The 121,896-nt window shown below is 39.7% G+C and overlaps 3 protein-coding genes across 5 annotated transcripts; 1 reads left to right on the forward strand and 2 right to left on the reverse strand.

Annotated features, from left to right (window-relative positions):
* Positions 1-36,478: 36,478 nt before the first annotated feature.
* On the reverse strand, positions 36,479-41,652 carry NENF (neudesin neurotrophic factor). The gene is made up of 4 exons (XM_005523347.3): positions 41,461-41,652; positions 40,254-40,314; positions 38,739-38,842; positions 36,479-38,165 (listed from the first exon to the last, which is right to left on the reverse strand). Exons 1-4 carry the CDS (start codon positions 41,629-41,631, stop codon positions 37,989-37,991), a joined length of 513 nt encoding a protein of 170 aa, XP_005523404.1. The 5' UTR covers positions 41,632-41,652; the 3' UTR covers positions 36,479-37,988.
* A 1,628-nt stretch (positions 41,653-43,280) lies between these two features.
* PACC1 (proton activated chloride channel 1) lies at positions 43,281-61,735 on the forward strand. Of its 3 annotated transcripts, none has more exons than XM_014252838.2 (8): positions 43,281-43,399; positions 46,896-47,055; positions 48,668-48,877; positions 50,931-51,085; positions 51,919-52,061; positions 57,220-57,364; positions 60,248-60,352; positions 61,037-61,735. In XM_014252838.2, exons 2-8 carry the CDS (start codon positions 47,016-47,018, stop codon positions 61,196-61,198), a joined length of 960 nt encoding a protein of 319 aa, XP_014108313.1. In that variant the 5' UTR covers positions 43,281-43,399; positions 46,896-47,015; the 3' UTR covers positions 61,199-61,735. The 3 variants fall into 3 exon arrangements, with proteins under 3 accessions (XP_014108313.1, XP_005523405.1, XP_087908455.1); XM_005523348.3 differs by having other exon boundaries at positions 43,293-43,399; positions 46,959-47,055; XM_088052329.1 differs by lacking the exon at positions 43,281-43,399 and adding an exon at positions 45,646-45,660 and having other exon boundaries at positions 46,959-47,055.
* Positions 61,736-63,669: 1,934 nt separating this feature from the next.
* Positions 63,670-106,439, reverse strand: PPP2R5A (protein phosphatase 2 regulatory subunit B'alpha). The gene is made up of 13 exons (XM_005523349.3): positions 105,689-106,439; positions 88,576-88,772; positions 83,466-83,567; positions 78,670-78,762; positions 75,974-76,104; positions 75,724-75,783; positions 74,427-74,535; positions 72,001-72,054; positions 68,850-68,900; positions 68,016-68,135; positions 67,800-67,927; positions 65,609-65,710; positions 63,670-64,894 (listed from the first exon to the last, which is right to left on the reverse strand). The coding sequence occupies exons 1-13, from the start codon at positions 105,837-105,839 to the stop codon at positions 64,762-64,764; spliced, it is 1,431 nt and encodes a 476-aa protein (XP_005523406.1). The 5' UTR covers positions 105,840-106,439; the 3' UTR covers positions 63,670-64,761.
* Positions 106,440-121,896: the final 15,457 nt, after the last annotated feature.

Consider the following 121,896-nt stretch of genomic DNA (forward strand, 5'->3'; position numbering starts at 1 on the left):
TTCTCTTGGAAGTGCTCATGTATTTTCCTCCTCTCTTAGGAGTCTCAATTTTTCCATCAGAATGGCATGTTCACATTTGGGAAATTTTTCAGCAGTGCTTTCTTTTTTTTTTTTTTTCTTTTTCCATAGTACTTGTATCTTACCCAGAATTTGTCTGGTAGGTCCAAAGAATGGGAGTGCATGAACTGAAACAGCCCATTACAGTTCAAATCTTTCCAAGGTTCACGTTCCTCACTGAAGAACCTCAACATGATGAAGTATTGTGAGGTTAGTGAAGGCTGATTTTTTGATAATAAATACCAAGTCCAGCTTTGCACAGTGAATCTGCCCCTTAGAAAAATCTGTGTCGGCTCACTTTGCCAGTTTTTGCTGTCATCATGACCCAGGTGTTTGAGACCTGGGACTGATTTTTATCATGCAAAATCTTATGGAGTATGTCATATGAATTAGGGTAATATAATTTTGCTTCTCCAAAATGTGTGCTTGACTGGAGGGACTTGGAAAAACAATGATAGATGATCCCTGCTGAACACAAGAGGAGATAAATACTTCACTAAGCACCCAAGCCAACAGCATAATAAAAAAGGAGGCACTTTAGTTTCCTAAAGCTCAAATTAGCTTTCAAGAGCGAATTCCAAACTGAACCACTGGAGTTTGTGTTGTATTTACAGTGACATTTTGTACTGCCCATGATGAGATGAACCCACAACTTAGAGCATTGGCCCCACCTACCTGCCCCGTATTTTATCTGAATCCACCTATCTTGGACATGTGTTTTTCATGTGGGAAAAGAGTTAATCTTAACTTTGATACTCTGTGTCATCTGCTAGTCCTTTCACAGCCATATTGATGGTGGACAGCTCTTGGGCTTGCCAGGGGAGTGGCCATGGGTGGTGTTTGTATGAAACACCTGTGTAACATCTGTGTTACATCTGTGGGACAAGAAGGGGTTCACCACCTTGCCTGAGGTAATAGTGAGGTGGTTGCATTATGTCCGTATGTGCTGTGTACATCACTTTTCCATATCCCTGATCAAATCAATGTGATTGAGCCAGAATAATTTTTAAACTGAGTAAGAACCTTCCTGCAGTATGCATTTTTAAGTTCTCTTCAAATAGGGAGTTATTTTGCCCTTTGCTAGGCCTTTTTTATTTTAATGGCTGCTGAGGTTAATGGGTCTTGCGTTCAGCTTTTAATGCTGTTTCTATATGACTGGAGAAAATAGCTTAGACACACAACCCTTATACTTGTAAACCTGAGGAAGTACAGGGTCTATGGACTCAAAGGCTAGTTGCAGTATGTAAAGGATCTTCACTCAGAGGCACTAAAATGTTAATCTTTTCAATATTGTGTTGTTTGAGGTGCACAGTTTCCAACTTTCGCCCCTCCCAACTTTGTTATGATGTGCTGTTGAGCTGAAAATAAGAACTGATATCCCCCTCTTGGGCTCTGTTCTAGCAGTGCTTTGGTCCTTTCTCCTGCTGTTTGCCTGCAATTGTTTCCCAGCTCTTTAAATCACAGCACTGAGATGCCAGCAATCCAAATACTAAAGGTTCTGCTTCATTTCTCCCAGGCAGAAATATGATTTGGCACTTACCTACCCATTCTTTGACTGGAACTTTTAAAGACATCTTAACTTGATGTATTTGGGATTTCTGTAAAAGACTTCATGTGCTGTAAATGAAGATGTATCATCTCAGAAAGGAGGGTCACATGTTTAATTGCTAATGACTTGGGTTTACTGCATTCTGGTGTAATTTTGTGATGTCCTCACCCAAGAAAAACAGCACATGACTATTTGTAAGCTTGCCATCCCTGGGAGGAAATTTAATAAGGCTTTCAGGATCTGCATTGTAAGGCCAGTAATTGCTGTGATCCAATAAGGGAGAGCTCTGTGGTGGCATCACTCGAGAGAGTAAGCCAGGTGTGACTGCTGCTGCTTCTCGGATCATGCTGCCTAATGAAAGATTAATGATGAGATGATGCTCTGTAACAAACATCTAATACTGCCACCAGGTCACAGGTTTGATTTGAAGCAATCAATACAGTTTATTCTCCTGGAGGTAGCTAATGATATCATGCTTATGAGAAATGAAATGGCCTGCAATCTAAGACAGTCTGCTCCTTCTCATGTGTCAGCTTTAAAGAAACAGCATTCCTTTTATAACATCATCTAAACCTTGGGAAGAAAGGAAAATTTAAATTCTGGGGGGGGGGGGGAAATGTTAAGGAAACTTTTATTAAATAATGGAACTCAAGAAGGGAATCCTTTATATTAAAAAGAAATTAAAATTAAATCTCAATGAAACATAAGTTGGAAAGAAAAATATCTCATATTCTCAGAGTTAATAGTATCTGAAAGAGAAAAGAGTTTGATTTGACCTTGGTGTTTAAAGATCAGATGCACATTTATGTGTGTGTTCATAATCCTTAGAGTGACTCACTTGCCTGTGAGAGGCAGAGGGTCAAGTCCCCTCTACGTTACATTGACCCATCTGAGGAGAAAAGGGAAGAAATTGGAATATCATTCCTCTTCAGGACCAGATAAATTGCAGATGCAACCCACTGAGTATTTTTTTAAAAATTACACCAGCTATATTAATTCCAGAAGGCAAATTTAGGACACAGAGGAGGGTCTGTATTCAAGTAATTCCCTCAAAGATAATCCTGTGAGAGGCTGAGCAATCTTAGAATTAGAAGGCAGAATGAGTAAACTCAAAAAGTTTTTCAAGGCTTCAAAATTCAAAAATATTTTCAAGATTTTTTCCTGAACTTTTAAGCCCTTTGAAGTAGACTTTGCATTCTTTCTTTTGTCTAAGTAGTAATGTGCTGTGAAAGTGTTTGCAGTAAATTACTGTAGCTACACATGGAGTAAGATACTGTAAAATATGAATAAGGGAGATTGACTTTTGAGCTCTTGATTATAATACTTCAGCTTTCCAAGATGCAGAGTGGGAACTTCCTACCTGTCTTTAAAAAAAAACCACAAACCAATCCCCCAAAAAACTCCCAAACTCAAGCTCAGATTCTCTAATGAAATGTTCTGATTTTCATAGCAAAGAAGAATTGCTGTCCTCCAGGTATGAACTGAACCATACTGACCTGGCTTCTGTTACTTCTAGGTATAAAACAATATTCTAAAAAGTCATGATAATTTATTTCCTAGATGAAAAGAGCATTTTCTTAGTACTTAGGAGACTTGCCTAAGTGGTACTTTCATTCTAGATTGGTAACATCATAAGCTTTCTAAATGTTAGCATTAATATCGTTAACAATGTTACATTCCTCATACCTGGAACAAATTGAAATTATCACCAAAAACATCAATTCATCACCAGAATATCAGTACTGGAAAATACATTAAATGTAAATAGAATTTTCATGCTAACATCATTTCCCAGGAGCGCAGATGCACCGAAACACTCCCTTGTAGTGACTAAGCAGTGTTTGGTGAGTAAGGCACTTCCTAAGACCTGAATAGCAATTCTAATAGCAATTTCAGATTTGCATTTTGCCACTTTTACACAGTTGTAAGAAATATGTATATCTTGACATTAGAAGACATTTGTTAATGTTTAGCTTTCTAGTTTTCATCATACAGCAGGGGGAAGGACAAATCTGTCACTCCTAGCTGCAATCTGAGCATCTGTGCCTCAGCCACTGGAGCTGCATCTGTTTTATTTGATTTCTTCCCCTCTGTATTGATTACATTTTCTTTCCAGACTGCACTGTGATCAATTGCTATCGTGTTTCTTGGATTAACTTGGATTTCTCATCTTTTCTATTTCCATTTCCTTTATTTTCTATTCCAGTAAGTGCTTTAAAGCTTTAAATCTTTAAACAGAGCCTATTTCCCATAAACCCTGGAATTTACCAGGATCCCTTCTTACAGGAGGAACATGGTCTGATGGTGAGCAACCTGAGAGATGGACTTTGCTGTGTTTTTATCCCAGCTGATTTACTTTTGTGGCCTTAGGCAGGTCTCTAAACTACCTGCCAGGAGAGCTGTCAGGATTAATTGAGCAGACAAAGTGCTGTGTAATGCTTAACATTGTCTGACTTTAACAATCAGTGTACATTTAGTGCCATTCTTTCAAGCAAAGTCTGTGATGCTAGTGGGAGGATTTGTTGGGTTTGGGTTTTTTTGAGTGGTCTTGCCTGTAGAATGACAATAGGATTCCTGACTCCAGCCGTACAATTTCATAGTTGCACAGACTTCAGGGAAAAAAAAAATTATCATTTCTGTTTCTCCTTGGTAACTGGTATTTATTCTAAAATTTTCTGTCAGTCTTAGAAAAAATATGTCTTTGTGAGGATTCATGTTGAAATTAATTTCAAACTTGTTGCTATCCTTAGTCCTGGAACAGAAGATGAAAAAAAAACAATATCCAAAAGAAAAATATGCTAAAACCAATGTCTAGAAGAACAAAGTAGTACATAATGCTGTTCATTTTATATTTTAATTATTTCCACATAGAGGGTATTGTAAAAGAAATATTCAAAGTATTGAATTTTGTCAGTTTGTTATTAGTTAGATCAGACTTTTCTTTCGTAAGAGTCATAGTATATCTTATTTTTATTACTGTGTCAAACTTATCTGTAATTGCACTTTTCTTTGAAAACTTGCATTTTTCTTGAGTATGAGTGGCAAGATCTTGGATTATGTTTCATTCTGATTAGCACTTTGTATCCTGACACTGCCTTTCCTGGCAAAGTATCACCCAGAACATCCTACTGGTCTTTGTCCCACATCACAGTGATTGCTCACAGTCATCCTCTGATGCACTAAATATGCCCTCTTTTTTCTCCTCATTTGTAATTTCCAGCTTGTCACAGGAAATCTTACTCCTATATGGATGACCATGAACTTTATCTAATTTCTTTCTGTTTCTGTTATTGCAGAGTTCTCTCCCCCGCCTTGGTGTGGAATACAGTCTTTCTTTGTACTAACAGCTTATCACAAACCTAGTTTCTCTGCCAAGGTCACAAGGGAAAATATTAAATATGTCTCGAGGCAGCTATTTGAGGAATTACCCTTACAGTTTCTCTCTAGCCTGATATTGGAATTGTTTGAATGGCTTTCTCTTTAACCAGAGAGTAGAAATATAAGTGCATATGTTCCAAATTTTCCTGTTAAGTATATGCATGGATCTTAGATTTTATAAATCATAATGAAACATAAAAATTTATTGCCTTACAGTGATCAGAGAAGTCTCTGAGAGGTTCTAGATGTTCTTCAGGTATTTGCAAAACAGCTCCACTCAGTCCACTGTTCCAGCACAAAGATTTCCAAGCCAAGCATCACCATCTAAGAGAGCATCTCTGCCGTTGTCACTTGCTTCCAGTCTGCCCCCTGTGTAACCAGGGCTGTGATTTTGAGCTGCCAGGGCTGGCATGTGTTTTTAAGCACCTTTCAGTAGCAGAACAAGCCAGTGTTAGTAACTGAAGTTCAGATTATAGCATCCATATCCTCTTTGAGCTTTATCTAGTCGGGTCTGGAGCACTGCCAAGGATTGAGCATAGGCAACCTCTTTGGACAGCCTGCTCCAAAGCCTGGCTGGTGAACCGTGTTAATTCTGAACTCAGGCTTGCCTAAGAATCATTATAGTGGTATTGGTGTGCTGTTGCTTAGGCCTGATGTACTTAAGCTAGCATGCACATTGTTATTTTAAGTATCTCTGCCCCTGTGCTCTTATTCATATGTAAAATAGGTAGCCCACCCAGAAATTTGACCGAGTTATTGGCTGTGGACTGACAGTGGGGCCTTTTAGTAACTGAGTATTTGAGTCTGAGCACATCTTTAGTTCATATTTTCCAAGGCAACCTCCTGCTTCTATTTGGCAAGTGATTTGGGAAATATAAATCAAATCATTTGGCAAACTGTTTTTCTGATGTCATACACAAATGAAGCAGATGTTTAAATAATTCTGTTTAGCTTTGAAATTGTGGCATAAAAGGTGAAGAAGGAACCCCTTTAAAACTAGGCCCTGAACATTTTGTTCTTGAGTTTCAGTTGAAGCTGAAACTTTTGGAAAACTCGTCTCTGATGTCAATGGGAATGAGATGAGGCATGTTTATAGAATAAAGGCATTATGTTGGCTGTTAGTGGTGCAATGTGTATGAATAAGAGGGGTTTATCTCACTAAATGTTCAGAGGTTTGCCTGAAATCACTTTCAGTATCCTTTCTTGTTCTCTATATAGTAAACTATGTAATTAGGGAACATGTTATACAGCAAACTTGGTTTAAAAAATTGATTTTTAAAGCATAAAAGAGGCAGTGACTGAAGTCCTGCCAGGCTCTATTGAATACTCACATGTATTATATTGTAAACATAATATGGTTATACTGTATGTTGTCATAATAATTGGCAATGGTACTGGAGTCAGTCATTGAGTGCTTTGTTCATGTGGTAATAGATGACAAGGGCTACAACATTTGTTGGCAGCAAAGTTGTTTTCCTATCTCTTTCTCTCCGTAAATTGGTTTCAGAATAGTTTTGTGGGGTTTTTTTTCAAACTGACTGTCTTAGGATCCAGATGGCTTTATCTCTTTTTAATGAGATTTGGGATATTTTCCTTACAAGTGGTGTTCACTCAGTGCTGCCACAAAAGCTGCATTCCTCATTTTTCTTAAAGCCTGGCACAGTGACGAGAGAGGGAAGGCTCAGCAGTGACCCACAGCATGGAGGGGTGGATTGAGATTCAATGGGATCCAGAGCTGAAAGGTAGCCTGAGTCAGAAGAGAACCTAAAATATTAGTCTGGAGTCTTGCAAATGGTTTTAGGTTAGTGGATAGGAACAGCCTAGTTAGTCTATGCAGGCTTGATTCCATGATCCTAACTCATGCACGCCACATTACTGGTGTCCAGCAGGCTGACATGGGATGGGACCTGTTTCTTGTGAGTAACTAGAAAAACTGCCCTATCCATGTGCAAAGGTTCTGAAGGGGCAGTCAGAATAGAGGACAGTTGGGAAATGACCATTTTTCCTGCAGAAACTCCTAGAGGTTCATTTTTTTTTTCCTTTTAGTTGCTGGAGTTTCACAGGATTCAACCCTCTTCAAATTATTTCTGTTAAGATCCACACCACATGTAAGACAGGACTCTGCAGGATCCTGAAAGACAATTTGTGGCAGCTGCAGGCATTCACAGCAGGCATTCATTTCAATTGTAAGGGAGTGAATTTCACCTAAAACAGGTTGAACAGCTGAAAAAAGGTTGTCTGCATTTCACCTTCCATATACAGACTATAAGCCTCAACTTTCTTTGCTTCGGATTCTTGTTAAAAGAAAAAAACCCTGTTTTTTCTTGAAAAAACCACACAACCTGTGCATCACCATGCTTTTGCCTCTATGTATATCTTTCACTTTTTGCCAGTTTGAGTCAGCACTTCCTGACTTCAGTTACACATGATGTAGTCATGTGCTTCTACCCTTTTGAGGCTCCTGTGCCTTCTCTTGTACTGTTTATGTCCCTGTGCTGCTGTCTCTGTGTCATTTTCTGTCTCATTTCACATTGTGCACCACTCTCTGTCTCAAAACCCATTTATGTCTTGTCACCATTGCCAGTGTCTTTGGGCTTCCAAAGAAGAATATTCCACCTGCATGTATTTCTACTTCTGCCAGCAGGACAAGAGTTGCAAAACAATCAGTTCTACAAGGATGTCTTGTTCCTACAAAGCAGACATAACTTGGTTATGACTTGCACTGATGTGTGGGATTTGGCTTTCTCTGTTGTCAACATGGGCATTCTGGATCTGTGAAGCTACTGCCAAAAATCTAAGGCAGGGATTGTCTAAAACTCTCACTCAATCCGTAGCAAAATCTCAGCAATTTCCACTTAGAAAGCACACAAATTAACACTGCAGTGTTTTTTCAACATTGTAAAGATTTTATTTACTGGTATCTGATGAAATTGCAGCATTTTTTTCTTACTTATATGTAGCAACAGGTGCATGTGTAAAATCTATTGCACAGTGGATTCTCATATCAGGTATAATCATTGCAAAATGCAGTTGTCCCAAGTGCTTTTCTCATCAATATTCTGATTGTTTGTTGTGTGACTAATCTGTATTTTTAAACAAGATTTGCTCATAAAGAATTATTGATTAGGACATGCTAACAGGTCCTCTCCCTACACCAGTGCTCTGCACAGTAAAACTTGTATTGGCTGCATGGGATCAGAACAGAATCAGAACAGGAGAGTTTTCACAGCACACAAGTGAGCTGAAAATTGTTTTTCAAAACCACTATGAATTTTTCTTGGTGTACTTTACACCCTGTGAGGGGAAATTGTCATGCAACGGTGCTCAGTACTGTAATTGGGCCTGATTTAGGTTGTACTTTAACCACTAAAAAAGTCCTGATATCTGCAGAATCTTTATAAACCATGAAAAATCTTACAGGTATGGCTGTACTTAGCTACACCTTTCACTGTGGGGGAAATGGCAGAATCTGATAGAAAGGTTTCCTGTACTGGAGTAACCAGGACCTGGACCTGTTTATATCCTCTGCATTGGAAAATTCAGAAAAGGGAAGTTTTGCCATTGCTGAGATTCTAAGGTGATATGCTTGAAAGCACACAGCAACCTAGCCATAGGAAAAGTGCCTCTCCAGGTGTTTTCCAGCTTCATCAAACCTTGTAGCAGAGAAGGAAAGGAGCGCACAGACATAGCTTTTCCTTGATGAGTCACCTTATTTATTACAATTCTCCCTTTGAAAAAATTATTTGCAAAGAGTCTTGAAGCCCTTGTTTTCTTCAAAGCAGCACTGTTTATTAGAAAACTGAAAGATCATGTATTGTCTTGCACGTGTACATCTTAGGTGAGAGATCATGTAAGCTGCTGCTTCTTGCACATTGATAAATTCACACCTGTCTTGTTCTGGAGGCTGTCCAAAGGGCAGGTGTGAAGTTTGTGAGCATGAATTGGGTGCTGCACCACGTTGGAGTCACAATAAATTCTTTGTCCCTCATAGTACCCTACCCCATCAACAAATGCTGTGGAAAATGTTGGCCGTCATCCTTTAAACAGCACAGTGTTTGCATTTCCCTTGATCATCGTCCCAGAGCAAAGTTCAGTAGGTTGAGGAAGTGCTGTTTAAGTGCAATTGGTCTAAAAATATATCAAAAGGAAGACTGCTGTATATGAACAAATCATGGAGAGGCTTTATATAGGCTTGTTGATATCTGTAAATACATAAAACAAGGAAGCAGCAGCTTATGACATGGTTATTTCTGGAAAAGCGGAAGGTCTGACTGTTATTATTATACTATGCACAGAGCTAAACAGTTACTCCTGAAGAAACTATGGGTGGAATTAAGAACCCCATAATTAGAACAATTCCATAGGGTTATGAACACTCCGCTCCAGATCTTGCTGCTGCAAATCAATGGCAAATCACACATTGATGCCAATGGGATCAGGCTTAGGATCTCCACTTCCCTCTATCTGCGTCCTTTTAACAAAACTCTTACCTCTCCAGGGAATACCTATTCTGAAAAAAGCCTGAGGATCTGACAGTCTTCAGTGAATTGTGGCATATCTCAACATAGAATATTCCAGTATCAGTGAAGAGGTGTGTTGGTGCCAGTTCAGTTCTTCAGACAAAGAGAGAAAAATATATTTTCAGTATCCACATGGGGAGAAAAAAAAAGCTGGAATAACCTACTAGGTCAGTTAGTTTGCTCACTGTGTCATAGGTCATTATTACCCAGTTACCTCTGTATAGAGTATTTTAAGTTCAACTGCAGTAGTAAGCAGGCAAATACACGCTGACCTACAACACTCAAAAATGTATCCAGCCTTGAAATGAAGAATCCATTGAGATTTCCCATGGTAATTTCAGCTATAAATAACTTGTTCAATAGGCCATGTTTCTACATGAACTTTGTGTATGCAATAAGTCACCATTAGGAACCAGCATTTTCTGTTCTATTAAGTCAAGCTAGTAAATAATGTTAACAAGTGAGTATTTTCTTCAAACATGTCACTGTAAGACATTTTCCTCTTCAAGTAATTTTGTCTGCTTTTTCTATGTTTAAATTCTGTTTTGAAAGCATTCCTTCTAAACTGTAGAACTTGGTGTGGTGATTCACAGCACGTTTCACCAGTGAAAAAGCTGGTATTGCTTTTTGTCTACACATACAAGGAATGTTTCTAGTTTGGATTTTTTAGCTACAATGTCAGCTGTTTGTCACCTGTAGTTCTTGGTACTTTTCAGACCATGTGCTTTCCAGGGAGAGGACTTGGCTAGTGGTGGAGGTTTTATTTCTACTTCCCTTGCAGTTTGCTGTATTAAGACATGTTTAATTAGAACTGGCTTAATTTATTAAGTGATTCAAATTGTTCTGCATTAATATCTTCACCTTTCATCCTCACAGTTTTATTGATCTCACAAATCTTGTTATCATGGATGCATATATTTATTTTCTTCTCACAAAAGCCCTAAAGTTTATGTTGCAAGTCTCCATTCATTATTACTTTGTTAGATCTTTCAGTTTTCAGTAACTTCAATACATTTTACTGACAGTATTGTGCCAGTGTTCATAATGAGAATGTCAGGCACTATTAAGTCAAGTGCTCTCCACAGATATATTGCAAGTATACAATTACTTTCATCATCCAAATACTTGTTCATCAAACAATGCTAAGACTTGTCTTACAAGATCTGTTTGCCACAACACTGGGTTGACTGGGATGATATTAATTATATTCTATCACTTCCATTCTTCATTAAATTTATAACAGCTTTGTTACCTGGAAGGAAGGTCAGACTTGCTGTCCATTAGCTCTGAGTCATCCTGCTGGTCTCTGTTATTACTGGCACAACATTAGCACTTTTTCAGTCAAATGGGATTTCCCTGGAATGCCTTTAGTAATATAAACATGATTAGCTCTGAAGTCTTCTCTGTCTTAGTTCTTAGGTGTGAGGTAGATGAATTGGCTGACTTTAAAATGTTGATTTCTAGTGCATAACATCCTGCTTGGTTACCAGGGGACTGGAAAATAGTTCAAATTCATCACGTGACATAAGAACAGCTGTCCAAATATGGAATAGAAATATTTCCAAATGTGTCTGTCTCTTCTGCACCACTATTAAAAGTTTTATCATTTCCATCTGGCAAAGGGTTTCTGTAGCTGCTGGGGTATTGTAGTCTTGATAAGTTTCAGGGGGTTTTAATTCTTCATGTTACATTGGTGATGTCAGCTGTGGATTTTCTGCTGATGTTTCTAACGTATTGATATTTTTCCCTTTGTAAGTTCTAACTCATAGGGATTATTACCATTTATCTTCATTATTATATAGTGCTTTTTATTATGAACTACTGCTTGCACTTGAATTGTGAAAGAAAACAGCATTTTTAGGCAAAATTATCCTTATCTTGACTGTGGAATTACAAATTCATGACCATCCTAAGATTTCTTCTTTAAAAAACTTCTCACTTCTGACTTTCAATTCAATTTCAACCATAATTTTAATTACTCTGATAGGATTCTGAACTTGCAGGTTACTGACAACTGCAACACATATATCACCTCATGTCTTTGTGCAACAGTGTCTCCCTCATCTCATCTACTCATTTTACATTGTGAGTATGGTTTATTGGGTTTTTAGCACTTATATCACATTTTAGCATTTAAATCACATTTTACATGTTGTGGAGTGTTCGCTAATAATGATGGCATCATTCTCTTGCACTGGTGGTTATTTAATGATCTCAGGTTCATTACCTCTTCTAATCTCAATATGTAAGGACTGAAAAAGTCATTTTTTAACGCTCTGCCATGTTAGTTCAACTTTGTCAGAGACTGAGCACTCACTGGGTTCACTTTTTTGCCAGCTTCCTCAGGTATTGCTACTGTAATATCTTCCTGCCTACTCCAAGTTAGCTCCAATCAAACAGAGGTAAACACTTGCACTTTTTGTGTTTTTCTAAGAGGTAAGGTTACCACAGGGAATGTATTTTCATAAAAGCCCTGTTAAAGAGTTCTTCCCAAGTCATGCACTTGATTGTCTCTTATCCATATGATCAAAGCTACTCTGAGGCTAATGTCCTCTGTTCCAGAAGTGATGCCATTTCTGGAGGATGTCTCAGTATTTTGTTCCAAACCAAATTCTTCTTCTTTCAAAATAGTGTGTTGTAAATTAAGAGGGATGATATAAAGGGTGTTGAGGGAGCTATAGCATCCAGCTGGTTTGTAAGTGATATTAAAGGCTGCTCCCAGGACTAGAGCACACTGCATGTTTTACACTGAGAATTCGAATTTAGTCATTTCAGTATTCTGAAACAATAGCTGTTCAGAGGTGATAAAGCAAAAATGTGGCTTGGGCATGCCTCCTTGCTTTAGTACTTTAAATTAAATGCTTTTCCAGGGCAGGGCCCTTAGCACAGTTCTCCCCTCTTCCTGAGGGAAGTTCCTCTTTCCTTCCTGAAATCTAATCATCACTGTAGGTTTTTCTGTCTCCTGTACTCCCAGGAAAGACTGTTTCCTTAATACACATATGTTGCAATTAAACCTCTTAAACATCATTTTAGTAATAATTATTTTAGGAATATTCGTGATTAAACCTGCCAATTAGCACCGACTAAGAGGAAACTAGAAGTAAATAATGACTTCTTTCAGTATGTTTTCCCATCCAGAATACTCATAGATAATGAGCAGAGGAAGAGAGTTGGCAAAAATTGTACTGTACCTCTTCTTTCATGAGCTTTCAGTCTGATTTCTAACTGAGGGAGGAGGGGAACAATAACCAAGCAGAATTAGGATGTACAAAGGCTTTTCTAATTCTTATCTGTTTTATACTCTGTTAAAGTGATCATCTTCTTATACATAATCTCGTGTTCTCTAGTGATAGAGACAAAGAACTTAATGATCCCTGAGTGTCACACGTTTAACCTATGGTTTTGATGCGATTTGTCCAGATTGTGTTGTTAAGGAAATCTTTAGGGTCTCATCAGTACATAAGGACACTTATTTCCGTCCTGAATGAAGATCACAGAAGGACCTTCTGTGATAAACCAGTACCATCCTACTGTGTTAGCAGTGTTATGTTTGATGTGATAAATGCAGGAAAAGTATTAAGAGTCACAGTGGCTGAGCCACAGAGTCTTTCTGAATCCAGACTTGTTTGGATGTTTTGAAAGAGAAAATGAAATTGTCACATGGTTGCTGATTACATAGTGACTGGATTGTTTGAAACTCGTGTGCTTTGGGAGTCTGCAGCTGGGAAACCCCCAGCATGTGACTGGTACAGCTGTGTTTGATAGTGTGGTTAAACTTCACTGCCGGCATGAGTATTTCACCACATTGCATCTTCTACCTGCCTGTTGCAGCATTCCAATAACTGCCAAACACTCCTTGTCTTTCAGAATTTGCATCAGGGTTTGGACATCTGAGCTCCTTGAAATGTGCTAATCTTTTGTTGATAAAGCAATAGGGAAACAGAGTCCCGAGTGAGGAGAAAGCGAATTTCTCATTAAGGGTGAATACAGTCGCTTTCAGCCATCTGCATTTGTGCCACACTGCCAGGAGATATAAATCAACTGTCAGGAAAAGAGGAACTTCTGGACTTCTGCTTTTCTTCAAGCTATTTCTGTGCTTATCCATTCCCATCTTGTTCCTGTGTTTCATCTTCCTGTGGCATCTTGTCAGCAGTGAATGTGGTGTGTTGTTTGGGATGGGAGCTCTTTGTTTCTTATTGGTGCAGTGCCAAGGATGAAGAGACACAATTCTTTATGGGGCTTATAAGACTTTTTGTAATACAAATCAAATGTCCACTATTGGCTCCTTGGAAATTTGGATTATTAACCACTGCAAACCATCCCTGTTGTGACTTCATCTGATAGGTAGTCAGCCTTTTGCACACTTCTGCCACTCCCTGGAGGTTTCCTTACACTCTGTGGGCTCCACTGTCTCTCCCAGAGAGGAACTCCTAGCACAGCCTGGTAGCAACCAGAAAGCTCCATGGCATTACAAGGAACCACCTCTTCTGGAGTACCAACTATGTGGTCCCTAGAACACCATGATCCCTTACCAGAGCAAGCTACTAAGAAACAACAGATCTGATTTAGAAAGAAAAAACAAAACAAAACAAACAAACAAAACCCCTCAAAAAACACAACAGTGAAGCACCAGGTTACAAAGTCTTACATACTGTGAGGAAAATGCACAATATTTCCACTGTTTCCAGAATATTTGCAGGATGGAATATATATTTAGTCTTTGCTTCTCAGATTTACCACATGTTTCTTTCACATGTGTGATGTCCAGGTAGAATCCAGTGGAGCTCTGATATTTCTCCTCTATCTCAACTCTGCCAGTTTGGGGTTTGGAGAATGGTGCTGCTTCTGCCAAATCCTTCTGCCAAAGCTTTGCATAACATTGAAAATACATTTTCCTCTAGGTGTGTATCACCTCATGTTTCTAGAGACCAGCTAGGGCTTTTTCTCTGATATTTAATGAATTATTCCAAAATGCCTAATAGAGTGAGACATTGTCAGTAGCTTCCTGAAAGGATTTTGTTCATGTTTAATTTTATGCCTGAGACTTTTCACATGTGGTGGCAAAAACATCTGTGGTGCAATACTGTAGCATGTTAACTTTGCCTTCTCTAATTCTCAGTATAAGTTCTGTAGGTTGATAAGGCTTGATCTTTGTTGTTTGTTATCAGCTTTACACTGTAAGGGGCAAAAGGAAAGTTTTACGTGTATGTGTTGTTACTTTAAAATATAGAACAAGATTATCTGCAGATTGGTATATTATTAATAAGATATTGTTTATTGTTATAATATTTTTCAAAAAACTTAGCCCTTTGTGAGGCCTTTAGGTATTCTCTCCCTTCACTTCTTTCATAACAAAGAGCAACTTATGCTCTAGTGGATCTGCTTAAGTAGTCAAAGGGTAGCAAGAGATGACAGAAATGTTTGAGAAATGTAGAGCATGGAGTAAGGATTAGCACAATAGCAAAAAAAATCATGAGATGAGCTATTATTATTCCCCCAATTTGTTGGTTCCTGGTTTTCATATGTTATTAATATTCCTCCCTATTTTGTTTGAGGAAGTAGTCAGATGAAAGGTCACAACTGTTTTATGAAAGTGGATGAATCATATACTGATTCACTGTGTACAGGCAGTGGATGCTCCATGAATTTGTGACTGTGCATTTCTCTATTAGTTTTCCATATGTTCTGTGGAAACCTAAATTACTAGAGATGAAGAGGGCTGCAAATCACTTAAACAGAAACGGTGTTGCAATATAACTTGATGGACTTGAACAGGAAATTTCATAGTCCATTTAAATCACACACAGTGCAAACTTAGGCTGCATCCCCCCAGAAATATTTGAGATAAAAGTTAGATAAGCAGGTATTTACTAGGCAGAAGTAGGATGCCCAGTGCTTTGGTCATGAGATGGAGAATGTGCTCACTTCAGACTTTAGTGATCAGATGCGAGGGCTGTAGTGTAAACATGTGTTTCCTCCCCAGATTCACACTAAAACCCTCAGTTGGGGTTGGGGTCAGACTCTTTGTGACAGATCAGAACAGCAGTTTTGCTCTTGCTTTCCCATCACTGGACACTGGAGATAATTCCCACAGCTGAGGTCGAATGAAGGCAGAGAGGGAAAATTCACGTTGCAGACAAAAATTTGGAGAAAAATAATCACCAGAGATTGTAATCAGAATGATGGAAGGGTCTGGGTTGTTAGTTTGCTTTTTCTCTAAGATTGTCCTGAGGCAAAGTTGACACATTTTTGAATGCCACATCTGCTCTGTCATTTGGCAAACGTGCCTACTTCTGTTACCACCAAATTATATAACGTGGTGGGATCGGGGCACGTGCTTCACCACAGCCTGGTGGGTCACTTGACAGGATGGGGAACATATTATGATAATCAGGGAATCTTGTCTTTCTTTCTTTTTTCCCCCTCCAACAGGGACAGTTTCATGCTTGTGGGAAGGTGCTGTGCTGGCAGTTCTGGGAAGTGATGCACTGTCCCCTGAGCACGCAGCGCACACACACACACACGGTTACACCACACACTGATCCCGTATGTGCCGTGACACTGCACGCTTCCCTCATCCTGACGGGACAGCAGCCCCATTCCCACATGGAAAAACAACCTTTAGGGCTGAAAATGCACATCAGGCCAGCTCAGGCGTTTGGCCTTTGTTACTACACCTTCATGCCAAGACTGGCAGAACTTTAAAACCAGAGAATTCCCTATAATTTCAGCCAGAGCAGACAATGTTATCAATACTGATGGAAATGTGAAGGCCCATCTGCTACAGGTACTACCTTTTACTTGGGGCAATAACTACAATTCTCACAAATCATATAGTACAAAGCTTTAAAACTGCCTAATACAGCTGCAGGTGCAGCTGTGATATGGGCAGGGGGCTGCATGGGCATTATGCAATCCATGGCTGTGAAGTAAAGAGAGAAACAATCCTGCTAGAAATGCAGGTGAATCTGCTGTAAACTACCTGGAATCCTAATCCACAGTTAGGATCCTATCTAGGAAAGTACTGCTGACCTTCTGTATAGGACTCAAGTAACTGAAAGCTAAGCAATTTCATTGATACATCTCTGGAGTGAGGCCTGAGCTTCTTCTAAATGACAAGTTTAATTACAGCTCCTCTGCTCTGACCTTTAGTTGGCTTTATGTAGGCATCCAGGCTTGCAAGTTGTACATTGCACAAAGGGAGTTCGAGTTTGGTTTTCTCTTACTACACCTACAAGTGGAATGCCAGTCTGATGCACTCAGAAATGAAAATAAACACTGAACAGAGCAAGCAGAAGCACTGTGGAACATGAGGGTTCAGTATAACTTCATTTGTCTAATGCCATCCTGAAGAATGATTTTTTTTTTTTTTTAAGAAGAAATAAGTCAAAATAAATGTGTTTTTCAGCATTTTCTCTTCAGTTGATATAGGACTAATTTATGCTGAGCAAATTTTGTAAGTTTTATAGTGCACCTCTTTGGAATTACCTTACAACACATGTATTGAATATTGCTTCATTCTAGAAGTCACTGTGTTTTCTAAAATGTTTTTTCAAAACAGCTAAATGAAGGCTTTAAAACCTGATTTGGCATATGAACTGACAAAACTGCAAAGAGAGAGAATGTCTCTGTAAAATAACTGTTTACCTTCAAATGTGGGATAAGGCATTATGCAATATAGGATCATAAATGTTTTATTCCCTCTTCATAGGCATGGAGCTTATATATTTTTGAGATCAAAATGTTCAATATGCAAGGGGAGAAACTAGAACTGCTGATTTTCTCTAAGTTTTTTTACATAAAATCTCCTTTCCTATGACCATTTTAAGCTGTTTCACATGTAACTATATGCAAGGGGAAGCAGCTGGGCTAAAGAGATGTGTTTTTGTGTGCTTAAATATTCCATTATTAACTAGTGAGGTGCTTTCCTGAAACCTAAACCTGAGGGGGTTTTACTGATGCCCTTTATTTCTTGTAGTTTTACGTTAAATAAATAACATAATGTGTTTTAAAAGATACTTAAGCATGTCATCAGTTCTGGGGAAAATTAGGAGAGGCTATTCAATTTTTTAACAAATTGTACTAATGGGCAATATTAAGCCATCTTGGTGGTGGGGGGAAGCACGTATGCAGAAGGAGCTGGGTTTGGGAACTTAAACAGAAAAACCACAGAGTGAGTAGGAAGCTTGTCTTGGGTAAGAGTAATGAAAAGCTTAGCAAGAACTCTCAGAGCAGCATCATCCTTTACCCGCTGGGGGCACGTTCAGCTGTCTCATTTGTTTGATTCTTGCACAGCTGGGAAAGATCTGACCCTGTAAAAGGGCTTGTTAGTTTTATCTTGATAGTAGAGCTGATAAATAACTTGGGGGGTGGGGGGAAAAAACAAAGAGTAAAGTTGTTGTTTCTGCCTTCTCTGTGTGGGAGGTTTCTCACCCTTCAGCTGGAGTGTAAGTACTCAAGGAGGCTGAGTACCTGGAGCTGGCACAGCTGAGAGGCTGAAACTGGTGTGGAACACAGACTGGAAACAGTGTCAGACGCCTCCTGAGAACAGTCTGGCACTGAGGAAAGTTCCTGTGCTTTCAGCAGCAGAGCTACTGCAGAGGAGTCCCACTCCTTCCCTGGCTGCTCCCTCCCATTCCTCCACTGTAGCAAAGGCTGGTCCAGCAACCTTTGCAGCAGTGCTGTGAGTGATGGGGTGAAAAGCCCAGTGAGCAAGGTGGAAGTGGAATGCTTTGGAATTAAAAATTAATACCAGTAATTAAAACTATCAGTTAAAACTGATTCTTATTTGTGAACTTAATTAAAGCAGCACTATTTGGAGTTAAATTCTATACCAGTATCTTCTAACTGGAAAAACCACCTGAGTTTTGGCGAGGCACTCAGGTTAAAATGTTGAGAGCTGAGTAGATTGACTGGTGCCAAAGTTAAATGCTCTTCCTCAGTGATTAATGATCAGGCTCAGCCTCCACGAGAATGTGGTTTCATGAGCCCTTTTTTCTCACAGTAGTGTCATCTGCGTGTCACTCATTCCTGCCTGCTGCCACCATCACCTACATAGTCACTTGTGCCAGCGTAGCAGCTGATGTGCCTGCACAGTGAGTTAGATTGGGAAGCTAATTAATTTTTTCTAAAAACCTTTTTTAGGGGGAGGAGAAGGGGTAAGAGAGGTTAATCTTCCTCAACAGAGTGCAGCAAGTGCCCATACCAGCAGTTGTCCTGGCACAGGCAAGGTTGTGATGTAAGGTGAGAGTAAATTGGAGGGACTAAGTTGTTAAAGCCAGCACTGTTACTGAGAAGTTTGTGAAAATGTGCCTTGTTTTGATGCAGAGCAGCAGGAAAAAGGATGCAACCAACTCTTCTGGGAGTTTCTGGGTTACATGTGGTTATTTTCCTCAGAACAGAGACCTAGCTCAGAGTGCCTGTGGATCCTCATTCAGATTCCTTTTTTCTGTAGCAGACTGAACAGGAATCACCTTGCTTCTAAATTCTGAAAGAGCAGGCTGTGCTAGAATGGAATGGATGTGAGTTTATTCACAGGTAGAAAATAAAAAACCACCAAATTAACCTGAATTTTTCTGTGTGATGCTGTTGATCTTCAGTGCAGTGATCTCATGTCCTTTCCTCCTGTGCCCTGGGCAGTGCAGCCACAGGAGATGGTGCAAGTGGTCTGTGGTGCTGCACAGATGTGTGTCCTTTCCAAGCACTGCCCTCAAATCTGCCTTTGTGCTGTAAATCAGCCCTCCTGGACTGTCTTCTTCGCTGCACAGCCCGTGCACTCCTTGCCTGGGTATCTCACGACTTTCCCTGAACTTTAGTTCCCTCTGGTACAGAGGTTCCTTGCCTGCCTTTTTCCAGGTGTAGTATAATAAGATTTTTGCTCTTTATCTGGTGCTTTCTAATTAGAGTTCTTGCAACTATGTGTGCACCTCCTCATTTCTTACACAGAAAAATAGATATAGGTGACAATAGCAGTGGAATACAATTACAGCCTGCTCTCCATCAGGATGTGGAATAGTTAAATAGCTGTCCTGGCTTCAGGCCACTGCTCAAGTAATTTGCATTTTAACCATTCCTTTTGGCAGCTTGATTTGCTTATTTTTAGTGTTTATATATCATGTTTCTGTGTTTTTCTTCACTATGAATTAATTGTGCCATTAAATAAAGTTAACGAGAGACAACCAAATCCTTCTGTATGTCTGCAAGCATCTTGCATTGCATACCCGAGACCACACTCGCCCATATCTATTGTTCCAGTCCCAAGTTGTTCCTGTGCTGGTGCTGCCCGAGCACACAGTGCTGTCCTTTTGCTCCCTCCAGCCGAGATCTAAGGCTCACCTCAGAGTCAGAAACCAAGAGGCACCTGCACGCTCAGTGACGGCATCCAGAAACCTAAGTGGGTTGTATCATGTGACACACGGAGAAGCTAATGATATTAAAGAATAAAGAACAATAATTATCCCCCGCTGTTTGCTGTAGTAACTTTATTATAAAAACTCATTGATCCCTTCAGTTCTGTGTATGATCTGTTAACCGGTCGCCTGCCAGAAGCCTTTCTCCAGATTTTATTCAGTTCTCGGGCAGCCAATTTTCCCATCTAAATTGATACGATTTTGCCTGAGAAGAGGACCAGGAGAGAGCATTTTAGAGTCTGTGCCACGTAGCAGCGTTCGGAGCCTCTCAGTGTCCTCTGTAAGCCCCGGGCTGACCAAGCAGCAAAGCCACCCCGCAGCTCTGCCGGGCGCTCCCCGCACACCCGAGCCCATCGAGGCTGTGCTTTATGTGCATGTGCCCCTCCATGTCCCAGTAAATCAGCAGCGGGCCGTGCTCTGCTGCTGCTCACTTGACTCCGGGAAACCCTTTTTATCTTGAGGCTGCCGGATTGCTCAGCTGGGCTGGCTCCAGGAGTCTCCCCGGGCGGCAGGGGAGCATTTCCCGGGGGTTGTGTTCTGCCGCCTTCTCGCGGTGGCTGCTCTGCTCTGCAGCCTTCCCCGCCCTCCCTGAACCGCAGTGCCTCCGGAAAGGTGCCCCAAAAGGAACAAAACCATTTAGGAAGAAAGTCTAGAGGAGAACCGCCAAGATGCTGAGAGGGCTGGAGCACCTTTCCTGTGCAGACAGGCTGGGAGAGATGTACTTGTTCAGCCTGGAGAAGAGAAGGCTCCAGGGAAACCTCGCTCCAGTGCCCTCCAGAGCTTAGAGGGAGCCTGTAAAGAACAGGGAGAGCAGCAGCCTTTTACTCGGGCAGATAGTGATGAGGCAAGGATGTTAACAATTTTCTACTGAAATAGGAGGAACTTAGATTAGATATTAGGACGAAATTCTTTAGCGAGGCACTGGCACAGGCTGCCCAGAGAAGCTGTGGATGCTCCATCCCTGGGAGTGTTCAAGGCCAGGTTGGATGTGGCTCTGAGCCTCACCTGGGATAGTGTGTGGCACCCCTGCCTGTGACAGGGGGGTTGGCGCTAGATGATCTGTAAGGTCCCACCCCAAACTGTTTTATGCTTCTATGATAAGTTCTTAAAAGAGGAACTTTGTAACAAAACTGGTTTGAGCTGTGATACTGGGACTTCGCTGATAATTCATTATCAGGTTTAGTTTTAAGGTTTAGTTGACTGTCTCGGCAATTATTTTGTTCTTCCTTGAACTCAGATGGAGGAAACATTTAGGTCAAATGCTCTGTTTCAGCTGTAAAGTGTCAATGAAACTCTGCATGTAGCTTTTTCCCTACCATTTTCTGTATGGAGAATGAAGTGACAATAACAGCTACTTTATCACAGTGTTTGGAGGTTGATTGAAACAAGGTCCTCAGCGCAAAGAATATGGGGTGTAAAAACCATTTATACATTTCCCAATAGAATAGGACCCAAGTTCTTTCAGAGAATCCCGTCTCAGGGGTTGTATTTTTTAAATGCTTGTACAAAATCAGGGTGACCTCATGCCAAATATAGATCACCATTTTTAAGTTGTTTTTTGGTAAATTCTTACTGCAAAGCAGAAGGGAACTGCTTTTTTAAGGAAAAAAGCAGTTTAAGGAAAAATATTTTTCATACAGGCATATTAGAATATGGTTTTCAATATGTTTAGACCTAAGTGATTAAATCATTGATAAATTAATCAATTGTTGATTTAACCTTTAAATTAAAAAAACCAAACTTTTGTAATAACTAGAAAGTAGTAGTAATTTCATTACTGTCTGGTAGCCATCCAACTGTAGTGCTGTAATAATAATTGATTATTAATAATTAATAACTCTTCTACTAGAAGAAAATTCACACACTTTTTTCTGCACTCCTCTGAAGGACTAAGTATAGAAATAAAGAAGTTCATAAGAAATGAGTATTGTCTCCAGCCAGTGTCACTTTTTTCTGCAACAGAGCAGCAATCTGAGGGACTTTACATCTCCAGAGTACAGCAATTAGGGAAGCCTTAATGATTTTCATGAATTAAGACAGATGAAGAGCTCTGGTTTTGTCTCTTTTTTCAGAGGCCACTGTTGCTTAGGTTTCAATACACATGTAGTTCCCCACCTGTGTGGTTGTGATGTCCCACCCTTAAGAGTAAGGAAGCACCTAAGATTGGTAAATGCTTGTGGGCAAAAGGAATGGCAAAAGTCTGCAAGCAACCAGAAAGTTTTATTAGTGAATTGCACACTTGGCATGGAAACTGGTGTGTTGAGCCCTGACCTGCTCTATAAGCACATGGTGTGGGTTTGGGATAGAGGGAAGAGAGAAAGGAATAGATTAACAAAAGAGAGAAAGAGACAGAAAAAGAGATCACCAGTTCTGATTCCAGCATTGATTCCTGTCTGCTGTTAATTAATTAATAATTATTGGGTATGTCAGTTTTTTCATAAGCAGCATATCCTGATAATTTTGGCTCATTCCATCATATTATATGGTTTTGCCCCGCTGACTGATGCACTTTTCTCTTTAAAAGCTCTTTTAATGCATCCCTTAACTGTATTCCTAACTCCTCATCCTGCATTGTTGTCAGTGAAGTCAGCAATTGCCTGCCTTTAATTCTTCTCTAAATACGGAAGGCCTAACCCATTTCCTACTCTTTTCATATAAATCTTTCAAGTTTGTAAGGGTCAAGTCTTTTAAAAAACTTGACTACTTAACATGTGGCGGTGACATAGGTTGCTTGTTTATTTTCCAAATAAATTACTTCTAAATTAATATTGCTAATATTTACTAAAAAAAAGAGAGCCTTTTACTTCCCTTCTTTTTCTTCATCTTTTCTTCAGATTTTTGAGTTTATTAGTCCTTTTGTGGTGATTTATATTTCCAAATAAGCTATATATTTTATGTACAAGAAATAGCTTAGATATGGCAGGAAAAACATGGAATTTTTAATGACAAATACTGTAGATACTACTAATTTCTACTGGTAAAGGTATTTTGTTTCTCCTGGTTCTTACATGAAGATCAAACCACTTAATACTAGGATTTACAACTGATTCCCTGGAATTTTTTTCAGCATTAGCTATAAGCTCTATTTACTATGCAGATAAAAACAAGTAGTAGAAATAGAGTTAAGGTTAAAGAAAATATTTGAATAGAAGATAGTAGATGTGAAAAATATATGTCTGAATGGCAAAGCACTGGAATGAGATCCTGGGTTGATATGGAACTTTATAGCTTCATGGAAGTTAATAGACTTATCCCAATTCACATGTAGAGTTTAGACGAAATAATGAAGTCAAGCCTCAGAGAAAAAGGAAGAACCACAGGTGGGACTTGGAGAATGCAGTGAGGAAGTCCTTGAGTAACATGAAAAATACACAGCAGAGGTTAAAGTAGTGCTTCAGCCACTGGAATATTTTTTTCACTGTTTCTGTACGTCTGGCAGTTGGCTCATAAATGTTTTTTTACACACACAGGGTCACAGACCAGCCAAGAAGGTAGTTGAGTTTGTCTGCGGTTTTGTTTAAAAAAAGCACCTAAATGGTGCAGCCGCTGGATGTCTCTCTTGCTCTGCTTCCATGGACAAGGACTGGCCTTTCAGAATGATGAGCCTACATCTGGGAAAGATAAGCGGGTCAGGGTGGGAAGCCAGCTGCTCCCTGCTGCCCAGCTGACTGGGATGATGGGACACAGCTCTCAACACAAGAGATTGTGAGGTATCAGCAAGATTAACAGATGAGAAATGCATTTTTCTTCCATTACAAGAGCACTTTTTTTCCTGCCCCATTCTTCTCAGTTGCGTTCTGTGCCACTGTACTAAACCTGCTGCCAATAAATGAAGATTATTTGAAAAAATAAGTTAAAATTTACCATGCCTTTCTCAATAGTTACCATGTGAAAGCAAGTACTCTTTTAGGCTGGATAGAAGAAATGCACCAGGAAAATGTTCTTTATTCATGCCAGGGGTTTCTGGCCCAGATCAGTTAAGCTGGGAGCAACTTCATATAAACAAGAACTAGATTTATCTTTTCTGGAAGAGTCTGCACTCTCTGCTTTCTCTGTTTTGAAACAGAATTGAGAGATCCATACATTCAGAACTTCCAGTGAAATCCTGCTCTGAAAAAGTGGGTATTAGTAGAGAATTTTGGTTACCTGTGTAAGGCAAGGGCACAGGACCAGGTCTCTGTTTTGCTCAGCTGCTGCATTGGAAAGGCAATGGAAATCTTTCCTTAGACACATTATCAGCTCTTGTTCATTCAAGGCATCAAAAATACATAAATGCAGCAAAATGCTTCAGAAATTCTGTGGAGGTTGAGAACCACAAGGTGTCTGTCCTGTGTAGAATCAGAGTTCTGTACTGCTGCACAGCATAGAGCTCTCAGAGGTGGGCACTACAGGGAGAACAGAGAGGTGCCTCAGGCAGCGCTTCCAGAAGCACCAGGGAATCTGTGTTTCAGTGATCTAGCTAGGCTAATATGGGAATTTGGGATTAGGTTGGAATGTAATAGAAATCTCTGTGTTTCAAGGTAATGTGATGACTAGATAATTTTTTCCGTTTCTCAGTTCTCCACACTGTTTTCAGAAAGTTGCATCTGTATATTTTGAAATAGTATGTTTCCTTATATTCATATTATATCTTTAATTCTTTAAGTTAAAAAACAACTTAGATTACAAATTCTAAGTGCTAAAAGTCTGATATATTTCAGGATTTTGCTGGATTTTTTTCCTGTGTATTTTTTCTCAGTATGTATGAAAGTAGTTACGTAACTTGACTTTAGTGGTTGGCCAATATTTGAGCTCCTCTAGTTTATTTATGTCAGAAATGTTTATACAAAGTGATATATCTTTGTGTACATTCTTTGTAATCAAAGTAGGATTAAACTGAGGTCCTGTTTTCCTGAATGTAGCAGGAAAAAAGACAATAGGAAACAGCTCTTTTGGCAGTAGCCCCAAGCCTCTCTCTTCAACCAGGGCTGCACTCAGAAAACCCTTGCTCCTTTTTTTCTCTCTGTGGTAATTCAGGATTCATTCTACAAAGTGCTTCACTGGTTTGGGGTTCTCTTACCTACATTTTTAATGTTTCTGACTGGGCCACACAGTTTTGCTTAAGCTACATACATACACTTTTGTGTTTGTACCCACATGGCTCAAATGGTTTTTTTATTTGCTTGTCTTGTGGCTGGTACTTGGGAGGCAAATACCTATTTGTCTGCATCTTCAGTTTTATTTCAAACTCATTTTCTTCTCTAGGACTACAAATTGGTTTCATTCCACTCCATTTTCTGCTGAGGCCATTCAGGAAAAGAAGTTTTGGACTCTCTTATATCAGACAGTGAAATTTAAGGAATATCAGAAGTGTTGTTTAACAGTCGAAACTAAGCATTAAACAGGGGAGGTGCTCATTGCCATGTTCTTGAAGTCTGGGGCAGACAAATCTGCATTTTGCTATACTGAATATTTAAAAGCCTTTAGTCCTTCTGGATTTTAGCTTTTCCGGGCTTGTATTGAGAAAAATGTTTTCCTAATCCTGACTATGTATAAAAACAATAATCAGAAGTGGTTATTCTGTGCAAGAACCATATTGCATGGTTGTTATCTTAGACTGGCAGTGAAACCCCTGGAGATCTATTTAATTATGTAAATTAGCATGAAATTAGAAAATTATGTTTACTTTGAATTTTGGGGGGGATGCTTGGGTTTTCCCCCTTGCAAAATCAAGAATAAGCATCATCAAAACATATGGTTTGTTTCTATAGCTTTTAGCTAGATTTAGCAACTGCTTCAGGTTCATAAGTAGTTAGTTATCTCATCTGTATCTTGCAGCAATATTTATCAAAACTCCCTGTAGTGTGGATGTCTTAATATTCTTCAAAAGGAGGAATGAAGGGAAAGGAATAATAATGTACACAGATGTACAGTGAAGTACAGAGCTTTGAAGTTCCAAAGTTGGAGTTTTTTTAACCAAAAGCAAGTGTCCATTTAAGTCTAGAATTAAGGAAGAAAAGTGGATATGTAACTACAGAGAGGTACTTTTTTGGTGCTTAGTCTAAATAATGTAAAATAAATAGGTTTTTGAGCAGTATAGAAAACATGAAAGTTGATAAAGTAGGAGGTTACTGTGGTCTGGGGAAAAGAGGAAGGATTCTAATAGTGAAATTCAGCATAGCTCAGTTGGAGCTCTGTATTTCTATTAATGTACACTAGTTGAAAATTGGTTTATGACTTCAAGTTGCATAGAAACAGAGCAAACAAACAAAAAAGTACTGTTATGAAAGCATCCATCTAGGAAAACATTTGGGGAAGAAAATTAAAGTGAAAACAGCACTCTTTCTAAATTAAATTTACTACTGCATTTAATAAAGTTTCTTAGTAGGGAGTTCCTGAAAAATGTGGACTGAAATGTAAAGCAAACTGTCAATGTTCTTTTAGCTGCCTTGATGGTATATTTACAAGAATAAATTTCTTTTTTTTTTTTTTTTTCATTACTTCTAAAGAAGCTTTCTAGAGAAAAAATAAATGCTTCATAACCACCTGGAGGAGCATTTGTTATGATTGTTTCCAAAGGAGCAGCTTAAGAGTTTTATAAATATCAAAGTTAATAAGCTCCTAGAAACAAGGAAAATTGCCTGTAGGTGATTTCTACTTATACAGAAACAGCTCCTCTCTTAACTGCAGTCTTCCCTGAACTTTCTCTCCAGGCCTGTTGCCTATTACTGTGCTGTCCTGTTCCTACTTCCTTTAACTGTTTTGAATCAACAGTGGGTAGATCATTATATGAAATGTACTTGAGGGTGAGACATGATCTCACAAATTACAGAAAATAAACAATATTAAGTGTAGCTTGTGGCTATAGGCAGATCAGAGCAGTCTAATGGGAACACACTGGCTTTTTGAAAATGAAACAGCTATGCAACATTGCCATAAAGCCATAGTTATTGCTGGATTTGAAGAAGAGAAAATCTTTCAAAAAGGGGCTTCCAGAAAGATGTCTGAGAAATATTTTTGTTTTCCTGTACTGAGTTGCTATTTGGTATGCACTAGGAGATACTTCTCCTTTATTTTTTCTGCTTTTCCTCCCCCTCCTTGGTGTTAAGGCACTTAATTGATAACTTTTACTAAAAATATAAAATTATTGTTTTCTGCATAAACAGGATAATATGTATATGCCTCACAATGGTCACACTTGGAATAAGAGCTCCTTCCTCTCCTTAAAGGTGCAGGAAAACATTATCATTATTACACAGCTCACAGAATCATGCTTAGGAAAGGATGTGCAGTATGACAGGACGTGCTAGAAAATTGGGTCTTCCTGTTGGGATTTCATGAGAGGCTTTGAGTCCTGATGGGCTTTCTGCTGCCAAAGCCTTAAAGCAGCCTAAAGGCAGCAGAGTTGATTTTACAGAAGGCAGCAGGAGGCTGAAACAAGACTGAGCAGTGCTGGTTATTGCACAGGAAGAGTCTGGGGCTCTCTCCATCAGGGTTGAGCTGGTTCCACCCAGGAAGGGCAGGTGAATTGTGATTTAGTTCAAAATACAATCCACACTTAGGATGCCTATTAGATACAAATTAAAAGGGCCTTGCTCTATTCTTATTTACTGTTCCATGCTTTGGTAATTTCAGTCTATGTGTAGACAACAGTTCATCATGTTAGATATTTGTATTTCACATTCCTCATGTTTCCTAAATTCTTTGTGGGTGGGGAAAAAACATTCATAAAGTTGCGGCAAGTTTCAGAAGTCTGTTACCTAAAGTTTTACTTAGGGGCTTTTATACAAACCTTTATTTTTGAAAGCTAACTCTGGAAGTACATTGTTGCTATTAGCACCCCTGGGGGACTGGCTCCCTCTAGAAAATAAATGTATGCTTCCTTAGCAAAGATGGTGTTGTAGTCTTGATTGAAGAGTGAGCTCTTAATTCCCTCAACCACTGTTTTTTAAGAAATCCACCCCTGATTCTTTGTTGCAGGGTGTAGAATAAAATAAGGAAAAACATTTTTCCTTCTTCAGGCAGCAAGTAAGCCTCTCCCTCCTTCTGTCCATTCAGCTGCAGTTGAACAGAAACCATCACAGGGACTTAAAGGGAGAAATATAATCAAACATATATTTATTATAATCACTATGTGCAATATAAAATAATACTTAATTCCCAATAGTTCACTCTAAAACATGTGTTTCTTCTTTCCCCACTTCACTAGTCTGAAATAACAAGGCAGGAACCAGCTACATAATGAAGCTGGCTCTGGACTTCTCTCACTCTGCTGTGGCGGTCAACATCAAAATTTCTATTACCTCTCTCTCCCTGGATTGTGAGGGTCCTTCTCCCCTTTCACTCTTTTTATTACTGATTCCTCCCTCCTCCTCATGTCACTCTTGTTTTCTTGATTCTCCAAGAGTTTTTCAGTTTGTCCCACACCAGCAGGATGGAGTCCTACTGTATATTTTGTTCTGCCTGACTGGGGAAGCTGAAACTTAGCATCCCTTAGACTTCTCCAAGTTGCTGTGTGTAATTGAATTGTCTAGAGTGCTAATCATCATTGGATTATTCTGACAATTTGAATTGTCTAGAGTGCTAATCATCATTGGATTATTCTGACATTCTTGATGCAAAAATATGTACATTAAAATAATAATATAATTACAGAATTTGCTTTTAGCATGAATATATTTCTATTTAGTGACACTGAAATTATTTGCTACTCTCAATGTTTATATATTGTTTTGGCAGATATGCAGTGGGCTATGAATAATTTTAAGGTGGTACAGTTTATTCCATGCTGCTTAAAAGCAAGGATTTTCCCCCTCCCCTTTTACCCCATCACATTTTATTATTAATGGACACATTTGAATTGTCAGTTTTCCCAAAACCTCGGTGTATTGGCTGGAATGATCAGATTAATTGCTTAACCATGTCATCACTAACCAGGCACACTGAACATGCTCTTCTTCTTGCTTTATCTCTTCCCTAGCAGTTCTTCTGCAATTTTGTTTGGGTTTTTTTTTTAAATCCTGTTAGCTTAAATGTAAGAAGTGCAAGCCAAAATAGCCAGTACTGTGGAAGTGCAGGCTTTCAGGAGCTGTGTGGGCTAAGAGTAAACTTTCGACTTTGTCTGGAGGCAGGATGCTAAGGCAGCTCAGCTGGCAGCTTAATGGTGATTGTCATGAATATTAAATGACAGAACCAAAACAAAACTCCCAGAGAGACACTTATGCACAAATCTTACATAGCAACACAACCAGCTCAGACAGCTGGCTCTCTGTAGGCTTTCTTGAAAGAAAACAGTGCTGAGGCGTATTAGGATGATTTTTATAAACCGGAAAGCAAATTTATGATGCATTGTTTGAAAGATAGAGGCCTTAATGATTTACAGCTTGAGGCAAAAATCTGTTTCCTGAAGTAGATAAATAACAGGTAAATGATATCTATGCTGGCTCTCCCTTGGATTAAATGCTTTGTAATATTTTTTGGTTTTGTGCTGTCTGAAAATCTGTTAACAAATATGTACGAGCCTTACTGTTAAAAGTTCATACCAACACTCTGGTGTGCAGGTATAGTCTCGCTTTTCCCTCTGAAGTTCCTCTAATCCCTTTTTTGTTTAGATTCATTTTTTTGGTTTGGGTTGGGTTTTTTCTCTAAAAAAAACAAAACACCACATTGCAGGGCACAGAATAATGAACTACATTTGAGTTTGTTTCTGTTTTGTGATTTGTCCCAGACAGGGTAAGGACTTCCTATTTACAAAGTACCTCCTTTGGCTCCTGTGGTGTAAAGCTACATGTACCTCAGGCTACATGGAAAATACTGCAAAATAATTAAAATTCAAGAAGCCTGGATTTATTTGAAGTAACACCAACAGAGATTTGGGATGATTCCATTAACAGCACTGCAGTCATGCTGTTACTAAAAGGATATCTAAAGGTGAGACATTCTCCAGGGCCTAGACAGTAATCTTGGTTACATTTTTAAGTGGGCATCAGATCCTTGCACATACCTTCCTTGTCTTTCATGGTTATTTAAATTTAGACCAACTTAATATGTGGTTCAGTGATTTCCATACTCCAAAAGGAATGAAATAACAGAGTAGGTTTCCTCAGATAACTGAGGAAATGCATGTAGGCATGATCCATTTTGTAGTGTTATTCTGAGTATAAAAAGATAAAGTAAATCTAAACTATTTTTAGGTGCAATGAGTCAGTCTAAATGAGTTGATGGAAAAATATATAAATGAAAGGCCAGTCCAGTTAGAGGACGTTATGGAGAGTAATGCTTTTATATAAATATTCTACAGAATTCATTTGGCTTTTCAAACTCTGTCTATAAATCAAGAAGTGCTTTCCAGTAGCTCATGGAAACCTCTCAAGTCACATGGTGCTAGCTATCTACTTTTAGTTCAATTCCACTGAAAGCAGAATATTTATATATATATTTAAAATAGAATTTTAAAAGTATTTATGTAAATGATCAATGCAGGTATTCCATTGATTATTATGTGACTACCAGCAGTGTGCACAATGAAAAATACAAATGGGCAGCGGATTCCCAGCTGCGAAGAAAACACATTCAGTGAGATGATTTTCCAGCTAGTACCAGGAAAACCTCTGATTTATTTCTGCTGTTCTTAAGTCAAACAGCCTAGTGGAGGGGTTTTTTTAAGGATAACATAACCCAGATACATTTCAAAGACTTAGACTAGCTTATATTCATGTTTTCACAGTACCATGAGGAATTTACACACACTGCCTCCAACAGGCCTTGCAATAAAATGAGCTACAGTACTGTAGAATAATGGTTTGTAACTATTTTCCTATGTATTGAAGCTTCCCATAAATATCAACACAGGGTAAAACCATATTCCCTTCAGCTGAAAGATGAAGCACCACAAAGTGATACCTCTTCGGAGTGAGGAAAGTAGAGTTCCATAAAGTAGCATTCTTGATGCTATAGCCATCTTGGGGTCCCACCAGCCCAGATGTCCAGCCAACATTGCCTTCCTCAAGAGGCTAGAAGTCACAGTAGGGACAAAAGTCACAAGGAATTCAAGGAAAACACCAGCTCATTTAGCAGCTAGGAAGCCTATCATTAAGGATGGCAAAGCTGTAGTGAAACTGAGAACTGCACCTTCATTTCTGTGTCCCAGGTCACATTTTCATTGGCTAAACTCCAGCCTTCTTTCTTAAACTGCAGTGGGCATCATTTAAAGACAAAATGGGAAAAACTGATAAGTCATGGACTGAACAGCAGCAGTGTGATTTTCCATGAATTCAGGCACCTGCAAAGTATCAAAGCCAAAGGCATATTTTTGGAAAATGAGACTGAAGTTGTCAAGCAAGGAGCCAGCACTATGAGCTGTTTAGTTCATGCTGATTTCCCCAGAACTGTATCCAAGGAGGATGTCACACTTTTCTCAAGTTCAACCTTATCTCTGAGAGCATCAACAAGTTTCCCCTCTTCTGAAAGAGAACTCTCCTGTGATTTATTTATAATCTCCTGCTTCTTCTTGTAAGTAGAGTTTCACTCCTCTTCCTTTGCTCTGCTTCACATCATTATATTCCATTGATACGCTGCTGCTCCACATCTGAACCTTTCAGCAGCCTGTTTTCTCCCAGCTGCAAGAGATGCTAAACTCAAAGGAGACCACTCAGAGGAATTGAGGGAAGGATGTTAGGGACAATAATAATACTTAATGCATAGAATCACAGAGGCTCAGCGCATACCAAATACCCCTGCTAAACTCATGTTCTTAAAATCCTCTCAAGTTCACTAAAATTGATAGGCTGGTCTTTTACCCACATTAATACTGAGAGTTTTTCAGGTATTCCTACGAGCTAATTTCTGCCTATCATTTTTGTTGCGTCAGGGTGTTATTTGTGACCTGTTCAGTTTAAGAAATGCAACATGTTTTAAAAGACTGTGTAAGACTGTTGTCTTTGTCTAAATTGCTGGATCTGTCTGTTGTGTATCTCAGGTGCATGTGTACATTTGTCTTTTTGTGATATGAAAATACTTCACAAATGCCTTGAAAGTCCTACTGCCCTATTCTTCAAAAGTCTTGCATCTATTTTATAGTACGGGCACAGTTAAACAATAAATAAGGAAAAACCCTTGAAATGCCTGAGCACTTCCAAAACATGTTATCTGAAAATGTAATCTCAATTTAAACATGTAATATCTTTCATTAACCAATTTTGCCTTAAGTCTACTTAGGTGTGCTGCACAGTTCGGAATGAATACTTTACTTTTTTGTGGAATAATATTTGTTCTTACTAGTAAATTTTTTTAGAAGTTTTGCTCAAACTTCAAAAATTAATAAAGGGATAAATGTAATGAATAATTTTGAGTTTACCTGGGCTTTTATCTGCCATGTAAAATAAAGGCTATGGAGCCACAGCCCCCAACAAGGCAAATAACCTTCCTAGGATACTCCTGATCTGCCTGTGGCTGTTTTGAACCAGTTATCAATTTAATCTATAAAGTTATCCTCTAGGCAGTGAATTGCTTGGTAACTAAGTTCTGTGTATCCAACACAAATGATTTTAGAATCCCTGCAAAGCAGCACAGAACAAGGCACGAGGAAGTTTTCAGCCATCATCTAATTCTGTCTGCCCAAACTGGCTGAAACAAGTGCTACCTTTAAAGATTTTTTTTTTTCCTTCAAAGATTCTGTTGACTACAGAAGATGGGTGAAAGCTCTAAGTTTCAGCTCTACATTCAGACAGTCCTACTAGCTAAGTCCTGGCTTGATTCAGTTCGTGTGTTTGACTCTTTGTACACCACTATCTGAGTTGTCATAATCTTTAAAGCCCCAGGGGATACACAAAGAAGTGGATTAAATTTTTCACAATGTAAGGGTTTAGATTCAAGTCTTTTTCAAGGCTTTATCTGCTGCCTTTGCACAGTATGGGAAAACTTTCAGCAAAATCTGGAAGGTAAAATATAGACCCTGGGGCAGTGATTTCTTTTCCTCTTTCAGAGAAGTTTCTTTAAGTAGAGGGAAAATTAGGTCATATTTTGATTTCTCTTGGCTGGCTTATCTCCAAGATGGCCTGTACCCAGTTTCTTCTAAACTTTTCACTTCTCAGAAGGATAATATCTCATGTCAGAATGATAAAGAGTTATGTCAAGAAGTACTGCAGAACATGGTAAGCTGAACATTCATCAAGAGTACAAAATTTCTGATGGCAACAGCTACAAATAACTTACAGGAAACATTAAAAGAAATTGTTTATTCAAGTGTGTTTCCTGTGGCTCTGCAATTCATCCAGGTGCACAAGCTCTATTTTTCACAGAACATTAATCTCGGTTTCTCTTAGTTTAGATTTCTCATCAAGAGATTACCCAAGCCAAGATTTAAGTGTAAGTTTTGTAAACAAGTAAATCAGGACTCACACTTTCTACTGAACAGAAAAAAAAAGCTAAACTAGAAGGTGTTATGTAAAGCCTAAGAGATGGATAAGGGTACAAGTTTACATTGTTATCATTGGCTATATTTGACAGAAGCAAAAATAGGAAGCACTGCTATCAGACCTGCTCTGCCAGATCTACCTTGCCAGTATAAGTTGTCCCAGTAGCACACTAAGATAAATTCTCATTTCCCACCCATTCTGTTTTCTGGGTTAAGAGTTTTTTTGGACATACCAAGGTCAAAATAATGCCTATGCTGTTAAGAGTACTTCTAGCAGTGATGCCCACCTATCATACACCCAGGTCTTTGACACCCTGACTGAATATAGAGGGGAAAAAAATCACCCTTTGAATATAGCACTGATTTTTCTACCAAAGCAGACAGATACATTGTAAATTATAATAGTCTGAACTGGCACTCACAGACAGAGCTCTGAGTGAAGTGCTATAAATCTAAAAATTTAGCGATTTTTTGTTTATTTCAAAGCATTCACAGACAAGTACTAGTTTGTTTGAAAATTGCTATTATGTATACCAGGTTATAGGTTCATCTGCGTTTTTGTGAATATTACTTATGGGGCACAGATTTGTCATATAAATGCATGGACAGGAAAACATTAGGCAAAGGAATAAATGGATGATGGGTGACAAAGTGTGTGATTGTCATCACTTATGTCAATTTTGGGATTTCAGTATGTCTAGTGTTCATCTGAAAATATGCAAATACTAATCAGAACTGCTTAGCACATCTTCCTGATGTGCAGCTGAATCCTTCTGAATGGCAGCTTTTTCACCCACAGAAGTAGTCAGATGTGTTTTTTTTCACTTTTTCCTTTCAGTTCAACCAGAGTAGCTGAAAAATTAGCATTGGGTTTCCTAAGTGCATCTTTCCACTTCTCTTCCATTTTCTCTTGAGCAAATGCAAATTACATTGAGCCCATTTCAGATACATATATTAAGCTATAAGAGACAGAATACATATTTGAAAGTCATCTAAACAATTTTTCTTGTTCTACAGGTTCTTGGGGGTCTTACAAGGGAAAACTACAGTGATTTAACACCTTTCCAAGCTATCATTTGTTTGATGTAGTGACTAATAGTGATTTTGAAACAACAATAAAAGGAATTGATTTACACACTGTTTTGAGGCTTCTTCCATTCTAAAGCACCATCCTTTTTATTTTTTTACTTTTTATTTTTACTGAAACATGGAAGTCTAGCAGGTCTGACAAGAGCAGTCTGAACTGTGATCCCACATTGATTCCTATGCTGATGTTGCAATGAATTCACAGCCAGTGGTACCATCAGACCACAAAGTTAATAGCCTAAGCTGCAGTTTTCAAAGAACCACAAGGTCTTTTCTGCAGAAGAAAACCAACACAAAACCTGATTTAAGTCAATGAAAGACTCATATTCTGGCAAAGGGGTACAAAAAAATTGTGTCTATATACACATTATGAAAAGAAATAACTTTATGTTTTATCCTAAATTCTTGGAAAAATCTCAGCTGCTCAGTCTGCAGGATTCAGAGCCCCTGCATTCCATCAGGTGGTCTCGTTTAGATTAGGATGCAATAACTAATAACACATAAGAATGTGATAAGAAGGAGGATTTTTCTTTACTGCACTCTCTACAACTGCAAAAAAAATAATAAAGAGAATACTTTGATTTGCATTTCATAAACCCTTTACTGATTTTTTGTTGCTTACACTTGCAGTCCTAATGCTTCAGTTGCTAATGAGAGAAATCCTTCTTAAGGTAGGGATGATAGAATTTATCCTGTCACAAATGTGTTAGGGTCAAAGTGAGGGACTATTGAAAAGAGTGCCAGGTGAGAAATACCAACTGAGATTATGCATTCTGTAGGTAAGTGAACCCATCTGATAATTCTTAACATTCTGAAGAATAAACTATTATTAAATACTAAAGGAAGGCAATTCTTGGTGCAGCAATTCATTAAAACCTTAGACCTAAGTTAGCAAGATGCATGTTGGAAACACACAGCAAAAATAATGGCATTTGCAATGTTATCTGGAAGCAGTAAGAAAATTGAAAAGAAATTCTAGACTCTCCAAAGGAGGTGTGGAGTAGGAGGGCTACAATAGGGCTTTGCACAGCTTGCTTGTTTTGAGTGCAATTTATAGATCATGAGGGCACCTGTTATGCTGGAATAATACAGAGGTCAGGGAAATGCAGCTGCCTGAACAAAGCAGCCATAGCTGACAGTTTGCTTTAAAGCAAAATCAATTTCAGGCCATTGGCAAGTAAAACAGCCTTAGACATAAAATAGTGTTGTTGAACTAACACTAAAAGAAATACTGTGGTACTCTGAATGCATTTTTAAGAAGCAGTCAGTGAAAAAGCATTAAGGATGTGTCCACTTAAAGCCTTGTTGTTGTAACAATTCTATTGAGTGAAGTAGCCTAAGTGAAATAGCCTAGGAGGTCATTAAATGTGAGACCTTCAGTTTCCAAATGGAAATAAAACCAAAAAGGAGATGTTTTGCATTCAAGTGTACTCATAAAACCAAAAAGGAGATGTTTTGCATTCAAGTGTACTCAGTTGTGAAAACCTTGTCTTTAATAACAGAAAGGAAGGACTAAAGCATCTCCCTCACAGACAGGGTGAAAGCAGGTTGGATTTGTGAGGATCTTGCATTACAGGAGGGGGTTTTATATCCCCATTTCTTGTTGCAACAGGAGCACCTCCTCACTGAAAAGAACCTGAAATTCAGTACAAGCAAAAGCTGAGTTACCTGCTTTGACATCAGCAAAGGTGATTTCATAGGGAGAACAGGGAAAGCAGGGAAAGAACAGGAACACTGAGCCTCTCAGCAGTGATGAGCTGCAACTGAGCTAGAAGGTTTTTTTTGAAATGCAGCTGGATATCATGATCCCAGATGAAGCAAAGACTTCTGCAGTAATCACAGCAGGACAACTACTGAAGCTGCCCCATCAGGAAGTATGCAAGGAAAGGAGAAGAGAAAAAAAAAAGTAGGCAATGAAGTATTATTTGTGAAATGTTGGCAACCAACTAACCCCCAAACCCATGTGCATTCCCACAAAGACAACAGGTATCATCAAGGAGCAAACTCCCAGCTGCTGGTCTCTAATCAGGAGGTGAGCAGTAATAATAATAAGCACTAATACAAAAATAATTATCTGAAGCAATAGTAATTTCTTAGATGCTGATTTATTTTTTCTACTCAATGCACCATCCAACAGTGGAAGGGCCCATAGAGCCCCTCCTGCAAACAAAGTGGTCTAATAGTGAGAGACAAAACAAATCTAGAATAACATCTGTAACATTGTGAAAGAATGGGCAAATACATAGAAACAGCTTTTCTAGTTATTCAACTGACAGGCAGCTGTCCCCTGCAAACTAGAAGGTGGAGAATCATCTCATAAAATCTTCCCTTCATAGAAAGTTACCAAAATGCTTAAGAAATTGAACAATAATACACAATCATATTTTTATTATATCTGTATTATTAATACAGAATTAGAAGCAGCTGCTTTGTTTTTCCCATAGCAATCAAAATGGTGACAGATAAATGCACGTATGGGACAATTCACATTCTACTTAAGTTAGTGAAAGTCTGGGATTAGCAGCAACTTATACAGCTCAGGCTTTTCCAGTCTTCTTTTTGCTGAAAGACTGCCAGGAAAATGCCATAAAGAGGTCTGCTTTCACCCTGCAGGACCTGCAGTTTTGCATCAGGTTAAGAGGAGGAGGAACATGGCATTGCACACTTCATTAAAGCAGCAGTGATGAAGCCAGGGTAAGAACAAAGAAAAACTAAGAGACAAAAAAAAAGAGAGCTGAAAATGTTAATACAAATATGCTAACAACATCCACAGGACACTAAACAGCCATAATAAACTCAGACTGTAAGAGTATGTCGCAAACTGTGGGCTACAATTTCCTCTTTTTGTCAGAGAAAGATTGGAGGAAGGTAGAAGGAAATCACCATAACCTAATATAGATGACATCTTTGGTAATTATTGTTAAAAAGTAAAGTGTCCTTTATCCAAACCTAACATAATAGTCTTATTTGAAATGTCACAGTAGTCCTCATAAGGGAAAAATATTTATTTTTCTCAGTTTACAGCTCTAGGCTTTGCAGAAATACTTCACAGTAACTGCATTTGAAGAGACTGAGAGCTTTTATATCCAGTATTCTCAAAACCCATCAAATATTAAACCCCAGAATGCTTTTTCAAATGTAAGCTTCTATTGCACCTGTCTGTACTCATGATACCTACATTCACATGAAGCACAGAGAATTGATGTTAGCTTGTCCAAATAATTCATTTACACTTTTCCAAGGAGTGGGAAACAACCTGGGATTTACAAAACTACCAGTCATGTTTCAACTATTAAAAGCTTTCTTCTCTCTTCTAAGGAATGTAATTTTACATTATACACTTCTTAACAGACAAACCCTGGCAGAAAGAACTTGCAGGTTAAATAATTCCCATAATTCCCAGCAATCAGCCCAGGTGTATGACACTACTACAGATCTGTTTGTTTCCTTTATGCTATGTGTATACACACACATATTTTCTGAGCAGAGAACTGACTCGTGACAACTAACTGTAGTAATGAACTCCACAACACAGGGAATTAATTTAATATTCTATTGTGCCTCTCCCCAAGCATTCTCTAAATACAAAATGTTCCTCAAAACTCATCTTTAATGCTGAAATGTGGCTGATCTTCAGGCTTAAAGTCCAGATTGGGGCTGCCATCCTCATTCAGAATTCGCCGAGAAGTATAGCCAACAATTGGATATTTGGCTTTGTAAACATTATTGAAGATGTCATCCAGGGACTTCAGTTCCTCCTCTGTGAGTCCTGTCTAAAGGAAATAGGGAAATGAAATCCTGTCTCAAAGAAATAAAAGTAGAGATATTTACATGCTTTTGGTTTTTTTAATGATGACTGTAAACCTTAGGGTCAGCTTTTGGGTTTACAGTGCAGAGCATGATGAACAAAATTGATAGTATAGCCTGTAATTGTATTCTTTCCATTCAAATTCAGCCTTGACAAAACTTTAAGGTACTCAGGTCAAACAAGCAACAACTCACCACCAGAGCTAGCATTCACTGCCCTGTCAGGATACACCAAACCAACTGGCAAAGAAAGAGATTTACTGTCTTTGTGAGCATCTTTTTAAACAGCAGGTGATTTCCCTTTTACATGCTTACAGAAGTTGTATTGTTTCCACAAATGAAAAACTTTCCTCTTGAAGGCTGTTAGCACCTTTCATGACCAGTAAATATATTTTATGTATCTAAAGAGAACTAATGCATTTTGAATTTAAATATGTGAATCAATTTATATAAATAAAAACAATTTAAAATCATCACTCATCATCTTGCATAATAATAAAAATTCGCAGTGAAGTTAAGCTGATGGCCCATTTTCTTACTGTGTCATGTGTAAGATCTGCTGGATCCAGAGACATCTTTGCAACTCCTCTTGTTGAGTCTTTTCCAACCAAAGCATTGTATGGGGCTCCTTTTCCGTAAAATTCTGTCAGATTAAAAATTTAGAAACACAGTGATGGTCTGGCAATGTACAGGGTATATTCAGCCTCTATCCTTCACCAGCCTGTGAACTGAAAGCAACAACTCAAGTCTAAGACGTCTTTCCAGAACTGACTTAGGATTCCCTGCTTTTTAGGCTTATGCAGCTGTTGAACTCCCTATATTGCACTCTTAAAATTCTCCTATTATTTAGGGAGTTGTGCTTTACATTCTCATGAGGTGTTTGTAAACTCCAGAATTTACAAGCCTTGTCTAATTTAGGATTTGAAGATCAACCAACCCAACACGTACACCCAGACAAGGTTAGTACAAACACAGTAACAAGCCATTAGCTTACTTATGATGACACCAAGGCAAGTGCCTCAGACCTAAGACCTTCATGGGTCCCTTCAAACTTTTTATAGCAAATCTGGATTAAGTAGCAGGAGTTCAAATTAAAACATCTGCACTTCTCAGGGAGGGCACAGACAGCAAGGGGTGTGAACACCTTGCACAGAAGGAAAAGATGCATTGGCTGTAGTCACCCATTCCTCACACAGGGCACCAATTGACAGTGGTGTCAGACTGACTGCTGCTGGCAATCAGTTATCCTATAGGCAAAACCTTCCTACCTTTTCTCTGAACCCTTTCCCATGGGCAGCACCACATAACATAGACTCCTTCCCTCCTTAGTCTTTCTTCTGCAGGACCAACTAACTCCTTCATGTCCCTTACACAGCCATCTAAACCTGTCTGTCCCCGTATAGCATCTTGCTTTTTCTGTCCCTTACACAACCACATGACCCTACCTCCTCACAACACAACCAGCAGGCTCCAACTCCCTCTCAACCAGCTAACCCACTCTTTTATAACACCTATCTTCACTGTGACCCATTAAGGGCAAGGCTGTTCCCACTCTTTGGTAATTAATACAGCTACAATTCATTGGGGAAGACTGCCTTCAGCACTATCCCTATTCTCTTACAAAGTGTCCTCCCACAAAGATGCAGCTGCTGCAGTGTTGATATTGTACAGTGGGCACATCTACATTAGCTTTGATCTGCTCAATTCAGGGCAATAAAATAGAAGCTGTAGCTCCCATGTGGCCTGGTCCCATATCTGGCAAGGACTCAGGGATCTGGGAAGTGTCTTCCACTTTTCCTTAGCAGTGCCCAAGCTACCTGGACAGTGCTGGCTTGTCCGTCTGATCCAGTGATCTCAGACCAGTGTTAAGTTCTAGACAAAACCTTAGTAGGGAAACTGTCAGAGGAGGAAAATCAAGTTTTTTAGAACAGGAAAAAGTGTCTCTTTTTGTTGCAGTTGAACTGCAGGCTTCCAACACACTGGGAATATTTAAAAACAAATGACTGAATAATAACACGAAAGCAAAGCAGACAGCAGAGGAGAAGCTCACTAACCTTTTCCAGAGGTGACATCAAACACTACTCCCTTCACCGCCAGGTAGATGGGCTGTCCTTCCTGGAGAAAAAGCCACCAATACATCCTCAGCACTTAAGCACAGGCAAAATGCAGTTAGTTTTAGCTGTGAAATCCACAAGCTCTCAGGACACAAGTTCTTTGTTGTATGTTTACTCTTGTTATACCACCATACATGTACCTTCTCTGGACATTCCTTGCTTGTGCTTTAAACCGCCCCTAATATTCTTTGAGGATTTAACCATCAGCAATGAGAGAATCTTTTTAATCTAAACAGCATGACCATGGAAGACATGGAAGACCTTTTTGCAAGTCACCTTTTATTTGCACATTAGTCTGTTTGAACATTATCAACCTTTCTATTCCTAATGCAGATGGATATTGCTCAAAATAAAAGGGCATGTGGCCAACAGCATTGATTAAGAAACAAATATAAATAATACATAAACACACCTAAATCTGATCTGGTGATATCTGTTTTACTTAATAAGCCAATGCTTCTGCTTTGTGTTTTATACATACAAGGTGTTTTATACAAGGTGTAATTTTAGTCAGACATTGGTTAGTGTTTTCAAAGTATCTAGAGAAGACCCTGAGAAGGTCAGACAGCAAGTATTTCAAAAGAGAAGCAGATGTGTATCAATACAGGACTCAATAGTTTTGACTCTGGAGTTCTGCTGAGGCTTCTGAATCACAGTAAGCTAAACAGTCCTAAATTAAAACCACCTTGTTATGTTGATAATCTTGGGGTTTAAAAAGAAAAAAAAAAAAAAAAAGTACATGGTTTAATGAATTACTGAGAGAAGAAATTAACTTTGGCTCCAGCTCATGATAATCTGAAATTATCGGGCAGGAGCACCTTGCCAAGCAGGGAGCCAGTAAAATGGGCACATGGCACCCAATTATCTAATTGTGTGTGTGCAGCATCAACCCCGGCAGCTGCCAGCCGGACCGAGGGGCAGAGGCTGGAGCACACGGGTGCCTGCAAACTTCACACAGGCTGCTGCCCAAGAAGCAAGAGATGCCCAGAAGGACAGGGAGGCAGGGATCGCGGGGCAGCACAGCAGCAGAACACGATGAAACCCGAGCTTCACGGCGGTTCCAGGGCGCCGAGCGCCAGGGCAGGCAGCAGCGCCAGGGTGCGCGGGCCCGGCCCGGCCTCGGCGCAGAGCGGCGGCCCGGCCCTACCTGGTGCCCGTCGTATCTGGCCAGCTCGGGCTCGGTGAAGAGCCGAACGGGGGCCTCAGCAGGCGGCTTGAAGCGCAGCTCGGGCTCGGCGCTGGCGGCAGGCAGCAGCAGGAGCGGCAGCAGCCGGAACAGCAGGCAGGGCAGCGGGCCCCGGGCCGAAGCGCCCGCCATGCCGCGGAGCGCGCACCGCCCCCGGCCTGAGGCCCGCGGAGGGAGCGGGGTGGGACCGCAGTTAAGGGAACAGCGGGGAACAGAACAGCCGCGAACGCTCGCACGGCGCTGAGGGGGATGGCGGAAAGGACTCAGCCTGCGGAAAAGGAGGCCTGGGGGGAGCTTATCGCGCTCCACCACTGCCTGGAAGGAGGCTGCAGCCAGGTGCTGGTCTGCCTCTTCTCACGGGTAACCATCCGTAGGACAAGGGGAAATAGCCTCAGGTTGTGCCAGGGAGGTTTAGATTGGATATTAGGGAAAACTTCTTCACAGAAAGGGTTCTCAGGCGCTGGAACAGGCTGCCCCGGGCAGTGGTGGAGTCATCATCGCTGGAGGTATTTAAAAGAAACATGGATGTAGCATCTAAGGACGGGGTTTAGAGGTTTGGACTTGGCAGCACCATAACAGATACCTCATAATAAAAGATTTCTCAATTTTCCTCCTTCTTCCCCTTTTGAAGTTTCTCTGCTAGCTGTTTTAAATGTTTATTCACAAAAACAGCTCACACAGTGCAGGCTTCGTCTTTGAGACATAAAAAAAAACAGGCTTAAAAAATTTTAGCCTAAGAATAGGCTAAATAGGAAATTTTCAGATTACATGTTTTCTCTATGCAATAAATATGGCATGGGGGAACACTGGGGACTGTCAGAAGAATAAGCTTGATGTTTATCATTCTATATAGAGTTAAGACAATTAGAAACTTTTTACAGTTCAGAAACAAATATCACATCCCTTGCTGCAGTGCTGACGAGTAAGGATCTGAAGGATATAAAGCCTGGATGTTTGATCCTGCAGCACTCTTCCTAACTTCAGTGCTGTAATTCAAATGTACAATAGGATTGTTATTGCTAAAGGGCTTCAAATATTGGTTATTATATTACTAGGTGTGGGCCTTAGGCAGAGAGAAATGATCTACTCAGCAGGGACTCACTCCCTTACAAAGTTGTATCTCAATGCAAAAAAAATGTTGCACGTGCTTTTTCTTGATGATGAAACATTGACAATTACTTCCACGCTGGGGAAGAAAAAAAAAACCAACAACAACAAAAAATAAGCTGTGTAGGTATTTGTGGCCACGTGGCTCGTGAATCAGCCCTTACATGGTTTTGGTTTTTATTTTCCTGCAGTGCCCCAGTGCTGCGGGCACAGTGTGGGTGGGTCAGCCCAGGAGTCCTGCAGGAGCTCTGTCTGCTGGTCAAGCGCGCCTGGGTTCCGGTGTTCCGATAACAAAAAATAAAAATAAAAATGAAAAGGGTAATATTTTGTGCAGCTTGGGGGGAGCCGGCTTTCCCAGTCTGGCTCGTGCTTGTGTTAGCAGAGTCTGCGTTGCGAAGCAGAAAAGCCTCATCTCTCCATGAGTGCCTCTCAGGAGGGAGAGATATTCAAACAAGCCTTCCCAAAAGCCCCTTTCGAGCAGCCGGACGGCAGCGCCGTGCCCGGACTACGTCTCCCGGCAGCCCCGGCAAGGGGCGGGCACCGGCCGGGGACGGGAAGGGCCGGGGCGGGTGGCTCGGGGGTCCCGGCGGCGCCTGCGTGGCCCTGCCCGGGCGGGGCAGCTCGGCCCGGCCCGGCTCGGCTCGGCTCAGTTCGGTCGGGTTCGGCTCGGTCCGGCCCGGCTCGGCCCGTGGCTGCCCCGCCCCGTGCGGTGCCGGCGGGCGCTGCCCGGCCCCGCGGCGCCGCTCCCGCCGATGCTATGCCAAAGCCGGAGGTGTCCGCATCCTACCAGGAGGTACGGGGGGCCGGGCAGGGCTCGCCGCCTGGCGAGCGGGGACAGCCGGCGCTGTCGCCGTGAGCTCGGCTCGGCGCTGGGTACCTGGGGCGGCAGCTGCGCTCGGCAGAAACGACCGGGTGGGTGGCTCGGGTGCGCGCAGTTCCGTGCTTTACCTTTGAACGTGGTTAAAATAGTGGGCAGCGGCTGTTCCAGGTGTGTTAGGTGGCTACTGCTGGCCTCTGTGGCTGGGGCTTGGTAACAAGGGGATGATTTGTCGGCTGTGAGAAATGACTTGGGTACCAGAGCTCCCGCTTCCGAAACTGAAGACGCTTTATCACACTGCCAAAAGCCCGAGGCAGCGCCTGGTTTGCATATCAATGTACAGGCTCAGCAACCCGACTTCCTTGCTCGTTCCTATCTCTCCTAGTAGACACACCAGCAATTTGTGCCAGGTTCAGCCACGGTAGAGAGTTACAGCAGAGCACTTTTGTTTGTATCTTGCAGGCAAAAGGAATTTTCCTTTTTATTTTCCTGCCTCTGCGCGTGATGGGTAGATGTGGCTCAGTTTTAATGCATTCTAATTTAGTGTGGTACTGTCTGTTTAGTTTCAGCTTCTGGTTTTCTTGCCAGGCTAGAAGGCATTGGAAGGTGATGAATCAGCAGATCAGCAAAAGGCCTATATGAACAAGTTCTCCTTTTATTTAAGGGAGTTTTGTCCACTAGGAGGGTTTTAGCCTCCTTGTGTGCTTATACCTAGGAGAGGTACTTGAGAGAGTTAATGAAGCTGCATTAGTGACTGAAGTGCAGATGGATGCATGGATGTTGCATGTTATGTTTCCACCTTTAGTAACAGCCACTGACACTGCTCCATATGTTTGGGTTTATCCCAGGCTGTGGCAGGAGTCAAGATAGACTGTGTGTCTAAGTGTAGCACCTTTGTGTCCACTCATTCTTCAGCACCTGCAGCAGTCTTTGTTGCTTCTGCCCCTGGCAGGGAGGCTCAAATGGCTGGACTTGCCTTTTCTGAACTTCTTTTTGTCCAGTGCCTTTCTGTGTGCAGGACTGAAAAAGAATGGCTGGGACATAGGCAGGTTCCTGCTGTTGTTTCTCCCTCAGCTGCATGTGCTGAACCCAGAGGAATGCTGAGTGAAGGTCTGTTTCATGCTCTTCCTGCCCTTGACATCCTGTCCTGTCTCTGCATCCTACTGCAACCTTAACTACCCTGCAATCTGATTGGCACCATGCTTCACCCCTTTATCAAAAATACCACATAGGAAGGGCTGGCCTGAGAGGGTGAACCTGGTTGGTGTGCTCCAGGTTCGCTGTTGGAAGAATCCCTGAATCCAAGAGGAGTGACAGGTGTGAACTGGAATCAGCTGTGCTGCAGCAATGCTGCGCTGGCTTCCCAGTCACTGGGATACTGTAGCCGGGTGTGTGTGAGGTGTTGGGTTTGTAGATCTGTGCTGCCTTGCCTTGTAGAGTCAGGGCGCTATGTGCTGCTCAGAACACAGTGGCTGGGCCATGCACTGCTCTGGGATCTTGGTGATCCCTTCAGGTGTTCAGTATCTGCAGTAAAATATAGTTGGTTTTAGGGAGCAGGTCTTACACTTCAACCTGCTTACTGCATCTGAAGCAATGTTAGTAGTTCTGCTCAGGCTTGGCTGTCCTTTGTGCGTGAAAATCTTGAGAAACATTGTGAACAGAGATAAGAAAACATAGTTGCATATTGTTTGGGGTTTTTTGGTTTGTTTCTAAGGAGTGCTGAAAGGTTGTGTTTTCTGAGTTTATCACAGCAATCATTTAGATTGGGAATTACCTCTAAGATAATTTTTCTTCCACTTGTTGAAGAAAATTACTGTAGGTCCTCTTGAGAGGATAGGAAATGTTGCTTGTTTTGTAATTTTTAAAACTTGTGTTGGGATCTCCTTGCCTTGCTATTCCATCAGGAATAGAATTTACTTAGCCTCCCAATAACCTCAGTCAGTGAAGTGCCTGTACCTACGGAAGTCAGCTGAGGAGCTGCAGTGACTTTGTAACTTAACATTTGTTGGATCAGCTCTGGTACAAGCAATTCAGATAAGTATAATTGGAACTGGTTTCTTAGCTGTTTTAGTGTAACTAATACAAGAGGTTCAGTGAGTACTTTTCTTGTGTCAGAGTAGCTTATTTTGGGTCAGATAAACAAACAGAACCAGCATGTTTCTACAAAAAGGAGCAGAGTTTTTATTTTCCCTTATTTTAGGGTGATATTTGAAAAAGGTATCTTCAGTTGGACTCTGGTAAGTCTTGCACATGAGCTGAGTTTTTAACCTACAAGTTACCTGTTCACTTCTTGCCTCATGCTATGGGAAATCATGCTTTATTTATGTACTAAGCATTTAAAAACAGCTGGGTAACTGCTTTCATCTTGCTTTGCATGGTGGAAATGAATAGAGAAATACAGCAGGAGATGATGGAGGCTTTACGTCAGACTTTGAAGACATAAAATGAGTGGACTCTTTCCTAACAGGTGCTAATGACGATCTGGGAATTAAAGTTGGGTGAAATAAAAGCACTCCCTTATGGATAATGTGCATATGGATATATGCACATTACTGTTGTGTAAGTTAGGAGTGTAGGGTTTAATAGCATTCAGTGCTGCTGCAGCATTAACTGTGCCCCCATTTTCCTTGAAACAGGAACAAAGCTAATGTGATGTGCTGCAAGCTCACGCCTTGGTCTGCACTAGTGTAATCTCTGTGTCAGTCCCCACCTCAAAAGAAAACCTGGAAAGCATACAAGAGATACTTTATATTTATAATTTATATTTTATAATGTATAAAAGCTGTAGTGCTTCGCAATGTCACGTGATGCGTATCTGATGTGACAAGCTTCTGACTCGGATGGAAGTGGCCTGGCAGTTTGAGCCTAGAGCTCTGAATAACAAAACAAGAAAACATCTGGTCTCTGTTGGTGTTTCAGAAACACTGGCAGACTAATTAGTTGCATAACCACTAATAAATAATAATCTGCACAGTGAGATCAAATAAGGACCAGAAATATAGAGATGCTTGACTGCTGTCTCATAATGACCCAGCCATCTGTGTGGCTAAGACTGTATTTCAGTGCCTTGCCTTAGCACCCGTCAAAATGCATCTCATGCTTTTTGTACCTCTTTATTAAGAAGTGCTAATGCTCTGTTTGCTGGTATGTGCTGTGGTTTTTTTATGCCTAAAAATATATTCTTCAGTGACAGAATGAAGTTCCTGCTTGTCAGAGAACACTGTCCTAATTGCAGGATTAAATTGCGTTGGAGCTGCTGGGGAAATAATTACTTTGGACTTGAATGGAAAGGTGATGTTATTGTTGAAGCAGCAGGGTAGAAGTAAGGGCAAGACACTTAAATTTTGGCTCTAAGTCTACAGAAGTGTGGCTTTTGTCTCATGAACAAGTGGAACAGATGTTGGGTGCTCTTGGACTGGGGGCATGTTTTTGTGTGTTTGGTTAGTTGGAGCCTCTTTTATTTGTACCATAGAAATTCCAACAATTGCAAGTTGAGAGCATGTTTGGAAATTGAACCACTGTTTTAACTACACAGCTGAGTGAAGATGTGGAGCGAGTATCTGAAAATCCAACAGAGGAGAGAGAAGGAGATATGGAAGTTCATGAAGATTCCAGCTCTGTTATTTTACCAGGTGAGAACTATTGACCCAAAAATTCCTGATTTTTAGGGCCTGTTAGTTGCTGCTGTTCATGGTATTGGTTGTTTTGGTTTTGTTATTTTATTGCACTTCTAAAAGTAAACAAAACACTAATTTCACTGCTTACTTCACTTACTTCACTAATTTCACTTACTTATTTTATGTAACTCAGTACTGATGGAAAGCCAAGGAGGTTTTTCCAAGGACTGATAGGAGAATATTTCTTTGTCAGGAACTGTGTTCAATCAAAATAGGTTCAGCACTTCTGACTCTGAGGTAGCTTAGTATGTCATCTTCCTTTATGTTGTGTCTCACCTGAGTGGTAGTGGGTTGCAGGCAGAGTCTGTGACAGATTTACGTGAGGAAGATGCAATATTGAATAGGTGCTTTTAAATAGATTCTTAGACTGTCCAGGCTGCTTTTGGAGCAGTGCTAAATGGGCTTATTGCAGGTCAGGTGTGGGCACTGGGGTTAGCCAGCCTGAAAGGAGCATGGCCTAAATGCCTTGCAGCTGTTCAAGACATATTTGTTTCAGCAGTGCAATTTTATGCATATTATTGTCCTAATTGCCTTGGTTGCCATCTCCTGGCATGTGACTTGCCCATGGACATTTCTAAGTGGTTATGTGTGCAACAGGGTTCACTAAAAGGCTCATGTTCATTGTGGGAAGGCACAAACAACAAGCTGTAGCGTTGGAGAGCAGCCTGTGGCATGGCCTGAGAGGGCCTTTAAATGAAATGTTCATTAAATGACACCACACAGAACAGTCAGCAGGAAGCAGCATGGCTGCATATCTCCTTTCTTGCATTGAGTGTTAACATAAAATTTTGTGTGTTCAGCTGTATATCGCTCATGACAAAACATGATGTGTGACTCGAGAGTACAAGAAGCTTTTCCTTAGAAGTATTGCCAGAAGAAATGGCAAATGCAGGGAGTATGGGTAAAGCAGTGTCTGTGAGTGAGTGAGACTACTGTGAAGATCTAAGGAGAACAAGGTTTGATTCTGGGAGAATTGGATCAGTCTCTTTCTAGCTTAGAAGAAGGAAGAATCCTTCTATTAAAATTTTTAACATGCACAAGGAATTATGAACTAGAGGGTAACAAATATCTAGTGACTTCTACCATGGTGGATATGCAATGCATAGAGCTAGGCATGAGCATTAGAATATTAAATCACTCCACTGAGTGATTTATGCTGAGTGTGCATAAGAATCGCTTCAGACTGGAAGTGGGGGGAAAGGAGTTGGCTTTTTTTCCAGAACCCAAGATTGACCATCAACAGACTTTCTTGTGAACTTTAAATTTTGTTTCTCAGCTGTCCTTGAAAATAAACTTTGTTTCCTTACTGTAGTGGCCTTAAGCAGAGTGCCAAATTCTGGCATGTGAAAAGGAGGCACAGTCTTAGGTTGATTACATCTCTTGAGGAGGAAGCATCTGCCTGGCTGATCATCAAAACCAGAATTAACTGTGGTTTCTTGTGGGGGCAGTTTCTTAAGTCAAGCTGAGTTTGAGGCTTATTTTCCTCTCACATGATTGATCTTTAAATAAAAATTCAGCAAAAATATCTGCATTTTAAAGTGCCAATCCATATTCTGTTTGTTTCCAGATGGTGAACTGGGTACCACTACCCCTTCGTTGCGTTTCAGCAAGACCTGCCTGAAGAATGTTTTTTCAGTAATTCTCCTGTTTATTTATCTGCTGCTCATGGCTGTAGCTGTGTTCCTTGTCTACCAAACCATCAGTGACTTCAGGGAGAAGCTCAAGCACCCAGTGATGTCTGTCACTTACAAGGAAGTGTCCTTTTATGATGCACCTGGTAAGAGCAGTAACAAGCAAAATTAGTTAAGTTCTTGTTCATGTTTTTCTTGGATTGTTTTAAATTTTTGGTGTCTCTGGAGCCCAGTGTGCATATAGTACTTTGACCCAGGTCTTTCATTTCCTCACTTTTTAATCTAAAGTTGTGTTGACTTTGCACAGAAATATTAACATTGTACAGGAGATTTTTGGGAGCTTTCATGCCAATAACATGAATGCCAGGAACTGTGGAGAATTATGCAACACTTCATAGATAAGAACTGTTTTCTGACTCTAGAATGAGTTTCTTTTACAGGAGAAAGATAATTCCTTTTGGAAATATTCCCTAAACTGTATCATTCAAACAAAGTAACACATTGAATGTGTATTGGGAGCTCAGTGCTGCACTGGGCAATGAGATGCCATTCACAGTAAAGAAGGGGAATTTCTCAAACCAACCACAAAATAACCACAATGCCACTTTCTACTTCCACCCTGCCTTGTTTGCAACATGGTATTACGTCAGTAGGCAATGAAAATGTGATGTGACTGCAGGGGACAATGTTGGCATAAAAATGCAGCATAGCAGCAGAAACTGTTGCAGTTTGCAGGAGGAATTGCTCCACGGGAGCATTTTTTAGTAGTGAGTTCTGTTGTTATTATTCTTTTTAATTGTCCAGCAGCCATTTGTAAGTAGAGCCATGGTAGCAAATGCAGCTCAGTCAATCATCAGTGAGTTTCCAGTTAAACAATAACACTTCTATTTGAAGTGTTAACACGTTTTCCAAATACCCACTTCCATAGTTGTGGCTGAAAGGTGTTTTGAGTTGTTGCCATATTACTGTAGTTGTTTTTTCTCTATGGCCAGTTAGGCCCAGCTCTGGAAGTAGTGCCTAATGTTTGGACCATATGAATCTGACTGTAAGAGCAAACAAACTCAAGCTTTCCCCTCCCTTTTTTTTTTCCCCTTATGAGCTCTTCATATAGCAACAGGAAGAAAATAAGCAGATTTTAAATAAGCAGAGCAGCATACATGTAAATCCAAAAGTATTGTTGGAGATCCCTGAGATCAGAGAACCTAAATCAATGTAGTTCTTTATTTTATTGCTCTGTTAAAATGATGAGACGGCAAGTTGCAATCATGGAGCTCTGAAGAAAGAAATAAAGCATTTGATATATGCTGAGTGCTTTGACATCTCACATTTTGGTGGGCAGGTCATCTCAGCTGTGAGTGAATTATATCTAATCAATCACTCATTTTTTTTCTTTTTTTTAAGTTTAACTGGATTATATTCTAGCAAGCTTGTTAACAATAATAAACATGGCATAGGTGGTATAAAAGGATTTTGCAGTTTGGCTCTTGAATTTTGCTAGCCTTCCAAAGCTGAGGTGGTCGAGGTTGTTTGAATGCACTGTTGGACTGAAACAGGAGGTTTATAGCATATGTGGGTTTCCATCCAGGTGGAGTAGTTGCCTGCCCTACCCAGTGATGTAAATAATAAGGGATGGCAGCAGTTAGTGAATGTTTGATGGCTTTGATTTTTATCATGATGTCACATTCAGTTAACAGAAGATGCTGTCTTCTGAAGAGCATCTTTTTACTTCTATTAGCTCAGCCAGTGATCTTTGATCTGTCCTGTATGTATAGTATGGTATGTACATTATTTCCAATTAACACTTGACATATTAAATGCTGGTATCTGAAAACTAAAGCACTATATGTGCCATTTGATGGCCCCTAACATGTTTTACAGATTTATCTGGGATTGAAACAGTCTGATGGATTAGCTGCTGGCTCGTGGGAAGACTAGGGAAGCTTGGTAACTTCTATGAACCTTGAATTATTGTAACAGAATATGAACCCTGATTTTTTCCAGTGCATTGTGGGGATTCTGTCCTGATGCAGTTGGTGCTTTTGTCCTGCTCCAGAAAAATGTGGAAGCACATGGTTTATTTTGATTGTTTTGTGGCATCTTAAGGATAGCTCAGTATCCCACGGGAATAAATTCCAGAATGAAAATCTATGTCCGCAGGAAGGAAATCAGTGCTCTCCAATGTTTTTTCTCCCCAAACAGGTATTGCCTTTTACCCAGGCAGGGCTCGGCTGCTCAGCTGCAAACATCATTACTACGATCACATTCCACCTCTGATAAATCCAGGTCAGCCAGGAGACATTGAATGCACCACTCAGAGGATCAACTACACAGATCCTTTTACTAATCAAACTATGGTAATAACAATATAATAGAACAAAGCTTATTCAGTGTGGGTTTTCTCCTCATAATCTTGTTGGAAAGTAAAAATATGTACTACGTGCTGTAAAAAAATCCTTGCTTCTGGTTTGGATTTCTCATAAGCCATCTGTCATTTTGTTTTCAGATATGTAAAAGACCCCAGTCAGTGTATATATGTGTTATGGAAGATCAGCTGTCCTGTGGGTGTGTGCAGCACAAAACCCTTAATGGGATAAAATAAGTAATTTTTCACAGTGAAACTCTCACTTCATTCTTCTCCTACATGAACTGGGAAGCATTTTCCTTGATATTGTAAACCTAGCTTTGATTGAAAGCAGTATCAGTATCCATTAAAGGAGGACAGCTAATCTCTTTTTTTTATGTTTGCTGGGAATTCATACATGAATTCCTGCAATTGCATATCATGTCTGTCACACTTGGAAGAATCTTAAATGGGCACCACGTGTTTCATTACACTGAAATGCTTTTAGCCAGCAAGACGAGTGATTGAGTACATTGAGTGATAGTCTGTCTTAAATTGCCCTTAGAAGTGCAGGGAAGCTTGCTTCTGTATAAACAAATGTCCAAAACTCACAAATGACCACATTTAATACTCCAATATTAATATTTAAACACTGAATCTTTTTAAACTAAAAGAAGGGACTCAAGTGGCGTTCTTGTTAGGTATTTTAATAGATGTGTACTTAGTAGCAGCCAGTAAACTCTCTGTGTGTATTAGATTTCCATAGAGTATTAGTGCCAGATGGCAAATTAATGAACAGGAAATGAGGATTCCTTTGCTCCTCTCACCATATCTGTTTGCTTACAGAAGTATGCTTTGGTTGTTCAAGGCCCTCGTGATGTGAAGAAAAGGGAACTGGTGTTTTTGCAGTTCCATTTAAATGAAACAGACCAAGATTTTAGTGCCATTGATTACCTGCTGTTTTCATCTTTCCAAGAGTTTGTCAGCAGGTATGTAAAGGGGGGGAATGAGCCTGTGGCTGCATTGAACTTGCTGTCACAATACTTGTGAAAGCCGGGCTTTTCTAGTAAATATCAGGCAGGCTTGCAGGCTTTTATGATTTTTTAAAATATTTGGACTATGTTGATGCTCTTTCATGTCTTTGTTTATTAATATGACCTTTAAAAAATGTATTGAGGGCTTTTTCAGTGACAAAAACCTGCTCTTCAGCTGTGCTTAAACTATTTGCAGCTGCATTTTCTAAAACCTTGGAGTTTGTGCTGGCTTCCTGCTGTCTGCTGCTGTGGGTGATCCGGAAGTGTGCTGTTCTGGGTACGGTGTCAGGGAAGTGCACCAAGAATACGAATATTTCTGTATGATTTGGGATTTTTTTAAAGCAATTACTATGAAGGTCAGATCCCTAGATTGCTATGCTATGATTTCATTGAAAGATTAACTCTGTTTATTTGCCTTACTGGGTTAATTTAATATTCAACAGAATGATGTAAATTCATATATGGGATTTTCGTAATTGCTTTGTGTTGGTTTGACATTGGTATCATTGGAGTATCTAATCAAACTTCTAATTTTAGCAAGAATGGAATTAATCCTGTCTTGAACTTTCTTGAAAGACCTGCTCTTTTTTCTACTTTTTGAGAATAAATTTCATACTTAAAAGTTTAATTTAAATTCAATAATGTTCTTCTCTCTGAGGTCCAGATTAAAAGTTAGTCAAGAAGTATCAGTCATAGTGACACCTGATAGAAAGCCTTAATTTGATAATAAATGCTCATTGAAAAAGGGACAGGGAATAGAGGACCTATGCAGAACAAAATTAGGTGAGGGAAGGAAGAGAACAGATTTTGTTGTAGCAGGGCCTTCTCAGAGGCTTGGACACGGTCATACTGATGCTTTTCAAGTGGATCAAATACTGTAAGTGTTCAGACATGATACCTCTGGGTGGCCAAAGACCAGTTAGCTGCATTTGCCTTTTACAAAGCATTTCTGCTTCAGTGAAGACATCTTAAGTCTTCAACTATTTTCTGCAACTGTACTGAAAAACCTCATAAAATGCTAATGTTCTCCATATTTTGGGCATTGATATTTTAGGGTGAGAGAATACCAGTTAAGAGTGGTGGTGTAGAAGGTGCTGCTTGTTCCTTATGTTGTTTTTGTCTGGTTTTATGGCTTGTGCTCTGGTTAGAAATGCTTACAGTGGGACCAATTGCAGCAAGGTGCTCAGCTCTTTCTAGACTGCCAGACACAAATACTGCCTGAGACCACCCCTGGTGTTGCACCTGGCTCGGGGCAGGATGAACAGCTCAGTCTGTACATCCTCAGGCCTTGGAAGCCACATGGGAAATGGGGATGTTTGTTTGGGGATGCATCCTTTGCGCTCGCTTGAGGCAGGTAGTAGGAATGGGAGTTAAAACTGGTTTTGAACTAACCCAGGTGAATGGTAACATTGGCAAGGGGATGAAGGCCTTACTGGTAAATGGTCTGCATGTCTAGATGGAATACAGGAAAAGAACCAGCTGTGGGCAGGAGGCCAGTGGTGTCTTTTTTGCAGCATCGTCCAAAACTTGATACAAATGGTGTGGCTTGTCTTGCTCAGTACTGTGTTTGCTGTCCTGGCATGAACTGGCTGAGCTCAGGGAAGGTTGGGAGTTTATGCTTCTCCTGACTATGAAAAGTGCATGTGAAACTGCACTGTGTATATGGAGAGCACTCATTCTGTCCAGCTTCCAGCAGAAGAGAAAATAGAAATTATTTCTTGTTCATCAGCAAATGCTAAATTTAGCCGATGGGAAGTCTGGATTAAGACATCTGTAGAAACTGTTGTGTGTCCTTCCATACAGCCTCTGAAAAATTCCATTACTGGCCTCTGTTAACTACTTTTCCTGACAAAGTGTCTCACTGGTTATGAGAGCCCAGAATAACCCTGTGCCCAGAAGCTCATGCCCTGTGTTATCACAGGTGCCACAAGCAATAAAAAAATGGCATCTAAGGACTTGTATCTTTAAGAGATTTTTTGTGGTATAGTAAGTGCTGAGGACTCAAGCAAGGTCCAGTTGTTTCTGTCAAGGGCTTTATTCTCTGCAGCTCTTCTGTTAAAATTGGATCAGACTCCATGAAACTGGCACTGCTCACTGATTTTGTTCTGGTCTCCACAGAACACTGCTGCACTGTGTGCTGTTGTTTGCCTCTGAGCTAGAGGGAGATGCTGCTGGCTTCTTTTTAATTTTCTTTTTTTTTAAGGTAGTGACAGGTGCTGTCTGTACCATATTAATTGGAGGGAGTGAAATAATGAAACCCTTGCAAATTACCCAAAATGTGTTGCTAAAAATACAAGTTCCTCTCCTGAACTGTGGTTAGGATAATGCATAGGGTTCAGAAGAAAATCCTCTGAATATACTCCTGACAAAACTATTGTTAGTGCAGCATGTCAAATAACTTATGGCCTTGTGAAATGATGAATACCATTGTGAACAGATCAGAGATTATTTAAGTGTCTAAACAAAGCTCCACATTCATATCTCTGATCTGGATTGCTGCATGCAGAGAAATACAACATAGAAGGATTGAGACTTTTGGTACCACATCAACCTTTATTAGATGACTTGGCTGCTTAACAGTTTCCTGCTCTGGGGAAACACAAAAGCAATAAACACAGATTGGGTTTGAACCATCAGTGGGTTTGGCTCTTGCTGTTGCATTGGAATCTGCTGGTGAGATGTTCTAAACTTCTCTGGCTCTCATGGGGTGATCCATAGACACTGCAGCACTACAGCCCAGTCTAGAAATAGTGACTCCCACACATCAAAGAAAAGAGAAAGAAAAAAAGAAGAAAAAAACCCCAAACAGCAACAAAAAAGAGGTGTAGCCTGTGTGGGTTGTCTGTCTTTGGTGTAAAGAGGGAATTAAAAGAAACTGCCTGGAGAACTGTTTTTCAGCTTAAAATCCTTTTCCTGTCTTGTGTTCACTTGGTGGTGTGTGGTTTTAAAGCTGTGTTATTTGCCCTATTCTATAATTTGTGCAAAGCTTGTGCCCCTCTGCTGTGCTCCTCCTTTCCACTCCCTTTTTTTCCCCACTCACTCTGCTGCAGTGGTCTGGATTATGGAGATGCCTCTCAGATCACTTCTCCAAAGATATTATTAATCCTTCTTTTTCAAGCCTACAATTACTGTTGAAGGCAAAGCACACTGCTGCTGTCTGCCTACCATGGAAGTTGTGGCTGTAACATTCAGCTCTGTGTCATAACTTCCTGCCTCATTTTTCCATGTTGGCTTGGAAAGCTTTTCTGGGATGCTGTATTTAGCCAGACATTAGGCATATGACTGGCTGGCAGAGTGCTAATTATGTATGTTCCTCTTGAGTGTCAAAGCACTCTGGTGCTCCCCTGTGCTGTCCCCTCAGCTGCTGCTCTGCCCACATCCCGAGGGAGGAAGCAGTTGTTGGATTAGGTGTTCCTGTGAGGAGCAGGCAGGCTGTGGGCTTTGTCCTTAGGCTCTGCCCACGTCTTTCCTGTGGGAGGTAGAGAAGTGTCATCCTGTTGGGGTCACAAAACAAGCCCCTCATGTCAAAATAAAGATATTCCTAACTTCCTAGAACATCCTGGGAACAGCATCTGTCTTGATAGGTAGCAAAGCGTGTTAGTTTTTCTTTCCAGAAACCCTTCTCTTTTCTGTGCATGTGCACAGTGGAATTCTGTGTTTCAGTCCATTGCCTGAAGCCCTGACTTGAGAGAATGGCTTTGCTGGGTTTTGCTTTCCCATATGTGTATGTGTGTATTCATCTATTAAGCCTGAGCAGGTGGTGTGGTACAGAGTGGCCATCAATGTGATATTTATATCAGTGCAGTCCTTTTGGTCCTTGTAGGCAAGACACCTTGGTTTGTAGAAAGAAAAGAAACCCTGAGTTTGAAAACTAAGCAAAAAAGACAGGAAAACTGCAAGTCCAGTCAGTGCTGGACAATCTTCCTGATTGGCCTGTTCTGGGACAAGAGCTTGCTTCTTCACCTCTGCTTTACTTCTTTACTTCTTTGCATTTTCTCCTGAAAAGCCAAAACACCTTCATCTCCTAAAAGACCCAGTCACGCACACCTTCTGCCTTAAAAGCAAAGAACACTCTTTCCCTTCTCCTAGGTAGATGGATTTTTCCCTTCTCCTAGGTAGATGGATCAAAACCCTCCCCCTTCTTTTAAGAACCAACATACCCTGGCATATCTCTGCAACCTGAAATCTATCTTAGTAAAAATAGCCTTTAATTATTCATGACTTCTCACAGTGGTTTACCCCTTCTTCTCAAATGAAATCTTATTGGAAAAGTGGCTGCAGGGCTTATTTCACAGGTATGACATGAAAATGGCTAAAATCACAGTACTGAGGAGCTCCAAGTAAATAGCATGGTCAATTCACTATGTCCTGTGCAGCTGGTAGAGAAGAGATGGAGACCAGATATGCCTTAAAGCTACCTCTTTACTACTTGCAGCATGAGGGGTGCTGGAAGCCTTAAAGGTTTACAGTCACAGTATTAAAAAACAAAACCCCAACTGAAACACAGGAAGCAATCCTGCTGTTCTGTGGGCTGCAGATTTCTGTGATTGCATATTGGGAAAACAGCCATGTTACTGCAGGTGGGAGCCTTACACCAAAGCTATGGTGTTTCCAAAATAATAGGAATATCCTGAATAGAAATTTTGAAGCATTTTAAGCATGTCTGCATTGCAAGTGGTTTATTTGGCAACCAGAAATGAGGTGAAGCACCCTGTCTTTCCTCCAGGCTCTTCCTGCTGTCTCTTGCTTCTTAACTTGGTGATGAGTTGTTTCCTGAGGTGCTGGCTCTGCTCCTGTCTGTCCCAGAGGTGACAGATGAGCAGAGCTAAACTCCCTGTGAGGCAGAACAATCCCTACAGGCAGGCAGAACTCCAGTGCCATAGGCACCAGGTAAGTCCCCTGCAGTTAAGGATGCACCAGTGAAGTGCTAATGAAATTAGCACATTAATGAAATTAATTAAAACATCACTACACTCAGTGTTTTAGATGCGCTGAATTTAGCCGCTGGAGAATGAAAGGAATTGTGAATATAGTTTGAAGTGCCTGTAGGTCTGACCTTCTCCTGCCTACAGTGCTCGGTTTGGTCAATAAAATAATGCTCTTTTTCCTTTAGTCCAGAAAAAGCAAAATTCATGAAGGACTGTGAAAGTTCATACTCCAGCTGGAAGTTTTCTGCAGGCTTCCGAACTTGGGTCAAGATGTCCTTGGTCAAGACAAAAGAAGAAGATGGTAGTGAGACTGTTGAATTCAAACAAGAGGTAAAAAAAAGAAAATAAGTACTCATAAGGCTTTGGGAGTTTGTTTTTTGTTTCATTGCATCCATGATGCCCTTTGCACTGAGCAGTTTTGGCTATAGTTGCTCACACTGTTTCTCAGCAAGGAGGAATTTTGTAAAAGTGTAAACATCTTGATGTGCTCAGCTCTTGGTATGGCCTCATGACACAGCTCAGGAAAACATCTCCTAGCAGGGAGGCCAGAAATCCAGGCCTCAAATGGGTTATGACACTTGTAGTCTGAGGTAAGGGTCCCAAGGGACTGATACAGAAATATTAACATAGCTACCTACAGTTCAAGGTGGAGAACAATTGACAAAGGAATTGTCTAAATAACAGCTTCTGTTGGAAAGAGGTATTGTTTAGGTTGCCACTGACACTAGGATGAGGAGGTAAACATAAGCCTTGTATCCTTTGTAGCATTCTCAACTCTTTTTGTTTGGGTTTGGAATTTTTAACTGCTGAGTGTCCTTAGAAACACAGAGTACCTTCACTTTTTGCATTATTTACGACTAGAAAATATGCAGGTGGAAGATGCAAACTTATCTAAAGAGGAAATGAGCTTGACTTTCATTCCTATTCTGTTCCCATTAATGCATAGGGGAATAATTCTGTTTTGAGTTTTTGCTTCCAGTGTGGTTGGAAAGGAAGTATCTCATCAGTGGTGAGAAATGAGAATTTTAAGAGCTGTCATTTGGTACTCTTGGAAAGAGTCTTCTGGGGGGAGAAAAATGAAGCAGAATCTTCAGTTCTATCTTTAGTTCTCACAGTTAGGTGTTATGTGGAACAGTCCTAAGGCAAGAGCAGATCTGTGACTGTGAAGGGGGTACACTCCTACTCCACTAGAGGAGGACATGAGGCAAATCTCAGACTCATGCAAGTCCCAAAGTAATGCCTTGGTTTGGAAGAGAGGAAAGAATGCATCAGTCTGCTGCTGCCATGTAAGCACTGGCAGCAGCTGTCTGTCCTTCATCACCTACAGCTCTGTATTATTTGCCATTTGGCAAATACTTTACCAATACAGGATTTTTGAAAGTACTCTTTTGTGTGCCCCAGTCTAACAGGTCTCAAAATGGAAACAAAAGGCTGGCTCTAATTCAGAGAAAAAGTTTTTTGTGACTATAAACATCTATTTAGTTCAGCAGTTATCATCTGAGTAAGTGAACACTGTTGCTGGTTTGGATTTTCTGATTGTTTTGTGGGTTTGTTTATTTGTTTTTAATAAAACCTAAAAAACAGGCATCAGATCCCTATTAATAATACAGCAGAAATTGAAACAGCTTGGACATAAATTGCACTTGCTTTGTTTGACAGTACAACATCTGCTCAAATTGCACCAGGAAGTCCATTAGCCTTTCAAATCCAAACCTGAGAGCTGGCATACCAGAAAGATGGATACAAATAATAGGTCAAACAGAGCAGTCAGTCACTTTGCTAACTAGCCCAGCAGTCATTCATTTGTATTTTCTGCCTTTCCCATTGCCTTCATTTAGCCCTGTGTACGGTTTGTTTCCTGGTGTGCAGTTTTCTTGGATGAGTGTGGTTGGGGCACTGGTACCCTGCAATAAGGAAATGAGCTGTAGAAGTGTGGGGCAAGTCTGCAGCAAAGGTGTTTGACCAGAAACCAGGAGGTGGGGAAGCTCCACATGCTGAGTGGTTCTAGCTCCTGCTTTTGCTTGTCTGCAGCCTAAAATCTGTTCAGGGCTGGGACCGTGGAGAAGACTGAGAGAAACCCTGAGGTATCTGGAAAGAAACTGCACCATGGTAGATCAGAGGCTCTTGTGGCAGATCTTCCCCATACAATGGGAAGACTTGTAAGGAGATGAAGAGAGTGGTCTGCTTAGAGACTTCCAGCTCAGCTATCCTCTGCCTGGAAAACTGGGCTCACAAAATGTGGAAAAAGCATGTTCTTCCATCATCTGTCTCATCTCTATGTCACAAGCCTGAAACAAAGTCACAGTGCTGCTAGACTGCTTCCAGTGCAGAATTAAACAGGACAAACAGCAGTACTCTCCTCTGTGCACACCAAGATGTAAACACTCTTTTGAGGTTTGGAGAAGTCCTTCCACCACTGTGCTTTCCTGAGGTCACTGTGTGGCTCTTGGGCAGTTTGTGTTGTCTCCAAGGAGCAGGAGTCAGTTCAAACTGTGTTGGTTACTGCCTGTGTAAAAACCCTGTGTAGTTCCCCCCCTAGGTTGGGGGCAGGTGGTACAATACAAGTATTTTCCCCAGGGCCTGATGTCTCAGTAGTTTCCTGGTTGTGGTTCTTGAGACTCTGGTTTCATGTGGCTGTTACACAGTCTAGTATCCTAACCCAGTTCCCTGTTGGAATTGTGTTACAGCTCTCTGCTGGGCAGCATTAGTTTCAAGTGGTGACCTAGTTAATGGGCAGTATTGGAAGTATGGGTTTGGTTGTTAACACCTGGGCTTCTTTCCTTCCATGTTCATTCTGCACTTGCTGTAATGTTCTAGTTTATTCTACAACACATTTTCAAATAGAAGGAATCCTCCTGCTATCATTATGTGGTTCTTTGGAAAATAAAACTAATTTAACGGGCATTCATGAGAACTTTCCAAATGTTGTATTACTGCAAGTAAATGGATTTTGGAAATTGTCCCCTCTTGAGAAGCAATGTAGAAATGGTATTGTAGTGTGATACTGAGTTAGAAATAGAAAAATAATATGAACAGAAGGAGGAAACTGCCCTTGCCATATTTTGGCAGCCCAATGCTCTAGGTAGAAGAGAAAGGCTGTGGTAGAAGTCCTTAGTGTGGTATTTTCATCTTCTTACAGGCCTTTTCTGTTGCACAGAAAACTCATTGTACTGCTGAAGAAAGTAACCTGCACTTTTCTTTCCCTCTCCCCAGACCAGTGTGGTTAACTACATTGACCAGAGAACTAAACCAAGGAGTGACCAGCTGTTCTTTGTGGTGTTTGAATGGAAAGATCCTTTCATACAGACAGTTCAGGACGTGAGTAACCCACTAGTCCCTTCTTGAATCACTGTCTGACTCCGCATGCTTGTGGTTTGTGCGTGCGTGCACTTACCTTTGTTACCTCGCTTCAAGAAGAAATGCAGAGAAAAGTGAGAATATTTGTGAAATTTCACCGTAGGCTCTCTCTTCCTTATGGCCAGTAATGCATTCTGTGTGGAGGTCAGGACCATCTGATGCTTTTCCTTGGGCTGCTTGCAGCTAGAGGTACACGTAACTAAGAAAAGCACCTGTCCTCCTGTGTTCTAGCAAAGGGTAGCTTCAGGTCAGGGCTAAACTTTTTGTTTAAATAAGTCTGCTTGGGTAATCTGATCTAATGACTTTTTTTATTAATTGACAAGAAACCTAGGCTGAAATAAGAATAATAAAAATAGCCTGGTGTATTTTTTATCCATTATTAGAATAAAATGTGGTATTATAGCTACCCGACAACTAAGGTCCAGCAGCAGCAAAATCTACAGTGTTGGTGTTTCTTTGCCCAAAACCAAATGAGTATCAATGCAGACTGTGTGGGACAGGAGTTGGTCCTTTGCATTCCTGCACTCCCAGCAGAACCCAGGCACCTCCTCAGTCTTTAGAGCCCAGTCCTATTCTCACTATCTCTCACTCCTCTCTACCTATGTGGAATCAGATGAGGGGACTCATATTTGTCATCTCTTTCAGATTATCACAGCAAATCCCTGGAACATGATTGCTCTTCTTTGTGGTATCTTTCTGGCCCTGTTTAAGGCAGCAGACTTTGCTAAGTTAAGTGTTAAGTGGATGATCAAAATCCGGAGAAGGCATCTGAAGAGGACTCGTCAAGTAACGAACCACATAAGCTGAGACTAAGATTGCCTTTTAACTGTTCATAGCAGGAGGGATAGAAAATAACTGGAATAAACTGCAATCAGCAATTAAAGCTGAAAACCAGGTACGTTTTCTTCCAGAGAGATGCTGGCTAGAGAAACCACCTAGTGAACTGGCCTTGGAACAGCAGAAGGAGCTAACTCTAGGACAAGTCTAACAAACTCACACTTTTGTAGTCCAACTTTAACAAGTTTACCTCAATATATGGAGGAATCAGCGGGAAAGGAGGGAACTCACTAATGTTCAGAAAGTCATCACTGTTGTAAATTGTGAAAAAGTGGACAGTGTTTGAATGTTTCTCCAACAGACCCTTTAGTTTCTGCATCAGCTGTGAGCTGCTCCCATAGCACAGTCACTGCCTTGATGGTGCTTAGTGGAAGGTAAAGTACTCTGGAAACATCCTGGCCTTTCTTCTCCAAAGTATGTTTTAAAACAAAATACACTGGAATTCTATTACATGTCATCTTTAAATCAAAACACAATGACTTTAATATTAAAGTATACTTCAAATAATCTGTTGTCTGCCTTCTTTGAAACTACCTGCTCTCAGGTTTGGAAGAGCTTTACAGGAGGAAAGAGTGTCATGGCATGAGGATGAGGTGAAAACCACTGCTCAGTCCAGCCCAAAGCAAACTCAAGCAACAGGGCAACCTGGGGGGCTGAGCTGGTGGTTGATAGCAGAGTCTGTCTCAGGCTGTTGTTTATGCCTCTTTCTGGCAGTCTTTCCTAAGGAAGTGAAAAATAGTCTTTCATCAGCAGGGCACGGAACTCTGTTTCCCTCTGTTCTACAGGGAATGCCTGCTCACCAACTCTGCTGGGGTGCTGGTGTCTTTTTCTTCCTTATAAGTCCCTTGTTAGTTGAGATGCCTGACTTGGCTGTGTGGAGTCTACAGGGAACAGGGCACCACTGTGTGTTTGCTCTGAAGGCTTTGCTGCAAGGATGCCAACTCATAGTTTGCTTCTTCCTTCCTCTTCCAGCAGAGGAGGAGTAACTGTATCAAAAGTACCCCCTCACTTTTCTTCCTTGTTTTTGGCATCTGAGGAAGCTTTTTGGGACAAAATTTCTTTCAGCTGGCTTCCAGAGCAAATTAAGGCACTGCACTGACCAGACAGCCTTAAACAGGGGAGCAACAAAAAATAAGATAAAGTAGTAGCACTGGCTGTTTGGGGGAAAATGTTTAATCAGGGGACAAAGATGTTTGTATGGAGAACAGATGGAGAAAGGTGGGGTTCAGTCCTCACCTTCAGTATCACAATGATGGCTCCTGAACAGCTCAGCAAGGGAATGAGATTAAACTGGACAAGACCAGCAAAGGCCAAACAGTGCATGGTTGAAGCAAGAAGAGCTACTCCATCCCTGGGTGATGGGGAGCAGGATAGAAACCAGACAGGGGCTGGGGGATGAATAAAACCCCCCACATTCAACCTTTCCTCATCAAGAAACTCCCCCACTGCCTTTGCTATCAAACAGCCTATGCTATGACAACTGAGCTTTCTTGCTGCCTGCTAAAGGAATACCCAACTGTTCCTTGAACACATGATATTACAGCAGCATTTCTTGGATTTTACAAGGGAAAAAAAAAAAAAAGGAAAATTAGAAACAATTTGAACCAGTTCTGACAGATCCTACTGCATTTTTTTCTTTTTTGCTAATGAAGTCAGAGAAGCTAAGTTGGAAGACAACATAGCTGCAGCTGTAGGGTGAGTAGAAAGCATAGTTAAATAAAGGATAAACTCCTTTTTGCAGTATGCACTATCTTTTTCCTCCCAATAAACTCAAACAGCAGTCCACTTCAGTCACTACATCTCAGCTGTCAAGATGTTTTGTTTTATAAGGAAATGTTACAAGAGCAGGCCAGTGATCCCAGCCAAGAAGCCTTTCTTTTGCAGGCCTATTTATAGGAGCGGTCCTGACAGCAAGTGTTGCACAATTTGAAAGGGTATCTTATGGCTCCTGTTGTTTTTTCTATTACTTAAGCCTAATGTCCTTATTTGTAACTAATTTGTAATTACAATTCTAGGAAAAAACTTGTAACAATTCAAAATGCCAGTGATTTATTCCTAGAACGCCTGCAAGGTGTTTGGTTCCCCGACATTTGTGTAAATTATTTTCATTTAGGCTCTAGGACAGCTGAACAAAGTTTGTCACACACTGGGATCTTTACTTTTCTAAGGGCAAAAAGGCACTAAAGAACTAAACCGAGGTGAGCTGTGCCTGTGTGACTGTCCTCTCCCTGCAGGCAGTGTCCCATACTAGTCCCATACCCTCTGTGAAACAATGATTTAGAGACAAGTAAGTGTAATACAGTTGACTCAGTGTAGTAGGGACTTCCCCACTTTTACCACTCAGTGAAAAGCCACATTGGACAGTTAAAAAGGTTGTTTTCAACAGCCATTCTAATTCTCCTGGTCTTCAGAAACAGAAAGATGTGAGGTACAGCACTAAATACAAACATAAAGACTTTATTGAATGCTGCTCAATTCCCCAAAGATCTTTCATTACAAAATTTTTCCACACAACTGCAATTTAAGAGATTGGAATGGTACTCTGATAAAAGATGTGAAAAAATACTTGATCAAGTAAACAGACAAGACTTCTATTGTCAACTTTCCACCTTTAAGAAACAGACTGCATTTTCTTTAAAGAAAACAAGGAATAATTTCTTGACATTCTTTCCTCCTTACTGAAAAAAAAATATACTAATGCCAATTTTGGTCTCATTCTTCAGTCCGTGAGATGCTAAAACTAACGCAGAAACATCCAAGATGGGTCTTTCTTGGAGACTGCACCAGTCTGGAGGGTCCTTGGACTGATGAGGAGCATCATTGATGGGCTCTCCAGAGGAAGCTCCATCCTCAGCTGTAGCAGGAGGAAATCCTTAACTAGCCCAGGACCCAAGAGGCAGCAGGAAGGGGGCAGAGGCACTGGCCACCCCAACCTGTTGCAGCTGATTCTCTCCCTTCCTTGCTTTGTTTCTAATGTGAGCATTGTATCAATCTAAATCTGAATCCAATCAGGAATTCAAGGACAGCTCTGTATCAGAATTCCTTTCAATGCTGTAAGGGGCATACACTGAATATCTCAAGTTACTGGTAACGTACCTCGGTTTTATTTGAGAAAATACAGCACAACTAGAAGCCTTTTCTATCATCTTAACCAAAGTATGCAGCAATGTGAAAAGCACGTAAAAAAAAAACAAGGAAAAATGTGTACATAGCAAACTATACCACCTATGTGCAACACAATCAAAAATTCAAGTCATAATTCTCACCACTCCCATAATTATTTCACTCATTAAGGATGATAATTCAGTTCTATGAAACATTGGAAGTGACAGTATATCAATAATTAGACAAATTTACAATATGTTGTGGTAATGACATCACTTAACTGCTGTATTTAAACTCAAATCTTTACATTTGCCAGAGAAAAAAATGGGCTGTTTCCATTATACTGATGAGGTTTCTTTTGCAAATCTTTATATATTTCAAAAGGGTACAAAAAAAGAATGTCTGCCGAGTAGAGGTGGTCATTTCTTTTATTTGGCACTTGTATTGTGTGCATTGAGCACGTTGTGAGTGCTGTTCTGCTTCTCTGCCATCGCTTTCTTAAGCTTTAACTCCTCCAACCTCCTCCACAACTCTTCACGTTCCAATTCTTTCTTTTTCTCTCTGAAGAAAAGAGTGAAAGATCAATTTCAGATGTGTTTTAAGCACAATCTGGAGACATAATAACTTAACTGTGACTTGCATCTACTAATTCCTCTTTAAAATTTTTCTCCAAAGCTATTTTTAGAGGCAACTACAGTTTCCTCAATTAAAAAGAGAGCATAACAAATAAGTAATGGTGTGTGGTGAAACTGTACCTTTGCTCCAGCAAATTAAAACAATTGCTGTAGGGTGGCTTTGCACAGCTGGCTTCTGTTTTAAGGAGGTTTTTTATCACATGCACACAAATTAAGGGACTGAGAATCTTTGTTGGGGGGAAGAACACAGCTACCATAAGGAGGGTTGGGCAGTGGTCTCAGCTGGCCAGGGGTCACCTGTGCCCTGCCTCCCTGACTCCAACGGTGTTGCTAAGTAGATTAGTAGGGTAAGCGATGCTTTTGCTGAGCTATGAAGAGTCCAGCTCCATTCTCTTCAGATACCTGAGGCAGCACCGCCTGCAGCAGCTGAGACCCATTTCACCACCCAGGAGGGAGCACAGCCCCTGCCCAGGCAGGATGGGGAGCTCAGGCCTTTCCACTGCCAGGTGCCACCTCACGCACAGGACACCCAGCACCAAACAGCTCCACTACAAGCCCCACACCCACAACAAGCAGAGCAACATTCAAAATTACAGCTTGGATATATTCATCAGTGGGAACCTGGAAAAAGGCTCAGTACCTTTGCCTTTCTGCTTTGTACGAGCTCGTGAGTTCATCAAAAAGCTTGCCGTTCATTTCCATCAGGGTTTTCAGCACGTTGTACACCAGTGCCACAATGGTTCTGGAACAGAAGGAGCACAGCCATTAGATTTACTCAGTGACAAAATCAGCTTCAGAAAACAAGAATTTGATTTCTTTTTCAGATTCTGAGCTTCTTCTTCAAGATAATACTGTAAGGTCAGGGAGTTTCTGAAACCAAATCCTTTCCATTTTATTAATTTACAGAGGAAATTATAGTATAGTTAAACATTTTTTGAAATGGCTATTTAATCTTAAATTCCTGACTTCTGTAATTACACAGGATATAATTATTCATGCCGTGGCTGTACTTTAAAGCCATTCAATTATGTGAACCTTTAATAAACCAAGTTTTAACAACAACTCTGTAATATTTGAGCAATGAAATATGAGAGTCTAGAAAAATAAAACTTCTGGCTCATAGCTTCAAGAAGACAGCACACAAACCACAGGCTGAGGGTGGTTTAGCACAGCAAAGCTCTCCTAGCAGTGTTTCTGGGCAGCAGGAGTCTTGCTAGAGAACTAGAATCAAGAACATTCAGATAATGGACTTAGGTACCTCAGTTTCCTTAAGAAACTCACCAACTTGAGCAACACTGGCTGTTTGTTACATGGTTGCCTGTATTCCTGCACTACCCTTCTTTTTGTGAAAGTATTCATATTTCAGTAAACCATCTTAAATGTTGTGTTATCTCCTTTAAACCCATTCATATTCATACAAAGAAATAAAAAAACAATGAAATTAAACATTAAAATGCCTGTCATTAAGTTTAATCACTAATCAAAAAGTAGGTAAACTGTCTTCCCTGTCTTCTCCCTCACTAGCAGTTTCCCACTGACTGCAAAGCTGCAGCCCTGTGACCTTGAAAAAGGAGTCAAAAAAACCCTAAGGAAATAACCAGAGAACCAGGATTGCCTTTTCAGTGCACTCTGTCCACCGTGGCACTAGGAAATCTCCCAGCTGTTCATCAGAGCCTTGTGCTTGTCCATTCAAAACGCACAGTATCTGTTGCCTGTTTATACACTTATTTTTAAAATTTGATTTGTTTTTTTGTACCCTGGCTTTCATGTGGTTTGAGGTCAAAAGCTTATTTAAGTTTTTGGTTTTCTGAGAGGAAAAGTTGGATTTTGAGCCAGAAGTTGAGCCTGTATCAGACAACCAGATGGATAAAAGCATGTTTTGCTGCCCTCCCAAACAGATTAGAATCAAAGGATTATACTTTCTTCCCCAAACTTGCTTGTCCTCAAGTAGGCAATTATCCTATCTCTTTTACTTCTTTCATAAAGGGAAACATCTGCCTGCAGATAGGGAAAGAGGGACATCCTCCAAATTTGCTGAGGTCCCAAATACATTGATACTCCAAGGACTATTCCCCAAAGTTTGTATTCAGTTTTCAACTAGACACACCATCTAGATAAACCCAGAATAATTGCAAAGCCTCCAAGGGCTTAAAACAGGACATCTGGTTTACTGCAGGGCTGTGGCAAGCTCCTGCTGATCCTGGCTTTTGCCTGTACAAGCTTTATATTCTGCATACTAACTTGCAGCTTAATTCAGGGTGCTGGCACCCAGTATATTTCAATATCCTTGCTGCTTCTTTCAAACACAGGAATACCAATATTTAACTTGTGGCACTAAATACAAAGTGAAGTAGTCACTCGTTTCTCAGTCCTACCATCCTTTATAAGGGTTGCTCCCCTCTGATAGGATCTTTTCCCCTTCTTATCTCACTGATCAGCAATAAATACTTATGAAGACACAGACAATTGTATTCATCTGAAGTATTAAAGGACAGCAAAACAGAAATAGAAGCAACCCATGGAAATGGTTTTGGTCCAAGTAGCATTAATTTGCATTTTGAACTAACAGAAAGGATCAGATGTAATTACAATATAAAGACCATTATCCAATTTCCTCACACTTTTTCAATAAATTCCAGGTCTCCATTGTAACAGCGCAGAACAGTGAAAGAACAACACAGCTGAAAGTCACACTCCATTTAACACCCAGAATGTCATGGATTTCATCTTATTTAAGTAAAAACGAAGTCACATTTACAAGCTCCCAATCCAAACCTGAAACAGTGGACAATATATTTACAGTGCTACAGATAAAGTGAAATGTTACATACGGATTCCAGTGTTCTTTGGAGATCTTGTACAAACTGCCGAACATAATTGGTAGAATTTTATCAATGTTCTCCTCAATCAGGCTAAGAATATATTCGTTATTCCAGAAGTACAAAGCTCTTTCTGCGACCTGGAACACAAAGTTAAGGGTTCAAAACAACCATAAAGTAAATTACCACAAGGTTTGTTTGGGTTTTTTTAGTGTTTATTTTATTTACCTGAAAATGTGAACTTGACACACTCTTGGATATTTGCTTAAATAAAGGCTCTTCTATTTTTTTGAATTGTGTTGGTTCTATAACATCTAAGATTTCTTCAATTTCACCTAAAAACATTACCTGTTTGTTTAGAAAGAAAAAAAAAAGATGAGAGTGTTTCATATCACCATTGTGAACAGAAGCAAACAAAATACATCTTATACATTACACATGAATCCTGCAAAGAAGACTGTCATTACAAGGCATTTAGACATTCACAGGGGTTTTGCAGCCTAAAATGTCAATCATCACTCTCAGCTAACAGGTTACAGCTCTCCTCTTGGATTTCTTTTGTGTAAATAGCGAATACTTCAACAAACTGCTTCTGCAGAAAATGGGGTTTCACATTAAAAAAAAAAAATAATAGGGGCATCTTATTTATCTTATTTCAAGAGTGGTTACAGAGATTATCAGAGATCACCAAAGTAGCTTTTGAAGTGATAAGTAGTTAATTCCCATATAAAATTGCAACCATCAGAACTCTGTGTAGCTGGCACAGAAAAATTTATCACCACTTGCAGAGAAAGAGACAACAGTGTTAAGGGACCCACTTTTAAAGAGCTGCTAGGAATGGAATCTAGTGGGATAAATCAAACTCCTGGTTTTCAAACTCATTTTAACTACATAGAAGAAACCATACTGAGTCACATGACAAAGGTGAGTGCCTCAAGAAGCTTCAAGAACTGCAAGTTTTCTTCAAGATATCTTGAAAAGCACAGCACAGATAAAGTTTGTGAATCTGCCCCACAAGATTTTACATCACAGCAGACACCAGAAATGAGACACAAAACCAACCTCTTTCTGACTGCATGTTTTTGGCCAAAATTTGAGCAGTCCTCTGATTACCTGTATGAAGAATACAAACAAGTTAAAGTAGGACAAGTTTCTACTATCTACTTAATAAGAAAAGTACTGGTTTTTCTCTGCTTTTCCTTATTCAAAAGTTCAATGAAAGCTGAATAAACACTCATTTAAATGTTTGTCTTGTTTAGGTTGTCAGAATAACGCAGACCCTTATCGCTTAGTGTGTCTGTGATTATCTAGTCACACTCTGCTCCCATCCCAGTACTCACATTAACTGACAGAATGCTGATCACATCAAAGAGTCACAAAGTGAAGTTAACCCCCCTGTAGCTAAATCTCACAGAATATTTTTTGTCTTCTACTCATCCATACATTGGGGAGCACCAGCCTTGGCATCAAAGGTTTGAAGCCTGAGAGGAAACAATAAATGCTGACAGGGCTCTACAGAGGAGCCATGGCCTCCAACTCTTCCTCTTCTCTGCTACAATTTGATGTGTTAGACTGGAAACTAAAGTAAGAAAGATGTGAACTTACAGAGAAAATGTATTCTAATATCTACATTTGAAACTATCTTGGACAAGACTGGAAAAACAAAACCTTTGGGAAAATTAATTGGAAAGTACAGCCCCCAAGAGGAATGGAGGAAATACAGCAAAGAAAGGCTGGAGGCATTTTTCCTAGAAATAAACATCTCACATGGCATCTAAATAACAAAATGAATGCTGGCTTTAAAAAAAAAAGGAAAAAAAGAGGCTGCAACTATGTTCCAGAAGCAGAAACATTCTCAGAGACTTACAAACTTTCATTCTGAGGAAAGGACCTCTATTTTTTTATGATACAATAGCACCTAATTGATCATATCCAAAGGAAAAACTTACTCAATTATTTAAATAACTTCCATATTTGATTTTTGTCATGTTGATTTCTTTTCCTTCAGCTTTCCAGCTGCTTTATTAACAACTACATGTAGTATCAAAAGTGGCTTTCCAGAGAAAAGTTAGTATGACTAAAGTATACTTCCCAGCACAAATTACTGCAAGAATTTTTAAATATACTTAATTATTGCTAGAGATGAGACCCATATTCTCATCTTGATAAAGAAATAATATGTTCTAATAGTGCACACCTCAACAAAATACCTATTCTTTGCTCCTCCTTGCTGAAGTATCAGTTTCCAGCTTCATGGAAACTGACTATGTTTTTATTTTAAGAAGTTGATACCTGCACATTTATGTTCATGGATTACTGCTTTTACTATATAAGATTAATATTCTTCACTGAGCTACAAGATTCCCATGAAGTGGCTTACAACTGTAGGCACCTGCTGGAAAACTTTATTCATGTACAAGGACTGCACATTTAGCCTGATTTCTTCCATGTAAAGGCCATTGCACTCAGCAGGGTTAGGTAACAACCTCTTCTTGTCAGCTCTGCAAACATCAGGACTGACCTGAGGCAGACTACCATAGCTACAAGAGCTCAGATTGAATGTCCTCCAAATTGACCCTGAGTGACAATTCCTGCCAGAAAAATAACAGGAAGGTATGTGTGAAGACAGCCTTCCGATGGAGTTCTTAAAATATTACTTGACCTAAAGCCAAGGAAAATTTCCAATGCTATCTCATCAGTTGCCCCAAATTTTAACATTTACTTTTCAAGCATTTCAGAAAGTTTCTTAAAGCTTCACTTATCCTATTAAATTTAATTCCTTTATAAAGCAACTTTTGCTATACACCCAGAGTAACAACCAAAGCAAACACAGGCCGTGACTGTGCAGTGAGTTCTTGTGTCTTCTCCAGCCTGAATTCACCTTTAACTGATTAAGAAGCAACCACAGCTGTATAGACCACAGTCCAGATGAGCCTCAGAACTGCACTGTGCCACTGCTCTAAAGCCCTGCCTTCTTTACAGCAGTTTGGGCTTGGATCCTGCACCACACTTCCATAAATTTGTGTCAGGAAGTTCTGACCTTGTCACGCTGTCGCTTCATTCCATCGTGCAAGTTTTTATGTAACACTACACATTTTCTGCTCACATGTCAACTTTAACTGTCAAAATGCCTTTTGAAGGTTGTTTCCTCAATTAGCTTAAGGAATAGGGGTTACAGAATTCCTTTCTCCTTGCCCTATCCCACAAAATAAGCTTATTGACCAGAGTGGCTGGGAACACTGCAGCACAGGGGGAAGGAGATGCTTCAAGCACACAAGGCAAATCCACAGACACCCTTCACCACCTACAGAATAACTGGTCAGCTGAAACAGCTGTGCAGAAAACAAGCTTCCACTGAAAGACACTCAGAGAAGATCAGTGTTGTTTTCCCAAAGCTGTTTATCTTTTTTTTCTTTAAAGAAGAAAAATTTAGGTCGTGCATAAACTCTTCATTTTTTCTGTCACAAAAGGGGTAAAGTATTTAAATATCAACATAGCCCTAATGGAAATACTCCTAATTGTCCAAGCAAAACCAGTTTCTTTTATAGTTGGCCTGACATCTCTCTGTCCTCACAAACTGCTGCACAGCCCTGAGCCTCTGCTCTTCATGGGCCCTGCCAAAGCCTGTGCATAAACCCTCTCTAGCTGAGCTGTCAATATGTATCATGGGAGATTCAGTCTGGCAAAAGCCACAGATGCCTGAAGCACCTGAGTTTTGACTGCCAAGAGGCACCCCAGGAACTGAAGAGGCAGGACAGAAACAGCACATTTGGAATTTCAGAGTTCTTTCTGTCTAAATGAAGTGTTGTTATTATTTTCAAGTTTTATTTTGGGATTGTTTATTCCCTAAAATATTTCAACTTCATGCAGTGGCTAAACACAAGCTATCCGTACCAAAACCAATGACATTTTAGTTTTATTAGAAGAGAACAGTCATGACATGCTTTCTCATTTGAGGTAGTTTGCATGATACCAGCAATTCAAACTTTTAGCTAAACCTATGCTCTATCTTGGCCATAGGTTAAGAGACAAGTACCCTTTCAAACTCAGAATTTTCTTAATTCTAGATTTCATTCCTCCCCCTTCTCCCCAAAATTCCTAAATATCCATCTTTAATCAAGATAACACAGCACTGCTGTACAATTCAACAGGTTACACTGCAGTATTTAATTGAAATTAAAAATAGAAAGACATTCAAATGAAAAACACTTACAGGCTCTGTTAAAGTTGTATCCTTTTCCAGGAACTGTACAACACAATAGGCGAGCTGAAATGTAAGTCATATGGTTATTTAGTTTTAGCAGACACAGTTTGGACATTGCAGCATTACTAAGTATCACAATTTCTAATGGAAGCACTTCAGATCCTGGGGGGAACCCAACCCAAGGCACCCCTACACAGACATTTCATATTAGACCAAACTAAACAAAGCAGCAATTAAAGCAGCAAGATAAACAGACCTGCTGTATCTTAAAAAAACTTCCTGCATACCAAAAAAACATCTTTTCAATCTAGAAAATTACTTTTAAGCTTGGCGGTTATTTCCTTAACTCAGATCCCATATCCAGACAGATTTTTCTTAACATCAACTCTTGTATTAATATTACAAAGTTATCACTTTCAAACATCTATACTGGGGATAAAAAAAAGCCATACTTCCAGTAAAAAACTAGTTGTAACACAGATTTGAATGAGCACACATTGCACATTGCCCAGGTACCAGACACCTACAGCACACAACATTCAGTAGTAAGATTACAAGTGAAAGAATTTGAACATATTCCAAGGCCACCAGAGATCAGGTAGCTATTGCCCAGCTGAATGTCCTGTCCCAGTGCAGCACTGGCCAACAAGTGCATGTGGACAGGTAGAAGGAACGGGGAAGCATAAAGTGATTAAGTCACCAGCATTGCTCTCCCAGCCTCTCCTGGTTTCTGTGCAGGGCCTGCTCAGGCCAAGGATATTTAATGTTACATAATTACTTAAGAGTTTAGTTACTGAGCACATAGTTGAGTAAGTAAACAACCATCCCATGCAGAAACCATACAATAATCTTATTACTGAAGTAGTTACAATCCTAGATTCCATTAAGACCAATTTTTAAAAGTCACAGTATTTCACAATATAAAGCAAAGACAAAAATTATGTAAAATGCATTACATTTCAATACTTAGGATGCTTGAAATTTAAACATTCCCTTTCTTTTTTTTTTAATCTGTTATGCCAAAGCAGATAATTACAATGCCGTACTTGCAACATGTCTAATTTATTTCTTTTGCCCTTAGGCTAGTGATGCATTTGTATAGATTCAAAAAATAATAAATGTCACACATTAATCTCATAAATCCCATTATATGTGTATATTCAGTAAGTAATGCTTTACTGTTCAAAGACACAAAGACTCAAGCTTAATTCATCTTTAAGGCTTAAACTTTTAAGCATAGGCTATACTTTACTCAGCAACAAAGCAACCAGGCCACTTGGGATTGTAAAGGAGATTTACCACTGGCTTAGACCTTTGGGATAAAATGAAACCAGGAACACACAGTGCTGTGTGTGCACCTGGCACCCATGATTTATGAAGGGACAGAGGAGTGGCCTGGTCAGCAGGAGAAATGCTACTTTCTGGTACAGCTGAATTAATAGGGCCCCTTTCAGTAGCCATGAACTGATCACATGTATCCCAGAAAAAAGGGGCAGCTTGGTGTACTGATCTGTCAGAACACCTTTGGGAGATGACTGGGCCCTTTCCTTTCACTGACTCATTTCATGGAGCAGCAAGGCAATAGACCACAAAGACAAGTCATTGGATTAATTTAAAACTTCATATGAGAATTAGGAATTAAGTGAGCTCCTCATTTGATCCTGTTTGTAGGCTATACAGTCATAATGATTTCACTTTAATTAGAAACCCATTTTCTTGTATCTTTAGTCTGTATGGAGCTGTATTAGTGAGCTAAGTCACAAAACAAGTTTTAATTAGCCACAGCAGAATGAATTACTTCCAAGCTTGCATCAACCATATTCAATACTTGAAGTGCCATATGTCTGGAAAGGATACAGATTATTCCTCAAATGAAATGCTGAATTTCTGTGACAAGTATAAGAATCAAAGTCAGCTGAAGAACTGCAGCATTCTGACAGTGTGTCATGGATCTACATAATTCCTGGCTGATCCAGAGAGCTACTGTGCATCTCTGCCATTTATAAATGGCAACAAAATTCTCCTTCCCACCCCATCACTGGTGCAGCTTTAGAAAGAAAAAAACACATATGAAATAAATACTTGGCCATACCAAGGTTCCTTTACACATAGCATTTAATTTATATAAAGGAAATGACAACAGCACAAGGCTCTGGGATTAAATGAAGCTTAAAGTGTGACAAGACTACAAGCAAAAAAGCTTCCCACTTCAGTTGATAAGTCTTTGACTCACTGGTACATTCTTTCACTTGTAATATTATCTCAAGTATTATCTCAAAATTAACATTTAGATATGTGTTAGACTTTTTGAAAAAGTGACTGAATTTGCAAATATTTTGGAATATTGGACTTATAACACATAGTGCTTTAAATTACATTAGTTTCAACTGTAAATACAAAAACCCCACCACTCTTAAAAATAGGCAAAAGCTTACCTGTGCATGAAACAAAGCTAATCCCTTTGCAGTATGCATGGGAATCAGAACTTTCATAAGGAACTGTTTGTGTTCTGCTTTCAGTGGCAGTGCAAAACCATTGATAATACTGAAAACATGAATAAGCATGATTTATTTTTATTAAAAAAATATTTTTTCCTAGCAAATCAAGAATTTCTGTAAGTTCAACTGAAACTCCATTTCTGATTCAGTTTTTAAACCTGATTATTTTGAAACCATAAAATAGCTCTACATGTGCACAACCTTTAAAATGTTGGTATCATGGGAGTTTAGACTCTTGGTAATGAATACCAGAGAACTACACTAGAAGCTAAACAATACTCACGAGACGAGCTGAAGTATTTTTATCATGACCCCCACTAAATAAAGTCATCTACAGTAAGTCTTGCTGTCTAATTGCAAAGCTTAGACAGATGTATAAGGAAGCTGATCCATTTCACCTACAATCACTAGCAACTTTCAGTGAAAAAAAAGAATAACAGTGCAATTTGAACACTTGTTTTGAGATTGTTCCCCTTCAAAAACAAAGTTTAAAAGTTGTCTCATTGATTCAGTCATCTTATATTAAAGAGTTTATGAGCTATTGAATAGACAAAAGTCCTTCAGGAAAAGGTTAGCTTCTTTTGCCCCTTACATTTTAGGCAAATCCAAGAAAATAATGGGATCCCCATAAACTGATTTTTCATGAAAATTTTTTCCGCAGTAGCTCCACCATATTTGTATTTTCAGTTAGACCAGTAATACGATTTTCTACTGTGAAATGCATGACAGTTTTGGAAAGGCAGTAAAAAAACTGCCAGAGAAAAACTTCTAAGTTAAATTCAAGTTAGTGAAATAACATCCAAAAAAAAGGTAACTAAAAAACCTTAGCACTCACAAGGCTTTCCTGAATAGAACTGAAAGAAAACCAGCCTGCTGAAGATTAAAGCATTTCATTCAGCACGAGGGCAAAAGTTAACATTCATTTTCTGAATCAAAGAACAAGTCATCTATCAAGTAGAAGATAAGTAAGAGTAGAGAGGTCTGACAAACAAGGACCCTTGAGAAACACTTTTTGCCCATCATCTTTAAAACTTGCACTGAAAAAGGAGCAATTTATTCTGTGTCCAAATTAGACATTCATGTGGTAACCCTGACAGTATTAGATTATCAGTGACTGTACTTCATCACTTGTTACTGTAATAATTCTTTTCCCCCCTCCATTCCCAAACCAGAAAACCTGAAGCAAATATTCACAATAACATTTTATATTTTTTCTGTGTGAGATCAAACTTACCTTCCTAATATCTCAAGAAGTTCAGCAACACCATTGAAGTGCTCTGTTTCATATATAAACCTGTGACCAAAAAAGACAACCATCAAAAACTGACACAGAGGATCAGAGATTCCAAAGAAATAATCTTTACTAAGCTTCAAATATTTGAAAGCAAGATCGCAGACCATACACAGGTCTTTTATTTTAAGAATGAATCACTGCAGACCCAGACTGTGAAGGCAAGATAACTAGTCACACACACAGAGCATACCTGAGGAAAATGTTGTTTATCTGTTTCCTGATGAATGCTCTTAAACCAAGGAATTTTCCATAAATTCTATGAAGAACTGTCTTTAGGAAATCACGTTCTCGCGGGTCTTCACTGTCAAAGAGCTCCAACAACTTTAAAAATTAAATTGAGATGTATTACTTTTGAAAGACTTAAGATGGTTTTGTTACTACCTGATATGAATTTTATCTTTAATTTACAAGTTTACATTAGGAAAAAAAATAGAATCAGCTTAACTGTACATTTTGCTTAGATGTTAATAGTATATTTTCAAAATTACGTTTTTAATAAAGTCGATTTTTTTCTAATAAACTCATCGACTTCATTCCTTTCCTGTGTACAACAGAGTCATTCCAGAAACTATTATACTATCAAAATAAAAATGCAATTGCAAACATGAGGTTATGAAACTGTAGGTGAGTGGTTTGCACTTGCTGTTTAAGAAATCAGAATGAATCAAATCCATATCCTATATTTACAATTTCTTAATTAAAATCCTTTACTGCTTATCTCAAAGTGGTAATTGTGTCTTGATGGCCAAGCAAAAGCATTCGTATACAAGAAATTTTACAATTAAAGAGGGGGTCACAGAGAAAGCACAAAATATGTAATTATTAACCAATTCCCTATTAATACAGACTAAATGCTGCAAGAAGCTAACAAAACTTTCCACACACTTTTTTTCTTGTAGGAAGTCTTTCAAGGATACAGAAAAGACCATGCTCACTCAAAGACATAAAAAATACTCAGATCACATTACAGACCATGATTTTTGTTATTTTTTTTTAACCCTGCATGCCCAAGCAACAGCATATTCAGAAATGTCAGCTGCCTTGAGGCAAGTCAGTGCCAGCTCAAGCAGCCACCAGTCCCTTGCTCAGGTCTGAGCTTCGGTATGTCTGCACTAAGCGACACAAGGGACTGGAAACAGCTGTTCAGGAACTTGGTTAGTTTCAATTTTATATTTAGCAGGAATTTCTCAGGGTCACTACTCCACGCTTTTTCCCATATATAGCTAGCTGCTGGTTGCATTGTCTCTATCTTGTACTCTAGAGAAAGATCAAGTGAAATGTCAGGAACAAACTCTGCAATGCTGCTCTTAAGGACCCATCTTAGGTTGTAACCAAAAGTATGTATTCTATATCCAGCTGTTAAAACCAGCTGGCGCAGTGTTCTTTATCTCTTCCACAACCCATCCTCCCTCCAGGGAGATATCTCATGTTAATGGGCCATTGAGTCTCAGTGCATGACTGATAAAATTACAACATTCCATTGGGAGATGCTCCACCCAGGGGGAGGAGCCAAGCATTCCTGCCTGGATATAATCTTTATTATTAATTTACTTGGAACACCACAGGCAGCCTTTCTCCACTGGATTCCCAGAGGAAGACCAGACCATTCCACATCACCACTGGACCTTCTGGGGAAAACTACAGGATGCCTTCAGGATCACTGCTTCAACAGAACCACATCTGTCACTCTAGGAGGACTGCAGCCAACACCCTGACCAATGGAGGCCAAGTTGTATTCTGACCCTGTCAGTGTTTTTTTCTGTACTACTGCATTTTATTTTATTTTCCTAGTAAAGAACTATTATTCCTATTCCCATATCTTTGCCTAAGAGCCCCTTAATTTCAAAATTATAATAATTTGGGGGGGGGGGGGTTTACATTTTTTCCATTTCAAGAGAGGCTCCTGCCTTCCTTAGCAGACACTTGTCTTTTCAAACCAAGACAGGACCACAGGTCTATTTGTAAACTGAATACCCACAGCCAATAGCTCACCAGCAGCTTCAGGCTTAAATTTTGTGTGTAACTTGAATAAAACTGAGAAGAAGGAAACACTTAAAAACAAGAACAGTAGAACCAGAAAGTGGAAATTAAATGCAGTCACTGAAGGTAGGGAGCGAAAGCACCCATTTTGTGGTTTTACTTTTCAATGCTGTATTGTAATGGCCTGAAGAGTGGCACTCACTCTTCAGATACTGAGCAATTATTTTGACAAACAAAATTTGTAAAACAAATATTTTGACACAGTGAAATAAATCCCCACTGAATTCAATTTGAACCAAAAATTTTTATTGCATTTTACACCATAATTCCCTGAGAAGTTATATTTAATATGAAATCTCACTTCTTGCTCATAGTTGCTTTGCATGGTAAAGCATGACTTCCCTAAGTAATTTCTTACTTGATTTTCCTTTCGTGATTAATGCACAATAGTAAAGATAATTACACTAGCTAGACACAAGTAAGGTGTTGAAACACATTTCATGTATAGTAAGTACGTGAATTTTTTACAAGAAAACTTACAGCAAACTTTCTCATGGTAAAACTATTAAGAAAACAAACATAGAAGGGCTACAAAAATATAATTACCACATTATTGATTTGACTGGAATTAAGTTACAAATCATGAAAAACAGAACTTTACAAGTTCCAAATATCTTGCACAGCAAAGCACTGAGGTTGATACCTGAAAACAAAGTGTTCCTGAAGTTACTAATTACATATAGCCCCTGTGGCATGATGTGCTGTTTATTTAGTATTTGGCAGAAACCACTGCTGCAAGTAGTGAAATTTACCCTGTGTCAACAGGAAAGCTTTTAAGCATCTGATAAATTAAGCTTGAAAGGTGATCTTTAAATCCCACTTTCAACTTTAAAACTCCTCTCTTACCTGCTGTACAAATCTCTGGTCAATGTATCGCTTTGCAATGCTGGGCTGAAAATCCGGGCTCTCCAAAAACCTCAGGAAGAACTCATACACCAACTACAAACATGGAAATGAAAATTCTGAAGTTAGTAAGTATACCATAACACAGATCTCAGCCTTGTCATCACCACCAAAGTCTGTGGGATTAGTCACATATTCAAAAAATATGAAAGTAATCGAAGCCTAACACATCACTGCTTAACCACAGCTTCTACTGGAATTTACAGAAAGAATTACAGTAAGTACCTAAAACACTTTAATTCCCAGAAGAGTCAAAGCTTAATAAATAATCTACTGAAAATACCACTAGTGGACAAAACACAAGTTCTAAATGTTACATTCCTGCCATGTTAAGAACTTATTATGGAGAAATAGGTTACCAAACATTTAGCAGCATTGAGAGTTAAATTAAGTGCTCCAACATTACATAATTCCTTAAAGAAATGAAGAAAAATCTACTAAGTATTCCTGAAACTAAGTTCTGACTGCAAACTGTGAAAATGAAAAGTTGTATTAAAACAGCTGAATGAATTCACAGAAACTGAAAGAGCTCAGATTAAAATTATGCTTCTATATCCTGGAAATTCAATTATAATATCCATTACATCTTGGAGCATATTACTTCTACTTAGTTCAAGTTCCTATTTGCTACAATCCTACAATGCCCAGAGATTAAAAAACCTGACAGGAGATAGAGCTACCAAAGCTCTACCTGGGGTAGCAGAAAGTGGGATGGAGAAGCCAGAGCACAAGTCCCATATTTTGGGGTTCATCAAAAGTCCAAGACAAAATACTGCACTCCCAAAACAATGGCAGATTAATAAAGTACACAGAAGGCATCTCTTCACTAAGACAGAATTGAGAGGAAATATTCCTTATGTTTAGATTACATTCAGAGTTGTTCACGTTCTCAATGCCTATTTCATAACTCCATATAATTAAACAACTGATTAGTAATAATACTGCAATGAAATTTAGGTACATAATGCCATCACTGACTGGGCTTTTAAATAAAACCCACGCGGACTTGTGCTCATACTCACAGGCATGAGTTTCAACTATTACCACTCTGAATACTTAACTAAACTGAGAGCAAACACCTGAGTAATTCATAATTATAATCAGGAACCTCACTGCAGAGAAATACATGACAGTAAGTACTTTTATGCTGAACATTTGAGCTGACAGTTACTTATGCATAGCCTCAAGGAGGGTGTGCTGTATCTGCAAAGCAGAGGCTCAGAAACTCAAGCTACCCTTCACTTTGTCCCACTCTGACAGACTGTAAAAAGAGCTTTTCCTATCAGCAGTTTACATAGAATAACAGGATTGTTAGGGTTGGGAGAGATCTCTGGAAATCATCTAGCTCAAGCCCCCTGCCAAGGAAGGGTCACCTACAGCAGGCGACAGAGGAACAGGTAGGGTGTGAATGTCTCCAGAGAAAGATTCCATGACCTTCCTGGGCAAGCCTGGAACAGTGTTCTGCCACCCTCAGTGTAAAGTTCCTCATCTGTTTCAGTGTACAGCCATTACTCCTTGTCCTTCTCTTGGCACCATAATAGACAACCCAATAGTAGAATTTTAAATGTTACCATACTGCACCTTCTGTCTTAGAAAGAGCTCAACCATGGCTGCTTAAAATCTCTTATCAATGACACAGACAGTGAGAGAACACTCAGCACAGATGTTTAGTGCAGATGACACCAAACTAAGCAGGTGCTTGAGCAACCTGATCTCCTGTAAAGTGTCTCTTCTAATTGCATGGGGCTTGGACTAAGGTGATTTTTAAAGGTCCCTTCCAGCCCAAAACATTCTGAGTCTACTGATCTTCTTCAAATTAGCAACTAGGTAAATTTGTATAGAAATGGGCAACATATGGCCAGAGGAGGTTACATAGCACAGCTTAATTTTTTTGGAACTTAATTTAATTCAAGATTTCTGTAATAAACTACTAATATTACATATTTCTATTAGTGACAACAACAAAGAACAGCCATGTGTGATAAATGCTTAGACAATGCCACACCACCAGGGCAGAAAATGGGAAAAAAAAGTATGACATGTTACCCACAAGAAAGGACAAGTTGACTCTGAAGCCCTAGAAGAACAAATACAGAATGAAACTCAGATTGCAAAGTCACAGTTGAAGTTCTAAGAAAAAGCTCTGCATTTGCAAGCCCTTAAGTTGAGAAAGGGTTAACCATAGGATGACTAAGATCCACCCTCCCAATGAAGCTATGGAAGTGACAGATGAAATCCTAGGATATTCCAGGAAGATACTGACAGCACAGAGATGCACAGACCTACACATGCTTGAGGAAATTTATTAAAACCTGAAAGGATACAGAGAGAGCCACTAGAATTGTCATGGGATAGAACACTATTTAAGAGTGAACACTAAATTGGCACATTTTGTTTTCCCTAAAGGACAGGGGAGGAAGGATAATTATGCCTTCTTTCCATAAATAGATGCAGTGACTGCAATAGACATCGAGCAGATGAACTAAGTGAAAAGCACAATGCTGCAACATCTTGTTACAAGCTGTCCAAGATTAAATTCAGGCTATCAACTGGATATCAAATGACTTTGGAAATCCTTGTGAGCCTTGGGAGATATATGAAAGCCTCTTTATCCAGGACACTTCAGGAAGCAAGCTGCAGTGGCCATTCCTGGGTAAGTCAAATTCTCACTTTCCCTGTATGATAATGTCAGCAAACTTAAAAGCATAACAACAACAATCAAACTAGGGGCACCAAAACAGGTTCTAACCACAACAGATCCTACCTAAAGACAGGCATGCTCAACTTTCTTGAGTTTAACAGAAACATTACTCTTGGAAATACTAAATGAGGGGAAAGATATTGGATTTAGTAAATTTTGTTCTCAAAACTAGTCTGCTTGGGTCAAAAAGCTATGAAATAAAATTCCTAATGCTTTACTGATTCTATCTTGCAGGGACCACTAGAATATTACTGCTTTAAACAATTCCAGCAACTCTGCAACTCCCTAAGCTTCAAAATGCACAGCAGCTTTAAATGTCAACCTGTTCAACCTACTTTGGCTGCTACAAACCATTTTAAGCACTTTAAAGCAACATCTTTCAAGTGAAACTCATTTTCCTGAAGGTCTAGAGTCTTTTGTTTGTGGCTACACACACTGGTTACTTACTAAGCAATTATGTCAACAGATTCAAGCAGAGAAGAGTAGAGGTTCAGACTTTTTTTCTGTCCTCTCCTAGAAAAGTGGCTACCTGACTACCAGATCAGGATAGAATTTGGAATTTGTAACTCATCTGTCACAAATCACAGTCAGCAAAACATCCACACCTTCCCTCCTTAAGCAGTCCTTTAGACTATGCCAAAAATAATAGTGTGTTTTGCTGGGAAGGAGAACAGTTGTGTACAACTTTCTTCCACACACAAAATCTGACATTTCCAGCAGCTTTGTGCTCCTGAAGGGCAATGAGCAACTGAGTCTTCTATGGTCCAGGATCACATGAACTGTAAAAGGACAGAGTGGGAAACACAAACTATTTCCACTATGCTGCAAGGAGTAATCTATTCCAAGGACAAGATGAACAACAGACACAGGGGAGGGAAATCCACAACCAGTGACCAGACAGCCTGGCAAAATTTCCCTTAGAAAAATGCAAGGAAGAAACCTGAAAATAAAATTTCAAATAATACCACAGGCTACAAATCTCTTTCAATTCCTCTCAGGCAAGCCTAAGGCACAAGTGAACTGATCACAAAATCTACAGGTCTTTTTCTATGAACAGGACTAGAGTTTAATTATGACCTAAAGTGAACTGAGCTAGCATTTACAGATTTTACCTCTGAGACACAGGTATTTAGAATTCAGATGGTGCTGCTACTGACTAGAAGAGACATTTGCTTAGCCCTTGTCCCACCCAACAAAGTCAAGCCTCTCATCTAGTTCAGTTATAGCTGTTTCTCCTATTAATTAGAATCAACCATATATAAGAAAATAATTACCGCAGCCTTTGACCTGCAGAGTTATTTTTTTGTGATAACTTAATTCTTGTTTGGTTTAAGTCTGAAATACTATGCTGAATACATACTTTTTAGAGTCAATATTAGAAGCTCAGTTTTTAAATAAGAGCATTTGTGGATGCATTAGAACTGTAATATTATAGGGGCAGAGTATCATTTTAGCTCGAGAGGAGAGAGCAAATGGTATGCAGATACCTTTTCTCAATCTCAGATACCTTAGCTCAATCTACCCACTGCTAGGAGCTGCAACTTCACTTTTCTTTAACAGATACTACTTACATAAATTCAGCAATGAACTACCCTGAGATATGTGCTTGGACATTTACATCTTCTAAGAGTTAATGGAAAATAAAATAAAACTCAGCAGCATTTCAAGTCAATCACATTGTGGTTGTGTGTGATACAGCAGTGCTATAAAAATCACGAGATCTCCACAGAAGTGCAACAATGGAATAACCATGCAACTGTTACCAAACAACACTGATATTGTAAAGCCTTTGCATGGAGAGAGGGAAAAGGGTGGGGAAGAAGGAGGGAATTTTTATTTGCTCAAAGGACAAATAAAGGCTATTACTCCATTTTTTGTTATTGCCACAAGAAACTGAACTGTTAGTATTAACTTCTATTTCATTGTAAAAACTCAATTGTATTACAAAAGCAATTTTTTTGTCCTTAACGAAGGCACAAAACGAAGTATCCACATTTCTTGCCTTCTGAGAAGGCTTGAAAGTAAAAGAATCACACACCTGTATGTGGGGCCATGAGGCTTCAAGAGTTGGTTCATCTTCTTCCGGATCAAAATCTGGGTTATCGCTAGGTGGAAGTGTTCTGAAAATATTAGAACTAATCTGCAATAAAAAAAAAAAAAAATTAATTGTATCACTGTTTATGCTCTCACCGATAACACTCATTAGGGTACTCATTTACCCTGAAATCAAATGAAACAAAACCATCTAAAAAAAGTAACATAATAAATCACTAGCTCATTTTCAAAACTGCAAAATACAAACAGCCAGAAGTCTGTAGCACATCAATGAAAATAAGAAAGGAACTTTTGTCTCAACTGCTTTACAAGCTTGTAGCTAGACACAGTCATATTCCAGCATCTCCCTGGAAACTATGGAAGTTTAAAAAAAAATCAGCTTCCCTAAAAGAAACAATTTTTAACTACATGACACCAAGAGCTGTTTTTATATAAGACCACAAATAAAATATAACTAAAATCAATTATGAATTATGAGAGGTCTATCCACATAAGAGAGAGCAAGCATGTCTGTCATGTAAGGCAGACAATCCCAAAAATGTATTTTATTTCTACAGCTCTTCACCTTACTTGATTTCAAGATATTTCTGTTTACATTTTTCACCTTTGAAAATTTCAAGGTGTTTCAAGGGTTTGGAAAGTTAGAAACACATAACCATTCTAGCTTATCCATTTCACATAGTAGCTATTTTTTCTTAAAGGTAGTCTAAGTTACTTTTAGTATGATACAGTCACATCAAATCAATTTCAAAAGGACAAGTTTAAAAAGGTTTCTTCAGGGATATTTGAAGTATATTAAAGCATGGATAGAAGACCATTCAGATGTCAAAGGAAAAATGTCATCTCCTGCACCAGATATAACATACTGGATTTAAATCTCTAACACAAACAAAAGAGAACATGAAGTTCATTTAATTTCTGCATTTTTTACCATTCCTTCAGGAACAAGTTTAACCCGACTTTTCCAAGCACAAAAGAAACTGTCCAACAGTTTGCAGAAAATCCTCCTGCCCATATTCCATGGAGTCTCCAAGGTGTTTGTAGAATCTAGCAAAAGGACTTTAGAAAGATCCTGAAGTCACAGGACATAAGCATCAGCTGCCTCATTAAACAAGATACACAGCTATTGCATAAAATCCATTTTCATTTCCTCCTATGCTCTTTGTTCTGTGTCCTGTCACTGTCTCCTGTTAGGACATGGCAAAGCTGCAGCACTGCTGTCCTGGACTGGAAGGGCAATGAAGTTCTGTGTGCATGGCCTCAGCTGTCTCCAAGCTTAATGCACAGGAAAAACAACAAAAAAACAAAACAAAAACCCAAACCAAATAAAACCACCCAAACAAACAAACCACCCCACAAAAAACAGTACAGTTGTCCTTTAATGCTGTAAACACAAGGGACTTGGGGTTCCAAAGCTTGAGAACAAAAGGCTGGGGGGGAGAGGAGTGGGAAATAGGAGTCAGAGAACATTAATTTTAATCAAGCTCAAAACCCAACATTACAATCCTCGTTCTCTTATTTGCTTTGTCTACTCTTAACAGGTACTCAATAAAACCCTCCAGCATATGAATCAGTCTCCTACAGAGAATGTTCTGCCTCTCCTTACGAGTATTCTGGTAACATCTCCTGCAAACACTTCTTTTTGTTTCTGTATGCATCTTGCTGAACTGAGCTGGTCAGCCTTTAGCACAGAACCTCAGAGTAATGAGTAAGTTTCATGTCCAAAACAAAGCTACTAAATACACTTCTGTAGCAGAAACAATCAGCAAGCCTCTCAGCCAGGCCTGTGGAAAACCAATTGTATGAATTTCAGAGTATTCAGTACTTCCACTAGCATTATTCACTTCCCAAGAATATATGAAACTTAAAATAAACCTTGCACCCTTCTTCCATACTAGACTGTCTCCCCAAAAAAAACAATTAATTTACTTTATTATGTTTAAAATACTTTTGCAAATTCTACTCTATATCTTCTCATGTTACTTAAAGCATTCTTTTTCTTTCCCAAGTGTTGTCTTATCCCAAAACTGTGATTTCAGAAACACAGATCATAAAACGTTTTTAAAGCTGGATAGATTTCCAGATAAATCCAGCATCAGCTTTCTAAATTAAATCTCAAAGTTTTCCAAAAATGACATCAGAAAATGTACCAGTAAGTGCACTGGGATACAGCAATTACATTTGATTGAAACAAACAACAAAAAAAAGTCCCTTATGGTCTGTACATTTGATCTCAACGTTCAAAAGATACTAGGTTCAATTCCAATTTGAGTGTGCAGATTGAGGACACCTGATTTCTTTTGAATTCTGAATTCACAATTCATACAGCCTGTTAGGGCAATCTCATTACATTAGATTTTTATATTCTGCTGGGGAACGAGGCGAGGTTGATAGGCACAAGGAGATGAAGAGTTACGTGTACTGAAGAGACATTTCTGTCATGTTCCCCAAGCTGATAAAAGGTAGAACTTTCTAATTTCCCAGGAAGTTTTAAAACTTAAAATATTTACAATGCCAAACCCTGATTTCCTTTTAGTTTCAGAGTGCTTTTAACTGAGAATTTCCAAACAGAATACACTAGTTTTAGATGACCCAGAACAGAGGTACACTGACCACTGTGCTACATCTTCAAAACTATTTGTAAGCAAAATTCCTCCTCACCTGAAGGAAAATTAGGTTGCCCAGGGCACCAAAAAGATAACCTACAGCGTGTCCTGCACATCTGTTTAAACAAAGACTTTTTTAAATGATGTTGTTCCATCTTCAGTGGCTTGAAATGACACTGGTATCAGTTCAAGGTCCCTGCCTCAGGATCCAAGCATAGCAGAGACAACCAGAGGAGCCCGTGTGATACTTGGGTCAGCAGAGATCAGTGAAGGAAAGGAATGCCAGAGACCTCCTCACTTGCAGAGACCTTGCCTATGCACTGGTCAGAATCAGCATCTTATGTCCCTTCCTGCTATCTTTAAGGCATTGTTGACTTAGCCTCCCCACAGCTCAGGTGACTCCAAGGAAACCTGTTTGAAACCTGAGGCTGTTTCTTCTGAGAGCTGGAGAGAAGGTGTCCCAGGCCTAAGGAAGGACAAGGGGCTTTGGAAAGAAATTGTTTCTGCTTCTGCCACTGCTGCCACTTTGCCTTTTTTCAGGGAATTCTTTAGTCTGCCTGTCCTCTACTACCAGCCAGATGATAGTTGGATTTCATTAAGGCCATTTCTACTTTTTCATCCCAAAAACACACTTCAAACACTGCAGCAAAACTCAAATTAATTTTCTTTTAATATAGGATCACTGAACATCCTAGAAACTTAAAACCCAAACAAAACAGAAGTGAAAGAGTAACTCTTCAATCTCATACAAGTTTTGCTACCAAGAAAGGCCTTGAGCCTGACACAGGTGTTATATAGAGGGAGAACAGACCCATGCAGATTTTTTCCTGAAAGCTGGAACTTCGTCCTAATTCACAGCAAAGGCCTCTTCTGCTGCCAGTTGCCAGGGAGATTAGAAATACTATTCAAGCTTGGAGGGATCTTTTGTCTCAAGCTCTCAAAAAGCTCTCACTGAGCATTTACAGCTCTCACTGAGCTTCACTTTCTGTCATTTTAGGGGAGAAAAGGAGATGGAAATTTGTTATGGAAGGGAAAACAAGCATCCACAGAATCAAATCATTTGCACAACAACAAAAAACTCAAAAGAACAGCCCAACACCACCTTACCTCCAAGAAAAGAAAACAACTCAAACATAAAAGAAAGCCTCCCTTCAACAAGTAGTATGGACTAGTTAGTATATTCTTTCTTGTAACAAGGGGCTACAGAGGGCACACAGAATAAGAAAATACTGCAAGGATTCAGGCTTGCTGCCACCAGCAGCAAGAAAAAAAAAAAAGCCTAATAAGAGGTGAACATACTTTGTCCTTTATTTTCTTATGTAAAAAACATTTAGGACAGAAAACCAGGTCCTTTAAAAAACGAAACTATACAAAACCCTGCAGTGTCCTAGATTTTTTTGTAAAACTTAATAAGCATCTGCTGAAACAGCCAAAATGATTAGAAGGGTTTCAATAATCCTAGCCCTTCAGTATAATGGCAAAACTTCCACATTTATTTACATTTAAGATCTGATCTTCCCTATCAGTTGCCCAGAAAAAAAACCCCAACCAAACAACAAACCACCAAACAACAAACAAAATTAACCTTAAGAAAAAACTAGCTTATACTGTATAGTGAACCACAAAAGTTGCAGGCTCTATATTTGAACTGCTCTGCTTATGTTCCTGAGAGCTTTTTTAAAGTCAGCATTTTATCTATGTAAACTTCACCAAAGTTTAGAGAACCATTCACGTAAATGCATGGGCAACTAAAGCCACTGTTTTTACATTTCACTTTTCTAGGAAAAAAAAAATAATTTCAGATTATTCTCAAGTGTCTTTCAGTTTCATTCCCTGTACCTTAAGTACAGGCAGATCAAAATCATTAAGTAGCATTTGAAAATGCACATAAACACCTGGGAAAGTCAGCAGATAACAACCACAAATACTTTGTTCATTATTCAGCAAGTCATTAGTAGCAATTGCATGGGACAAGTCATCCTATGGTTTATAACTTCAGCAAACCACTTAGGCTAATATAGTGCAGCTCTCCAAGGCCAAAAATAATAACAAACAGACGTAAAAAGTATTTACAAAGTAGAGTTGCTTTCTTATACTGATAAACTTTTCTGCTGTCACCAGTACCTGCAGCAATTACTACAAGAAAACTTTAGCCTAACTCTCCATTGCCACTAGTAAATAAAAACAGACAGCACTGAAATATTGCCATTTTCTGAATGAGAAACTTTAAAGCTTACCCAGACTGCAAGTACCTGCAGAGCACCAGTTCTTTCATTTTAATTAACCTGAATGCATCATGTTTCAGCTAATAGCTAGAACTTGCAAGTTGTTTGTTTTTACAAGCCTTTCTGAGCCAAGTTATCATTAACAAATTATATTGTAAAAGCAGAATAACCAACCACAATTCTGAGTTAAATGCCATTACAGTCATAAACTGATTAAGATATTTTATTAAAATTCAAACTATAACAAGAGCATTCTACTTACCATTTTCACTATGTCAGCATAAGCTGATTCAACAATCACTCCACGATTTGTTGAAACATATTCAACCAGTTCATTCAGTGTTGCTCTCTTGATTTCTTTGCTTTTCAGGTCTGAAACAGAGTCCATGAAGTCAAAGAGCACGCAACACTGTTGCAACTTCTGACAAAAAAGATCTTGCTGTTCACTGAAGGTGGCATCTATAGAAGAAAAAAAAAAAAAACAAAACAGCAAACACTTTAGTCTGTAGAAGCAAACACAGGATTTCTAAATCTATTTTGTTGACAAGAATTTGCATAGCTATGATTTAGTTTTTTAATGGGGAATGTTGTGCTTCATAGTCAGCAAACTAATAGCAAATTATTATGCAATTTTGTCAAAACTGAAAATATCTGTATGTAACAATGGAACACTCACCATCCCCAACTTTTGGTACATGAAAGAAATAATGGACAAAGATATGGCAGTAAATATATTTACCAGCAATGAGTTCCTGAATTAACATTATTTGAAATACATAGACATTAACAAGTCCCCGATCTCCATCACCAAAAGTCATATCCAGAAGCAGTGCATCAAACTAACCTTTCATTCATCCGATTTGTCTCATTCTGTTCCCTAATCCTTTATTATGTAACCTGCTTAAAAGCTGTAAAATCTGCTTTGAAGGAACCTTGTCTTTTTACCCCAATGCAAAATGCTTCACATACTTTTGACATCATGTGATCAATGTTTCTCGGAAGAAAGAATTCCAATATTTCAAAAGGATTAATCCTGAATTTTAATGCTTTAGTCTAAATAATTTATGACGATCTTAGTCATATAAGGGTCTTCCAGATTTTTTTGCCTATTAAGACAACATGTTTGGCTGCAACTTAGCATTTTCATTTCAGCATTCAGTACCTCTGTAATCTGATAAGCAGAATTCCTCCATTAGCATTTCACATTAACTCTAAAAGAGATGGATTATCAAGCACTACGGTCTTCAAAAATTTAATACATCCTTAGTATGTTGCAATTGTTCCACAGCTGCATGATCATAACGATCATAAAAAAGTCATTGTTTTAACTAAAGATTTGGTTTGTCTTTTGTTCTTGTTTTCAGCTGGTTATAGGGGTTCAAAGCCACTGCACCAATACTGCATCACCTCATCTATCAGCTTGTTGGCATTTATTCTGGTGAAAAAACAGTATTGCCAATTTTATCTCCAAATAAAGAATGCTCTCCCCCTGAAGAATTTTAAAGACTTGTCTACATCCTGACTACATCCCTTAGCACCATTCATTCACTGCAGTATTGCTATGAGTACTGCTATTTCATCACCAAAAAAAAAAAAATTATCAAGACAGGAAAACAGCAATTGAGTACTGAAAATCTTAAGAGTCTCACTTTAAAACCTGAACACATCACAAAAAATCTCATGCTTCTCTTTCATGTTTTAGAATTATTCTAATTTAAAAAAAACTTCATTAAGTTTATACCTTTAACAATTCACTCTGATAATGCCCATTTCTCAAGTTTCCTACCAAAATACCTTTCATTTAGTGGCTGAAACAACAACAGTCAACAGCAGGTTTAATAATCAGTAGTTACCTGATAGAATTATTTCATTTCCATAAGCAAAAAGTAATTGCTGAAATGGACTGACACACCTCCACTGTAACCCATACTGCTCACTGTGCCCTGGAAATTCAGGCATATAAAGAATACTGTATTGTGCTCCCTTTCCCCACCTGACGGTTATGATCCTATTAGATGAGCATAATAACTTCAGGGAGCTTTTGAACAAGCCAGCAATTACTACTCCCTCATGAAGAACAATTCACACTTCTGAATGTCAATTCTGCCATTTTAACCATTTTTCTTTTGAATAAGAAACCTTGCAAGATGCTTATTTCACTCAGATAACTACAAAGACATGAATTGTTACACTCCACAAAATAATGAACATCAGCTGTAAAAACATTTGTAAGTTACGTAACATTTCAGGTCAGATCTTCTAATATTCTACAGCAGATTGCATGAGTAAGTATTGTATCATAGCAACAATGCAATAACAGTGACATGCTGAGGATAAAATCCAAAAAGCCTAATTTAAGGAACTGACACAGGGAGGGCAGCTTTTTTTGTTGCTAGCCCCAAGCTGATAGCCAGACTAGCACAGGAACCAAACCTACTCTTATTTTCCCCTCACTACAAACTCAACTATACTCCAAGTTACAAAGGTCCACAAGTGAGGCACAACTAACACAATACAGTTAGCTAATGATAAAAAAAAAAAATTAAAAATTAAAAAGGAAGTATCACTAAGCAAAATTTACCTAGAAGTTTCAAAAACCAGCAGATAGCACCTGAATACTTCTAGCTTTGGTTCAAACAGACTAAAGACCTAAAGCTAAAAGCCAGTAACTGGAATTCATACAGAATAATTAAGTCACTTATTACCTTCCCTACGATATCAAATAAATTCCTGCATTAGCCACTTCTAGTTAGACATCAGAGTAAAAATGAATCTCTCCCCTACCATGCATCAGCAGTCCATTTTATTAGCAACCTGATCTCACTCAACTGGACGTTTCCTCAAATGAAAAACCTGCCCATTAATCTGTTTTGTTACCATTAAAACATTTAAAGTAAAACTAAAGGAACTACCTTCTTCTAAGCATATATCCTTTTTTTGTACTTCTAAGGGGAAACATATCTCTTTTAATCAACTTATTACTCTAGTCATCTGCAAGAGATGAAAATTATGTGCAACCATGGCAAAAATAAAGTAACAAGGAAGCCAGTTCTGTTCTATCAGTACAATCCGTCTTCATGTGCTCAATCCCTGCTTGACACATTGCACATTTGTCCCAGGAATGTTATGAAAGGTACTATGGGAACCACCAAGTGATTGAGGAAAATTTGTTTGTCAGACGAGATTCTTAACTTTTCAAAGCCTTTAACTATCCCGTAATGGTGAAAGCTAGACAACTTTATACCACAACAAAATCATATCACAATAGTTTATTCTAGTTCTAGGAATAAAATAAACTGTGCCACCATAACTGCATAAACACTGGAGCTTTTAGCTTTAGTAGTTGAACTACCCATGGCATGATTTTTAAACCAGCTTCAATCTAATAGTCTATGAAGATTTGCATTGTAACATGTGGAGTTCAAGATCATTGTTATTCTTCAAATACCCTAAATACCACAAAGACCACAGAAGATAAATTAGGTTCAAAGTAGACAGCAGATGCCTCAATAAAACAACTCTGAATCAAGCATGATGATGGGAAATCCTGAAGACAAAAACTTAACATCCAGCACCAAAGGAATTACTGCAAATTATGATCCACTTTAATCATGACTTGCCTCTGGTCATTTCCATCATAGATAGTAGAGAGCTTGCACCTGATTAAAATACTCAATTTGATTGTTGCACTTCACAATACTTAAATTCTCCACAGACTATTTCTACTGTTTACAAATTTCCCCTCAGAAGGAAAGTTTGACGGGGTAGGCATGATACTAAAGGAAAAAAAAGCAGCAAGCCATTTGACTTGGAAGCTCTTCCTGAGCAGAAGTTTTAAAACACTGAAGCTGTATGAGCGTGCAGATTTGTCCCTAAATAGAATGCTTTCAGATTTATAAGGTCATCAATGCAAATCTAAGCATGGAATATTGAGTCAAGAGACTAATCTTTCTAGGGAAGGCTCAAGTAAAATATGGAAACAAAAATAATTCACAAGAACTACCTCACTGATATGTAACTGGAGACAAAAACACACTACAATGCTGTCTTCCTACAACATATTTATCTCTTACATTTACAGGCCTTCCTCCTGGAAGGAATAGAAAGATAATTTTCCTTTCTCAACACAACTGTTTACCCAAGACATTCAGTACAGAGAACCTAACATAATCCTTGATTTATCAGCAGAAATCAGACTCTAAATGCACAAAAACTCTCAACTACACAAATGGCAAGTTCTAAATTCGTAGTTTCCTTGCCAATACAAAATAAACCCTCTCAAACATTTGCAAACATTTTCCATTTGTTTTTTTTTAAGTTTCACTAATTGAATAGTTCTGCTTTTTCCTGGTAGAGCTACCCCTGGAAGATGCAGAAGCCAGTGAAACAACCACGGAGCTTTTGTCTGACAGCCTCTTAAAGCAGTTCATACACAGCCCTTTCAAGACGTTAGAAGGCAATGATATTACGGAATAAAGTACCACATACCTCCTCAGAACTTGTTGACAATTTTACACTTCTACATAATTCTCTGACGAACCGAATAAATGAAAAGGATCATGTCATAATGATGCTGCATTCCACAGTGCAAAGTTTAGGATTTAGTCTCTGCTGTCTGGATACATTTACTGCACTGTATTCAGCTGTACTCAGTGGTGGCAGGAGATGCTGGAGTAGGACGAAGCCTTAACAATGACACGGAGAGAGAAGCACGTGGACGGTGAGACACCAAATCTCTGGGCTTGGTTTTGGGGCTTTTAGTTTAAAAGAAACCATGTTTTTGTACAGCCTGCTCCTTTCAGAGACACCATTAATCTGAAAAGGAGGTAGTGTGATAAACTCCACCCCACTTACATAAATCAAGCACAAGGAGTCTCATTTGACATAAATTTAATATTTGGTTTTGTCCTGGACAGCTCTTGTGTATATGATTGTTGTGATCTCTCCTAGCATCTGAATGTCAGTGCTGATGTTACAGGCATGACAAAACATTGTTAGGAGACGCAATTTCGGTGCAGTTGATGTTACAACAGGGCACAGAGTGTTTCCAGGTTCTCAGAAGTCTCCATCTACAGCCTGACAGGCAGCAAAGTTGTTGGCTGACAGCAATTGAGAGCGGTCTCTCTCCCTGCTACCCCCTTTCCCATTTACTCCTCCCTTTCCCTTCTCTGTTCCAGTCACATCCATCCATCAGCACTGGCTCTGGAACTCATCAGGCTCTTCCTAAGCTGCTTTAACTCAATAACATGGTCATATTAGTGAGGTTAAACGGCTTCTGGAGGGGCCTGATGTGCATCAGCTCTGGCACAGGATTAGAGACTGGAGCAGAAGCTCTCTGTGGTGAGCTGCTAAGTTAGTTTACTATCTCCTCTGGAACCATATCATCCAAGTATTGTGGCATGAGATAATGTGTAGGTAAGATTTTTCACTTAAATCAGGCATTTTTGAGAATTGGATTTTGTGTTTGTTGCAGGGTCTGGTTATTTTTGGGGCTTTGTTTTGTTTTAAATCACTTTAAGCCCCTTTTTAAAGAAAAAAATGTATCTCACATATACTTGGCTGCCCTGGAAGTGTATAACACTCCCCAGTAACTCCATACACCCGTAAGAGAAGTTCCCAGAATTCCAACTTTCGGCAGCTCAACAGCCCCACTGAATCAGACGAGCTCTGTGCAGCACCATAGGCATCCAAGGAACTTTTCATCAATATTTTCAGATTGTCCACATTAAAAAAAAAAACTTTTGTCACCCTAAGGAATAAGCCCTGTTTTTTAGTAGACCAGGGTTGTAGGTTTTCCCTCTGTCCCCTCCAATCAAGAGTTCAAAGAATGTATTTTCAAATTACCTGCTACCTCAACCTCTACAGCTGTTGCTAGGACTCTGGAAGGGGCTGAGTGAATTTTTCTGCATGTTATCAGTAAACAGAACTCTGACTTTCCAGGACAACTAAGGGAGTCAGAACAACATTATGTATCTTTAAAGTTAACCAGCTCTTTGTTCAATAGTAAATTCATTCACTAGAGAAGGAGATTTGGAAGAAAATGAAGTAAAAATGCATTTTCAATCATTATTGAAAGGAAATTTATACTGCCTATAGGAGATAAACAAAAACCAAACCAAACAAAAAAAAAAAAAAAAAGCAAAAAAAAACCCCCCAAAAAAACCACAAAACAAACACAAAAAGGACTCGGCACAAAATTGCCAAGTTGGTCAATCTTGTCTAGGACCCAAGTGGTCACACTAACATTTAAACTCTTCATTTCAGAAATTAGGACTGCAAAGGGGCAATCAAGGTAACAAGCTGAGCTTCTCCTGTACTTCCATTTTTAAGTAAACTATTCTGCAGATGGTCATCAGGCAAGACTTGCACACTGTAAATCTTCGGTCTCTTTTGCAATAGTAAGAAAATCAGAAATTCTGCTCATTGGAATAGTCTGAATTTAAGGTTAATTCTGTGATACAGAAACAGGGAAGAAAAAAAAAAAGGAAACCACATATTAGAAGTAAAGCTAGATGAGACTAACAATCAACAATTCCTTTTAGTCACATACAGCACTGTGGTTTAGAGAGTTAGCTACAAGTCTAGGCTACAGATAATTTTTAAGTCATTTAGAAAAAAGTTAGGAAAAAGTAAGCTGTCTCCTACCCAGTAAGATATTGTTTGTTCAGAGTCTCATCTGCTGCTCCACGTGGCCAGCAGTTGACCTCAACAAATCAGTCCAGAAAATCTGAAAAGCCCATGCTGATCTAACAACATCTGTCACAAATTCTGTGACACGGCTTCTTGCAATGATAATGAACTGCAAGTGTTTAATTTAGATTTTTTCTACCATCTTCCAGGCTTTCTTATAACCTCATAATAGTTAAGTCTCCAGCTACTACCATGTTAAATCCCTTGATTTTAATTAAGATTTGAGCCAACCAAGACATTTCAGAGAATAAGAAAGTACACCGCTGAAATGTTTTTGTATTAATAGCCCTATTTCTTACTGTTTAATTACAGAAGACAACAAGCAGTTAAGATGCAAAAAGTAATACAAATACTCTTGGTCCTTCAAGTTAGACTCTAGTAACTGGGCTTGCCACAAGTCACCTTACTTCTACCACACTTTCTAAAGAAGAAGAATTAAAGCACCATTGATTCTTTAAACAAATAAAAATTTACCAAGCATACCAATCACTGGAACAGGAACAAGAAGCATCCCAAAGTCACCCTTAACAAAATGTACAAGTTTAACAATACAAAGGTTACCTCAAGACCACACCAGCAGTTCAGAATCTAGGTGAAATTCAGTTCCATGCAACAACAACAAGGCAAAGCAGGGGGAAAAATCGGCCAATGGACTGACACAGTTGAATCAGTGTTGCTTTTGAAAGTTTTGAGAAGTTGAGGAATTTGCACAGGGGTAGCTATGTGAAGTTTTGCTCAGAGTGATACTATATTTATTAGAAAAGGCAAAGAAGTTTCACTTCTTACACAGCTGAAGTGTTATAGTTTCAAAAACAATTACTCCCCCACTGCTCTTGTGGGGGAGCTTGCTCCCATCTATAAGCCAACTATAATGCTCTCCAATGAGTTAATTTATGGTTTTGGGACACGCTGCTACTGCATTTGCTGTCTTCATTTAAAATCCATAAAGCAGTTTTAGTGATTGATCATGTGGCAGGGTAAGCCTTTTTTGAATATACCCAGACCCTCTAAAAAATTAATTTAAAACAGGAACCTGCCTCTAAGGAAGAGACTTCTAAATTTAAGGGTGATAAATCCTATTGTGGAATTCATATGCATAGCCAGGTCATTCATTCGGGAAAAGGGGAGAGTAATTAATTTATTGAATGGGAAATTGTTTCTCAGAAGATGTGAATATGGGATAGATAGCACCTTTAACTTAAAATTACAGAAATTGATACAAAGGCCCATGAATTGAAACTGCTTTCCCAAACAGAAAAGACAGCTCCCAAATAGCTTTTTAAATAATGAAATGAAACAAAGGGTTTTGTTATGGCAAAACAGAGATGCTTTCAAGAAGTCTTTCTAACAAGAGGGCAAACAAAGATCAAGGTAAAGCCCTGTGTATGTAAACAGGTCCTTTCTTTACAGTCTAAGTCAGGGTACACTGAATGAGCCACAAGGTGGAAGTACCCAGAGACGCTGCACAAGCAACTTGTTATTCCAAGTAATTCACTCTTGTGCCAGGAAAATTAACCACCAGCAATACCCAAGAGACTACAGAAATGGAAGGACACCACATACCAAGCTTCTGAGAGTGTCAAATCAAAAAGATCAGAAGGGACAATTGCTATGATGCTCCACGTTCCCAAAACATGACATTATTTACACTTTTCCACAAATGGAAGCATTTGCCCTTAAAGAAACACTATTTATCAGAGGGTAATGGTTCAACAAAGTACTGGATTTTTGCATGCAATTTTGAAGACACAATAAAGCCCTTGAGGGTGTGACAAGGTGGACTCAAGGAAGCATTCCACATCTACCCTGCTAAGAAATAAAAGAATAATCTGAGCAGCTCTGTTCTCTATTTTACCCTCAACAGCTGCAGTGCTCTGCACAAATTTTATCAGGGCACACAGACAGCTGAAAAGCAGGTAACAAAGTTGTGTGCCACAAAGGCTCAGTAAAAATCTCAGCTTAAAACCCATTATCCAGGACTGCATTAACAACATTTTCAATTCATAGGGACCTAAACACTTAGCTTGAACAAAACTAATTGATTTGCACCTATTAAGTCTGAAGGGACAGCAACTGTATTTACAATTTAAGTTCCCTCTACATTAAGTCAACTGCAAAACTCTTGTCTCACTGACATTACGGCAGTTTATAATTATTGAGTGGTAATTATGAAGTATGCCATAAGCGGATCTGTGTGGCATATTATTAACAGATTAAAAATCTATTAACTTGTATTCTTCCCCATAATTTCCTTACCATATCAAAGTATAAAATTGATATTGAGTAAGATGATGAAGTTGCTCCAGTTTGACATCACACTAGAACATGCAAGTCAACACAAATCAAGTTTGTTTATTTTTCCAGAAACTGAAGAAACACTCATGTAGTTTTCACATGGCAATATCAGTGCTAAGTGAAATATAAAAATACCCTTTATTTAAACAAAGGGTAGCTGTTAAACAAAATTTAACCAAATTACAGAAATTCAATTTGCAGTTAATTTAGCACTTAGCTTTTGAACAAGAAGGAGATGCATAGAGGAGTCATTTAATAGGAAATGTGTGCCAGAGGAAACAGTCAATCTAACATCTCAAAAGACAAGGAAAACCCACCTCTTCCTTTCAATTCCTGCGTAAATCTGTGTGGAAGTTACAAGTATTGGATTAACTCCTTGGATAAATACATAGCTTGCAAACTGGCTGAACAAGTGCTTCTCACATTTCAAAGACTTCTCAGGTCAATAACATATGGAGATACTTTATGTTGCAGTAGCAAGAACTATGATTAGACAGGGAACACAGGTGAAATCCTCCTTGTGCTGCATTCAGTGACCCAACTCCCACCAACCTGAACCAGAACAATCACCCTGAGCAGACAAATACCAAACGTTTGGACGATCTCTGCTTGATTTAAGTGAAATAGATATTTAGCGTCATAAATAAAAGGTTGAGATATTTCTTTGACCAATTTTAAGCATACTCTAACAGTTAGTCTTTCTGCCAAACACTCTAAACACCAAGTGCTCAGTAATGAAGGAACATGCTCTTTAAGTCCTCTCCCATTTGGCTAAATCTCTTAGCTATTTTTAAACTCAATTTACATCATCTTGATCTATTTGGTTTATTTTGATCCTGCTTCCTACTCTTAAGGGAAAATGAACAAATATGGATTACCAAACCCTGTCCTTCCCAACTTTACTGTGGGACCAAGCCCATGTCTCTGAAGAGGACACTGATACATCTAAATTTTTCTTTAAAAACAATAACTGTTTCCCTACAGAATCCAACTATGCTGAAATGCATGAAATATGTAATTCAAGACCTAAGCTCACCATTTGTTGCTTTTACATACGTGAGGAACCAAAATTTTGTTGCTTAACAAGATGCACGTCATATTTCAAACATAGAATTTGTAATGGAAAATACAGTCCAGTTTTCGAAAGTTTTATGCAATTACACTAAGCTAGAACCTTTTTTAAAAAAAACACTTTCCCCGCCCCTACACTCTCACATATAATTTTACTTGGGATGAAATTCATAAAATAAAAACTGTGCCTCTATTTTGAAGGGCCAAGCATCTACAGAAATAAACCTATTAAATCACTTCTAAAAGCTCACTTGTTTATGCAGTGGTGCACTCTGCTAATCCTTTAATACAACTGTAGTAGAAATGAAGCTGTTTTCCCCTTCGTATTCAGAGACATTGCTGTAACTTTTTATTCCTGATTGTTTTCAGATCAGCCTTTCTGCCCTGTGCTATACTGTCCTTCTCTAAAATTGCTCAACCCACCTCCTCTTTCAGCTGAGAAAATCTACTGTGCCACTTTCACTGTTACCCACAGCTTGCCAACTCTCCAAGCATGTGATGGTCTCAGACACAAACTTCCAATCAGTCATTCAAAACTTGTATAACATGTGGAAAGCTTTTGTAGGGAGTAACTCTCTCATTTTTTAACTCTTAGTGTTTTAAAAAATTATTTACTAGAAATAGACCAATCTAGAAATCTTCCTTTTGCAGCATTGTTCTTGAATAGACATGCACAAATATTATTTTTGCTGTTACTCTCACCTCGACCTCCCAGCTCCCCAGCAAAGTTTGTATTTCTCTTCTGAATCCTATCATATCAACAAAGCTGACAAAAACCCATCAATTTCACCAAAGCTTTGCTTGGTAAGATCAAGAGAAACAATGGCAAAGAGAAAAACTTAAGATGAGAATGAGATAGAAATCTTTTCCCAATAGTAAAAGGCAATGCAACAGCAGTATTTTTATTTTTTAATCTATATCCTTTTTTTTTCACTATATCCATTGCAGCACTACATGCTACTATTTTAGCAGGATACAAGTCCGCTGAATTCTGATCAAACTACTGTTTGTTCCCATAGCCGCCATACCCTTAGAATACTGAGTCCTAGTATCCTGCATTTAAATTTCACCAGCCTTTCCCAGTTTCACTTCCCACCCCCAAATGTACAGTTATGCTCTCCTCAATTTTAAATTCTCAATAAAAAAACCTCTCATTTGATGAACCAGCTAATCTGCAATCAATTCCTGAAGTGCAGAACGAAAACCCTAAGCTTGTGAAGTTTCAGCAAGATCACGGGAGTTCAAAATCCACAGCTGCAATGTAAAACTATGAAGAAATTAGAAGAGAATATGGTAAGAAACATTTACAGAAAGTTTTGCAGCCAATAGGAGTGTTGAGACTCCAAACACTGAGCTCTCTGCAGCCACTGGAGAGGAGCTGGCCTCTGCCCTCCATTCCCACTTAAGCTTTTCCATCACCTCAGCAGTTCCATGCCATGCCTCCACCTGTAATGTACTCCTGGGCGCTTGCCTGTAGAAAATGACAGGTTTTGCCTACACTTGACTGCTCTCCTAGCAGAACTACAGACAAGAAGCCCCTAGAAAGCCACACAGAGCAGCCTCCCAGAGCACTGCAGATGGGAGCAGCAGAGCAGATCCTGAAGGAGCTCAGCTTGGTAAATACCAACTCATCAGTCCTGCTGCTGAGCTACAGCAGCTACAATTGGACCAAACAAGAATTTGGACCAAATGAGATTCATCTGCGTTAAGAAATACATGCTAAGCTCTAAATTACAGCAAGCATTAAACCTCAACTCAATTCATGTTTGTTTTGGTTTGTTTTAAATATTGACACTACAATTTATCCTTCCTCTAGTGTTCAAAGTAGCTTGAATTGGTTTTGCTGAAACTAAGAAAATTACCCTGAGGAATAGTTGCAAATAAAGCTGTCCATACTTGGCATGGAAAACTTCAGTCCAAACAGTTCAGCAATGTTGTAAGCAGCTGAGAATAAGGTCTGGTGAAGGAAAACTGAAGGCAACCTTACCTATAATGAACTCTGCTTTTGAGTCAGAAATATACTGTGAAATAGGCGTCCTGCAGACAACATTATTAACTGGCCACAAATTCAGCAAAACTTGAAACTAGTTCAGTAATTCTCTGATGGAATCAATGATTCAGACTTTAAAAAGAAGTCACCATCTAGTTTATAGTAGAGCATTTTGCCAATGGAGTCTTCTAAAACAGGTGTAATTTACTACCTATTCATCTAATTGGGCTGAGCTCCAACCATACAAATCCACATGCGGCTAAAAGTCATCATTTTAACCTGCTAGATTTAAAACAGGAATCAGGACAACAAGGGTATAGGAGCTGAATTTATCAGCGTTCTCAATGGAAGTGCGTTTTTTTAATCACAACACATAACCCCTCTGCTTAAAAAGAATATGAATTTGTCCAGAACTGTTGGTATGACACCTTTTCAAAAGCACTGAATGATTTTAAGATAGACAGATGCTAAAACCCACCCCCCATATCCATAGATTGAAGTAATCATCTTTTGATCAGATAGCCTGCAGGAATAATTAATTCAATTTGTATCTCCTACAGCAACTAACATTAAATTCAGCACCTGCAAAACTACTGACTAAACCAGAAAGCAATGAATATGGAAAAAGAAATGTGATACTAAGCTGGCACACAGAAGATGTGAAAGATTGAAATAGAAAAGTTCATGTGAAGACTGTCAATAGGCTCTATATTTAGGAGTTGCTTTTGATGGAAGTATATTCTAAGACCAAAAATTCAAGTCTACGGATAAAAAAGGTCAATTTGTTAAGAATTAAAGACTAAAATGTTCCACTCCATAAACTAGGAACAGTTCCTTAATATAGAAAAAAAATTCAAACAGCTCATTTTTTATGGAACTACTACAGCTTTTTCATCAGTTATAGATTGTTTATTTCTCAAGATTGTAACTTCTTAAGAGGAAGTTTTAACTACTTCATAATGTGCCCTGCTGAGATTATAGTAAGAGGTAAACAAAAATTCCTCACAAACATCCATTCTTGGTCTGAATTAAAGATTCTCACTTTTAAGGTAAAACTCATCCAAGATGATCACAGTTGCAAGGGATGTTGAATTCAAAAGGTGGAGGATGGAGGACTACAGAAGAGGAAATAACAATGAATCATGAGGGATACAAAAAAACAAGTGCAAATCAGAGAGAAAACTCTCCTTTCACTTATAAATATTTATTAAGGCTGTAGTAAAAGTAAACCTTTCTAAAACTTTGAAGCACATTTTCCCTTGGGGAGCAAAGGCAACTTAATATGACAGGAAAATTTCTTTCAGCTGTTTTCAATTCCACTTATTTATGTCACTCTGAAGCATACACTATGTGACTCAAAACCAGTCAAAGTGTGAGGCTTGAACTGATCCTCAGATTTAGTAACACTAAAATTTTACCTATCAGCAAGGTTACTAGGCCTCCCTGCAAGATTTCCACAAAAGCTTAACTTGGAACACAACTGGTTTTCAGTCAAACCCAAGCTCTCTCTCAAGGTTTTAAGTAAAGAAAATAACCAGAGTTAACACCTATTTTACACCCTGTATTTGAATGCTGACACTACACACTGGGAGGTCTTCTTAAAAACGTCTTCTCATTCCAGTACACTCCACCTTTGTAACTCTCAGCCCTACAGAGATCCCTCTATTGCTAGTCCATGGCTGAAAGATTTCTGGACCACTTTCCAATTCTTCTCTTGAGAGGGAAAGAAGCATCAGGAAATTTTTATTCTTTCCAGCTGTAGTAGATATGTTTGGTACACAGGAAAAAAAAATTCTATTTCCTTTACAACTTGATGGGCCAATGAGTCCTGTTTTCTGTTCATCACTTTTCACCTATATTGCTTACATGCTGCTTCAACCAAAAGTGACAAAGACAAGCATGCATACATCTACTGGAGAGAGTCAGATCAGGTTCCAAGGTCAAGTTGCATCTCTTTTTCAAAAATGAAGATAACTGCCATGTTCTATTGCAGTCTCTTGAAACAATTTTCTATTGGAACAAAATTATCACTTCTTAAGACAATTAAAATAACACTCCCTTTGCCAGATTTCTTAAAAAGCAATACTCTTGGAATTGTCCATGAAATGGCAAAATCTTGCTGTGTTCCAGCACATTATTTTGGTTGAAGAGTCTTCAAAATTCTTTTATTATGCAAACTTTAGGTAACAAAATGAAAAGAAGAATATATATATAGTCAGATGGACACTGTCGTGAATAACAATGCTTTAGGAAACCTAAATTAACTGCAGAACAAATTACTAAATTATTTTGAGTATCCTGCCATCATTTATGTTTTGCTAAGCTTTCATCTAAACAGGATACCATCACACACAAAGACAAGCTGAATGTTAATCACAACACACAATCTTGCCATTCCTCTTCTCAATCTCACTCCCCCAACAACACCTCTGAAGGGAAGAGCTCCTGCTCCTGAGGTACTACTTGGGACTGTTACCCACTAGTAAGAGATGTGCTGTATCACTGCTGGGAGAAGAAATACACACCCAAAGCACAGAATTTTGGTAATTCAAAGCAGCAGTACAATTAACTGCAGAAATACATATTTTTAATTTTTAAGATTACCTGTCTAAAGGCTTTGAAACAATACAACTCTGAAAGTGTGTCTCATCATCTGAGCTGGCCATTTCAGGGGCAAACAAAACAGCCCCTAGAGAAAAAGAAAAATCCCACAACACTCTCTACCTATAAAGGTAATCTCTAAAGTGACAGGTAATTTCTACGTTTCTTCTGGAACATCTCTCCCTCCAGTAAAATAGATACAAGTGTTTTAGGCCAGTCTGACAAACATACTGGGGAGTTTTAAAATACTGTTTATACCTATCTTAGAATATTTTCTCTTAAAAGCGATGAAACAAGACAATACCTATAAACAAGATGAAATATTTTATAGCAGCATAATACCAAATTGCCATCTCATCTAAAAATATTCAATTTTCTCCCAATACAGGTTTGAAATACCTCAGATTTAACATTTATTTGAAGAGGTCTGTAAAAGAAAAAACTTATTCTAATTACAAAAGTGTATGCTGAGCACCCATAGGCATCATTACAATGACTGTACTTTCCTTTTCCAGCCCATCCCTGCGAATTCTGGCTCATGATTCTGTAGATGATACTGCACTGGCAGCATCAAAACTATTGCTAAATTCCATATCGACTTTAAAAAATAAAGCAAAGCTTTATCTTCCCAAGACATGTGTGATTAGAACAAATAGTTTTATAAAATGATCCAAACTCTTTCTAAAACCTTTTTTGATTTCAGGAGCAAGGAAGGTTTAAGAGGAAAAAGGAGAGGGAGTATTAACAGATCAAAAGAAACTATCCCATGTACACAGCTATGTTCAGGACAAATCTAACATCACAAACCTAAGGGAGAAAAACAAGCAAAAGGAGTGTTGCTTGACTTGCTGCAAACTGGCTACTTGGGACACTACAGCTCATAAAACTGTATTTTGCCCACAATTTCTTTTCTGTAGCAGGTCTCCAAGGAAAGACTTCACATCTGAATCATAAGCATAACGACTGAAGGGATTTTCCTTTAAGAACTTAAGGCAATAAGGCGATTCAAACTTCTATAAAACCCTGCATAACTGAAGAAATACCTCTGCTGGTTTATGGCTTCAAATTTCCAAACATCTAAGCTGCTGATGCCATGCAAAATTTCTCTGTGTTACAAATAAAAAGCTGTAAAACCACACTCACAAAACTGCAAGACTTAATAATGCAGAGTTAAAAACTTTAATATTAAAGTCCCAGCTCAGTAAAGAATGCAAACTTGGACATTTTGCTGATTTGAGCTGGAACTGTTCCCTGCGTAACACACGTATGTTTAACTGTTTGCTGGACCAGGACCCAAACTTTCTGAAGTCTGCCACCTATGTGCAGTATTTACCAAGGGCCTTTACAAAGTCTCAAGTGTGGTTCCTAAAAGTCAGTTCTGAGGAAAACGTATTGTCAAAACAGCATGGGAACAGCAGAAACTGAATCTTGATTTCAAACAAATTATCCAGGTTATAAATCCTTTAAATTAAAGTAGTGGACCAAGACAGGACACAACTTCATAAAGGAAAGTTCAAAAGAAGCAGCAAGAACACCCCTGCTGTTGTTATAACACCCAAAACTACTGCAACAAACATGTTAAAACCAAATAAACAACCCTGCCCTTGTTACTCCCCTTCCTAAGCTTATTTCTAGTCAATAACATTTCTGCTAAGAGCCAGATTTATGATTCATGTACATCTGCCACTCAAAAAGCAGGAAAAAGTGACTATCCTTAAATACTAGAGACACGATTGTAAAATGCCATAACATTCAAACTGAAAAAAAAACCAGTACCTGAGAATATTTTAAAGTTTGCTATATCTTATTCAGATTTTGGATATTTGCTGCAAATCAGATTTTTTTTTTTTGCCACGATCATATGATGCAGCTTCAAAAGCCTTAAGACTTTAAAGCCAGTGGAAACAAAGTTAACATGCTAGGTCACGTTAAGGTAATCGCTCTCCCTTATTTTTCAAATACCTGACAAATGCCTTAATAAGAAGTTTTGCATTCTCTCCCCAGCACGTACTTCTCGTAATTTTAAAAATATACAGAAATGCATTCTGATGATCAAAGACGCAGAAGGCTTCAATGAACTTTCCTTCATTTTTGCAACCTAATGAAACTGAGCCTTCTCAGATTTTAGCTGCAGCACAGTGGATAAAACCTTCACTGTCTATTTTCTGTTTCAGCAATGCCAGCATCCAGAGTTTTCATTCACTTGAGAGTGTTTCCACACAGCACTGTGCAGGAGGAAGTTTCCGAGGCAACTCCTGGAGAGCAGCAAAACGTCGTTCCAACACTGTCCAAGAGCGGTGCGAATGCACGGAGCAGCCGAACGCGAACTCTCTCCGGTAACTCGGGGTGTTATGCCTCGGGCAGAGTTCCCCTTCCCAAAATCCCCCGTGGGAGGAGCCACCGCTCACTCCCAGGTTTAGCGCGCAACTGCCTGCACTCCTGAACTCAACTCATCGTCTGCATTTTCCTCCGTAAGACCTTAAAAACCACGCGAACCAGCCAGAAAAGGGGGTTGGCGAATTAGTGGAGTCAGCGCCCGGGACAGCGAGCGAGAGCCGACCCGTGCGGAGGAGGAATTCCTGCCGCGGGGTCCCTACCTGGAAAGCACCGGGGGCAGGGGAGGACACGGCTAAAGGGCAGAGGGCGCGGGGCAGGGGCCAAGCCAGGGCAGGCGGTGTGGGCAGCGGCACCTGCAGCCGGAGGGGAGGGCGGGAGGGCAGGCTCGTACCTTTGAGCTGGGGCAGCGGCGAGAGCTCCACCGGGCTGCCCTGGCTGCGGAACTGCGAGGAGCCCTGCGAGCGCTTCTGCCTCTGCGCCTTGCGCACCGATTTCCGTGTGAAGCCATCCACCTTCTCCGCGGCAGAGATGGCCGCCGACATGGCTGGGCGGCGGGGCGGCTCTCCACGAGCATATATTGTACCGGAGGGAGAAGCGGGCGGGCAAAAAACAAAGGGGCTTAAAAAAAAAAAAAAACCCAACGAAAAAACACCACCAAAAACGAAGTCCTGGCTGCCCTCACACACCACACCGCCGAAGAGAGGAGCGGAGCGGGCTCTGCCGGGCGCTGGGGAGGCTCCCGGGTCGCTCCTCAGTTCCTGCTTCCCTCGCCGTTTCCTCCCCGCGCGGAGCCGCCGGGGGAACGGAAGGGGGGGAGTAGGAGGAGGAAAGGGAAAACAAACAAACAAAACCCAAAGACAACTTTGCCCGGCGGGGCGGGGGCGGGCGAGCGCCAAACTTTCCCTCCCGGGGTCCCGCTGTCCTCAGGGCAGGCGCGGCGCGACCCGCCGCGGGACGGGCTCGGCGGCGCCGCTGCCCCGCTCCCGCCTCGCTCGCTCCGCGTCCCCTTCAGCCGAGCCCGCTGTCATCGGCCGGACTCGCCCCCTAGGCTCAGCCGCTCGCTTCCATATGCCCCTTTTCCGCCTTCAGCCGCCGCCGGGCGCTCCCCGCGCCTCCGCCGTCATCCCGCCTCGCCGCGCTCCGCTGGGGGCCGCCGCGCGCGACGTCGCCAGAGCCCCGGAGCCGCCGGGCAGCGGCCGCGCAACTTGGCGGAGCGAGCGGAGTTGAGCGGAGGGAGGGGGAGGGGCGGGACGGGGGCGGTGGCAGCGGCAGCGGTTGGCTACCCCAGGTGATTGACGGCCCAGAGTAGCCAATGGAAGGAGAGGAGCGCGGAACGCCCCCCGCTCCGCCCGCGGCGGCCTGGGGAGGACGCGGGAGTTGGGCCGCGCGCCGGAGAGCGGATGATTGACAGCCGGCCCCTCCAACCGGAAGCAGGGGAGGCGGGGAGGGCGGGGGTTCCCGGCGGGGGGAAGGGGAAGGGGAAAGAGAAGGGGAAGGGGCGGGATGGCGGGCGGGGCGCGCGCCGGCCTATCCCGCGGCGGGGAGGGAAGCGGCGCCGCGGGCGCGGCGGGTCCCGAGCCCGCCGGAGCGCACCCGCTCGTGCTGCTCACAGCGACGCCGCCGAAAGGGTGTTTGAACGGGAGCCGAGAGCGCCGGGAGTCGCGACGACGCGCGGGTGCGCTCCCAAGCGCATCTCCGTGACCATCTCCCCAGTGCTCCCGACTTTTCTTTTTCCCACCCTCCCGACGCCTCGGCGCTTTTACGTCTTCCCTCCGTCGCGGCGCGGACTCGGTTGTTTGAGCAGCGGCACGGCCGTGGTGTTTTCCCTTGCTCGCGGCGAGGCACGGGGCTGCGGGCTGGAGGCGCAGCGCTGCCTGAGCCCAGCGCGTGCCGCGCTTCCAGGGATGGATGCGCGCGGAGAAACTGATCCTGCTGCTCCGGGAGGGTGAAGCGGCTCGGGCTGAAGCCTGGCCCTGAGAAAGGAGAGCTGTGGCTGTGTGTGCGCTACGGGGCTGCATTAGGGTCTGACTTGCGCTGTCCCGTTTCCATATACAATTCCCCCCTCCCCCGTTCGGAACTGCTAACACGTGGGGTGCCTGGTAGCCGTTCACGTAGAGCTAAGTTTTTTGCGCATCAGCACATTTCTTTTTGCTATATAGTTTTGGATACCTATTCAGCAAATAAGTATTTTTAGTATTTTAAGCGCACACTCAAGTTCCAGCACCTATGGTAGGGTATAAATACAGTAAGATCACCATAAATGTTTGTAAAATGCCTTCATGAGTTGGACTTTAATCTTCTTGTGTATAAACCATAAATCAAAAGCCAAATGATTATAGCTTTATGTGAACATAAAAGACTAAGACCGTGGTAGCTTGTTCAGTAGAAACTACTGTTTCCTTCTGTCTCTTTTATTTTTCCTTTCCTCTGTCAACACAGGCTCTAACTTGTGTGCTTCTCATCTTTTTTTGCTTTTGGTGAAATAATCTTTAGGAGAGAGAGAGAGTATGGGCCATTCACTTAAGAGTTGGACTCAATGATCCTTGTTGGTCATTTCTGGCTCAGAATATTGTATAATTCTTACCTGCTGAGCTGCGCTCAGAGAATCCTTTCCTGTACACTTTAGATTCAGTTCTGGATACAGCTTATCTAGAAATTATAGGTTATCAGTGTAATATACTTTCATCCTTCTTGTAGGTGTTGTAGACTTCTCATTTCATTTCTTTATGTTACAAAATCCATTTTAAAGACAACATAGCAGTCTTTAGGCACTTGTCCTTTAAACTGCCAGCTCCTTCAGTGATTGCAGTAAAGGAAATCCTTGCATTCCTTACCTGGTTAATTCTCACTTCACTTCAAGGCCCACAGCTCCTACTGAGAGATCACTGGGGCCAAGCTTCTGTACTGGTGTGTTCCTCTGTTCCTGCCTGCCCTCCAACAGCTGTCATTTTCTTCTGCACCCATTTTTAGAAACTGACACTGACCAGCATGTCCTATGTACTGTTTATTGGCAACTCAAGCCATGCTGCCAGTTTCCAGGGTAAAAGAGTCTACTTTAGAGTTTCATCAGTATTTCAGAATTTGTTAAGGAAGCTTTATGTGAGTTCTAGTTAATGTAAAAACATTTTTTCTGAGGTTTAAAATGTTTTCCCCAAGGTTGCTTAGGCTTAGAAATGCTGTTTGAAAATGTGCTATAAAAAAATCTGTTTGCAGTCAAAATTCATGACACCAAGACCTCCATAAATAATAGGTGTAGTCTTGCAATGATGGGATTTTCATATTGACTGCACTGTAAGATTTTCAGACTGCATCTTCACGTATCACTTGTAAAAGAGACATTGGTGAAATCTGAGTCAGCTACACAAAATGAAACTTTTATTCTCTCAAATAAATGAGAAGTACTTTTAGGCATTGAGTTTTCTTTTGCCTTTTAAATATAACTATTCTGATTTGGAAAAGAATGAGCAGTGTCTCTGGTGACCAGCCACCATTTCCCAAACTGAAATGGTAACATTTGCTTTAAGTTACACTTGAAGGTAGTGGAATTGCATCAATAGATGAAATCACTGGAACATACAGGCCTGCTGGACAAGGGTATTTGGAGACAAAAAATGAAAGCGGGAGCTGTGAGTGGCAGTATGAAATAACTGTGTTTGAGAGGGCTGGAGATTGCCCTTCCCCACTTTCTGCACATACTGCTTCCTACACAGCTGTCGGAGCTGCTCTGAGTCAGCTTCTGGAGCCCCTGGTTTTCAGAGTGCATTTAAAGGCACACAGGGATGGTGCCAGGTTACAAGCTGCTGGCTCCAGATTCAATTTGTTGAAGTCCATGGTGTCCACAGAGAATGTTGTGAATAGTAATTTTATGCCAAGTTATTCCCACTCCTAAATCAGGGCCCTCAATATGCACTGAAGCCTTGATTCTGCAAAACCTCTCACATATCTCTAGCCTGGAAGAAGGCTCATTATCATTCATGATCATTATTCAGAATGCAGAAGCAACATTCTGGAGCAGATTTTACTGAAAGTCACATTTACAGTTCTTTTCATTTAGTCACAGAGGATTATTTCTTGCTCTGTCTTATCATCTTTTTACCCAGAAGAGAAACCTTTGGAAAGGTGAACAAGAACATGACGCATCATTAACTTGCAGAATCCTGGCTGAGTTGGCTAGCAAACCTGGTGCTTCAAGTACCAGGTTGCTACCAGATTTTTGCTACAGGGAGTTGCCTGGCTGCCAGTGTATGAGGAGTTAACTACAGCTCTGCTTTCCCATTCTTCTCTACAGATGCTTAGAGGCCAAGCTGCCAGGAATCTAGCTCTTCTCAGAGACAGTGGGAGGAATATTTTAGTAAAGACTATGCCCTGAGTGGGAGAACTCTCAGCCAAAAAGGTTTGTGGAGAAAATTTTATTTCCCTCTCAAAATGAAAATGAAAATGAAAAGCCCTGTTGACTGCAACTGTGCTTATGTTTACTACTGCACAAACCCAGCAGTTTTTCAGGGTATTTCATAGAATCACAGAATGTCCTGGGTTGGAAGGGACCTTAAAGCTCATCTTGTTCCAAACCCCTTGCCGTGAGCAGGGACACCTTCCACTAGACCAGGTTACCCAAAGCCCCATCCAACCCGGCCTTGAACTCTTCCAGGGATGAGGTATCCACAGCTTCTCTGGACAACCTTGTTCCAGTGCCTCACCACCCTCACAGTGATGAACTTCTTCCTAATATGTGATCTAAATCTACCCTTTTTCAGTTTAAAACCATTGTCCCTTGTCCTGTCACTACATGCCCTTCTAGTAAGTCCCTCCCCAGCTCTCTTGTAGACCCCATTTAGATACAGGAAGTGCTCTAATGTCTCCCTTTTTCCAGACTGAACAGCTCCAACTCACCCAGCCTGTCTGCAAATGGGAGTGGCTTGGTCCTAGCTTAAAATACTTCCTGGACTGATACTCCACCAAAACCAAGTGAGATATTCACCTAGTTCAGGATAAATTGTATGTTTACATGTTCTGTAGTCTGTGTTGGGTAGTAGATGTCTAGCATACATGTTCCCAAGTATTCTGCTTGATAAATCCTTGAATAATACAGCATTAGTTATCTCAGGGCCATCTGTCACCTTCTTCCCAGTGCAGAATCTGAAATTCAGGGATTGGAATTCCAAGGTTAGTTGGCAAGATCTTCTTTGCAATGGTCCTGAGTTTGACTTCCTTCAGCATACCTGTGAATACATCATTACAGTCTTTCCAGACAAAACTATGTGTATGGGTATATGCAAGCAATGGATTGTTAAAACTAGCTGTGATTCTTGTTGTGATTTTAAAAACCTTTGAATTGAGTCTTCTGTCAGACAATCCAGTGTGATTGTGTTGCAAATAAAAAAATGTATTTTAAGAATTTTGTATGCACAGGCAAAAATACACGGATTATTGTAACTGATAGTCCAATGAAAATGTATCCCAGTTTAACTCCTTAATTCTGCCTGTGTCTTGAACTGTCATTTTGGGTGTAAACAGTGCTGTCTGAGAATTCAACAGCAATCTTTCTGGCTCAGTAAGATGCAAAGCATCCCTTAGGGACATAGGTTTACAACTAAGCTTTCAAAGTCAGTTAACATCTTTGCCATGATATTTCCTTAGCAAGAATCTATAGAGCATGAGCAGATGTGTATTAATTAATCTATTCTCTGTGCTGAAGATTTGTTTGCATTTTATATGTATAAAATGGGTAAAGATCTTCAGCAAGAGGAGTGGATTCATGGTATTTTTAAATGTAACAAATGATACCTGTATTCACTGAAATGCAAAAATGACACCAAGCCCCACCAACCCACCAACCAGCTGCCACTGCCAACAACAAAAAACATTGTAGCCTTTTCACTACCACTTCCTACATGCATTTGTCTGTGGCAAATCAGACCCTTATAAATGCCCATAAGCACTATCTTAAGCTTTAAAGATTGTTCAACACAGCATTTTGGAAATAAGAGGGAACTACTTCTGGTATAAAATACTTGCATGCAAAAAAGAACACCTGGAAGCCCGAGTTCTTTCAGGAGTAATTCCTAATGCTCATTGAAGGGAATTAAACAAACAGCAAGGTTTATTCTGTCAGCTTCTTAGCAGGCTAACAAGAATTACTGCATGCTAAGAATCAGCTGCTTGGAAACTTACTGAATGTGGCAGGCAGAAAAGTACAAACACGGCCAAGAGTTGCAAACCAGGTATATATAGGCTGTAGTGGGGAGAAATAGAGGATAGGGAAAATCTCTCCCTAAATCCAAGGTGGAAAGGCTTTGCTGTACCAGGGTTTCCAAGCACTTTGACGGTGTAAAATACTTTCTGTAAAGACTTGTGTCTGCATCTAGAGTTGTAGTTCTATTCCCTTGCAGTTCTATTCTCCTCAGAGAATAATAGCAGAAAAGTATTTCTATATTTTCATGTGTCTCTGCTGTGACTTAGCAACTGGAAACAAAGCCAAGTGCACCGAGCAGACAGCTCTCCACAGCCCACTGGTGACTGGGCTGGCACCCATTGCCTGCAAATCTGCCCTCAAACCAGGCTCAGATCCCACAAATACTTTTTCAGCAGCATTGTTTAACCTCATTTTGCATAACCAGTGTACATAGAGTGATACTAGTAAGGAAGAGTCCCAAATATTGATTTAATTAAAATCAATCTTTCCACTCCCCAGTTAATGAATGAAATAAAGTCACATGCCCTTGTGGATACTACTGATTTGTTGTACGGGTTACAAAGTTTTTGTGTGCAGTTGTTTCACGTTTTCAAGTGTTTTCAGAGCTGCAAGAGACTTGGAAGAGATAGCTGTGGCTTTTATGTAATAACATGATTTCCAGAGCTGTATCTTTGAGGAAAAAATTTAAAAAGTAAGACTTGAAATAGAGTCTTAAGTGTGGGTAAGCACACAGGAGAGACTGACGTGAGCTTTAGGGAAATGTAAATAATGTTTATTCTAATTTACTCATTTGTCCTTTTGTCTGTATCATCCAAAAATATGTATTTTTGCAAGCAGGTGCACTAAATGGTGTTACTGGTATTTCAGAAGGCTGTGCCTCCATGTTAGGACTTGTCTACCTCAGGGAAATGTGCTGCCCTTCCTAGAGCACCAGAGCCGTGATGGTTGAATTAAAGCGGTGCAGTAATGCCCGTGATATTTCCTTATGTAGATGTGCTCTGAGTCACGGGTAAAGGCAGTGGAGCTCACAAGTCACCGTCTGGAGCAGGATCCCGGGGTTTCCCGGCCTTTGCTGAAGGATGGAGCACCTTGGGTGACCTGACTTGCTCTCCTTGCAGCGGAACTGACACCACAGTCACTAAGCACAGACCGGGCAGCAAGCTCACTTAATCCTCCCCAGCGAACACATGAGCCACAGTTTGCCTTCCAGTCTGTAAATTGTTCTTTTGTTTTGCAGGCTTTACTGAACACAGTTTTATTTCATGTGACTGTGCTATTTATGGAGGAGTAAATATTGCCGGGGGTCTATTTAAAAAGGCCAATGACCTGGATTTTTTTTTCCATTTGAATTATCTCCAAGAGTCAGACATGTTTAACAACTGATTCCCCCCCACCTTGTTTCTGTAGACTGCAATCATTTCTAACATCTTAGATCAACACCAACTAAAAAGACAAAGATTTTGAGTGAAATAAAACTTCATGTAGTACAAATGTGATCAGACAGTGTGTGACCTTGCCATTTTTGGAAGAGCTGAATTCCATCCTGATTTACCAGCTAACAACATAGCATGTTTTTAGCCTCTGAATATAAGCCTTTTTGTACTGTTGTAGTAATTTGAATTCATGACTCTGGTTTGTTCCTTTTATTGTTGTTTTTACAAAACCAATTATAAAGTGTGTTTTCACAAATTTTAAGTAAATAAACAAGCCATGTTTTCAGAAAGGGAATATTTAAACAGGCAAATGTTCTTCCTGCTGTTCCTGCAATCTAAATAGCAGTATCCCTTTGCTCTTTAAGAAAGAGAAAGTTGAACATGGCAGGGGAAATGGTGCTATATTTTCACTTTCAAGAAAGAGCTTTGTGAATACAGGTAGCCAAGTATCTGGAATATGAAATAGATTTGAATATTCTTAAAAGTCGAGGCAACCACACATTTTTAAATATATTTATTTTCTTAACACTGTACAATGAGTTGTTCACCATAGTATAGCGGGCTTCAACCTGAAATTTTGCTGTAGACATATTTATCTTTACCCAGTCATATAAAAGTATGAAAAGATAGAATTTTTATACTGAATGCTATTCCATATATGTTCTAGAGTTCTGTGGTGTTTACCATGTCATTAAAAGGCACCCTGGCTTCAGTGCAAAGCTGGCTTCAGAAGTCACAACCCTCTTTTCCCCTGGAGAGGTGGAGCAGGTGGACAGGGATGGGATTCCCTCAGGCTGGTCTTACTACCATCACACCTGATTGGATTTCTTCAAAATTTCATCTTTGAAGGAGCATACAGGACAACACATAATTCAATGCTCTGATGGTGTAAACAATGAGCATATCTTCAGTATTATTCTGGCTTGAACCGCACCAGGGAGTAGCCATGCTGCACAAGCTGCCCCATATATATGCACACATTTGTGTGGGTGTATATATATGTGTGTATATACATATATAACGTTTACATATGCAAGTTCTACCAGTTCTGCTTAACCCTTTGGGAAAATGCTAAGAAGGAATGGCAAATCTTGCCCTGTTGATGTCTTAGAAGAGACAGTTAGTTCAAGGAATGGGGAAAAGTATTCCACATAGCTATTTGATATTTCTTCAAATGAAACAAAACTGATTAGCTGGAAAAGATTATTTACAGACCAAAAAGCCTTTCTTTAAGGTTTTCCACTTAAGCCCACCACTTATTACTTCAACCTTCTAATTTTTAGTGGCCCTTTTCAAACATTGGAGTTTACCAGCCGGTTATTTCACACATTAAAAGGATGTTGTCTTCCTTAAGTAAAAATTGCTACTGTGATATGAACTGCAGTCAGTGACACCTACAGCCTCCACTAAGATGAGAACTAGAAGTGCTGTTTCATTCTCAGTTGTAACATGTCTTCAGTTCTTGTTTGTATTACCTAACAAGAGTTTTCAGATTCTAGCTCAAGCCATGTTTTAAAAATAAATTAGCTAAAACCTTAATTAGCCAGCACTGGTCAGAATGGATCACAGTAAATGCATATGCTACTTGGTCTGTCTCTTTGCTAAAAAAGTTGGCAACTTATAAGAAAAGAAAAAATTCAAATTATTTTCTGTTTTAACAGACCTCAGAATTCTCTGTGGTGAAGCAGAATAATTGCAGTATAACTGAGCACTTGCTAGTTCCTTTCTAGATTATTAAATTATATGCATGTTCTCATACAGGAGTATCTCAGATTCCCCTTGCCTTAAAGGCAAGAAAAATACACTTTTCCTTTAAAAACTGGTGGCCTGATTATTCTCTCCTCTAGTTTTTGAAGACCACAGAACCACCAAACTCATCAAATCTACATTGACATAAAATGTACTGATTCATGTCATTAAGGAAAAACTCTCAAATTAACCAAAAAGTCAAATTTTATAATTTAAAACTTAGGTTTCCATTTTCAGAATTTTTTTTTTTAAATATTAAGTTTTCCTTGAAAAAATTACATTGAAGTGGGGAAAGTAAAGCATGGCAGGCAGCAGAAGTATGAGCTGATGTCTAAGTAAAGCTCAATGCTATTCTAAGAGGATCAGTTCTAAACTGATTTCTATAGTTTCTATAGTTAAAAGTATCTTCCAGTTTTATTCAGTACAGGCACAGTCAACTATCTTTTTTCTTGATCACCCTAATGGGTAGAAGATGGGATATTTTCTTGATAATTTTTATTAATATTCACCACATTTCCAAAGTAATGCAGACAAATTGGTACTTTATATAACTAACCTTATATATTTGATTTCTGTGGTTCATATCCCTGAATATTTGTTCCAGATAAAAAAAATATTTTCTGTCATCCATAATTTTTACCAGAGATTTCAGAGTTCCTGGCTTTTTGAGATAGAAATGTCTCTGCTGTAATCCAGTGCTTGAGTGTATTGCTGTCTACACATATAATTACTAAACACTACAAAACTATTTTGACTGAAATGTCTTTAGCATTTGCTTTCCCTGTCCAGCAGGGCAGTGGGGATTTCAAAAGCTTTTGTTTCTGTGGATTTATTATTTTTTTGTGGGGGAAAAAAAGGAAAAAATCATAATCATTATTACCCAAGTCTTACTTAAATATCTGTGCAAATTGTCTTGGTTGGTCAGCTGCTCTTTGTGAGGTGAAAACAGGCTCAGTCTATGTTCGGAAAAAATCCATAAAATATCTCTTCTAAATGACATTTAAACTGTTTGATCCCAGACAAATGAGGTGGCCTGCATGTTCTACTCATCTGATGAATTTTGGACAACATTATTGTAAATGTCATGTTTTTAATGTGGAACAGGCTGTTTGCTGCTGGGTCTGTACCACATACTTGTCAGTGATGGAGAGCCATCACCTTTAATGGTGGTGCCAGATAAAGTGGGAAGTAGAATGGTCCAGTCTTCCTCTGGGAATCCAGTGGAGAAAGGCTGCCTGTGGTGTTCCAAGTAAATTAATAATAAAGATTATATCCAGGCAGGAATGCTTGGCTCCTCCCCCTGGGTGGAGCATCTCACAATGGGATGTTGTAATTTTATCAGTCATGCACTGAGACTCCATGGCCCATTAACAGAAGATATCCCCCTGGAGTTATGAGGGATGGGTCATGGAAGAGATAAAGAACACTGCCCCACCTGTTTTTAACAGCTGGTAATAGAATACATACTTTTGGTTACATCTTGCACTGCAATTTAAGACAAAGGGGAAGACTTAGGAGTCCTTCAAAGGTTTTGGATTGGAAAGAAAGACAATTTTTTGAAGCAGGAGAAAAGGGCATTTAAATATAAGACTCTGAAATGACAAAAAAAGGCACTCTGATTTTGAGGAGACAAGGTAAGATGCAGGAAGTTTGTGGATACTCTACAGGAGATCTGACCTATTGCTAAACAATACTGTAGAAAAAGCACCTACAAAGCTGGAGCTATACCAAAGGATTAACAAAAAATCCTTATCCCACCACAAAACCTGTGTATGCTTTTCTTCTCTTAGTCCAGCTGCTCTCCCTTTGGAAAGGGATGCTTTCCTCTTTGTTTCTCACACTTTAGAAGTGGTTGCAGCCCAGTCACTTTATGCTTTTCAGGATTATTGTTACAGGTTTGAGGAAACTTGGAAGTCTGTGCAGATCACAAGAAGAGACTGTCAGCAGTATTTGTGAGAGTGGGGCTATATCCTTTATAAGTAGAAATTGGAATGTTCTGTTCATCTGATTAATAATAAGAAAATTATATAAAGTATTTTTTCTTTTGTTAGATAATGCAAAGTGAAAATAATTTTCATTAATTTATGTTTTCCCCTCTGCCTGGTACTTTTGTGACCATCGTTGTTTCTAGTACTTGCTTTGGGCAGCTTTTTTAGCTCCATTACATTAAGGGAATTCATCACCTTCACCAAAGATATACTGATTGACATTGTTTGAGAATCTGTCAATTTCATCAGTCTTTTCTTAAGCAGTTTCTTTTCTTTCTGCCTCTAAGCTATGTTCAGTTTTTTACATTTGCTGCTTTCACTGATGACTGAACTCTTTTAACTGCAAACACTCTGTCGCTGTAGGAACTGTGGTGCTATGTGATTTACTGTTGTTTTTAGCTCTGCACACCAGAGTTGAAATTCTGTGCATGAAAATTGTAATACTTTCATAGGCCAAGTCATGCTAGGTGGCTTTAATCAAGATTGCATGCTGCTATCATTTGGCTACATCTGACTATTAATTAGCCATTTTGAGGAGTAAATAGTTTTAATATATTTAGGTAAATGTTAATGAACTGGTAAGAAAAGGGATCTTTTATGGATCAGGTGACCAAAACAGTAGAAGCTATTTTCCAATGTGCGAGCATATGCAGGTAAAGAGGTTTCACTGAGTTCAATTTGGTAAATGTTTATTGTTCTGTGAAGGGGGGCAGAAAAAACAGAAGCTGAGACAGGACAGTAAGAAAGGGATCACTGCAGCCACAGAAGCACCAATAGCCTGGCAGTGTTAAAAATAATTTAAAAAGAGAACCTTTGGCCAGATTGTTAGCTAAAAAGGGGATTTTATTTGTAAGTAAAGCCTGCCTCTTCTGCTGCTTGATTCCTTTTGCTTTCAAGGACACAGGATGTTTTTCCTCCCTAATTAATAAACAGAACTGAACAAAGATACTGGATCCAATTCTTCTACAGAAAGTAAACTGCACGTTACCAATTCTAGTTAGGAAATGGTTAAAAGAAGGTATAAAAGAAGCTAAGGTTAAAAAAAGCAGGCTATTCTCATGGTTTCTGTCCAAAATCAGAAGTTTTCCCTTTCCCTTCCTCCTCAGCCAGTCCAATTGGTGATCCTGGGCTTTCCCAAGGGTACAGACCTACTGTGGCTGGTACCATAAGGTATGATTCTTTCCAGGAGATTAGGGTAGCTCTCTCCAGAAAATACTGGGTATAAACAAGGTAAGGAAATACACATTTTTATGATGCTTTCAAAGTTAGAAAATGTTATTGTCAACTGACTGCAAACTGATGCTAGTGTGCTTATCAGATTTCCCTTAGTGCCTTCCCTTCAGTGTTAGGGATTAATGGTTTCCAAAGATGCATGTTCATCTCCACAAGAGAAACCACTGGAAAACTGCTTTTAAGTTCTTTAGGTTTCACTGTTGTTTCATGTGAGTTACAGGCCTAGTTCAACATAAAATTCCAAATAAAACAGTAGAATTTTTTTTTTAATGTGTCTCAGAATGTAATGTACAGATTATGTGAGCATCAGAAGTTAGAATAGTGTCATGTTTCCATGCTATGTCAGTATGATGCACTTGGATTTATCAGACATTAAAATTTTGGCTTCTTGACAACACTTTTTTGCAAACTTATCTGTGTTGCTGTGACCTTTAACTGGGTTTTTTCTTCTGTAGATTAATACAAAGAAGGGAACAGCAAGCTGTGCAGCAAAGCTAAAGGGGCCTGATTCCCTGTGGTAGGTGCCCGAGGTCCTGCAGCACCTCACTAACCACAGATTATTGTGGGAGGTGAGGTGACTCCCTATGACCTCCATGGTGTCCCAGTGCCCCTGAGGGCAGGACACTGATGGTGCCAGGGCTGGCTCTGGGGTCTGCTGCACATTGACCAGACACAAACCCCAGGGCTGTAGAGCTCTCACAGAGATCCTCTTGTGCTGGAGCACAACCCACGTGCAGATTTGCATGACTTCAGAAGTTGCTTTTGTCTTTCAGACCCCTGCCCTTCTTTGGTTAAAGTTGGCCAGCAGACTGGGATTTGTCGCAGGGGTACCTCTGACGGGCAGGACAACAGACGGTGGGATTGCGTACGTCCCACTTCCTTGAGAGAGCAGGAAAAGATGGAGCTGCCAGCTGGTTTTGAGTGATAGCACGACCTGCATTTTAACACTAGCACGTCAATCCAGGTGGGGCTGGAGGCGGCAGCAGGGAGACCTTGGGAAGTGCCATAGTGGGCTTGCACAGGATCTGTCCCCACGGGTCCCCAGCAGCTCCAGGGTCACATATGAGGCAGACCCAGCTCTCCTGCTTCTGAAACCCTCCTTGTCTACCCCCCAAATTCCTCCATGGGGGCCAGGAATGGTCATTAGTCTGTGATTAATCCTTACTGTGTTCCCAAGAGATAATGACCTTCAGCACTAATAATATCCTGACTCTCAGATTTGTCCCAGACTGGGTTACCTCCTCTGTGGAGCACAATGACCCTCTACTCCCAGAGAGGATAGGGACATGATTTTCAAAATGAAAGGGTTTTGCCAGTGGTGGTCACGATTTGGCTATTTTGCTATAGTGCTGCTTCTGGTTTGAGAGCAGAGAAAATGAGTATGAGACAGAAACAATGCATGATGTAGGGGGAAAAATGTAGTATTGTTTGGAAAATAAGCTTACAAAACTTGCTCCTCTGTTTTCATAGTTAATTTAGTTTATCAGTGAACAAATTGATTTTTCAAATTTGCCTCTACAACTTTTTTGCTTATTACAAATCCCTATGACACTTGATCAGGTAGAGTGTTCAACTTAAAATGAACATAATTTTACTACCACCATGAGTTTTGCAGAAGTCTTATCTAGCATGATTTGCTTATAATCAGCCGGTAGCAATTTTTATTTTCATTTTGAAATAAAAAAAAAAAATTAAGAAAAAAATGGACAAAAAATTTTGAAAGTATAATTGTACTTATTTCTTGTCAAGATGAAGTTGCCAGCTAAATGGAATTATAGCTTTTGCACAAATTATGAGGCAACACTCCTCTGAGAAAAATTGTTTCACTTTCAAAGAGTGTGTGGTCTTAAGTCAGACCTGCTGGTTATTTTAAACAAATACCTGATGATTTAGGAAGATACATCTGCTGGATACTGGAGGTATCCTGACTTTATGGAATTGCTTTAGTCCCACTATCTGAATTGCCAAATGTGTTGCAAGATTAGCAGTATTTGGTGAAGTTTCTAAACGATGCAGTGACATGACTATGTGAGAATCATTATAATTTTCCATGCTTGACTTGTGGATGTGGATGCTTGAATTTGCTTTTATGCATGACAAAACCCTCAATTTCATATTGTAAGGGGGTCATCTACATGTGTTGTAGGAAATCATTCAATCTAATCGGCTTTGGCTGCATGGTATTAGACAGCTGCCTATGCAAAACTAGATACAGCCACTTACTTATCAGTTTATCTTTGGATGATATTTCTGTTAAATCACTTCCAGTGTGGGAAACTTTATACCTTTTAGAGAAGTCATGATATATATGGTAATTCTGATGTTAAAATCCACCCTTTTTTTATTTTCTCTTGCTTTATATCTGTGAGCAGGAAGAAGATAACTTTCCGTGCTTGCTACTGCCACTGCCATTCAGGACCAAACACAGGCAAGTAGTGGTGTTTGCACAGTCTTAGAGCAGGAGACAGAAGTCAGTCTTACAAAATAATTTTAAGGAAGGAAAATTGCAAGGTAATTAACTTCTAGATTCCTGTCATCATGTCCAGGCAATGCAGAAGTTAAGAACTGATAGCTCAGAGAACTGTCTGCTTGAATATCTGTCCATGCCAATCAGTCAGAGCTTGCAACACATTCTGTTTTGGAAAGAGAAGGGACTGGTACCTTCACAGCAAACCATCACTGTCTGTGAACTGTTAGGATAGGCAGAAATGGGATTGTAGATATGGGAACTAGACTGTATTTTTAGCTATTAGGTCAGTTTGTTCAAATTCCAGTAAATTTAAATGCAGATAGATACTCACTGTGATTCATAGTGTGCAGCCAGCATTAGTTCCTCATGTTCTAACAAGGAGCTGCAATGTTTAATATTAGATCCATTTTTATATGAGAATAATAAAGCAGCTGGACTATAGTCCTGTTGTGTAGTTTCAAGTGAATACTGCTGCCCTTATTTGAGTATTCTTGTGTCTTGAAAGAGTGGTGTGAGCTCTTGTAATTTTTTTTCTTGCTTTTTTGTTTGTTTGTGCTACCACCTTACACTGTTTTTATTTGCTTTTAGAATGGCCCATTTTTCTTTGTCATTTATTTTGTTTTATGATATATCTCTCCCTGATAATCATTTGGCCTCACTTCTGTGATATGTCATCCCAGACTGTTGCTTCAGCAGCTGAAGTGTGAATTTCAACACCTCATGGCCAAAAGCAGGTTTTAAACAAACAAAACAAAATCCTTGGGCTGTGCTGGCTGTCTTACTATACAATAACTGTATAGAAAAAAACTCCCAGGTGTGACTCCAGGGCCCAGAAACACAGATGAAGGTACTGCTCCTATCCATAGTGGTGAAAAGACTGCTTCATGTTGAATATTGACATCCTCTCATGATTGGTAATGGGGTGTAGAGAACAAGTGTTCTTATCAAGTTTTCACTTGTTTGCTCAGGTAGGAAAATTTAGGATCCAAAGCCACCCCTTTCAAATACCTGGTATATTTGTTTTCCATGAAGCCTGAATCTTGGTGGGGCTCTGAGGTGCAGAACCCCCCTGAGCATCCTTTGCCCGGGGCAGTTTTTCTACGAGGGCTTGAGACTCTGCACTTCCACACAAGCCATGCAACTTCTACACACTGTTATTTTTATCTGTATTCCCAAACAGCTGCATTCCCCTGCGGTGCTGGATAAGCCCACAGAAATAAAATAATTATTAAATAACTTGTGTATTTCAGATGTATTTGTATAAACTAATCTTGGACACAAAAGGTGCCTAAATTAGGGATCTATGCTCCCTCTACAGTCAGTGGAGATGCAGTTGACAGATGTCCTGAAGTTGCATTCTTTTAAACTCTCAGTATGGGGATGATGAGGCATTGATGTTTTAAGACACTCAGCTACCTTTTGGAGTGAAACTGAGCTAAAGTTTCCACCTCTGAAAGATGGAGTAAACAGAGAGGGAGAAAGGTAACTGTGTCACCTTGGATGGAAGCCTAATTTGCTTGCATTGTGCAGGCT

This window comes from Pseudopodoces humilis, chromosome 3 (genome assembly GCF_049639895.1).
Source record: "Pseudopodoces humilis isolate 2021_Gansu_Grassland_sample_001 chromosome 3, ASM4963989v1, whole genome shotgun sequence".
Taxonomy (NCBI): Eukaryota; Metazoa; Chordata; class Aves; order Passeriformes; family Paridae; genus Pseudopodoces; species Pseudopodoces humilis.

Bases quoted from the DNA above. Each gene is read 5' to 3' on its own strand.
- NENF (XM_005523347.3), bottom strand. From the start codon at position 41,631: ATGGCGGGCGCTTCGGCCCGGGGCCCGCTGCCCTGCCTGCTGTTCCGG. The intron at 38,843-40,253 runs GTTAGTGAGCTT...TTAATCTGACAG, and splicing joins TGATGTCACCTCTGGAAAAG to AATTTTACGGAAAAGGAGCC. The intron at 38,166-38,738 runs GTAAGAAAATGG...TATTTCCTTTAG, and splicing joins CAGATCTTACACATGACACA to ACAGGACTCACAGAGGAGGA.
- PACC1 (XM_005523348.3), top strand. From the start codon at position 43,364: ATGCCAAAGCCGGAGGTGTCCGCATCCTACCAGGAG. The intron at 48,878-50,930 runs GTAAGAGCAGTA...CTCCCCAAACAG, and splicing joins GTCCTTTTATGATGCACCTG to GTATTGCCTTTTACCCAGGC. The intron at 52,062-57,219 runs GTATGTAAAGGG...TTTTTCCTTTAG, and splicing joins TTCCAAGAGTTTGTCAGCAG to TCCAGAAAAAGCAAAATTCA.
- PPP2R5A (XM_005523349.3), bottom strand. From the start codon at position 105,839: ATGTCGGCGGCCATCTCTGCCGCGGAGAAGGTGGATGGCTTCACACGG. The intron at 78,763-83,465 runs GTGTGTGATTCT...CCATGTTTGTAG, and splicing joins CCTCATGGCCCCACATACAG to TTGGTGTATGAGTTCTTCCT. The intron at 64,895-65,608 runs GTACTGAGCCTT...TCTTTTCTTCAG, and splicing joins TACAAAGCAGAAAGGCAAAG to AGAGAAAAAGAAAGAATTGG.